Source organism: Mercenaria mercenaria, chromosome 18 (assembly GCF_021730395.1).
Source record: "Mercenaria mercenaria strain notata chromosome 18, MADL_Memer_1, whole genome shotgun sequence".
In the NCBI taxonomy this organism is placed as follows: Eukaryota; Metazoa; Mollusca; class Bivalvia; order Venerida; family Veneridae; genus Mercenaria; species Mercenaria mercenaria.
In genome coordinates, this window is record NC_069378.1 from 49,426,176 (window position 1) to 49,548,071 (window position 121,896).

Below are 121,896 nucleotides of genomic sequence, written 5' to 3' on the forward strand. Positions count from 1 at the left end.
AAAATCGTTATTTCTTGCCCGGGAAAATAGCAATCAATATTTACAAAAAAATGACTTAAACTAAGTTTACAGCATTTCCAGTCATAGTTATTTTGTTTCCAAACTATTTTCCCATAAAAAGGTTTTGTTTTTATCTTTTATTTTTAGGAAACCAGGCTTCAGTAAAACGTTGACAGGTCGTGTGTTCGAATCCTACATTCGGAAAGTCTTTTTACCCAATTTTGTGACGATTTTTCCTTTAGAAACTGAAAATGACTATCTTGAGTTTCGATCACGAAAAATGTATATAAAGTAAAACATTACAAAGGTAGGAGAATGAAAACTGAAGCAACAGCTGAATTTACCGCAAAGTTTATCAGTATTCTTTCAAAACAAAGTACATGCAAAAACGGAATTCTCGTGTAAAAATCGTTCTGATCAAGGAAGATTAAAATGAAATCAGTCATAGGTATTGTGCTATTTTTTTAACCTGTCAAATATGCATACATTACACGCTCTGTGCATTCGATATTTTAATATTCGGCCCAACTTCGGTGCTATCCGTATAATTTACGGAAAGAAATTTTTGTAAAGTGTCTAAATATCATTATTAGTATTGTAAGTGAAACACATTCTCATCGATCGTATCTGTGGCTCAGTGGTTACAGCATTTGGCTCGAATGCGGGAAATCGCTGGTTCGTGCCCATTAGCGTGCACATTTTTTATTTTTCGTTTTCAGTTATTAATATGATTTATATGACTTCGCTGACAGCAGTACCGAACCGCGAATGAAACTGAATGATGAATTAAGCTAGTTGTAATTCATATTTATGAAATTTGTATAGTCGTGAAATGAACTGTGAAAAAAATAAATAAAATATATATAAATGAGAAATTGATAAAAGAGACAAAAATGAAAAATAAAAATACTTGTGAAAATAAAATGAAGGAAATACTGGATAAAAATGTAAATGTACAGAGTGTTTGTTGAAATTTGTGGGGGAAAAAAACAACAAAACAAACAAACACAGATACTGAACAGTATTGATCTTGCAAACTCCAGGTTTCAAGCTATTGACGATAACCACTGAGCTATCGTGTCTTGCGTATATACGTATACATTATTTAAAATAAACTATTTAAATTGCTGGTTACTTTCCGTATACAAAACGGAATGTACCGAAAATCAACTGAAGGTTAAAATATTGTATGCATTTGACAGTTCAATAAGATAGGACAATATTTTAAATTTATGATATTAATGTTTTAATCAAAACATTTATATCGTAAGTATTTTTATGATTATTATATATTTGTGTTTCCCTCTATGCTATTAATACCAGTGAATCATACGTATGCCACTGTCAAAACTAAAGATAAATCTACTTGCACCTATAACAAATACTGCGTTAATGTGTCACCGAATAGGAAAATGTCTTATTTTGTGTCGGTCGGTGAAGTATGAAATAACCATATATGTAACAACGAATAATATCGTTATGTATTTAAAAGCTTTATATTCAATAAAATCCTTCAATCGCAATAAAATTTCAAGTTTCAATCAAACGATTAGTACATGTATAATAAGCTGTGAATTCATACGATGCGTTACATATTGTATTTTCTAATACATGTACCTCGGAAACTCATCTGTAGAATACTGTGATTGTTTCTATTTCATCAGCACTGTCAGTTCAATCATCAATAATTTTCGTTCTTTATTTTCCCAAAATACCACATAAAATGCTACCGCAATAAACGCACGATGTGATATATCACCGAATGAACAAAACTGATAAGCAGGTGAGTGAGGTCGTTCCCACCCCGTCCAACAAACAAAATTTCTTAAAACGTTTTTGAACTTCTACGGACCTGAAGTTGAAGAAAATATCATGCGCAGATATAATTGTATGCCATACTCATATTTATTGTAGAATGATAGGAATGTCAGTGACAGAAAAAAACTCCTTTTGGTTAAGGTTTCGATGGAGGCCTTGAGAAACAAAAATCAAACAACACCAAATCATAGAAAGAAAGAGTTGCTTGACATGAAAATTGAACAGCATGTAAAACATGTATATTACTTTACGAAACAAGTGTCAGTATACTGATATAAACATTGAATTCCGGAAAAGGGCTGTCTAAAGGGGCTCCACTTCCGGACAGTTAAACGCCTTTAAAAACTCACCATTTTCAAAGAACAGTTACACATGTTTGTTTTGATGCATTTGCAATAGCGTGCGAGTGGTGAAATTTCACGTAACAAGGTGGAACATAGTTTTCAGCAATTGTTTATCATTTTTTCTTTACAAATGGCATTCATTTTCAAAGGGAGACAACTTTTTCTCAAAGATTACTTAAAATAATCGGAAAAAGTTGTTTCCCTTTGAAAATGAATGCCATTTGTATTTAAAAGCCCCTTTAGGCAGCCCTTTTCCGGAATTCAATGTTTATATCAGTATACTGACACTTGTTTCGTAAAGTAATATACATGTTTTACATGCTGTTCAATTTTCATGTCAAACAACTCTTTCTTTCTATGATTTGGTGTTGTTTGATTTTTGTTTCTCAAGGCCTCCATCGAAACCTTAATGAGCATATGCATTGTAAAAATTACCCTTGATATGTCAGTAACGCATTGAGACTTTGAGCTTTCAAACTTTACACGTCAATGGCTTTTGTGTAACAACTTATTAACTTTTATAATGCCAAAAAGCGACAAACGCTTATATAGCAAATTCATGATATAAGTTTTAAAATAGTGTGCTTCAGGTTGCAGACTCTGAGGATAATTTTTCTGTAGGATATATCTGTTCGTTATGTGAACATCACATTTTATTTTATTATTATTATTTTTTTTGCATGAGAATTGTTTTGCTGTGATTCCCATGTGTTTAATTGATGTCTCACGATTTCTATATTTTTTTGCCAAATGATCCTAAACCCGTGTAGCCGCAACATTATCATTTTATTTGAACCGTTGTAAACTACAATTATTTCGGACATGTACAACAGACTTTATAGCCTATGCTTTGTTGAAACATTTTTCTATCTTGGCTATCGCTAAACAAACATCGCGCAAAAATAGCAAGAAACTCCCGTGTTAAGGTAAATGCACGCGTTAGCTATGATCTAGGCTTTAGAATTTCCAAGTGTTTAAACAGTTTTAAGAATGCATGGGAGTCAGATCCTTGTGCCATTTTTTTGATGTGTAGAAGATAAAATCAATCAGATAATGTACTAATGTTATGATTAATGTGGTCTCTAAATTTGACAAATACTTAATAAAATAAAACTGTATTAAACTATTTCGGCTTTGTAGTATTCACTACTCTTCAACATACGTAGATAATTGCGTAACAAGTTGACAGCTTCTTATACATGTATAAACATCGTAGGAGGTAATGACAACAAATGCTTTTCAAATGCAGCACAGGTTTTTGAGAGGTATTAGTATCTTTTTTACTTTTGGGACATTTTTCCATCATAGATTTCAACACATTGCGATTGCTGAACAAAATCAGCGCGAAAATAGCATAAAAATCCTGTGTTAAGATAATTGCATGAGTTAGCTACTCTATGATATAGATTTTATTATTTTCACGTCCTCTTAATCAGTATTTTAAACGTACTGGAGTCAGATCGTCATATGCATTTCTTTGATGTGTAGTAAATGATATCAATAAGTTATTGTACAAATGTTGTTGTTCTTTTTTTACAAATAACGAACTGTATTAAAATTCTCTGGCTTTGCTGTATTAATTACTGTTGAGTTTACATAGGTAATTGCATTATGAGCTGAATATATGAACATCTTTGGAGGTTTTACTACATTTATTTTTTTTCAAATGCAGCACGGTAATTCAAAAGGAATTAGAATAGTTCAGCACAACGCCTGAAGTAAAAAGTTTGTTAAATGCGATAAATATATATAGAATGTATATTTTGAGTAGTGTTTGTGTGTGTTATAATATTCTCAGTTTACATAAGTATTGTCAAATCAAGTCATTAACTTAGAAATAAAAGCGCATAACACAATAAGCCGGAAAAGATATGCGGTCACATAAATATATATACTGTCTTGTGAACGTAAAAAGATATTTAATTGGTAATTGATGAATTAGTCAACAATATCTTTTCACTAATAAGCTTATAATGACGAAAGCATTATGTTAAATTAGTGAAATTGTTTTAAACCTTTGTGTGTATGTACTACGAGTTGTATACAGGTAAACTGGGGAACTGCAGTAAATAGCGAAAGATACACACTGTTGTAAAATTCTGATTGTGTGCGAGATATGTGTATGACCAGAACCGGCGTACCGGGGAATAAATTTCTATCGCTCAGAATCAGCTAAAATTTCGAGGTATGACTAATTTGAAGGTCAGGAATAACGTGGTATTGTTAAAATGAACTGGGAAATTCCCCGGTTCGATGCGTATCCCCAGTACGTTGGTGTGTATTCATACGAAAGTACCCAGTTGGCAGCGTTTACAAACTCACACACACACACACACACACACACACACACACACACACACTCAAAGCCAACACATAAGGACAAAACGAACAACACACACGCACACAAAGCCAACACATAAGGACAAAACGAACAAACAAAGGAAGACAGTGGGGCACCGCCTTGGAACGGTCAGTGGCAAAAACACCACTGGGGAGTTTAAACCGGTTTATGGTGCACCTAACTTCACTCTTACTCCCACCATGTTCCAAAGACATGGGACAGTGTAAATAAAAGTTATCCCCTCCAGGTGAATCTCTTACACACGTAATGGAAACAAAAAGGCATGGCATGTAAAACACAAAAATGCTCGTGTATAAATAGATAAAAAACAAACCTTAAGAACCAAAAGCGTATATACTCAATGCCTTTTCAGAAGTCAGAGCAACAAGAGAAACACCCTTAAGGGCCCGACGAAACAGGCCAGAAGACAAATATCAAAACAGTTCAGTCCTGGTAGGATTTAAAAACTGCTTATCATAGAGTCCCCACCTCTCCCGTCAGACGCAATCAAAGAAGGAAGCGTAGTGTCCAACTGTAAAAACGGGTTGAACACTAAACATGCGGTATGTCTCAAAACAGTTGGGTCGTAACCTCTTTTAATAAAACGTTTGATAATCTCTCCAAATACATCTGGAAAATTACCATGATCCAAGATCTTACAGTTTGTAAACCACAACCCCATAAAAAACGGGTTTAGAAATACCTTCTCGCAGAAGTGTCTTTAAATTACTATTGAATTTGAAAACTAAATCAGAATTACGATAATAAAATTTTTATAATATTTACGCAATTTGTAATAACGGTAGCCTTGCTGAAGAAGTTTACCTGTAATATATTGATTACGTTCATTGAAATGCTTGTCATGACATGACTACACGCTCAAACCGACGTAGACTTCATCAAAGCAAACATCCTGACTAGAGCCCTTAAACAGTAATGACAGACACTGTACTCATTTTGAAATTAAAGTAGGATTAGATTTGATTTTAGTATCATCAAACTGACACAATATCATAGGCCATATTGCAATTTTCAGAGTGTTCTTTGAGGAGGAGAACTCTAGTTGGCACGCGCGGATATCTGGGTATATGACTTACTTCCTGGTGAGGGGCATGTGTTAAAAGTCAGAAGAGTTGGACTGATTTGCAAATGGTTTTACCATGTTGTCTGTATTGTTTAGGATTAACTGAACTGCTACGCAATAGACGTAATCGGCTATTAAACTAGGCACATTGGTTTTACTTATTTGCAGATGGGTATTCGTAAATCATAGTATTATGTTAAACAACAACAGAAATATTTTGAAGTTTAATTACTCAGTAACCGCAATAATTATTGTCAGCAATGAACAAAGATCTAAAATATTTTTAGTCGTAACTATTATATTTGCCAAATACAACTATCTTTTCATTACGCTGAGTAAGATTTTCCGTGTTTTGTTATCATTTGGCATTAAGGTTGACATAATACTAAGCATTATAACAATACCCAATGACATTGTCTTTGCATCTTATTCTCAGTAATAACTGTATTCTTTCACAAAACGACAGTTTTTATATTATGTTCAATTTTTGCATGTAACTGTACTTGTCAGTCATACCAGTTCTCTTTTACACAACACCATCAATGTTATATTCATGTCTCATTTTAGTTATCAATATAGGTTGATTGTACGGCGTCCATCATCCGTCTTAATGCATCAACATTGTACATTATTTTTTCTCCTCTCAAACTACTGGTCAGTAGAATTGTGGGATAGATCTCTTTCAAGTTTGATCAAATGATTAATCTTTGTCCCTTTATAAGCAGCTACTGCCAGCTAGAGCAAAGAAAAAATAGGAAAAACATTTAAGGAACTTCTCATGAACCGCTTGATGGATCTTTATCAAACATAGTCTGTAGCATCATTATAACATCCTCTCCCAAACTGGTTCAGATAGGGACGGACGATTGGTCCCTTTGAGGGGTTACCATAGCTAAAGTTAGAAATTCCCTTAAATGATTTATCTCATGAACCACACGATGGATCTTCTTCAAACTGGATTTGTAGCATCATTACCGGTATTATGAATCTTCACCAAAATTGTTTTGTTAGGGGCACTTGATCTGTTCAAAACAGAAATACCTTTAAACGACTACTCATGAACCATTTGATGGATATTCACCAAACTTGGTCTAGATACCAGTATAAGGTCTTTTCTCAAATTTGTTTGATTAAGGGCACTTTGCCCCTCTTAGGGGCAACTAGATCTACAAATACAAATAATTTCTGGTCATGAATCGCTGGGGGGCTCTTCATCAGAGATGGCCGGTGGCATCATTAGAGGGCACTCTCTCAATTGTATTCAAACGGATACTGTTTGCTCATTCTAGGGCTAAAATCAAAAATACCTTTAATGACTACTTCTAACCACTCAATTGACTGTCATCATTCTTGGTCCGTAGCATCATTATATCGCCTCCTCCACAGTTTTTAATTGTGGGATGGGGTGGGGGAGCGCATGGCCCTCTAAGGGACCACTGGACCAAAAGCTACAAATGCCTTTAAATGACTACTTCTTAACCGCTTGATGGATCTTCATCAAACTTTTATTAGGTCCTTTACCTAATTTATTCAATTAGTGTGGCCTCTTTCAGGGACTGCCATAGTTGCAAAGTAGAGATACATTTTACTAAATTCCTCTCTAACTCCTGAATGAGTCTTCATAAAACCTTGTCCAGAGCATCATTATAAGGTCTTTTACCATTAGGTTATATCTTATATCAAATCTATTCAAAAGGGACATTTTGGCCCTTTTAGGGACCACTAGAGTTGAAAAAGAAATAACTTTAGATGATTTCTTTCGATGGTCATGTGCTTTGGTGCGTTACAGCAAAATGGTTTTTAAAAATAATGAACAGGTTAAAGGATTTTCACAAAACCTAGTTAGAAGCAAAGTCAGATGGTTAAGGTTCATTTGAAGAACTTAGGCTCATTTAGGCCTCTTGTTAACTTTTCACATAATTCTGACAATTAAATTAAGGCTCAAAGATATTACATCGCAAATAATATGTCCCGGCCATACCTTTCATACTAATCTTATTGTATATATTCCATTTAGTTTCTGCATATTGTTCTCAAATCTGGTGGTATACATTTCAACCTAACACTGGGTATCATAACAAGAATTCATAGCATTTCTTTTGCAACTAAACATTTGCAGTCACAGCACACATGTTTCATATTTGACAGAGTTACATCATGTGATACGTTAATAGTTTTGTGGCAATGATTTTGATTTACACCAACCATTTGTAATAATTGACTACTTAAACTTCTAAGAAACATATATATCTATTCTCTCTCACAAACGCAATCGTTTTTCATATTCCTTACAGTTTCTTCATGTACGTACTTTCATTTAGTGAGTTGAATTTCAGCATTGCATTCCTTGTTTGATATTTGTCATTGTTTTTTAAGTATTTAATTTTCAATTTTCTCTGTTGTCAAGGGTTGCAAGTTTAACGATAGGATTTTTGCGTCTTGAAGTAGGGATATTGTACTGCCAGTTCTTGTTGTCTTACGAATACTGCATTCAGCAAAATTTGCATAGTTAAAAAAGTGATCAACAAAAAACTTAGTTAGCGTGTTACTGTAACTTTGTAACGTAACATATGTTCTGGTTTTGATTTTATTTCTACTGCTCTTAATAGACAATAACTTACTATCACAAATTTGCTTCTCGGAAACATGTTTGCAAATACCGTTGTTATATTCAGTGGTATTTCTTAAGATACAGCTTCAGAATGACGAAAATAATTTCTATCCGAAATACACATTAATAAGGTCTGTTGCAAATCTCGCATGTATTGTCTACCTACAGCTTAACTGACATTGATATGTGTTTGTATAAGTAATAAAATGATAAAATAACCTGCATAAGTAATCTCACCTATGACTAGCCTATGCATGTCGTGTAGACAGGCATTCTAAGTATATTTCAAACATGCTACAACTATGCCTATCCACCATATTTTGTTGTGATCACATGCATGTAACTGTGCATTCTATTGGTTAAAATGAAGTTAGAGCAATTCTAGATTAAGTTAAATGGAGATAGAGCACTCCTTTACAAAGTCTAATAATGATCACATGATATTAGTTTATGTGTATGATTGGTCAGAATAATGTTAAACATTACAGTGCTTTAAGTCCTGGAGATAGAGTACTTTAACCGTTACTGTTACATTCAAACAGAGGACATGGAGCAAAGTATTACGCAGGATCTTTCTATAAGACGTCAAATGTTACGTTTTCTTGCTCTAGAACGATAGAGCTCGGCGAGACAAACAAAATGATGTAAAAATCTCATTTTTCCAAAAAATGGAGATAGAGCACTATAAGAATCAGGCGACGATATTATAGACATCTTAATGTAACACCAGAAGGCCTATGTGTAAGAGACAAAAGGAAAGTGTGGATTTCCCGGAAGCACAGAGTATGGAGCACCCCAATCTCAGCTACAGAGATTGGTGAGATATTAGATAAAGGGTGTAAATCATGTTAACAACATGTCGTATCTAAGGATATTATCGAACAAAAAAAACTTGTTGACTTTGTTCATTGGTTAAATTATGTGTTCAGAATGTGGACACGAACTACAATTTCTACATTCAGGACATTCAGAGAAACAGATATGACTTTTACTAAATCTGCATACTCCGTAAATCTGAACATCGCAACTGGTGAGGCTTTTATAACATCATTTTTAGTATTTATTACTTTATTAAGAGTTTGTTCTTGCACTTGATTATAAGGTTTCCGCCAATAAATAAATTATTTGCATCGGACTACCAGCTGTGCTTAATTGTAATAATGAAAAGACACTGTCTTATAATTTAAAATACGTTATCGTCAACTGAAGATCTGTCTTTCAGAAATAAAGTCTCTTCCACTGAGCTATAATCGCACACGATTCCACTTTCAGTGATGTAATCTTGTCTGGAGCGTCCGCCTCAAGAGCGGAACATTGTGTTTGATCGCCAGCCGTTTACCAAGAATGTGAAAAATGATACCCTTTGCTTAGCATTATGCGGATAGAATAGACTCTTTTCTCAACTCGTAATCTCGCGTGAATGAGCTGTGGAGATTGATGTCTCAATTAGTAGAATTTATTTCATGATTCACTATAAATCAATTAGTGTAAAAGTAATATTTTCATATAAGATATGGAATCCTATATTCTATTTTCGTGCTGATTATACATGTATAGTGGGGCAACCGTCTGCCATGCGTCGATAAATATTTCTGGTAAAATCAGGCAAATGCTCATTTTATAAAATTGCATTTAAATGTACTTTCTAAATGTTAAAACCTGTTAATTTAAAGTACCTATTTATTAAATCGACAAGCTTTTTTACAAAGCTAAGTTAGCATTTGCAAGAGTCTGTGTGACAGTTAAAATATTCTTCAAGCTTTGAATTTGCAAATAAACAATGGATAGTAAATAGTGGATATTGTCCGTAAGTATTGACAGGGCACTCATGAATATTCCGTACATTTCCGAAATTTAATTCTCGGTGTCCGAACCTAAATAGTGTTAACATTTCTTGATGATAAACAAAATACCGCATGTGCAAGTAGCTGCGGGGACAAACCGGTTATCCATCAATCTCGGGGTTGTGGGTTCGAGTCCTCTGTTTGATAATCTATATTTCAAATTTCATCTCCAAATTTTACAGCCCGGAAAAATAAAACTTATCTGATCAAATTTCATGGTACATACATTGAAAGAAATACACTTGTATTCAAGATATTTTGTAGAATGTGTCGAGTAAATGTATCTTAGATAAAAAGACAAATTACTTCCGAAAACTGCAATAGCACTACATAACAGTGATGGGCCGACAATCGGCGACAATCGAATAATCGTCGGCGTTGCATTTATGAGCGCGATCGCCGACTTCACTTTTCCCTGACCGATTAATTACTTGGCATCTTAAACGGATAATTTAGTTGTTTCTGGCCTTTCTTCTTTCTGGTATGTACGGTCCTTTGTGGCATTTACGCCAAGGGAAACTACTCTACGTAAAAATGGCTCATTCAAAGTCTCGACAGAAACTGAGGTCTTCTGTGATCACCCTGATTTTGGAAGATATATGGCTTATACAAAATTAAGCCCGGAAAACCATCACCCTAAACTCTTGACATTAGTATGGCAGTATGCATATATAAAAAATAATATGAAACAAGGCACTGCCTCAATAGGGATTTAAATGTATATCTGGTAATAAAAAATACTGCCCATGCTTGTACTGATGCGCAAGACATTGAGGTTCGGACAAGTTATATGGACGCTTATTACGCACAAGGAAAAAGCGTATTCTTCCAAAAATCCGAAGTCAGACGCTCTGTGCACGTGTCCGAAGAACACTTTTTTTAATTCCTTCGATAGATATCTCATTCAGTATATACCGTATGTTACTGTAAAGGGATCGATCCGGATTTTCGTCGCTCCGGTTGGATCGATTCCCCATTTATTATTTTCTAGTTTCAACACCTTAATGCGCATCGACCACTTCGATGACAGGAGGCCGTGGGTTGATCCCCGGCCACAAAAGACGTGGAAATGGTACCCGTAGTTCTCTTGCTTGGCGCTTAGCATTAAAAGGGAAACTGGCCTCATTCTCTCATACCATCTTGGCGGTGGATTCAATCAGGAATGAGGTGTCGAGAGTGATTAATGTAAGTTGTATGTTTTTATCTTTTTTCACACTAAACTTGTGTGTTAGCTAAAATATTGCATCTGATGTCCACACAATGAGAAATATTTAAGACAAATATTCCTTATACCGTATCAGTTAATTATTAGATTAATTAGATAAGAGTCTCAATGGACTTTAAAACCTTATCTATCATATGACGTAACAATGTAATAAAAATGTCATACACACTCTGTGGCTCATCTAACACCAGTCCGAACTGCGCAGGTCATAAATGCCCCGCTGTCATGACATAGCCACTTTAAATCGGATTAGTGCGAGAGAACATACAGACTCTGATTAAGGACTTAATGCAGGTTTGTAGTTTTTAACCGTTTGTTGCATATTCATTGTATTTTGAGAAGCTTTATAAACGTAGCAGAACGGAGAAACAGGATTAAAAAAGTACAGAACAGACATTTTATAGTATTTAACTTGAACATTAATTTTACAGTTCATCATCTATTGTGCTGTTTTTTAATCCGTTATGTGTGATTGTGCGTTCGGAATCATAATATACGGCCCATCTTGGGAAGAAGGTAGTTTACCGTTGCAACTCTTTAAATAATGCAGACATTTTACATTCTTCTTGTATTTTCACGAATAATTATCGACTATTTTCACAAACTTTTTAGAAATGAATATGTTGAAAAACATTCACCAGGCCCCAATTTCACAAGAAAAACTTAAGTAATTACATAGTTAAGTCTGTTATTTTAAGATTATGCTATTGCTGTTGTTATCTAATGTTGATTTTTTTTCTATACCAATGTACATATGTATTTATAGCTATTTAAATTAAACTATGGTTAGTAGTACTTGTCTCCATTACTTATTTCAGTCACGCAAATACGATATTTCTATTTAAGCACGAGATAACGAACTTTCAGAATTGTTGTGTTTTGATCTAGGAAATAGACATGTACGTGTCTGATAAAGATGAAAAAGTCAACACTGAAGATGCATAAAATGCAAAAACAAGCGTTTCAAATAACACACTTAGCTAAGCAATTACTTAAGTATTTTCGTGAAATTGGGACCTGAAGTGTTGCTTTAATGATATTTTTAAAGCTGCTATTTTTCTTTCGCCGAACATGTTTAGTTGATTCGTTATTGCTTTAAAAGAATAATTTTAGATACACCCTGGATATACATGCATATTTACATGTATATATATTTTAAAGATGAATTATACCTTGTCAAAATGGTAGATTCATGATAATCGAATTCATTGTACTTCGTGTAATTAAATGTTTCTTTGCCTCTACAAGTAAAATCTTCCTCCAGGTTTGAAGTACATAACCCTCTAAGGTATTTTAAAGTGAAAGAAGATGAAAAATATTAATATTTAACACAAACCACCTGTTGTAACCCTTTTCATCTGTCTTATGTTTTATTATTCGAAGTCTGCGAATTTGATAATTCTGTCATAATTTATGTAGCACGGCTGGTGTTTCCATTGTAACGCATTTTCTTTCACTTTTAAACAGCTACATTTTTATATAATTATGGTAACGGGGTTTTCGACGGCTTCAATGTCATTTTCTTTATAAGCTAATTGAAATATTTGCCGTTTAAACGGTTAAAAGTTAGCTTATGAATGAAAAATTAATGCTTAAATCACATGATTTCAAGATGACATCTATAAATTCTGCTTAATTTTGTTTGGTTAATAAACATAATATAAACGTGGTAGCGTCTGTGGCGGCATTGTAACGCAACAATGTCTTGTAGCGTTTCTGAGGTTATTTATTCATTATTTCGGCGGAATCAATTAAGAGAATCCACAAAAATAAATAAACAAACACATTTTGGTCATCGCAAATCCTTACGTTTGCTTCAGTTTTTTTTTTTTGTTTTTTTTTTTGGACAAAATTTATCAATTTAAATGCATTCGAACAGTGAGTAAACGTTTTTAAGTTCCCGATAAATTGTGATCATTTCAAGTGTGTGAAGTTGGCGAGAAGTTCGACATTCGACATTGAACATTCGATCTCAGAACGACATTGGACATTTGAAGCGTGAAGTTGGCAATAAGTTAAACTTTCGACATTGAACATTCGATCTCAGAATGACATTGGACTTTCGATACCAGAAAGACATTGGACATTCAGTTTTAGAACGACATTAGACATTCGAATCCAGAACGACATTGGACATTCAATTTTAGAACGACATTAGACATTCGAATCCAGAACGAAATTGGACATTCAATTTTAGAACGACATTGGACATTCGAATCCAGAACGACATTGGACATTCGATACCAGAACGACATTGGACATTCGATTTCAGAATGACATTGGACATTCGATTTCAGAACGACATTGGACATTCGATTTAAGAACGACATTGGACATTTGATACCAGATCGACATTGGACATTCGATTTCAGAACGACATTCGATACCAGAACGACATTCGACATTCGATTTCAGAACGACATTGGACATTCGAACCTAGAACGACATTGGACATTCGAACCTAGAACGATATAAACCCAAAACGACATTGGACATTCGAATCCAGAAAGACATTGGACACACGAACCCAGAACGACATTGGACATTCGAATAGAAAAAGACATTAGTAGTGTCAGTTGGCACCGATTCCTGAAAGTCTATGAGTGCTCCTGAAATTGTCTCAGACCATTTAAGATGATTTAAAAAGAAACAGGAACTACTTGGTTAGTGTTATCACTCCTGGCACCAGTTCTTGAAAGTCTGCGATTCCTCCTTATGTATCGAAGACCGTTCTGAATGGTTTGAAAGGACACGTGGATTGCTGAGTCGGTGTTTTCTATCTTGGCACCGATTCCTGAAAGTTTGCGAGTGCTCCTGAAAGTGTCGCAGACCATTCTAAATGATTGAAAAAGAAACATGGATTATTGTGACGATTTTTTCTCCCTTGGAACCGTTTCCTGAAAGTCTGCGAGTCCTCCTGAAAGTGTCGTAGACCATTCTAAATTACTTAAAAAGAAACATGGGCTATTTTGACGATGTTTTATCCCTTGGAACCGTTTCCTGAAAGTCTATGAGTGCTCATGGAAGTGTCGTAGACCATTCTAAATGATTGAAAAAGAAACACGGACTATTATGACGATGTTTTTCCCTTGGCACCGTTTCCTGAAAGTCTGCGAGTGCTCCTGAAAGTGTCGCAAACCATTCTAAATGATTAAAAAAGAAACATGGACTATTGTGACGATGTTTTCTCCCTTGGAACCGTATCCTGAAAATCTGCGAGTGCTCCTGTAAGTGTCGTAGACCATTCTAAATGATTGAAAAAGAAACACGGACTATTGTGATGATGTTTTCTCCCTTGGCACCGTTTGCTGAAAGTCTGAGAGTCCTCCTGAAAGTGTCGCAGACCATTCTAAATGATTGAAAAAGAAACACGGACTATTGTGACGATTTTTTCTCCCTTGGAACCGTTTCCTGAAAGTCTGCAAGTCCTCCTGAAAATGTCACAGACCGTTCTTAATGGGTTGAAATGATAGTTCTTGTTTCTTTTGGAAGTTCACAAGAACTATCATTTCAAGCCATTAAGAACGGTCTGTGACATTTTCAGGAGGACTCGAAGACTTTCAAGAACCGGTACCAAAAGAATTAACACTAACCAAGTAGTTCTTGTTTCATTTTTAATCATTAAAAACGGTCTGCGACACTTCAAGGAACACTCGCAGACTTTCAGGAATAGATGCAAAGGTAGAAAACAATGTCCCATTAGCCTCTGTATCAATTCAACCGATTATAAACGGTCTGTGACCCTTTCAGGAGGACTCTCAGACTTTCAGGAAACGGTGCCAAGGGAGAAAACATCGTCACAATAGTCCGTGTTTATTTTTCAATCATTTAGAATGGTCTACGACACTTTCAGGAGGACTCGCAGACTTTCAGGAAACGGTTGCAAGGGAGAAAAAATCGTAACTATAGTCCATGTTTCTTTTTCAATCATTTAGAATGGTCTGCGACACTTTCAGGAGCACTCACAAACTTTCAGGAATCGGTGCCAAGGTAGAAAACACCGACCCAGCAATCCACGTGTCCTTTCAAAAGATTCTGAACGGTCTTCGACAGATTAGGAGGACTCGCAGAGTTTCAAGAACTGGTGCCAGGAGTGATAACACTAACCAAGTAGTTCCTGTTACTTTTTAAATCATTTTAAACAGTCTGTGACACTTTCAGGAGCACTCATAGACTTTCAGGAATCGGTGTTAACTGACACTAAAAAGGTCGTTTTGGATTCGAATGTCCAATGTCGTTCTGGGTTCGTATCTCTAATGTCGTTCTGGATTCGAATGTCCAATGTCGTTGTAGGTTCGAATGTCCAATGTCGTTTTGGATTCGAATGTCCAATGTCGTTCTGGGTTCGTATGTCTAATGTCGTTCTGGATTCGAATGTCCAATGTCGTTCTGGGTTCGAATGTCCAATAACGTTTTGGATTCGAATGTCCAATGTCGTTCTGGGTTCGTATGTCTAATGTCGTTCTGTATTCGAATGTCCAATGTCGTTCTAGGTTCGAATGTCCAATGTCGTTTTGGATTCGAATGTCCAATGTCGTTCTGGGTTCGAATGTCCAATGTCATTCTATGCTCGAATGTCCAATGTCGTTCTGAAATCGAATGTCCAATGTCGTTCTGGTATCGAATGTCCAATGTCGTTCTGGAATCGAATGTCGAATGTCGTTCTAAAATCGAATGTCCAATGTCGATCTGGTATCGAATGTCGAATGTCGTTCTGAAATCGAATGTTCAATGTCGTTCTAGATGCGAATGTCCAATGTCGTTCTGATGTCGAATGTCGTTCTGATGTCGAATGTCGTTCTGAAATTGAATGTCCAATGTCGTTCTGAAATCGAATGTCGAATGTCGTTCTGGTATCGAATGTCGAATGTCGTTTTCAAATTGAATGTCCAATGTCGTTCTGAAATCGAATGTCAAATGTCGTTCTGGTATCGAATGTCGAATGTCGGTCTGAAATCGAATGTCCAATGTCGTTCTGAAATAGAATGTACAATGTCGTTCTGAAATCGAATGTCCAATGTCGTTCTTGTATCGAATGTCCAATGTCGTTCTGAAATCGAATGTCCAATGTCGATCTGGTATCGAATGTCGAATGTCGTTCTGAAATCAAATGTTCAATGTCGTTCTAGATGCGAATGTCCAATGTCGTTCTGATGTCGAATGTCCAATGTCGTTCTGAAATTGAATGTCCAATGTCGTTCTGAAATCGAATGTCCAATGTCGATCTAGTATCGAATGTCGAATGTCGTTCTGAAATCGAATGTTCAATGTCGTTCTAGATGCGAATGTCCAATGTCGTTCTGATGTCGAATGTCGTTCTGAAATTGAATGTCCAATGTCGTTCTGAAATCGAATGTCGAATGTCGTTCTGGAATCGAATGTCGAATGTCGTTTTCAAATTGAATGTCCAATGTCGTTCTGAAATCGAATGTCGAATGTCGTTCTGGTATCGAATGTCGAATGTCGGTCTGAAATCGAATGTCCAATGTCGTTCTGAAATAGAATGTACAATGTCGTTCTGAAATCGAATGTCCAATGTCGTTCTGGTATCGAATGTCCAATGTCGTTCTGAAATCGAATGTCCAATGTCGTTCTGAAATCGAATGTCCAATGTCGTTCTGAAATCGAATGTCGAATATAGATCTGGTATCAACTGTCCAATGTCGTTCTGGTATCGAATGTCGAATGTCGTTCTGAAATCGAATGTCAAATGTCGATCTGGTATTAAATGTCCAATGTCGTTTTGAAATCGAATGTTCAATGTCGTTCTGGATTCGAATGTCCAATGTCGTTCTGAAATCGAATGTCCAATGTCGATCTGGTATCGAATGTCGAATGTCCTTCTGAAATCGAATGTTCAATGTCGATCTGGTATCGAATGTCGAATGTCGTTCTGAAATCGAATGTCCAATGTCGTTCTGGTATCGAATGTCCAATGTCGTTCTGAGATCGAATGTTCAATGTCGAAATTTTAAATTATTGCCAACTTCACGCTTCAAATGTCCAATGTCGTTGTGAGATAGAATGTTCAATGTCGAATGTCGAACTTCTCGCCAACTTCACACACTTGATCATTTCAGGTATGTCGGTTCATAAAGACGCCTGATGTCGGGACGGTGAATGCACGTCTACAAGATAATGCGTAGTAAACAGATGGTAAACGTAATTTCCGGACACAGATGCGACTTGCAAGAATCAAAATCTTTAAATTATGGTTAGTACTATAAACATAGAGTGAATAATATGAAATAAGAAAGGTCTCAAAACGAGCTCAAAGAAATCAGATTTAGCTAAAAAATATACATGTCAGTTATATGTAACAAAGAAACTATTCACTACTCAAAAGAATTCGCGAGAATCTATTCACATATTTTCTTTCATTGTATCTATTTTTTCCACAACTTCGAATGGTTGTTGCATATATTTTTCTCCGACCTGAATGGCCTCTAGATACATAGGGGTCGCGGCTTCATGTCACTAAAGTTACTGTTTTAAGTAATAAACAGGAAATCATTACGTAACTGTTATGCAGTTGACTGATAATACATAGGTCACTTACGTAATCAAGACCCTAACTTTATTTCGAGAGTGTCCCCTAATTAGAGCGGATCATAAAATTTACTGAAGCATATGACTTTGATGAGGCAAAGAAAATCTCCTATATAAATGACCCCCCCCCCCCCCCCCCCCCCCCCCGCCCCTCCCACCAAATACCAGACTTTTTAATCCCCAATATACAAGATCCTGTCTGGTCCGGGAGACAATCAAAATCCCCTTGATCAAAATCCCCTACACTGAAAAATGACAGGGTGTTACAAAATCCCCTTCATACTTTTGCAGGGGGTATCATAATCCCCTCTGTGATTTTTACTTATTTCATCAAGTTCAAATACAACTATATACAACTTAAAAGTCTATTGCATAAAGCACCTAAATACAATGCCTTAAGCAAACATAATATAATTTGGAGCACTGATATCTATATATCTATAATGTTAATCACAGAGGGGATTATGATACCCCTTGCAAATGTGTAAAGGGGATTTTGTAACACCCAGTCATTTTTCAGTGGAGGGGATTTTGATCAAGGGGATTTTGATATACACTCGTCTGGTCCACTCTTATAAGTGTCCATAAAACCCCGGTAGACTTGACATGTAGCCTAATTATTGTCAGAGAATCATAAATTTATTGCCTACAGATAAAATGGTTATTTCCTGTGTTTTGCATTTTATTGATTGGAGTGTTTTTTTTTCTGAATGTACACAAAATCATTTTAATTGATAATATACTAATTTTGATTGCTCAGTCATGTTGAATAATTTCCCGGCCAATTAATTATAACACTTATAGCAAAGCAATTCTCACTCCTCAACAATAAAATAATTATTTAAAACTTAATATTTATTTAAAGAGAAATTACAAGTTTGTTTATTCAATGATTATGATCTTTTTATCAAAAGTAACAAAATAAAACCAGAAAAAGATAATTGCTGGATTTTATTAGATACTATTTAAAGAAGCGTTCAGTTGCATTTTAATAGATAAAAAAGGAATATGGACAGAAGGATTTTATATATTAAAATGCATAATTCCCCTTGGGTTGTCTAAATAATGTTTCTTTTATGTATAATAATTCCAGCAATAAAGATATATCATTGTTCAAAATACATATAATTTATTATTTCTAAAAGCTTTGTGCCTGAATGCATTTTTTATATTTTTGATAAAATACAGCAATGATGAGATGTAATTGTTAGAAAACTGGATTTATTTAAAATATGATAAAAACACTGTTGTATCTTATCACTTTGTTTATTTAGCCCTAATTCAATCAAGCTTTCTAAACTCGTTATAAAGGTGAGAACTGATTTGCTATAAAGGTGAGAAATATCACCTGCAATTTATTTACTGCACGGTAGCTATACAGTAGCTTATTATGATAAACAGAAGCAAGTCTATCAATGGTCCAGGCATGTGTATTGGCCATTACCACCAATACGCATACCTTATCATTCCCATAGGCCACATACCAGGCATACCAGAATCAGTGTCTTTAATGCCTTCGGTCAACAATGTCATAAAAAACGCACTCGGATTAAAAATATTGAGCCTCGCCATGCGAAAACCAACATAGTAGCTTTGTGACCAGCATGGATCCAGACCAGCCTGCGCATCCGCCTGGTCTGGAGCCATGCTGGTCGAAAAGCCACTATGTTGTTGTTTTTTTTATTGTACGGCATACATATCACGTAGCGGAGTCTAAAATAAATCTCTCTCTTTTTGTATCTCTAATGTTTACATGCTGGATCATTTTCATATCGAAAATGTATCGTGCGCAGAAGTCATTACCCGTAAATTAATAAAATAATTATGAATTCCACAAACAATAGAGCATCGTTTAATCTTATCATGCTGGACACGACTGAGTCTGCCTTTGCGACCAGTGTAAATCATGATCAGCCTGCACATCCGTGCAGTCTGATCATGATCGGCACTGTTCGTCATTTAGTCAGCATCGTTTTGGTAAGCACCCCTTTTAACAGTTAATAGTACTGTCCAAATTGAAAGATTGATAGAACATTATAGAAAAGGCAGGGCAAGGGTTAACAACAGATAAAGAATGTAAGTGTAGAACACCCTCCCCGCTACCCGCCCCCTCTCTATTAAATCTAACCGCTGCATTCACCATCCGAACTACTTTGATATTGTCAAATAAAAACTTTCGAATTCAAAACATCAATAGAAATAAAAAATAACAATTTTAAGATGATAAATATCTTTTGAACACGGAATGAACTGATCCCCATTTGAGTATAATTGGATACAAAATCGAAGGCTGAACTTCTTTAATTGAATATTTTGTTTTTTAGCTTCGACTTTAAATTATATTGAAAGTATCATGTAAGGTTATTACCAGGTGGTAAGTTCTGTGAGATCATGTTAGAAAATAAAATAAAAGCTTCATAATTACTTTATAAATTCATTGAAAATATCTTCTTTTTTTCTTAAACTAAATTTGTCGAGATTAAAATTGCTGAAAAAAGTTTATAAATCCAAAACCACCCATGATAATACGCATTAGTTAAAGTATACCAGGTGCGGTTTTGTAAAGCTATTTTCTTTTTCTTGTGGTGGATATTACTATAAAATAAATTCATTATTGATCGAATAGATTAAAATACAATATAACTCTAACGTATTTTCTATTTAGCGGTCAAGTCTTTTTGCCCTACATAGATTGCGCATGCGAGAAAATTGTCTCTCGTTGCTTGGGTAATAGGTCTCTGTAAAAAGATCTATACTTGCGTTACCGTAAAGCTCGATTCTTTGAACTCGCTATTAGTAAAACTTCTCAAAAACATTCAAATGACATTATATAGCGGCTCAAAATTTGAGTCAAATTCAAAACAGAAACTATCGGCTGCTAGCTCTACTTGAACAATCAGTAAGATTGACTGAAGTATCTAATCTATGGTATATATTTGTATAAAATGCTACAGAACACCCATATTTAGCAAATTAACAAACGATACATTTTTTATTTATCCTTTATTTCTTTCAGATCTCTGTGTTGCATGCGATTATCTTTAGCCGACTTGTGAAATGTCCAAACAACTCCAACTGCTTCCTCAGATGATAACACGGACGATAAAGGAATGAAGGGTTAGTTGATTTTTAGATTAAATTTGTTATGTCGTATGGCACTTTTATTGATCAGGCGTGAAATGCTACAGAACACCTATATTTAGTTAAAGGGCAATTAAGCATAATCAGTACAATGTATTTTGTTGAGTTAGAACTTACGTATAGTTGTTTTTTTTTAAAGTAATCTGAAGCAGACACCTTACCAACAGTTATCACCGTATACATAAATGCACGTGTTCTTAAAATGTCGTCAGATGACGTACTAATCATATGCACTACTTCGGGTCTAGACTTCCCTAGTATTCTCATAATTGGATTTTAATGACGTTTTTCGCTCTTGTATCAATTTTAATGACGTTTTTCGCTCTTGTATCAACGCAGATTTATGGCATTTGCGTGTTTTCAGCCCCTTGTCCCCCTAATTTCTAAGAAATAATATGTCAATTTTCCAAAGAACCGATATTATGGTGACTTTATTTCCTATTCGCCACGTTATACTAGCTTTTGGAATATTAATGCCAGTATTTCCAGTATCATTTCTAAAGTTTATCTATCGGAATAATATGATCATTTAGAAACTTGAGTGACAATTTAGAGCGATAGAATGTCTGCTTCATTACGATTGACAAAACTTGCACATCTACTTTCAAGCTGGTGAAAGTGCGATGTAACCGTTACTTAAGTTCACTATTCTAACTACAACAATAACAACTCTGTTCTGTATGATAACTACTATTTAATATTGTACTAAGTTCTAAGATAATCAATGTCTTTCTTCATAATTCTCTAACATAGTTCACTAACATTTTCTCAGTTATTAACAGAACTTCTATTCTTCGACATAATTACTTCAACGTTAATTGCCTCGGTCTTTATCTAACTATCTTTCTTCATAATTCACTAACATAGTTCACTAACATTTCCTCAGTTATTTACAGAACTTCTATTCTTCAACGTTAATTGCCTCGGCGCTAACCTAACTTATTCATTTTGCCAGTATCGAACATACGCATCTAACCTAACTGAGTACCAGAATGATACTAAAGCTCTGCCTCAAAGTATGCTGTATTTAAGGAAAACTGTCTATCGGATGACTAAAATGTTTTTCTCGGAGCACACACGCAAATGACCATTAGAAAATAAACATGTCATAATTCCTATTTAGTCAGCCTGTCAAAACAATTAGTAACTGAACAAAAACAACAATCATGACGTGGACAGAGGGTAGTTAACCTGGGCGAGATATCATGACCTGTCACTTTCTCATATGACCAAGTGCTGAAATTAGTTTAAGTAGCATTCCGAAATTCGGTTGTGTGTGACTTATAACTTGACCGAAAAACAAGATGAATAATGCTTATCTAATAAGTAAAAGGAATTCTTAAAGTCATTATACGACACTAGCACGATTTCAAGATGTAAGCTAAGAAAGAAGATGGTAATTTCCGGTCACAAGTGTCAAAATCTTGAACTTAGGGTAAGTCTTAACTTTTATTTAGTATGCTTAATTTTTTTTCGCGTGTGGGACATGGAGCAAGTCACGTGACAGGTTTTCGATACTGTACATATTTTTTTTATTCGTAGGTGTGTGATACACTAATACTTTATTTAAATGATAAAATATTATATTAATGTATATAGGTAGCAAGGTACACTTAGATGCGAAAATTTTGGGCACGGACGGTCTTACATGTAGCGAGTCGCAATATTGCACTTCCCCTATGAGCAAAATTTGGGTGGCCGTTTTATAAATTGCGTGCATGTTTTGTGCTTTTAATTAATGGCAAGAAATGGATTCTCATACAAGAATAAAGAAAGTTATCAAAGCGAAAGGTTTACATCATCCATGAAAAATAGCGTGCCAAAATCATCAATTTTGCACCTTTTGAACAGTCTACAATGATCCCGCTGCAAGAACAATGTCCAATTTTATTGCATTTCTTAATTTAATAGTCCTTACTGAACGTCAGGACATAAACGGAATGGGGGCCCATCCAGCTCGTTTTTTCAGAAAATAACGAAAATGTTCCTGAGTATCAATCAACAAGCACAGAACCCTTCCGTGAATTGAATTTTTCCGCGAAATGGTGTCTCATTGATCATACAAAGCTACCAGCAGTTAGTTTTCCAACTGACATCAGAATTTTACATGTATCGGCTGTATAAATTTTCTAAAGAATTAATAATCATTATCTCTCACCTTAATTTACACACATCCAAAATCACGATGTTCTTTTTATAACAAATATTGACAGGGGCCAAAATTCGAAAGTGTACCCTGCTACCTTAAGATTTTTCAGTTAATGAACAAAAGAGGGTTTTACTTGTTCTGAACTTTTATATGTCTTTCGCCAATTCAACCAAATAAAAATGTTTTCAATAGCATGAAAAGAAGTCTGTATGAGAGACTCTAAACTTGCCCACCCCTAATGCACAAATTTAGCCAAAATTTACAAATCGTCGCTACGAGACAAAGAACGTACAATACATCCGTTTTCACCATTTTCTGACATGATTTTACTTATTTTGTCATTAGCAATGATATAAGGGCAATTCTGCACCATTTTGCGAAAATAAAATGTCTCCACCCCTTATTTTCCTATTTCATGGGGTCCCCACCGTCCGACCATCCCCCTGATTGACGAACTGCATAGCTGGTGGGCCAAATATGCGCTGTGTGGGTTAATAACGATAAAAATGATGTTTTTACTGTACCAGAACCTTGTTACTGGAGCTAGAATCCAAAAAAATCGTATGCGTGTATACTGACTTTTATGCTTTTATGTGTCCTCATCGAAACATTTTTGAGCTGCTGTGCCGTCAGGTAGCGTTTTAAGTGCCCAGAAAGTTTAGAATATCGAAGAAGAGGTTCTAAACTATTTGAAACCGCACAAATTTAAGAGTTCTTTTAAAATTTAATTTTGGCAGATTTTCCTTAAGGTAGCAAGGTAGACTTAGATGCGAAAATTTTGGGCACGGACGGTCTTACATGTAGCGAGTCGCAATATTGCACTTCCCCTATGAGCAAAATATGGATGGCCATTTGATAAATTGCGTGCATGTTTTGTGCTTTTAATTAATGGCAAGATCAGGATTCTCATACAAGAATAAAGAAAGTTATCAAAGCGAAAGGTTTACATCATCCATGAAAAATAGCGTGCCAAAATCATCAATTTTGCACCTTTTAAACAGTCTACAATGATCCCGCTGCAAGAACAATGTCCAATTTTATTGCATTTCTTAATTTAATAGTCCTTACTGAACGTCAGGACATAAACGGAATGGGGGCCCATCCAGCTCGTTTTTTTCAGAAAATAACGAAAATGTTCCTGAGTATCAATCAACAAGCACAAAACCCTTCCGTGAGTTGAATTTTTCCGCGAAATGGTGTCTCATTGATCATACAAAGCTACCAGCAGTTAGTTTTCCAACTAACATCAGAATTTTACATGTATCGGCTGTATAAATTTTCTAAAGAATTAATAATCATTATCTCTAACCTTAATTTACAGACATCCAAAATCACGATGTTCTCTTTAAAACAAATATTGATGGGGGCCAAAATTCGAAAGTGTACCCTGCTACCTATATATTTCATCTTTAAAAAAAAAAAAGTAAGAAAAAAAAAACATGGGTCACGTGACACGGTTCGACCATCTTCGTAACACACCGTAAGTTTCGATCATCTTCAACTGCTGTGACCTAGTTCACACGATCCTTTGTTTACATTTTTATTTTTACAATTTTTACCTTTCATGCATGTGGTAAATTTGGCTTAGATACAAGAATTTTATAATTTGGTTGTGGTGTAGGATTACCACGATTATCGGAGATTTGTAGAATAATGCGTTTTGTTAATATTAAATTGTAACAACGGATTGAAACCCCGATTTTTAAAAACTTTACAACATTCTTAGAAAATTCGGTATTCAAAACGAATAAGGTTGTACGCTCAATCTTCTGCAAGAGCTTTTTTTAAAAAAATGACCTCACAATTTTTTTTTGTAATGGTACGCTACGGGAAAATGCCAATTTTGATAATATTTTGGAGAAAGGAATTGTTTCTGCAATGTAAATTTTGATGCAACCTCTCATTGTCTAAATTGTAAAGGCTTTTATTAAAGATATATATTTGTCCACGATTGGAGACGCGCAAATTTCATACTGATTTTTTAACATTTTGTCGGAATGACAGAACGTGTAAGATGTTTAAATATCATATTTTATCTTTAAGAAAGATAGAAACGTTGTCTTATAATAAATTAACTCATCGATTACGTTTAATTCATAAGGTTGTTTTCATCCAGACTTTACACTAGCGGCCCAGAGGGGGGCGCACCCGGCTCGCGCCCCTCTAAAATCGCCGGAGCATGCATAATTTGTCTTTTGTTTGGGTACACTTACAGCAAAATATACATTTTTCTTGCTCGCAACGCTCACATACATTATTTGTCTTTTGCTCTGAATAAGAATAAAACAATGCATTTGTTTTTCACGCTCGCTTTGCTCGCATAAATCATTTATCTTTTGTTCTGGGTGAAAATATGTGTTTTTCTTGCTCGCTATACTCAAATACGTAATTTTTCTTCTTTTCTGGGTTAGATATATAAAATATGAGCCGCGCCATGAGAAAACCAACATAGTGCGTTTCCGACCATCATTGATCCAGACCAGCCTGTGCATCTGCAGTTTGGTCAGGATCCATGCTGTGCGCTAACAGTTTCTCTTATTCCAATAGGCTTTGAAAGCGAAGAGCTTGGATCCTGACCAGACTGTACGGATGCGCAGGCCGGTCTTGATCCATGTAGATCGCAAACGCACTAGGTTGGTTTTGTCATGGTGCGGCTCATATTTTTTTCTCTGTCGCATAATTTGTCTTTTTCTGGGTTAAAAAATGCATTGTTTTTTCGCTCGCTCTGCTTGCACATTTAAAACCAAAATAGTCTTCGGTAAACCCTTCTCCATAAAAATCCTCAGAAATCTGGCTAAGAAATTCCGAGATACTTACGAAAGAATTAGTCTGAAAATTCGTAAAACATTACTTAATTAATATGTAATTTGTATTGATTGTGTCACAAAACCTGTGATTTGTGAATACCAGATAGAACACACAGAATGCACCAGATAGGGCAATTGTTTTCCAAATTTTCAGGGGGAGCATGACCCCAGACCCCCTAGTTGCTCTACACTTCATATAATTTACGTCCCCTCTAACACTATATTCTGTATCCGACCCTGCTTTATTCCACGTTTTCCTGATTGTATTTTAATAGAGATGTTTTGCTAGATGATTTCATTAGTATTTGTATAATTGTTTGAATTAAATAATTTATATTTCAGGTTGAAGAGAAATATACGTCTCCTTGCGGTAAACCAGAATACAGCACGACATTTTGCTTCATACGTGTTATTCAAAGGACAACAACAGTTTAAAGCCAAAGGAACCCAATCTAAGAAGATGATTTAACTATAATTGTGTCAGTCGTTGGACATTCAAAATCATGATCTGAAATATCGTTTGGGAATTCTTCCCTTTGCTGATAAAATACCTTCTATCATTTAATGGATACTTAACTAGAACGGAACAGAACGGAACATAACAGAACAGAAAGGACCAGAACTGAACTCTCTTTTTAGGATTAAAATTCATCCATAAACATAATAACTAGAGTGAGCATTTACATCTCTGTAAACGGCATCGATATTGCCATTTAATTTATCATTGGTATTCTGCGGATTCTGAACTTAATGCTCCGTAATTAATACATTGACATTTTCTTGACAAAATATTGATAAATCATTTGATAGACTGATATCAAAGTTGGATTTTGCTGTTATCCATATTCCAAAAGCAGCGTAATACAATAAGTACAATGATTATCAAGATTTATAAAAATTGTTTCACCCAGAGTTATTTTGACATAGGAAATTCTACACGTCTGACAAACCGGAACCATATCATCATTAAACCGGAAATATAACACAAAACCTGGACTCGGCATATGGATTCTCCTTTTCGTTTCCTAATTTTTTAAAAATATCTATAGGTTGGAAAACTTAAGATTTTCTCAATTTGAGCAAAAAACAACAACAACAACGACGACAAAACCACCAAAATGTAAATTCTGTATGTATTGTGCAAGAGAATACATGTATATAAATGTGTACATGGCATTGTAAATTCATTGTTAAGAATATTATTTACATTTGTGATATAATAGATGAATCTAATATAATGAAGTTATACATATCTGTCTTTTATTTGATAATTGCAACTTTTTGGTACCTCGGACAGTGTTTTAACATCATCAAGCTCGTTTCGCGCAAGTAACTGGAATAACAGCAAGATTTTGAGGATGAATTATTTTCAGAATTATTCTGGAGACATATGCTTTATCATGAATTAAGAGTTTTGAAGTGTTTTTAATACTTCAAAGCAAATCACTTCACATACTAAACACCTGCAATACGTATTGTCCGACACATTTAATCGAGTTGCTTCCTGTATGTAAAGCGAGACGTTAATAACGTCGGCTTTTAATTTTACAAATACGTTTTGTATGTACATGTGCAAATTCTATTGAAATTCTTGACACCTCAGACGCTTAGTTGTGCCCACAAAACCACTGTAAGGTGCATTTGATAGTTTCATTATATGTACTGTAAGACTGTACATGTTAAAAAAAAAATGTTCCTCATTTGGGTACATTCATGTACTACATTTAACAATGGAAGCATGGTGCTGATGTAGCGATGTCACGACATTATGTAACAGAGAAGCGATACTACGATGCCACGATTGTGACAGAGCGATCTTGTGACAGCACATATCACTTCGCGCCTGCATCATGACAGGTCCATTCCACCACATTTTAGACTCGTACCCTCACCGTAGAGTTGCGTCAATTAAGTGTCGTGAGCATTGCATGCCCCTAATTTGATAGCGATAGATAAATCTATCTTATTATTGCCTTCCTGTCGGACATGCTTAAACAAATGAAAAAAAAAAAACAAAAAAAAAACATAATGCATTAACTACGGAGGGTTATGGTATTTTCTTTATTACGCAGATATTACACAGGAAGCGTGAGAGCATTAGGTGCACGCAGCAGTTCGATGACTCGATAGTGGACAAAACTCGAAAACGTTTCTAGAACATTAATAAGAATTATTAAAAATACATGCACGTTTGTTAAATTATTATGAAATAAGTGACAAGAAAGGCGCGTTCAGTTTTTTTCCACGAAAATGCTTGTAAGAAACTACAGTTTGTTTTCAGACACTGTGTTTTGTTCACAGGAGATAACTCCTGAGTTTGCTCAATTTTTTCATAATTTTGTCCCTTTTCTTCTCAAGAACGCTAGATAATCAGAGACAAGACTAATGAAGTCAGAATATTCAACTGAATCTTTTCTAAACAAATTGTTATCTAGCCGGTAGCCAGACTAGCATGAAACCTAAATGCTCCCTATTTCCTGTAGGTTATAAAGAAGTAATTCGGTCAAAATATACTTCCGTGGTGTAGTTCGAAAGCAGACCCTTATGATACATATAGATCCTATTTGTTCCATTTTTAGAGCATTGGTGCGTAAACCGGGAACCAAAACTCGTGGAACATATTTTAAATAAAATAAGGCACTTTGCATGCGTTCCGGTTGTTTGTTTGAAAACAAAAAGGTTTTTATTCTGCGGGCAGCGGCAGCATAAAGATATCTGACTTCTTCACCGCCTATTACTCAATATACCCTTTTCTTTTCGTTTTTCTTGTAGCAAATGCTTTGATTGATGTTTTGTTGAAAATAGGTCTTCCTAGAAACTGTATCAAATTGGATCTGAAGTAGCAGAATTTTATATGAAACAAAGAGCAATTTCATTTATTGGTATTTTCCTTGCAAAGAATCTGACTATTGTTACAATACAACCCCCTCCAATATTCATGGTTTTTATCCCAAGGACGACCGACATATTTTAAAATAATCTCACCAGGTATGCATACGTCTTTGACAACACAAGAAATGACGTCAAATGACTTTCAGCTTTTCGCGGAAGCAGTGAAAATGAAAGTACATAGGTTAAACTCGGAAAAGAAAGTCGCATTATTTTGTCTCGCGCAGGAGCTACTATGCCGTCTAAATATATCAGCTTGGACTTCTTTTTTATCAGCGCAGTCTGGTCAGGATCCATGCTGTTCACTTATGGTTTCTCTAATTGCAATAGGCTTTAAAAGCGAATAACGTGGATCCTGACCAGACTGGGCGGATGTTCATGCTGGTCCGGATCCATGCTGCTCGCAAAGCCACTATGTTGATTTTCTCATGGCACGGCTTATATATCACGTGGCGGAGCTGATCTTTTTAAATGAATAATAAACATTTCGCGCGATATCTAGAATTCTAAAATCAGTAAGAATTAATATACATGCACTTGGAACATATATAAGGGAAATTTCCTGTTGGTATTATGGAAGCGTTAAATGGCCTTCAGATGCTAATACGTTTTATAAGGCCGCCTGGGATATACCAGAGTAATGATATTTTCATATAGATCACTTTATGTTCTTAAAATGATATAGACTAGCCACTAGACTGATGATAGAGATATTTCTACATTCATCTTTTTTCGAATCTAATTCCATAATGATAAAAGCCAGTCTGTTTGAGTGATTTTACAGAGGATATTGAACATAGGATATATTCACTGCATTGTCAAAAAATGTAAAAAGATATCATAGTCTATGAGTTGGTCTAAAAATGATACTGAATATTACATTCAGCGGGGCGGAATTTATAAATTGTTTGCATGATAAATAAAGGCCAAGTTTTCATAATGAAAAGCAGACGACCGCTTTGCACTTGACTAGAATCCACTTTTCCATACTTAAAACTCAAGTTAAACATTCTACACAGATTGAGTAGGTATATTTGCTGGAGGATTAACTTAAAAGGTTGTATAAAACAAAACCTATGTGTTGTTTATGCTCGTGACGTATACATGATACATATTGAAGGAACCACATATACACTGCGAGGCTAGTACTACCTACGGTACCACATCTCAAGGGTTCAACGCAATAAGGGCGTATCTACATATAATAATTATATGTAGATACGCCCTTGTTGCGTTGAACCCTTGAGATGTGGCATAGATGTTTTTATTACCTGTATATGTTTTTATTTGTTTCGTGCTCACATATTAGCAATTAGGAGTGACCTGTCGCTTTTATTTTTAGATTTGGATTTTCCAGACTGTTCCATTTATTAAATAAGGGTTTGAAAGACATTTGACTTATTTAAAACTATAAATATCTTTCAAATACTATACAAATTGAAATGCAGCTCAGTTGGAAGAATTGAGGAATTTTCCCAATGACTTAAGTTTTGCGATTAGGAGGCTGTGGGTTCGAATCCTCCACAGGGCGATTTGTTTTCGGATTAAATTTGTTTTATTTATATTTTACATGCTTTTTTATTTCATTTTATTTCATTTCAATTTCATTTTTAATTTCATTCGTACAATTCGTACAATTCGTACGTTTTCAGTTTTTCAGAAAATTGTGTTGAAGATAAACTGTCCTTCCAATTTTTGGACGTAAAACGCGATGTTTTATCAACGTTGCTTACTGTTTTCATCGTTGCGCTTTTGACGCTTGCATTATATCTTACGTCCATTTCAACGGTATTCATGAACCAATAACTTTTTGAAATTATTATGCATTAGTCTTTCTGATATTGACACACTATCAGTTATCGGGGTTTCACGCAAGGACATTTTCCTTCCATTTTAACAACAATACGCTACAACTTAACTGACCGCAATACATGGAATGTAACTTGGACATAACCGAACTAAGAAATATGATCTTTTTTATTTTATTTCTGTTCATTTAATATTTCGTTTTTCATTTTCGTTCCTGTTGAATTTGCAGTAAGCTTCCTTAATCACTGAAAGCATGTCAATCAACATTTCCTGACGTGATAGAATTGTGTTACCGATTATGTTCTATATCAAGCACTTGTGTAGAAGTCAATAAAGTCCGTGTAGACCGACTGATAATTCATTTTCCAGCCCTTCATTTGCACGTGTAATTTGTTTGGCACGTGGCGCGTATGAACATATCAGTATTGGCTGTTTATTTTACACACCAAAAACTGAACCGGGAAAAAGATATAGAATGTAGCTAAATGACACCGAAGCAGGCCTAAACGAAAACATGCGTGCATTTAGTAAAAAAAAAATGCATGTAGATCACTTTCCCCTAATATTAGTCGGATTTTTCCATGCTGCGCAACTACTTAAACAGGCGTACAGAATCATCGTGCAATTCCACACAAAATCGAATGCTAATGAATAGTACCGATTTCATTATCAGATGCCGACGGAATTAACATATCGTCATCATCCATATTAAGGACATATCTGCCTCAGGTATTTTAATATCATTATTTATAAAGCACTAGCCGATTAGGAAACCTTTTTTCCACAACAAAATATGCAAGATTCTAAGGAAACCAACATCATAATATTCCCAACAGTCATTTTCGTTTATAATTATATGTGAAGTCACTGAAATCGTACACTGTTAGGAAGATTTTCCTAATGTTTGGTTGAACACACCTACATATGTTAATGTCAAGATGGAAACGTAATGAAAATCCGGATTGAATATGCGTAAGCATCGTATGGTGGCTGATTTCTGCCATTTTGCGTTTTCGCCCCGCGACCCCGCCGAGCGAAAACACGAGAATTAACAAGTTAAAATGGCGGGGCGCGGGGCGAAAACTTGCTATTTAGCGGGGGCGCGGAGCGAAAACACGGTAATTAGCGGGATCGCGGGGCGATATTAAGTAACTAGTATGTCGGGGCCGCGGGGCGAAAACACGATAATTAGCGCTGCTTAAACGTCGAGTTTTCGCACCGCGCCCCCGACATTCCAGTTACTAAATCTCGCCCCGCGACCCCGCTAATTATCGTGTTTTCGCTCCGCGCCCCCGCCGAGCGAAAACACAAGAATTTACAAGTTAAAATGGCGGGGGCGCGGGGCGAAAACTCGCCATTAAGCGGGGGCGCGGAGCGAAAACACGATATTAGCGGGGTCGCGGAGCGAGATTTAGTAACTGGAATGTCGGGGCCCGATGCGAAAAAAGTCGACGTTTAAGCAGCACTTATTATCGTGTTTTCGCCCCGCGCCCCCGACATACTAGTTACTAAATATCGCCCCGCGACCCCGCTAAACAGCAAGTTTTTGCTCCGCGCCCCCGCTAAATATCGAGTTTTCGCCCCGCGCCCCCGCCATTTTAACTTGTTAATTCTCGTGTTTTCGCTCGGCGGGGTCGCGGGGCGAAAACACGAAATGGCAGAAATCAGCCACCATAGCATCGAGTCTTCTTGATAGATACGGAAGCAGACGTTTTACCTTTGTATTTTGGCGGGAAAACAGCACGTGCCTTTCCATGATGTTCCTTCGGTAATGACGGAATGCTTATACAAAAAGAAAATTATGTATTGACATTATATTTTCGCGGCGGAGGAGGAAAATAAAAGAAAAAAAACTTGAGTGGCGTTGTTTTTTATTTTCAGAAAGTGTCTTTCGACCCTCCCATACAATAAATTTTGTCCATTCACTTACTTTTATCAACTACATGCACGTATTATATGTTTTTCTCGTAGAACAAAGAACAAACACATGAACATATATCTAACTGCATGTGACGCTTTACGTACGTGGCATCTAACGTCAAAATGTTGAGCATATTCCAAAAATCGGAAGGACAGTTTATCTTAAACACAATTTTGTGAAAAACTGAAAACGTAACGTTCCCTTTTTTTTTTGACATCTCATTTGCAAATTAATCAATTGTGCTAAAAATCAGACGTTTAATGGGCCTGCAGTTTTTTAAAGATGTCATTTTTGCGTAAATTTGCCGATTTTTTGTCAAAATTTTACATCCGAACATGCGTTGCTCTATCAAATTATAAATGTCCGTTGTAATGTAGTGCAATACCACTTATAAACAGGCCGGTCAACACAAATGAAAAGCTCGTTGACACTCTTGGGGCCACATTTATAACCCAATCTTCATGGAACTTTGTCCGAATGTGTATTGCGACAACTACTAATCCAAGTTTGAATCAAGGTTAATATATGAGTTTAAAAACTAGGTAATCCGGTCAAATCAAAGGGAAAGCTAATTAACATTATTAAGGCCACATTTATGAACCTATCTTCATAAAACTTTGTCAGAATGCTTACCTTGATGACTCCTAGGCCACGTTTGAAACTCTGTCATGTGGGGTCAAAAACTAGGTCACCCGCTCAAATCAAAGGTAAAGCTTGTTAACACTATATGGGCAATATTTATGACCCTATCTTTTTTCTTGAAGATTCTCATGCCAAGTTTGATACTAGGTCATTTTGGGTCAAAAACTAGGTCACTACTCAGCTAAAGGAAAAGGTTGTTCACAATGTAGAGGCCACAACTATGACTCTATCTTCATCGATGTTTATTTGGATGATTCAAATGCCACTTTTAACAGGTAAGCAATATAGGGTCATCATGACACTCTTGTGTTTAAGTTCTATCTAAAATTTGTGTTTTTTGTTGTTTATTTTTTATAAGCGGCTATACTTTGTAGGCATCCTTGAAAAATGTTCAACGCATTTTCCTGGTGGACACGTTGTTTATGATGAGAGAAACTTTTTTTCATATTCATTTACAAAAATGTAGCAAGAGGATTAAGATACAGTTATAATGACCATTGATAATGTAAATTATGTAAAACAGTGCATATCTAACTTCAGACTCAACAACAGTTTTTGGTTATACCAGTCATTGAAAATATATTAACTTATATTACTGTGCAATTTAGTATCATTCAAATATTATACATTTTTGTTGAGTAGTTATTTTCTTTTCATACAATGTACTGTTTCTTTTACTCTTTTTACAAACTTCAACATAATTTTCATCCGTTTTGTTATGACGCTTCAAAATTAGTTTTAATTTCACTACAATACGTAAGAATGTATTATTATGTACAATTATTACCACTAACGTGAAATAAGGTACATTATCACAGTAAATTATAAAAAATATAATTCTGGATGAAAATATTCAAAGTGAATTTGTCTGAACTTATATTAAATAATTTTTTAAAAAGCTGTAAAGTAACCTCTTTTTCTATGAAAACTGCCTCGTTTCCAGATGAACTTGCATTCTTGCATTCCAAATACACAAATATACTACATTTTAAAGATTGAGGAGGAATATTAAGCAGTAAAACCATTGAAAATATGAACAAAGTGGTTTTCCATAGTACATGTTGGAAAGGTCAGTCATTGATTTCGAAATTTTAAAATATGTGTTTTGAAAAAGGTGTTTTATTGTACGTTGTACTTGGCTCTATAGTGATTTTTCTCATCAAGACATTATTTTCAAAGTGTGTGACACCTGAATTTCAAAAACAATACCCTAGTACAGTGCTTATAATCGACTTTACAGGACGAAAAATTTAAATTCCCTAATCATTAGTAAGAAAATCTCAGACATATTCGAATTATAAATTCACTAACACATTTAAAATCTAATTGCTGTGGATAGCAGAAAGATTTTACCATTGCAAATGAACTGTCTGAAATTAGACTTCGCCTGAATATACCACCATTTTGGGGAAAACTAAAATGATTATCTCCGGCTGATGTTCAGGACACACATGTTATTGCACAACACCGCATACACATCGAAAGAACAATTTGAAAAGTGCACAATTTCCGCATATTTGACCGAATATGATTTATTTATTGTGTTTATTTAAGTTTATTTATTATGGGCTTATCAGGGATTTATCTAAGGTTTAACAGCTAATTGTCAACACCACTCTCCTACAAGGTTGTACATTGCTATTGTAAAAATTGCCTAGAGTAAAGCTGCAGACTATCTGTTTATCTTGAGCAGGGCCTACTTTTACTACATGGTTATAGTTTAAACGATTTTCAGAGAGGAGCAAAAAATAATGCTACATATCAAATATCAAAGGCCTCGGTTCACTGGTTTTAGACAAGAATATTTTTAAAGTTTTTTCCTATATAAGTCGATTTAAAACTTGTGACCCCAGGGGCAGGGCCTCTATTTACCCCAAGGTTATAATTTGAACAATTTTGATAGAGAACTAAAAGGCAATGTAACATACCAAATATCAAAATCCTAGGACCCGTGGTTCAGGACAAGAAGGTTTTTAGAGGTTTTTGCTATATAAGTCTATGAGATGATGTCACACACTGAATTTGAAGGCTCTAAGCTGTGCGATTTTTGAGAAGAAATTTTTTTAAAGTTTTTCCTTTTGGTTGCCATGACAACCAGAATGCTGTATCGTATTCAATTCTTTGAATAATTTTGAAAGGGGGCCCCCAATGATCATTCCTGTGAAGTTTGGTGTAATTCTGTCTAGTGCTTATCAAGAATATTTCTTTAGGAAATGTTGACGGACGGACGAATGACGACGCAAGACGGACTCCGGACATTAAGCGGTCACAAACGCTCGCCATGAGCCTTTTGCTCAGTTGAGCTAAAATACATATACTGGCTACACCTCCGATCAGCGGTCACCTGACTTAAGAAGCCAAATTGTCTGCTTCCCCTGGCTGGGTACTTAAGACAGGTTAGACTGTATTAATAAACGGTACATGTATTCGACTTTGTCTATTGCCTCGTCAGAACAGGCGAAAAATTCATACCGTCTAAGAAAGAGAAATATTGGATGAAAATACTATACCGAAGAGCTGTTGACCTGACTGAAACCAGTTCAGAACAATAATGTCTTTCTCATTCATATTTTAAAACCTAAAATTTAACGATTTAACAGTCGATGAAGACCTTTCGACCATTTATACAAGACGGAATAAGAAGCCCGATTTGTGATATGCTATTTCAAACACGGTATTATTTAAAAAAAATGAGTTACCAAATGTAGACCTGTCAAATTTATGTGCGCAAATCGCTCAACAGTAGAGCGGCAATTCCACTGAAGCGGAGCACAAAAGGTGTTCAAACTAAGCGATGAGCAGCCGTAATTATATATGCGAATGTCATAAAGCCGTCAGCTTTCAAGTGAGATGGAATAAATACTACTTTTATACATTGTATTACTGAGTTGGTCATACACGCCTATGATTTGAGTTTGATTAAAATACTAACTGCGTACAGATAGCTGACTGTATAACTTTACCCTTTTTCCAGTAACAAGTGTATGTTCTCTTTCTTGTTTGTTTTATTAGTTGCATAATATACAAATGGTGATGAACTAGCCCGAAAACTTATAAGTTGTGAGGACTTAAAAATAGCTAAAAGAAACCCGTACAGGTGTGAAAATGCGCGAAACTAAAAGAACAAATGCGTGATATGAATGTGGATAGCATATTACTTGTGCATAACGATATGCGCCGTGTGTGTCTTAACCAAGTTTGAACTGAATGAAAGCCACAAGTTGGCATGAGGGCACTTTTTGCAAAGTCGCTGTAAGACAAAAAGTAAAACATATGTCAAACAAAGAATTTTAAATTTGAATTTCCCTTTTATATGTAGCTAGGTTAGATACACTTATGTTGGTGTTTTTAAACAGCGAAGTAGTAAATAAAGAATGTTCGAACCTGCAGAAGACTCAGTAATACATGCTCATAGAGCAATATGTATTCGATTATAGAATAACAGGAAGCCTGGAAAACGTCTCTGATATATCATCGAGCGAATGTTGAGTCTTAAACCTGCCAGGTATTCGTTTGGTCATATTATTTCTGTCGCCAAATACGTAATCAAACTATTCATATACCTGCAAACTCTTCCATAGATACCAATAATTATGTATTGGTAGAATTATGGTATAATGAAAACATTCTGAACATTATCGTGTAAAGAGAATAAAACAGGCTCAAAACTTCCTACCTACACGTTACATTTACTCTCGTAGTTTTGTTTTAATCCAAACAATACGGCTAAAATATTTCGTCATAATGTACATGTAAGTATTTGTCTGTTTAAATGAGACAATAAGATTCAAGGGTGTGTTACTTTGATTCAATTTTTTTGAACTGTTTATAATGTACTATAAAATGTGCATTTTGATAACGACATCGTAATTGCTGAATAAAAATCGAAGGTTAAATGGGAGGCTTTCAACGTACGATTCAAATATTATAAGTCAAACTCAACGTAAATTCTGCTCAAAGTGAGACACCGAACTAATTTTGGAGGTTTATGACGTTAGTTTATCATAATTGATTTATAAGGCAATTATGCCATGTCATTCATCAAAATACTGTCACATTTTCAAATATTGACCGGCCTCGTGGTTTCAGTAAAACAAACAAAAATGAGTGAAAGAAATCTATGAGAAGATCCTTTGGAAGCATAGAGAGCAACCGATCAAACATAATAGCAGAGTATGGTCATAAGCGGTCAAGAAATGTGCAATACCTCGGCGCCAATTAGCACAAGCTTACGCTAATCTCTATTATCTATTAACATTGAATAAACTCCATTATCCCAAAGGACAAGTTAGATAACCACACTGAGTTCAAGTACGCGGATATTTTTTACAACAGCAACACAGCACTCAGCTGTTGCGATACTTCATAAACTCTATAAGAAGATGTTTTGGAAAAAATAACAGTTAGCGGACAATTTCACAGAACCGCATAGCACCCTTACCAAATAAACAAACAGAACGCAAATTATCAGAAAATAAAAACATACACGGTTCGATTAAACTTGTTTATGATTAGTGATGAAATGTGCATCAACCTCTCAATCATCGTGAGTATCTGCAAATCAATTAAGGAAAAACGGCTAAAGAAAGCAGAATCTGAGGACTGTTCGATCATCCACTATGCTATAAAGTGTCCGCAGGAAAGTGTCATATAAATCACGAAAGACAGAAACGCAGAAGTTTCAGTGAATGTGGTAGTTCTTTATCATTCAGTTTTCGGAACGCTTGAAAATTGTTCCTCTTTGTAAGTGCGAGTAAAATAAAATAAAGGACCTTTTCGAAGACCCGCTAGAGGCTTCATCAACATAAGGCAAACATAAATATTTTGATATTTATAACACATGATAGGTTCTTTTGCAATAGCCACCCTTCGGATTTCACAGAAACAAATATTTCCAAAACAAAAAGTATAAAACATGGTAATGTCTTTCATATGTACATACATACATTTTATGATCTGCCAGTTGAAAAGCATATACACCCGTACCAAATAAACAAACAAAACGCAAATTATCAAAAAAATAACAACATACACGGTTTGATTAAACTTGTTTATGATTAGTGATGAAATGTGCATCAACCTCTCAAGCACCGTGAGTATCTGCAAATCAATTAAGGAAAAACGGCTAAAGAAAGCAGAATCTGAGGACTGTTCGATCATCCACTATGCTATAAAGTGTCCGCAGGAAAGTGTCATATAAATCACGAAAGACAGAAACGCAGAAGTTTCAGTGAATGTGGTAGTTCTTTTTCATTCAGTTTTCGGAACGCTTGAAAATTGTTCCTCTTTGTAAGTGCGAGTAAAATAAAATAAAAGACTTTTTCGAAGACCCGCTAGAGGCTTCATCAACATAAGACAAACATAAATATTTTGACATTTATAACACATGATAGATTCTTTTGCAATAGCCACCCTTCGGATTTCACAGAAACAAATATTTCCAAAACAAAAAGTATAAAACATGGTAATGTCTTTCATATGTACACACATACATTTTATGATCTGCCAGTTGAAAAGCATATACACATATATCAAACACGTTCCCAATGGTGACAAAAAAGAAACTTCTGTCTCACATTTGTAATCGTATGTAACTAGGATGAAAAAGTATCTTTCCGGGAAAAACATTTGTTTTTCATTTTTTTACTTTCTGAAATATTAGTCTTGTAGAATCACTTTGAAAAATGTTCTGTAACTTTTATCAATTGATTTTAAATATGTACCTTGAAATTCAGATTTAATATATTTACAGTCAAACCTGTCTATAAAGACCACTTTTGGGTTAGCCAAAATTTGGCCTTTATTGGGAGGTGGTCTTTGTTCACAGGTTACAGTACACTGTAAAGATAAAAACAAATCATGTGGTCTTTAGAGCAAGGTTGTCTCCATTGAGAGGTGGTCTTTTACGCAAGATTGACTGTACCACTATATATAGTAGGCCTACTATGCAAGAAATCTGCATTTTCACTTATATTTGCTAATTATAGATCTATTTGATTTTAGTTTCAAACATTTCGTTCATGCTCTGCTTATCCTGCATGAAGTTGTTTTCAATCATTAAATATATTTTACTAATTATCGAACTGCCATATTTCACTATTTTGATTTGTACAATTATCATCTTTGTCAGCAATCATGAAAAGTGTTGAAGATCTATTTAAACTGACTTAATCATTTCAACAAATTTTCTAAAGTATTACTCTTATTATAATCTGATTCGAACTTTCTGATGTGTTTATATTTTTTGGTTGTAGAACATATAAATGGCTAACGATTCGATATCAAGATACTTTTTTTGTTTATAGGATTCTAATACTTATGTATTAAAGAGCTAGGTTTCCTTATTTTTTGTATAACCGGAAGCTAACGTGACGAATAACTATGTTTACGACAAATTAAAGTTGTTTGTATATCCATTCTTCTGAACAAAATCTGTCTCCGATCTGATGCTGTATGATTTTATAATGCAGAAATAATGAGTATATTGCTACAGAAACGCTTCAAAACGATGTAGCCTTAAAATGACACCGTTGACGTCATGACGTAACGTGTCAGTTACCGCGCAAAATAGCTTTTATTTCGAAAGTATGTAACTCTGTGTATTTTCTTTATTTTAACTATTTTCAGAGTCTTTTGCTGTGAATAATAGTCAATATTTTGCTTCTTTTAAGTAGTTACATTAAAATGTTATGCGTTACGTAAGAAAATGGATGATGGTAACCATTCTTATTTAGAAAATAGTTAGGTTAAAGCTTACTTGTTACGGCCATTTTCGAATAAAATACTGGCGGTTTGATTTATAATATATATGTTTAATTTCCGTTGATAATTTAATATTTATATACTAAAACTAAGCTCTTAAATTGTTCAAATTGCAGTACAAAATTTTGGTTTTTTGAATTGAATTGATGTTACCATGGACACGAAGCCGAAGTCAACAATATCCATGAGAATATAAGCAGCATGCCGAACGATTTTTCCATGAAAATGTCATACGAAGGGTACTGCTGTAAGTATTTTAAGCCGTGAAATTTATTTGAATAAATGCAATAACACGAAAATATAACTTACATTAGAAATAATAAGTTTTAAAGCTACATTAACAAGAAATATAACTTTATTCAATATTCTTTGTAAGATATTACGCAAAAGCAAGATATAACCTATTTTAAACCTCTCTGTTGCCATGGTTAACTTAAACTTTAAGAAAAATAGGGTACAATGTAAAGTGCTTGGTATTTTGCTAATAATATTACCCAAATATTCCATGCTTGTCATTAACAGAATGGCAATGGATCTGTCAAAATCGCGTTTTTATACATAGTTGCTTTAAAATGAAAGAAAATGCGCTACCATGGAAACTCGAGCCGCGCGACATATTCATTTTAAGCTTGTTTTTGAAAGCTAACGCGCATACTAATAAACTTATCAAATATGTAGACTTCTACGAATATAAGTAAAACTAAAGTACACTACAGTTTTAAGTATTCGTATTTTCCTTCTTCTTTCAATATAAAATACCTTTTTCAAACCTGTAAAAAAGTTGAACTTGAATGGACAGATATAAACGAACTTGAGATTGTAGCAGTTAAAACATCATATTACAAGAAATACACAAAAAATGTTCCGGTTCAACTAATTTCAATATACCCTCGGGCTGGTAACAAGGTTATATACCTCCTTAAATTGATATTACGCCCTAAAAAGCATGAACAGAAAAAGCTCGCCTTCATAGGAATATGAACATGCCCGCAAATTTACAGCTTCTAGTTAACCACTTTATTTTCACTTTTCAGCAATATATATCAACTATTAAAAATATCTTTCTTTCATACATTGATTGTTTCGGGTTTAGCAATAGTTTGAAACAATGGCCCCACATATTTTTTGAAAGATTTGTCTCAAGTGTTAAAATCAATGCAAACAAAACTATATACTTTATTCAATGTGAAATTATTGTTAATACTTGACAAACATTCTTAAAATATATTCATATAGTTTAAACCATTAATAGTAACCGTTCTTCAAAGACATGTGTCTACAAATCCTACGTTTGGCATTTTGATGCTCTATGAAAAGGGAAACATATTTTGAAGGTGTGTCTTATTATATATATTAAACATTTAGGGGACAATTATTCTTTGCGAGCAACTCTGTAATATTTATCGCAAGTAAAAGTTGCCAACCGAGTATGGTATGTTCAATGCTTTAAGTTGGCAATAATTGTTTTGCACCTCACCATATTTTTCACAGAGCGCATTTTTGGTCATGTGTAGCGTTAAAACGTACAATTTCATAAGCTGTGAAATTAGCATCGGCCACACATTTTTCAATTTTTAAAATTTGCAATTTTTTTTTTCTGCACCTCACCATATTTTTCACAGAGCGCATTTTTGCTCATGTGTAGCGTTAAATCGTACAATTTCATAAGCTGTGAAATTAGCATCGGCCACACATTTTTTACATGTATGTTGAATCTGAACGCATTTTCACCCTACCTGACTTAAATTTGTATCTAACACCTATTACTCTTCGATCAAAAACACACACAATTACTTATTATACGTAACAAAATAGAACAAACGTATCCTAGGAGTGACAACAAAACACTCACTCCAATATGTATGTACTTTATACTTCAAGCATAAACATACTTTTAATATCCGTTGATTTATTAAGACCGTCGTTTTGACACACTGTGATGATTCAAGGGAAAAAAAGCGTTAGATATTTTTATCAGTACATGTTAAGTACTGAATTACACCTAGCAGCATTTTAGATGACTTTTTTACGATTCTATGTATAAAAAAGTCTTGGTTTTAATCATAAAAAGTATCATTGACATTAATAGTTATAAAACGTAAGACGACTCACCATACACTCTCGCTAATTTTTCTGAAATAACAAATAAATCAATATATATACATATGATATCTACATAAATGTAAATACAAAAGATTCTTTCAAACAAAAAGTAAACGTATATCGATAGGTCTAGTTTTGAGTGCTTAATTAACATTGTTGATTCAATACAAACATAAATATTTACCTAATTTCATGTTTCGTTTTTAATTAAGGTTTGTTTAGTGTCAGGACAGCATTTTACACCGTAACAGAATGGGTAACCGTTTTTCAATACTATGTATTGCTTTTGCAGCAACTACGGGGACCTCCGTGACTGAGTGGTTCAGGTAGCCGACTTCAAATCATTCATCCCTCATCGATATTTGTTCGAGCCTCACTCGGAGTGTTGAATTCCATGTGAAGAATCCATCTACCGAACTTACAGAAGGTCGGTGGTCCTACCAAGTTGCCCGCTCGTTATTAAATAATGCCCGGAGGCGCATCTGGGGTCTTCCTCCATCATCATAGTTTGAAAGCCGCCATATGATCTATAATTGTGTCGGTGCGACGTAAGAACAACAAAATAATAAAAATAATAACAAAATTGCAGCAACTACATATCGTATAGTTGATGACAATTCAGAATTCAATCAATATCTTTCTGTGTTTAAAAACACACAGTGTTTTGGCAACAGGGATAATTAGCAGTAAGGGTTAAAAGACAGAGCAAAGGCATTCGTCGTATCGTCATTGCAATGCTCAACTTTCAATGGGTAACTTTACACGGATATACTGTTTATATTGTTTTCTCAAACTCGTCATTGATAAAAACAAATACGCCATGAAAATATAACATTAAATGTTCTCGGAAAGTCATCTAAAACAATCTAGACCAAGATATGACTCATTTGTCGATCTTACGTTTTAGTGGAAAAGAGGACATGCCCTTCAGGAAGAGCAACATAATTAACATTCAGCTGACGGTTATACTATTTTAAATAGAAGAAAATACTCTACTGCTCTACTGTCAGTCTGCTGTTCTTTTATTTGAAACTACATGAATATCAACCGAGCGGTAAAACCACATTCTGTTTTTATTGGAGGGACCAAAATTGCTGAAGTGATCCTACAAGAAGCAAGTTCATTTGTCACAGAGTACCGACTTTTTCGTTTTTGTCGTGTTGAACGACCTGTGAAGTTTCTACTTTTCTCTATTTTATAATGTACAACTAATAACAATAATACAATGCATAAACAATATTTCAAGTCCCGTTTGTAAATTATACAGGAAATACAGTTTAATGGACAGTGATTTAATTGCTAGTTTGTATAATTCCATGGAATCTTCATAATAATGCATTTTTATAGATTTTTATTGTTCTTTTTTATAGTAACTGTTGTCACGCAAATCATTAACGCAATGATAAACAATATCAAATGAAAAGACAACATTACAAATTACCAGTCAAGGGCCCTAAATGTTTTTTCGGTTTGATGTGTTACATAATACCTTAGATGGTTAATCTAAAATGTGATGCATTGTGAAAAGTATTTCGTTTGAATAAAAAGATCAATAACCAAATCAACAAAGACTACTTTTACAAAGACTGGGTGCGTTTTGCTCAAGTTTTGCTGACATCTGTACTAACAATAAAGTATGTCACACTATTATATTTAAGTTTAAATTTTATCAAATATCATGATCCGATACCTCTAACAAATACATTTAATTTAAACAGTATCAGCATTTATTTCAAATATAATTCTGTATCTAAGAAATGTAATGTCTTCTTAAAGGGACAGATAATTTTGTTTTTTATTTGCATTCTGTCTTTTATATGTTCTTATGAAAAAAGACAATGAAAAAAGATGTACTTGATCATAACTCAAATCATAATTATTTAGTCATGAAAATCCCAACCGTATGCGCATGTTCACTGGATATTGATGATCAATACCCCGTTTATTTGAATTAGGTGAAAAATGAATGAGGAATTAGTTTACAAACTGTAACTGTATGATAATAGAGTTTTTGTAGCATATAGAGCTGAAACAGGTTCGATTAGAATTATTTAAATGGATACATACGATGAATATACATTTCGTGCACCTATTTTATTTACAAAAATTCACGATTTCATTTTGTAGTCGGTAATTTTAACATGCTTTAGAACTAGACAGTATGCTGGTTTGGGAGGAGTACATAATATATGTTCGAAAAAAGGACGTACTGTTTTATCACGATGTCCGTCCGTCCTTCCTTCCGTCTGTCCTTCTTCCGCCCGTCCGTCAGCATGTTCCGTTTTTAGAGTCTATCTCATAAAGTCATAAATCAGGTATAGCTTTCAAATTTCAATGATGACAAAGCACCAATTTCACAGGATCTGATCAATATGTGGAAAGACATGGTTACAGTGACCTAGAGACTGAAAGTAGGTCTCAGAAAAGTCATACTGTATATAGATAGAAGTGGCAACAACAGGTCTACGATTTTGTTGTTTATATAGACATACTGTAACTATACGGAAAACCATAAATTTAAAGAATTTCCAGTCTAAAATTTGCCTGACTGTGTATATGAAATACATGTATGTTAAAATTACAAAAATGACAATTACTCTTAAAACCTCATTCCTGATGGAATACATCGCCACAAAGGTCTGAGAGAAGAGGCCAGTCTCCTCTTTAATGCTGAGCGCCAAGCAAGAGAACTACTGGTACCATTTTTGGTGTGACGCGGCCAGGGATCGAACACACGACCTCCCGCACTCGAAGCGGGCGCTCTACCACTGGGTTATAGAGGCTGTTGACTATGTATGAAACTATTGACTGACCATTTACTATTATTTACAGAATATCTGTTAAAAAATGAAATCTTAGATCTGATTAAAGCAATGACAATAATGCAAAATATGTCAAATCAAATGCATAGGGTCATTGCTACTGATTTATAAGATAAAAGAAACTTACACAAAACCAAGATCAATGCAGACACATTTTCAATGAATGCAGCATTTTTCTTTTATTTCACCTTTACTTCCCGCAAATATCTGGGCTGAAGGTCATTTAACATTTGACTAAAACTGAACATTTTGGTTGGTGGATGGAAAACTCCACAGGTTTTTAAATGGGATAGGTACGGTTTAACAAAATAATACGTTGCAAATCTCCTTTGGAAATAGCTTACGTCATAAAACTGATGAGGGAAAATTCGACTAGGTAGTTATAGCAGTAGTTCGGTCAAAAATGTGCTTCCGTTGAGTAAATATTAAAATTACTAATAGATATATCCTATTTTTGCATTTGTTTGTGCATTTACACGTAAACCGGGTGCCAAGTGGTCGTCATTTTACTTTTGGAATGTATTTTTACATACGATAAGGTCATTTTCGTGCTTATATTTGCGTGTTTAATAGTTCTTTACATGAAAACAAACGTAGGGAGATTATTCTACGAACCATCTGATGAAATGCGGAATTATGAGGGTACCCAACTTCAGATGACTTGAATTTCTCCGCATACTAGTCAATACCCCTTATTTCATTATCTTGAAGGAAATATATGGATATCTTGTGTAAAACAGGTCTACGACGGAGTGAAAATTTCAAAAATGTATCAAAATCTCTCTGATAAATTTTATATGAAACAAAGATTAATTTCTTTTATTGGTATATAGCCACCTCACCACTTCTTAGACTTAAATAAATCTACGATCATCTCTCCTTTTCCAGCATGAATAGATCTGCATTGGCTAATGCAACCGTATTTTATTTCTTGTGTCATGTCAATCATACACAAGTATCATCAATAAAATATAAAAGAATACAATCATTCTGCGGCCCGTCTCTAACCACACGTGTTCACTTGTATGTGTATATACAGCATCATGGAATCTGCAAGAAATTGTATCGTATGTGTACACAATGTCGCGAGCAACATACAAATTCGCTGGATTTTCTGCCGAAATAGTACAAAATATGTATAAACGGTGATATTTTGTAATAGTTTTTTGAAACAGCAAAGGGCATTTTTAACTATGATGCCCGGTAGCGCCCTGCTTTGATTCAACATTTTATCCCACAACAGTCTGTAAAAAATCGACATTTTTGCAATTTGAATAGGAATTCTTCAAAAAACTGAGGGTTATATTAACCTGCGACTTTTTTCACAGCAACGGTTTCTTGAATATCGCAGAGAAATTAGCTAGTTTTATCCGCGACTTTTTATGAGAGAAGTTAAATATTGTAGGCCTAAACACGACTTCTTTTTTTTATAATTAACGCATGAAAAATATTTACTGCGGCATAAAATGGCTGCATTCGGCTTCCTTAAAATATGTTTGTGTAGTGTTTTTTTTTTCTGTAATCCGTGATTGTTTACGATAAGAGTACAAGAAAAACACAATTTACTTGGTCGCGATATTTGATACAATTTCGACATAAAATCTCGTTGATATGAAAGTTGCCCGCGACATTCTGTAAACTGACAGTTAAATTTGTCGTGGTCTAAATAAGTGATTGTTAAGTCATGGCTAAACTTTGTATTTTAACGTATTGTACTAAAACTTCACGCGTACATTTGTAAAGTTTAGCTGAGCATTTGTTACTCACATCAAACCTGTTAATATATTTACCGAAGTGTCTTACCGCCTTGTTAAATGTATATACAATTTGATATCTGCCTTGAACTGCATCACATATATTTACTCTTAAACCATTTTATGCTCCCATCCCAACCAACACCGCGCAATAGGTTGGAACATATATTGACTGAACTTTTAAACTGTTGTTCTATCCGTCTTTTTGGATTCCAACTGATAACGTAGGAACGTAGGAACCTCAGACTCAGACATTGTGGGCAGATTGGTCATTACCGACAGCCAACCTTTATTGATTTTGAGATTGGTTTCTCAGTGGTTACGGTCGTTGTGAACTTCAGCTAAAAATGGGGTTTTATAAAGGTTGCTTTGGCCTACAGTCATCATACTTCATAGGTAGTGTCAGATGAAGATGAACCCATTGTTTTAGGGGTCAGTAGTTCAAATATATAAGTCTGAGAAAAGTGGAGGTCATTATCATTTTAGAGATAGTCTGCTCTGTTAAATTGTTTTTTAAACAATATTGAATATTTCAATAATATTATTGTGGCGATGCTATTTACCATATGCATTTTTCTACAATTTTTCAAAGATACGTGAAGAAAACTTTCGAGTAGATTAAATATTCCAATCGCTGGTCATCATGGTCATGACACTTCCTTAGTGTAGACCTTAATATTTTCCAGCTAATCTAAGCTGAAGAAAGGTATTTTAATAAGGTCTATTTGTTACCTGCGTATGGTGGCATATTTCTGCATACGATAACCAGATAAGTTTCGCGAAAATGCATCGAATTTTCAAGAAAAACATAAAAACATTCGCGAAAGTATATAAGCTGTCCGCAAAAACATAAAAGCTTTTCTCGAAAAGAACTGCCAATATTATGGGGTTAAATTTATGTTAGTGTCCACTTCTGCATAAGAAAACCAGATAAGTTTCGCGAAAATGGACCAACATTTTATTTTCACGAAAACTTTATCGTTTTCCATGAAAGTTTAGTCCATTTTCGTGAAACTTATCTGGTTTCCCTATGCAGTAGTGGGCACTAACGTACGGAAGCCTCAAAGGGATTCCAGATGTGAGAAAATGTTTGCACATGTCGACAAAATTAAAGCGATATAACTAAATCCTTTTGGTATTCTCGCTTTAAATGTTTCGAATTAATGTAAATTAACAAAGCATTTTGCCCTCAGTTTTCCTGCAAAGATAGAAGCATTGCATAGTTCAAATATTTTTTTGTCGAAATCTTTTTGTAAACCGTTTCTTGAAAAAAAAATGTGCAATGCTCATAAAATATTGCAATTCACGTCCAAATTTACTCGCCGTCATGCCGATTTCTTAACTTTGCAACTTACTTTTTTCGCAAAGACAGAATCACAATTTGCATTTCGTATATTTTTAGTCAACATATCATACTGTAACTAGCATCTCGAAATAATAAATGCAAGAAACTGTTACACACGCACGGAACCGCTGACGTGGAGTGTTCAAAAGGTACGGGGTTCGAATTTATTTTGTTATTTTATCGCATATTTTGTTTTCTATGTACTATAAATAGTATGATATCATAATATTCACTGATTAAATCATATTTGTCAAATTTTGATGAGAATATGTGTATTCCATCTATTGCCCTTTCTGCCACCAAGGTTCAACCTGATTAAAGAAACCGTTAGATCATTGTGCTCAAGTTTTTCTGTCTACCGAAACTGTTTCCATGCAGGGAAAATCCTGACCACGCCGTCTCTTATTTAAATCAAGTTGGCTCGTTCTACGGAAATTAGAATATTAACGAGATGGCAATTTAAATAACAAAATATCTAAGTTTCGTCATTTTTCTAGATTATGGAATACATGACCTATGCTCATGTTTAGTGCGAGGCGTCATACAGGTGAATTCATACAGTTGTAACCGTCAGTGACAGTTCTATTTTTTCTAAGGTTTTTTTGGTTTTGTAAGATAGCTATAAGCTAGATAGGTTTTCAAAGATTCCATTTTTGGTATTTCGGGAAACTGCCACACCATCTCAGAGCCAGTTTACTAATATTGGTCCTACCACTACTCAGACATCACAGTTTTCCAGAGTGCTGACATGCCTACTGTAAGTGATCATAGATACAGTTTTTACGCTAAAGGTTTGGATGAAAAAGAAGTAATGTTATAACCATCTTGTCAATTTATATCCTAACCTTCACATTGGCTATAGTTTTGTTCCAAGGCAATTTCAATATTTAGAAAGCCTTTCTTTGAAGAGTAAAATGAAATGAAAAGAATTTATCTTGCACATTACTGCTTCAATTACTAAATCAGAAATGATTGTCATTGAGTGATCATTATGATATTTTGAAGAAAGGAAACATTTGAAATGTAAGACTTTATACTTGTCACGGTATAGAACTTGGATATTTAAACGAGAAGAATATGTGTAGGCGGCCGGGTAGCTCAGTCGGTAGAGCATGGGAACGGTATTCCCGTCTGGTCTGTCGAGTCCCGGTCTGGCTGCACATTTTTCTCACCCTGTGACATTTGGCGCCCAACATGGGACCGTGGCGGCATTACACTGGTTAGTCTCCGACGCCCGTAATTGCATATATATAAAGTACCCGCTGAAATTCGAGGAGGAATTTCAAAATGGTGGGGAAATATGTCACGGTATAGAACTTGAATATTAAAACGGGGAGAATATGTGTAGGCGGTCGGGTAGCTCAGTTGGTAGAGCATCTGAACGGTATTCCGAAGCCCCGGGTTCATGTCCCGGTCGGGCTGCACATTTTTCTCACCCTGTGACATACTTTCAAAAGCTATTTATGCGCTTTGAAGATCCTGTTTGTCTTTACTCGTAAGCGTATGTGAACTAAAATATGGGCATTTTTTCGTATGCCGCAAACAACTATGTTATTCATGGCTAATTATTTGTGATAATGAACACATAGCTCTGCGCGCAATAAAACCGCCAAAAGGACTCGTTATACTAAAAACATTTCTTCAATGTTTCAGGTTCAGTTGAAGCTTTCAAGCAATGAATGCCCTGTATGCAAGGAGAGATTTTAAGATTCTGTATCTTTCCAGGCGGACACTCGTTGTGTTACCCATGTGGGCTTCAGTTACAAGTAATCCATAAGGTCGTCTTACAAACTGTGCTCAGTGAATGACAACTAAAGTGTTAATATCAGACTACCTAAAAGTAATTGTTAAGTGCTAATTTATTACTGTGGACAATGACAGCCATTTTTTCTTAGGTGGTATCTCATTATTGTTAATATACTTCAGTTGATGCCTCTACAGCAGGGAGCTGTAATAGTGTCAGTGATCATTATGTTGAAGATGTTGATACCGAAAAACATAATACTTATTGTGTTAAAAATGTCAGTATTGCTGGAACGGATTGCACCTGTCGGTTTATTTTAAGGCTTGTCTGGGCTTGTTATTTCTCATTCTTCAATCATCAGAAATTCCTCACCAGAAGTTCCTGTTTACCTGGTATAACAAAGGCGTGTGATATGAGCATAAATCATAGTTTGATGTCATCTGTTAGTTCAAATATTTCACCACAAAATGACGTAATTTGCTTTTTGGTATCAAAAAGTTGGGTACACTTTATTTATTTTTTATTAATTAATTTTTAGCCTTAGTTTTATTGTACAACTGCAGTTAGCATTATTGAATGTTTCTTTTATTGCAAATAAATGTGATTGTTCCAGTACTTGCGTTCTTATACTTTCTCCCCCTAAGTGTAATGAAGATGGAATTGGTTGAGCAAGGCAGCTTAAGAAAGAGCCATTGCAGATTAAGAGGAAATTATCTACAATGTTAAGAACAGAAGCCGAGTTTTATGCTTCATAAAATCCAATATTTTACTCATAATTTCAAAATCAGTGAAAGTACATTTGTAGAAGCTAAGATCAAGGCAGGTGTCACAGAAGTTGAAGTAAATAATATCAACGAAGGGTAAGCAAAATCTACCTGTATATGACTTAAAAAGAAAAATGTACTTGTCCGTTCGGGCAACCACCTGGAAGAGGCAAATGTTACCTCCCACTGTGCCCTTTAATGTGTAATTTTAAAGCAACTGAACTCCAGATTGTACCCAAAAAGTGTTCCAAATGATATTTACATAAAAATATGAATGAACTATAATGATTTCATCATGATAGTGTGCCACGGTTTTAAATTTAAATGAAAAGCTACATACTGTGCTTTAACCCGTTACTAAAGTTGTAAAAATCACACTGAATAACCCAAACTAGCATATTAGACGAAGTTTACGTATTACCTATCGGATTTTAAGAAGGTTAAGAAGAAATTTTAGTATCTGCAGTTAATTCGCCTTAACCACAAATTTGACCGATTTTAAAACGGGACCCTTATGCCTCTCTTACAACCCGAACATGGAACTGTGTATTATGGAATACGGGTGAGGACATATCACTTGCCAATTGCTAGTTACTAATTGCTAGACTTAGTACTGATTGGACGAGTGCTTATTTGTATGTGCAAATTGCTAGTTACCAAATTGCTAGTTGCCAAGTTGTACCTGTGAGATGTTTTGTATCCTTGGTCAGTATAGAAATGGATATTGTAAGTAGTAACTGGCAAGTAGCATCTATCAAATAGCAACTGCCAAGTATATTGCAATTCGCAAGTAGCAACTGGCAAGTAGTAATTTCCAAGTAGAAACTTGCATGTAACAATTGCATGTAGCAACTAGCAAAAGTAATCTGGCAAATGGCATTCAATCAAAAATCTTTTTACCATCTTTGATGATATGCTATAAAATGCCGGACACGACATGCTAGTTGCTAGTTGCCACTTGCTAGTTCCTACTTGCCAGTCCAATAAGGAAAACGTGCTTTTAAAATATTTATCTTCCGTAAATACATGATAGAAAATGGCAATATATGAACGTTTGTGACAAAAAGGACAACATCTATTCGTCCGTACTTACGTAATTTAAGATAAAAGCTGTATTTCCGTACATTTCCGTACGGAAAAAGTTCGTGGTTTTTATTAACTGCTATTTTATATATGAACCAATATGCATATTTTCACTAAAAATGGTACATTTTTAAGTCTAATTAGAGTTTAGACAATGTTTAGATTTAACTTATAAAAGTTCTTTCATTAAAATATTTTGTGTTTGGAACATTCTACAATTTTTGAAGTTAATGAAACACACGAACAATTTCCGTACGGAAATACATAGAAATACAGCATTTATCCTAAATTACCTTAAAAAATGGACGACAAGATGTTATATGTTTTGTCACAGACTTTCAGATATTGTCAATTTCTATCAAAGGAAGTTTTAAATTGCAATTACTTACCCGAATCAATATTTCATAAGCACTTTAATTTTTCATTGGACTGGCTAGTAACACCTAGCAACTAGCAACTGGCAAGTAGCAACTGGCAACTGGCATAACGTTATCGTATAAAAACATCTCTGAATATGTCTTTACCTTTTTTCTGCTGGATGGGTCAAATTTAAAAGAAGTCAAAAAAGTAAGTTCGTCAATTGTTGTTCCTTCTCTTGAGAAGGAACACTTTAATTCGGTACGTCACACTTGACTAAGCTACTGATATTGAAAGCTGTTGTCATTACAAGCTGGCCAATTAAACTCCGTGACCTTAGAAATAACCGCTGGCGTTAAACTATTATTTCCTAATTGAGGCGACTCTCTGACTGGACGCGTTTCGTGGATTACATATTACTAAACCCAAGGATGATTAATTGATTCTTTTATTTCCTCAATTCTTGAAGAACATAACATATGTACATTTAGTCGACCAGATAGACATATATCAGCACATTTACATGTAAACAACTAAATATTATCGTTACCTTTAAATGCATGGTTAATATGTGAAAACAAACCCCATTGTGACCCTCTAATTATCCGCAACAAATTCACCCATCGAATTGTAATGAATTGACCGGGTCAATGTCTTATTGTCGTATTTACTCTACTGAAAATGGTAACAGATTTGATTTGTTGTTGGATTTAACAATTTATGTTAGATAACTAGCGTAATTTCTAACTTGACATTTTTTGGCAGTATACAACAGACATTGCAACCATAATTTTTCAAGATGATCATTATATATTTATATAGATATGCCATAGAAGGAACTTTTGCTATGCTTTACTTGTCAAATAAAACGTATATTTATAAAGATATGATGGATAGAAAATCACCATTAGACGAGTTTGAGCAAGAATACGCAATTACAGGTAAACAACAGAGACATACTCTGTACATATATAATTTTACACATTACTGAACCCTGTATACTTTAATCCATTTAATACACATTTTAACAATACAGTCTGCAGTAAAAGTTCTTCGGGTTGTTTATAACATATTTTAACTGTGTATTGTCTAGCAGAAAGATATAAGCATATTCCCTCTCAAACATGGGATTCCTACTGTGGCAGTCGGGATTACTACTTTGTTAGGAGTAGGACCCTCAAACTTGGTACAGTGGTAATTCGTGACCAGTATATGATCTTGAGTTCTGACAAGTAGTTGACCTTGTTGTCAAAGGACCTGGGCATGATCACCTTGACCCTTGGTATGGTATTCAGGTGAACGATTAAGGACCATCATGGCCTTCTTGTTGTTGATTTGTCATGATTACAATTGGAAATAAGACAAAGTGTAAAATAATTAAAACGACAGCTCAGACTTATCATGTGTATACAAGCACAAATGACAAATGCAACTTAAGGCATCATTTCATTACAAATGCGAAACAGCAGTAGCAATAAACAGATTCACCAAGCAGCATGCAAAATAGATTGTATTTAAGTTTTAATGCAGTATCACACAACATGATACATGTACAGATTTACAAGTAGCATACTTGAAAGAAGCAATAAAGACACCTGTAAGTTAGCATTGTTTCATTAAAATGAAATAAGCAAAGATGCATTTCCCAGGGTGCATGTACTGGCGGATATCCACTTCCATACACATATGCCTTCTAATGAACCTTTGCCGTACCTTTGCCGTACAATTCCTACATTTTGATTATCAATTTTAAAACCAAATTTTTTTATCTGGTTAATTATATGTACGAGTATAAAATAAGCCATTACAGTTTTAGTATATTCTTGTATTAGGTTCTAGTTCTTAGCATGTCAGTCTGCAAAACAAAAATGAAAAGAATAATGTTCAGTCTTCACACTATTCTAAATATCAAAATACGTGTTACGTAAATTTTTTATCCATGCTGTTTCTTCAAATGAATATTTATGCATACTTATAACGCTTATACGAGTAATAAACCACAAAATGATTGTCTAACATTCACATGTATATCATACGCTTATAGGGTATATATATATATAACCCGTTCCGGGTTCTTTTTTATTTGTTATATATATATATATATTGTCAAACTAAGAAAAGGATAAAACGATGTGTACAATATTATAAGAATAATTTATGATTAAGCAAAAGTGTCATTGTGTCGTAGAAGGTTATCAATACCTAACTCTAACAGAATTTTCGTTGTTCTGCTGTTCTCAGTTCTTAAAAGAAGTCCACATTTAACGTTAACATTTTACTTAATTGCATCGTTCCGACGGAGCAACCATGTATAAGAAGGTTCTCAGTGTACACATGCATAAGAGTTTCTAGATCTTCTTCAGAACAGTTGAGTTGATTTCAAAAGAACAACCTATACAACCAAACATCATAGGCTGGTAATACAACATGTTGGGTTTGTCCGTTACACATTCAGTACTCCTTTGCGACCGAATTGTGACTGTGTTTATTCCATGACTTCATGAAACTGTCAAGATGGTTTTGAATCAGGTATAAAGTTTCTCCAGTAAGAAGTGAAATTTCTCTTTAGGAAGCTACACAACTGTTCAATTCTTCGATTATCCGTCGATCTCCCCACAGAAAAACAGTAATATCCTGACATGTATGGAACATCCTTAATGTGATTTGAAGATTCTCTAAAAGTTTCCTAATATACTGTGTAAAATAGAAATCCACGATACGTGGGGATTTGTTTGATAATGCAGCCTTTTAACCACAGATTTTTTTTCTGGAAAAACCGCTAATAACTCCGTGTACTGGTATAGATATTCAAAATGATTTTAACTTATCATATCCGTTAACGTGAATTATAAAGTTTGGTCCGTTGTTTACATAAATTTAATCGTCTTGCAATTATGTTGTCAACTCCCCTAGGAGCAATCCTTATTGTTCTCTAATGACTTTAAGAATAGCATTCGCCATACAGCTCTGTTTTCTGAATATCCTTGTCGATTTAGCTGCAAAATCGCACGAGCAATTTCTCCTTGTCTGCTTTCACCTCTTATACGCAGACTAGGACGTTCCATTGTTAGTTTTTTTCCTTTAATTAATTATTATTTGATGTACAAACAATAACAGTCCAGCCATTTCTGGTATCCAAGATTAAAATGGTGTTGGACAACATCGTCTAACGACCTGTCCTCATTTGGTAGCATACTGGCAGAAGGAGCACTTGGAAGTAACTACGACTAGAAGTAGCTGAAACAAAAACAATTACTAAAATAATTAAGATAAAGTAACTAATTAATATTGTATTTAAGGTACTAGATACTAGAGAAGTACACCCAACTCACACCCTCGTCCCTCCCCGAGCCCCAACCTTGAAAAACATGATTAAATTTGTGATTCTAGGATAGAATTAGTTTAGATTTACATGTCAATTTAAAAGGAATAGTCCAAACTAACAACAGAATTATGATGCTATACCGGACAAGTTCTTGGGATAGTGTGGCGGAATTTACTGGAACGTTTTTAGTCTGATCCGAATCCGAGTAAGGGATTGTATCCTCATCGATGTCTAATAAAGATACTAAGTTCAACTTGACAAACAACTACATATAATGATATTTTTCATTATATTACATTACAGCGAAGATAAATAATGATTTTCTTACCAATGTATAACGAGCGTTATCCATTTTGCATCTCAGTCGTTATACTTCGCTGTTCCTCCATAATTTCTTTAACAGGCGTGCAAGCGTAACAATTTCTTGCATTTATTATTTCGAGAATGGTTATGTAGACTAAGAATATACGAAATGCGAATTATGCTTCTGTCATTGCGAATAGCTTATACTGTAAAGACAAAAAACTGGCATGATTGCGGGTATATTTAGACATGAATTGCAATATCTTTTAAGCATTGCACAAAAAGTGTTTTCATGAAACGGTTTACAAAACGTTTTCGACAAAGAAGTATTCGAAATGTGCAATGTTTCTATCTTTGCAGGAAAACTGAGGGCTAAATGCTTATATTTTTACATTTAATTTAATTCGAAACATTTAAGGCGAGAATACCAAAAAGATTTAGCTATATTGCTTTAATTTTGTCGACATGTGTAAACATTTTCTCACATCTGGAGTCCCTTTGAGACTTCCGTACTAACGCAATCGTTTTCCATTTAATATTTGCAGTTCTTTTCGTGAAAAGCTTTTATGTTTTCGCGAAAAATTTTCTGTTTTTCGTGAAATCTCGATACATTTTTGCGAAACTTATCTGGTTATCGTATGCAGAAATATGCCACCATAAAAAACACTCTAACCTCAAGTTGCAAATAAAAATAGAAAGATAACTCATTGCCGACACTGATTAAAGTAGAATATTCCAAACGAAGCTTCAACTTTTCTCATGCTCCGATATGCACGTGCTAACTAAGTTGTTGTAATAGCTCTATATACAACACGTTAAGTCACAACTAAACTGATAAATTGACTGAATCTGTTGTGAAAACATATTTATTTAGAAAGGGACTGAATTGTTTATCTGCCATCTTGTTGTATAGCTGTTTATACCATAATTATCAGAACGAATTTCAAAAATATCATCCGCAAGAAAAAAGGTACGCCAGAAGGCTTTATTTAAACATAACACGGAATTTTTAATAATGTTTCACCTGACACGTGCACACGGTAGACAGAAGGTTCATTTCAGTATAAGTATAACCCATTTAGGTCTACCTAACTGTTTTATTGGTGTCAATATGTCTAAGGTCAAGGTCACTGTAACCGAGAGACTCAGACTCATAAATAGATATTGTTGCGAGTGAAAGTCTGAAATTTTTCTTCTTATCATATTCGTATTTTTTCAGCGTATATCTACAATCTATGTAAAAAAACTATCACTCTGTCTTTCAGTCGAAGGCAGTTTTCCTACAGACTCTAAGTTACATGACAGTACTTTTGATGAAAAGGATTATCGGCTTGAGACTTAAGAAGTTACGTTTGTTTAAAAAAAAGAGGTAGACATACTAGTAAGGAGATTAATAATTTTGGACTTCAAAAGTAATAAATAAGAAACATTATTGCATTTAACGTTTGATATTTTGTAACCCGCGCGCAATGAAGTTGTAAGGGGGTATACTCTTTTCAGGTTTGTCTGTCTGTTTGTCCGTATGCCTGTCTGTCTGTCTGTCTGTCTGTCCGTAGATACAATCTTGTGCGCACCATCTCTCAGCATTCCACTGACACAATTTAATGAAACTTCACACAAGTGATCAGTAACAACAGGTAGATGTGCAAGATGCATGTCAGATCCCTTCAGAAAAGAATGCAGAGTCACGGGATTATGTTTTTGTTTCTATAATATATACACAGAGCCTGCATATGCAAACTTATGCGCACCTAATCTCCCGAAACGTTCCACACAATTTAATGAAACTTGACACAAGTGTACACTGTTAACACTAGTTGTGAACGTTGCATGTTACGTTCTTTTAGATAAATATTCTGCAGAGTTATGTAGCTTTTTGCTATATAAATAGAATCTACATATTATGCAATCTTGTGAGCGCTTATCTCCCCTACCCTTGCACACATTTAAGTAGTGTCAGTACGTACAGGACGTACATTCATCACATTCAGAGATAGTTCTAGTTTTTTTTGACACAATGCAAAATTATGATTTGACTCGTTTTTTTGTCAAAAACAAGTACTAAAGAAAATTTAATGCATAAAATTGATGTGATTTTCGTGTTATCTTATTGTCCCCTACTGGTTTAAAACCAGTGTCGGGGATTATAGGAATGCGCTTTTCCGTCATTCCGTCCGTCCGTCCGCAATTTCGTGTCCGGTCCATAACTGTCATACATGAAGGGAGTTTAATATTACTTGGCACAAATGTTTCTTATGATGAGACGACGTGTCATGCGCAAAACCCAGACCCCTAGCTTAAAGGTCAAGGTTACAATTGGAAGTCAAATGTCGACATGGCCTTTTTCCTGTCTGGCCCATAACTATGCTATCCGTGAAGGGATTTTAATAGAAGAGTGCCAATTTCGAAAGACCTAGACAGACTGGACAAAAGTACCAAGTTTTGTACAACGGTAGCTTGGGACAATATAAGACTTTTGGCTGTAAGGGCCAAGGTCACAGCTCTTTGGAATTCTATTTTTAGAACATTCAAAATGGCCGCCATTAAAACAAATAGCTATTTTAGTAAAAGTTAGCTTTTTATCTTTTTCTTGATACATATTTACGTGAAAACTGATTCATACCTACTCTTAGGGTCAAGTGATGCATTTGCATAAAGTTAGGTCATGCTACAGAACGTTTGTCTGTACATTCGTCCGTGCGTGCGTTAAAAATGTCTTCTTTTTTAAAGCCATAGGCTTTTACGTATATACATCATAAGGCTCCATTTATCTAGAGGTGATAAATATATGTAACGACTAAATTTTTGTAGAAGATAAGTTCCTTTTTGTTTCGTTTGTCTGTCTGTGGCAAAATTTTGTCCGCTCTATATTAGTCATAATTTGACCACATGTGGAAAGCAACATCAGTTTTATATTAATTTACTGTTATACATTGTAGATCAAATGATACAAAGGCAGAATTTCATGTCCGCTAGTACCTTGGTACAAACGTTTGCCCTCAGATGAAATGCAGATGGCAATTCCATTCATACTTCTATTGAAATAAAGCTATATATTCGGAGACATTTTCATTTATAGTTCTTTTCCATCCTGTATCAAATAATAAGCTTTGTTCTTTTGTTTTGGTAGTTTTAGCATCGCATTAACACAGCTCTAGCTCATATGGCGACTAAATAATCTTTGTGACAAGCTTTGTAATTTTCATAATAGAACACATATTTATGGTGTTCCGTTTGGACAATCGTGACTTTTTTTTTAAACTAAACCACGATGCACGATGGTACGATGACAAAAACGCGATGGCGCGATGGCACGATGATGAAACAACGATGGTACGATGGTGAAATCGCGATGATGCGATGGCACGATGGTGAAATGTAGATGTAATATCGCGTTTTCATCATCGTACCATCGCGTTTTCACCATCGTGTCATCGTACAATCGCGTTTTCATCATCGTACCACCGCGCTTTTACCATCGTGCCATCGCGTTTTCATCATTGTACCATCGCATTATCACTATCGTACCATCGCGTTTTCACCATCGTACCATCGCGTTATCACCATCGTACCATCGCATTATCACAATCGTACCATCCGATGGTCATGCGCAGTGATAAGTATATGAGTCAGTATTACAGGCTTGTTTAATCTCATTTTCACATTGCACTATGTACCTTCAACATTCTAACAAGAATAACTATTACATCCGGCTTTTTATTTACCTTCATGCATACATAAACACAAAGGACGTGGCCTTGAAGATTTTACACAGTTTTAATGACTTGAGCACTGAACATTTTGAAAAACATTTTGCAAAACAGCAGAATCTAAATGGTAAATTTCTTCTCACAAAATACATTAAGATACATTCATCTATTGTTGACAAAAATTCAAGTGTACGGAACTACGCATTTCTAACCGGAAAGCGATGGTACGATGGTGAAAACGCGATGGTACGATGGTGATAACGCGATGGCACGATGGTGAAAACGCGATGGTACGATGATGAAAACGCGATGGCACGATGGTACAATGGTAAAAACGCGATGGTACGATGGTGAAACCGCGATGGTACGATGGTGATAACGCGATGGCACGATGGTGAAAACGCGATGGCACGATGGTGATAACGCGTGGCACGATGGTGAAAACGCGATGGTACGATGGTGATAACGCGATGGCACGATGGTGAAAACGCGATGGTACGATGATGAAAACGCGATATTACATCGACATTTCACCATCGTACCATTGCACCATCGCGATTTCATCATCGTGCCATCGCGTTTTCACCATCGTACCATCGTTGTTTCATCATCGTGCCATCGCGCCATCGCGTTTTCGTCATCGTACCATCGTGCATCGCGGTTTAGTTTCAAATAAAATGTCACGATTGTCCAAACGGAACACCGTACATATTACATATATTTATATAAAATCTTTGTATTCAAAAAGTTTTATTTTGAAAAAAAAATATTTTGATATAGCTAAGTATCAATATGGTCATATCTATATACATGTATCTTGAAAAGCTTTATTTTGATGGAAAGTTAAAATGTTTTAATGATTATGTATTTATTTGGTGGTTTCTTGCTGTAATTTATCATTTGGAGGTGTTTACATGATTTATATGCACCCTTACTTCATCTGTTTGCATGAACAATTAGATACCTCAGAACAGTTTTTAACATTACTTGCAAGTGAAAGCTTTGACCATACAGAACATTTTTTCTGTTCAAATCATCAAACCAATGTCTTCTGGTGTGATACTATTCATGTTTATCCTGGTCACATATCATGCTAGAGCCTTCTGATAATTGAACATTTTTGTTGGGATAAGTCAATCGTCAAGAAACTATAAGTAAGGGAATCGGTTGTCTAGAGGTTAAGGTGTCGGTCGCTCAACCCAGGGTTTGATACCTACTTGGATCATGACAAAGCCTGCTTAAATGACACCAGTACTCGAATTTCCAGGAAATGGATTCGAGTGTGGTTCAGATAAGCTTTTAGCTTTCATCACAATCGAGCTTAAAATAAATAAGTATAAACTAAAAAGCTATAGTTATTCATATAGACAAGAGATGGAATACATGTACGCATACGCACTTTATGAACATAATGAGATCTTTTTGATTTATTTTCATTTTAAAAAGCCTCTTCTTTTATATAGACATTCTCTTCTGTTTGGAGATTAAAAGCCAAAACGAGATATAGATAGATATAGAATGCTGCTGTTTATCACTGAAATCTCCCACATAATAATGCTATTTATGATAACTATGTTGAACTTGTTATGCTTACACTGGTAGTAATTTTTCAATATAAGAACAGCGTGAGCATTACTAATACTGTCTCATATCTGTACAAAATGGTTCTAGAGATGTCAATGTTCGAAAATAATTTAGAAGTATCAGTTTTCTAAGACTTTTAAAAGCTTTCCATTTTACGTACACATTCTCGTCTGTATGATGATAAAAAGTCAAAAGGAGATATAGATTGCTAATTCTCAAACATTTATCACCAAAAGCTCCCATATGATTAAATGTTATTTATGACACAATGTTCAACTTGCTATGCATACACTTGTAATAATGACTGTGTGAGCATTACTAATACTGTTATATATATGTATGAAAGGGTTCTAGCGATGTCGAAGTTGAAAAATACACACCAAGTATAAGTTTTCTGTGACTTTTATAATATGTTACATTCTACTGGCATTGGATTCTGGTGCTCTTTATAACTTCAGGCCTATTTTAGAAATGGAAAAATGTAAAGTCCCCAATTTTGCAAATAATAATACTGCTAAGCTTACATCTTCTGTTGTATCGGCTAAATATTTACAGCTAAGGACAAAATATATAGCTTCATTTCACTACAAATTATATGATCAGAAGTATTTGCACTTTTATGACCTATTCCTTATGAATATATAAATAGAAATACTATGCAACAAAATTGTATACCGCAATGACACAGTCAAAGCCTTGATTGCAGCATACATGTCTTGCCTTTTAAATACTTCGAAATTTCCCACTTAGATCAATGACATCAATTCCTTCTTAAATGACGACAACATGTCTTAATAGATTGAAAACAGCATATACTATTTACACCAGAAATAAAAGAAATGGGATAAACTATTTCCCCTTTATCTTCAATGTTAATTCAGTATGTTTTTATCACACTGGCTTAAAATGGCATTGTTCGGGCAATTAGTTAGTTTGTTTTAGATATACTTAATGATTGATGCATGCATAATTCATTTACATGAAAAATACATATGTTGTTATACAATTATCATCATTACATTGATTAAAAATCAATTTGCAGTTATTAATGCTAAGGAATGACCTTACACTTTACCTAACTCTCCAGGTTAGAAATACCCCTAGCATGCAACAGCCCCGTTGACACATGGATAAAATATAACGCAATCTCACCGTTACAAACTTTGCCATAAGATAACACATTTGTTTTAGATAATATAGGTACATGTAGCAAATAGTGCTCTCTATACAAGAAATAGGTACATGTATCAAACATGATTTTGAATAGAGATTAAGAAAATGTTCCTCTTAACCATCTTTAACAGTTGTTCAACATGCCTAAAGTACTTTGCAATAAGATATTTTGACACGTCTTTTTAGGTCAACTTCACTTTGTTAAAACTCCATAATGTTAAAACCCGATACAGCAACTCTCAAAAAAGAGAATATGCATAATTACATGATTGAAAAAGCACTTCTTTCAGTACTGCACATTTACTTATCCTTTTACATAAAAGGGAGGTAATAAAAAAGAACGGACTCGGTAATACTTTCTACGTTGTGAATCATATTTGGATACCTTTGAAAAAAAATATATGTTATTAATAAAGTATCAAAAATAAAACTTAACAATTTATTAATATATCTTAATGTTCAAAACAGCACATGAGGCAGTCACATAATAAACAAAGCCATTATGGCCCTTTAAGCAGTTAAAACAAAACGTTTTATATATTTTTGTCATTTTTAACAGGGTATTTCAGAAACAGTCACTTGAATATTACAAATAGCAATAGGTATTTTACAATTTATAGAATAAATAATGTCAAAAATCTTTTAAAAATAACCCTCAGATTTAGCCAAAACAGTTGTTCTAAGATATATGATTTTTGCGACGGACGGATGAACAGACGGACGGAACAAATAATAACATGCCTCAACCTAAAGTTAGTCAAACATATTGTTTTTCACTGCATCAATACATAATTAAAGTCATGCTGCACAATACGGGGCTCATCTAATAGTACTAACCACAAGTATACTGTTTATAATCGGCATTTTTGACGTACAGACAGACGGATTTGCAGACAGACGGACGTGAAAATTGATATCTCTTCATGCAAATGCTTCGCTTGACCCTAAGAGTAAGTATGAATCAGTTTACACAAAAATATGTATCAAAAATAAGATAAAAACTAACTTTTACTAAAATAGCTGTTTGTTTTAATGGCGGCCATTTTGAATGTTCTAAAAATAGAATTCCAAAGACCGACCTGTGACCTTGGCCCTTACAGTCAAAAGTCTTGTATTGGTCCTAACTACCTCTATGCAAAATTTGGCACTTTTGTCCGGTCTGTATAGATTTTTTTAAAATTTTATGAAGAATTGGAACTAAGCTATAATATTACTTGGCACATATGCACCTCATGATAAGGCAATGTGTCATGCACAGCTTTCAGAACCCTAGTTTAAAGGTCAATGTCACACTTGGCAGTAAAATGTTAACATGGAATGAACAGGGTCTGTTCCGTGTCCGGTCTATAAGTCTGCCATCCATTAAGGTATTTTAATATTACTTGGCACAAATGTTCCCCATGATGATGTACGTGTCATGCATAAAACCCGGATTCCTAGTTTAAAGGTCAAGGCCACAATTGGAGTTCAAAGGTCAGCAGGCTTTTTTTCCTGTCCGGTTCAGAACTCCATCATCCATCAAGGAATTTTAGTATTACTTGGTGTAAAAACTAGTATTCCCCACGATGAGATGACGTGTCATGCCCTAAACTCAGAACTTAAAGGTCCATTCATAATTGACGTCATAACGTTCTCTTACCGGTCTGCGCGTCAACCGTTGTTTATCGCAGAATACATAGAGCTTGATTGTTTTTCTTTGTTAAACTACAAATTAAATAGAGCCATGTTAGAATGTAGGTTATCCTAATGAATGGCGTAAAGGCATTTCTTACCGTGTAGCAAACGTCCGTCCAGAACAACCTTAAAATAGTTTTATACACAACGATTAGATTAATTGTAAATTCAGTTTTTCAAAAGAGCATGATCATGTCGCAGACCGTAAATCTGCTAGTGCGTCCGTTGTCTGTGAAAGACGTTGAAAGGTTTGTTTTAATCTTATCGCTCTTATATTTAAATGTTCTTTTACCCATGTATTCATACTTAGATTCTACATTGTGCTAGGTTTGCTTGAAACCTGTATTTATATGGAAGATATTCACAGGAGAAGATTTTGTATATTGGTTCACGTGAACATATAATTTTTAGCCACTATAGCAGACACATTAATAGAAATTTTGAATATGGGTCATCTAGGATCAAAAAGCAGGTCATTAGGTCAATCCAAAGAAAAAACAAATGTGTATGCGATAGAGGCTGTATTTTTGAATATTAGAATGTAGGGAAGAAGTCTCTTTATTCAAAATAAAACAAAAAAACTTGAGCTTTCAAACCTTATCATGCTGATCCTACCTATGAGTAACTGAGTAGCTCAGCACGTCAAATTTAATGAAGTTTAAAAAAGCAGAAGACAATGTTAGCAGAAGACAATTTTCATAGCATGGAAAAAAATGTCATTTGTATGCAAATTTATTAATCATATCTAAATTGAAAAGAATACACTAAAATATAGAGGAGACATAAATGATAAAAATAAAAGTAAAACATAAGTTACATCCTATGTTGTAAGCGTAACAAAGTCTAAAAATGTCATTTCTTATAATTATTCCGTAGCCATAAAACAGTGAACAAAATATTGGAAAAACGTTATTCCGGGTCAGTTAAATGAAATATCTTAAGCAATTATGGGTCCATCCTTCCAGAGGATAATCTTTTTCACACATTGTGGATCGTACATCGTGAGGCATTCTTGGTTCTCGTCCTCATTTTCAGTGTGTTTCATTGATTCTGGAACATTACATGTACTTTCTTGTAAAATGTTATGTGGAGGATTAATTTTTTCTTGCATGACTTTGGCAGGAGGTGAGATGATTTTCTTCGTCCATAGTTTTAGCAGGAGGGTCAAAAATATTACTTGTGTCATTAAGCATATCGAAATTTGCTCGCTTGTAAGTTAGCACTGCCGCACTCCGATGCTTGCTGCAGCTTTTAACTGCCTTATCACTGAGGCGCTAATTGTACAAAGAAGTACATAATGTGACACGTGCTGAATGGTTGCTTATCTTGCGTCCAACATTGGGAATGTTAGCTTCGGAGAAAAAGTTCTTCATTCTCGGTTTTGAGGTAAAGTACCAGGACTGTAACGGATACTAGTGTTTTACCAAGCCCTTTCGATGGTTTACAATACAGAGTTCCCTTTCTTTGCATATGTTCCACATATCGTGCATCTTAACAATATTTCTGTCGTTTGCCTCCTTTTGATAGTGAATTGTTGGCTCGACGTTTATTTTCCTATGTAACAAAACAGTTTTTTTCTCCTGTGGTGTAAATTGTACATATTTCCGTTGATTAAAATCATCAAAACCAATCTCGAATTGTTCAGCTTGGCAGTCAACGTGCTCCTGAAACCCCTCTGAAGAAACCCTATTAAACACATTGCTAGACCATTGCTGCTCTTCGTCGTCTAAAGGGTCTGTTCTGCAGGAGTTCACACCTACACTAGCCTGTGTGAGTTCCTTCATACGCGAATCTAATGATTAGTCTGATTAAGGTTCTTCTAGATCTTTTAAACGAAGATCTGAAAATGACCCAATCACATTCGTCTTCTGTATATTTTGGATTTCCAATATTGCTATTTTTATTTTCGGAAGACTTTTTTTATTTGAAGAAATCGGACGACTTGTTCGAATGTCAAAGAGTAAGAAAAAAGTGCAGTCAGTCCAGGGCTCGATTCCAGGACCCCTAACTTACTGAGCAAGTGCCCTACCAACTGACATTTTACGACAAAAATATTGTTATTATCAAGACTAAATACAGATTTTTAAGCTTGTAAAATGTTGTAAATATGACTTTTGATTGGATAACGTCAGAACGAGGCTGTCAATAGATCGTCTTCAGATCAAAAGCGTAGCGTAATAGGAGATGTACTTTAGTCAGATTGATCTAAAGATTTAAGGAACTGTGTGAAGTCAGTTTTGTCCGATTTAAGAAAATTTAATCCATTGATTTAACAATTAGTTCAAAGGTAGCGCTGCAAATCAGTTACAATATGAATAGAACAAACTTGAAAATATTAGAAAATAACTAAATGAATAAAAAACAGACGATAATTTGAGCAGACAACAATTTTCAAAGCATGTCGAGAGCTTACGTCTGACTTTTTGGACAGACGTCTCTGTTGACCTACATTGACATTTTGAATTGGCAGACATACGGACAAGTCAGCACAAAAACAAGCGGTCCGTAGATCAGTGATGATGACAGTTGAAAATTGTCTAGCCATTTTTGCACATTTTCAATTTTTCTCTTTTAACGCCCATTTGTCAGTTACATAATTCGTAAAGAAACTAAGTCTCTCTCCGAAACAGACATGGTTGGAAGCGAGAACTGAACCAACGACCCTTTTTTCAAGGACAAATCTAGTTTCACTGACTACGGATCAGACGTGGATTTTCTGCTGTGCAACAGTTACTGTTGGTGATTGAAATGGTAAATCGATAATTTTTACCTTGTTAAATAAGCAAATTCTAGGTTGCAATGGACATAATCTGAGTTGAGTAGGTACCTCTATTATAATGAAATCATCGCCGAAAAGAGCTTCAAAATTTCCGGTTGCACATAAATCAAAATGAAATGTTTCTTCATTGGAACTGATTGTGGTATGTAAACCTATGCAGACAATTATCACAATATGTATAGCTGGTTGCACCACTAGGTTAACTGTACCGAGTAATCTGAAAACGTCTGCCGAGGCGTTGCTAGATAATTTTCACTTGACACATTCATGGTGCCTAAAAATAGGTAATACCGCTGGCACCAGACCAGGAAGAAAATCACTCTCAACATGTTATACACTACTCATAGGTATTCTAAATGAACCGTGGTCATGAACGTAAAAAAACATACTCACCCGTTTAAATCGCGCATTTCATACCTAAATAGGCCTAGAGCTGGAAGGTGAAACCCTCCCCCCTCTAGGGATTTTTGTAGACCCCATTAGTTTTGAAGCCCCTTGTAGATCATATTTCTGAATTCTGCCATCTGGCAAGCGGGTTCTCTATGAGTTACAGCCTGTTATTTACATTACCTTAACAATTATTTAAAAAATGATAAAACTGGAATGTGGTGATTTATATAGTAGAAACAACCAAAATCATTAGCATGTGGGTTTAGTAATATGCAGAATATGCTGTTATCAATGTTCCCGCTTAGTTTTGTTCTCTCAATCGATCAATTCATTTTGTAATTTACGTTACCATATGTTTTATAAAAATTCTCATATCAGTTAATTCAGTAGGTTAATTATCAGAAAATATCAGATATGTCTAAATTATAGTACATGTATTTTCAGATACGCAATACATTAGTATTTAAGTATTTATCATTCAGCCGTTTTATGAACAAGTACGTTACCATTATATACGTTACTAAAATTCACGATATCATATTTTCATTTCTCAGTCAATAGATTGTTCAAAGTCAGGAGAGTTATTATTTGCAATGACTTTCAGTCCGTTTCTGTAATATTAGTTTCTTCTAAAATGCTTTCTTTGCGGGGTTTTGTCTCTTGAAACTTGTATAGAAGCAAACGCTCAAGAGCTTCCATTACAGTCCTGTGTACATTTGGGATATGGTTGTAGCGTTAACCTGGTAATACTTTATCAAGTGAACCACTAGAACAAATTCCTGATTCTATTACAAGTTATGTAAGACCATTGCCATTCATTAATTTTCCTACAGGCCCAAATATTGAGCAGATTGTGTGAAACACAACCATTCTAACAATTATGTTACCAAGTCCATCTCTAGACTGCAGAACCAAAGAATATGCCTTCTTAGCAACAGCCGATTCACATGTCACTGTAATATATTTCTGGCAAACTTCATTACTTGCATCTACTGACGTTTTTATCATATGCTGGACTGTAGCATTATCATTGATTGAATAATTCGAAGGTGCCATATATATGAAGCAAGTTTGAGCACTCACTCTCTGCAAATCATTTCACACATTTATTTATTTATTTATTTATTTATTTTTATTTCATTTCATTTCATTTCATTTCATTTTCCACTCAATGAAATCAGTTTCATTTCACATGAAAAATGATTTTTTGTTAATCTTTATTGTAAATTCAGTTTGAAGAAAACTATATATATGTAATAAGTAATTTTCGTTACATAGATTTATATTTTGTAATATATTTATATGTTTTAAAATATATAGTACACATTGATGGAATTTGTACATGTTACATATCTGTTTAAACAAAATATTTTACAATATCCCAAATATTTTTCGACTTTTTAAAAAGAATTAATTATTATAAATTTGAACCTCATATTGTTAACATTATATTATTTCATCTTCTTTACTATACATTACCGCTTATTTTTTTCGTAATAATTAGAAATATCTTACAACCGATAAAATTATGTCAAGCTCTCATATGTTATAACCACAACCTCTTTTTGTAACACTTTTACCTGCAAAATGTAAATCTGTATATTCTGTCTTTATATATTGACATATTGTGTAGCTAGTAAACCATTTATGGTTAAACTGTAGTGCCAGTCAGTATTTTCTAGAAATCATTCATGGTAACGTATAAAAAAGGCTGTGACGTAAAAAGAACCCGACTGCCAGATGGCAGAATTTCTTGAATGATAGCTCATATTATATGCTTTAAGAAAATCATAGCGTAGAAATATCCCTAGAGGGGGGGGGGGGGGGGGCGGGGGTTATTGTCAGCTCAAGGTCTAAAAGTTCGGTAAATGTATACTATGGATATTTAACAAGTTTTAATATATCTTCCATTGTGTACCTGACACATTTCGTCTACATCTCTTATCATAGAGAAACAGCGCAGAGTTTATAGTTTCTTTTTCGACGTTAGAGAAAAAACATGGTTGTACTTCCCTGGTGAAGTTCCGGTCTAGATTATGAAACCATTCTGATCGGCTGATGTTAAAAATGTACATGTCAGTCTTTGTTTAAGTGCACGTGTACGCTAAAATGTGTATATACAGAATAAATGTGCCAAATTGATTAAATAAGCAGAACAGATGTATACCAATGATTGACTTCAAATTCAAAATCATATCTGAGTTTCTTTCATCATTTCGAGTTTAATTGTAACACTGTGAATATTTTACATTCTTTTTTTGTTTGCTTACATTTCGCCTATTGATGTGCACACAGTTGCGACCTCTTAACCGGATGTTCATAAAGGAAGTTCAAGCATTTTTTTTCTATAACGTTGACAAAAGTATAAAATATGTGATTGAGAAGTATCTTTGCATTATGGAATGTTCAAACAATGTGACTGGTGCACGATGGAATATAAATTATCCCGTGTTAGTTACCCATTCACCGAACTCCGCGTTTTAGATAACACGTACAGAGGCATTTTCCTTATGGTGTAGTGCCAGTTGGTTAATACACTAAAATATTTAGAGTGCATAAATATCACTCTTCATGATAAAGAAGCCGCGGTCGGTTGCTACGCTCCCTCCCTTTCGACTTCTTAATCCTGAAGAATCCTAACAATGTACTCTTGCTATTACATACGTGCAACTTTATGGTCGGACCGTCTGAATTTCATGTTAATAAGTAAATAATTGTAAATTTTCTGTGTTTAAAGTATTTTTTAACAGTAGCGCATTTAAACAGGCAAGAAATCATCGTGCCTGAACAGGAAAGATGTCATGACGTTTCCCGTAAGATTTTGTAATCTATTCTATATTTTACTGTGTATTTTTATGGGTTCTTTGCCACTTAATTGCATTTCATGCTATGTTGTTTCTGCAAAGCTTCTCAACGCCGTGTTGTCACTAACGGGAAGTAACTCTTGTGAAAATCTAAAATAGAAGGCTGTGTTCGACCGGGTTGCCTGGTAAGGAAAATGATGTCAGTTGAATTTTTAGAAAGAAATAGGAAGTAAGATTATGTTTTATATGCGTCTTTCATTCCTAATTTTCGTCCTTGGGTCGTTAAAACGTCACTTTTGTGATTTTTTTAACATAACTCATTTGTAAGATTGAAGAATTACAATCTATGTACTGTATAAGCAACTTGACATGTGTCCTGGGCCGAGAAGATGTCACAAAGAGTGAAAATATTTTCTCAGTGGCTATTGATAAGCTGATATGTTGAACATTTCGACATTTATAGTTGCTATTGAAGAGAATGCGATGTACGGGAACGGGTGCCTGCATGTCCAGGCCTTAGTTCACTATTATCAAAATCTGAAGTCATGCTGATTCACATATAACGAGCAACTTCATTTGCAGATGTCGTTCGGTCTGACGGTCGTTCTGTAGACAAATCGGATTCCATATGATAACTAAAGAACGCTTGGACCTAGGATCATGAAAGTTAATAAGAAAATTTGTTGTGACCAGCAGATAACCGTACTGGTTTATTGATTTTGAGATCAGTGTAAAGGTCAAGGTCACAGTGACCAGGAACACTTAAACCGTTTCCGGACGGTTACTCAGAAACGCTTAGGCCTAGGATCAGGAAGTTGATAAGGGGTTTGGACATGATCAGCAGATGACCCTATTAATTTTGAGATCTATAACTCAAAGGACAATGTAAAAGTAGCCCGGAACAGCTGAATGGTTTCCCGGCAAACAATTCAGAACGCTTGAGCCTAGGATCACAACATTTAGAATGTTGACCATGACTAGTAAATGACACCTATTGATTTTGAGAAAAGTAGGTCAAAAGTCAAGGTCACAGTGACCTGGAACATGTAAACGGTTTCCGGGCGATAATTTGAGAACGCTTTGACCTCGGACCATGAAACTTTATAGAGATGTTGGTTATGACAAGTAGATGACAATTATTGATCTTGTGATTAGTAGGTGACCCGGAAGAGTGAACGGTTCCCAGGCGATAGCTAAAAAACATCTGGGTCAAGGATCATGAAATTTGATAGAAGGGTTGACCATGACCAGCAAATGACCACTTTTTATTTTGAGATTAGTAGATCAAAGGTTAAGATCACAGTGACCCGGGACATTTAAACCGTTTCCGGACAATAGCATATGAACGTTTGGGTCTAGGATTACGAAATTTTGTAGGAAGATTAGGCAGAACAAGTAGATGACCCCGAACGATTTCGAGATCAGTTGATAAACGGTTAAGATCACAGTTATCAGGAAACCGGAACAGTTAAACGATTTCCGGACGATTACCTGAAATATAAAACAGTTTACTGAATGCATCAGAGGGGCGGAGGATGCATTTTGTGTTCGACAAGTTCTTGTTCACTTGCGTTCAACTTCATGGTTTTCTTAGCAGTATTACCATATTAACATAGACTTAAGTAATGAGCTCACTAAGTGATGTCATAGATACAATTTGGTATATATAAAAAGTAATATTGCAATGCAATCGACAGATTCAGATGGAAAAACGGTCGTATTATTTTATGACGCGTGCGTGTGACTGCCTGTATATTCGCCCGTCATAATTCGTGCCTGGATTATAACTTGATTGGTATTCAAGAAATTGACTCTAGGCTTGGCGTATAGATATGTGGCGATAAATTGATGCGCAGAGCGCATAGATCAGGTCGTTAGGGCAATAGTCCAAATCAAAACTGAGCTTAAAGTCTCTCGTATTTTGTATTCGGAACCTAACTGAATAATTATCCATGTTACATGTTTTTATTGACTTTGAACTTTGCATATAGGTATATTGCGATGAGCTGATACGCAGAGTGCATTAATCGTATATTTAAGTCAAAGGTCAATGTCACAAATGGAGTTCAAATATCAAAATGTTCTGTCATGATTCGTGTCCGCAGCATAGTTAAATAATCACTCAAGCTATAGACTTCCATACTGGTACATACGAGGTAGGTAAGTAGCAGCAAATTTATGATTGTGGCGAAATTTTATAATATCAGCACCTAGGAGTAAAATAAAACCCATGAACAAATAAGCTAATTATTTAATACCAAGAAAAATAATACTACGATGATTTTACAACTTTTTTTTATCTGTTCTATTTTCCTTAGTTTCTTTGTTCACGAAGTATGAACTGACAATATTAAACCCAATAAGACAAATATGAGATAAATACATAGCATCACCATTTTTTGTATTAAGCATATTAATATCTTTCTATTTATAGTATTAAAAGCAGGTTTACTCTCAAGTTTAATCATGCGCAACGACTTCCGTTATTTTGATAAAAATGCTCTAAGTAGTTCTATCTTTTAATGAATCATGACAAAATTGTTAAATGTAATTTATCTTTATAGAAATACAAAATTTGAATAATGTAAATAAATAATATATTTCAGAAAAAGACAAAAATATTCATTGTGGATTATAAACATATATCGGTCCTTCTTCCTTTATCAAAATTACCATAAAATGTTTGAAATATAATATTCATTTTTCAATGCAAAACCCTTGAAACAACACTAATTACACTTTTGTGACATTATCCGCGATCGAATATATCATTTTCCTGAAAAAATAATCAGTTATCGCAATTAAAAGGGAGGTAATCGGTAAATGGAAATACATTTTGCATATTTGTCGCAATACCGTGATTAATGTGTTATAATATTGGTTAGTTACAAAAAAGTATCCATGCACTTGTGTATTTAGATTAAAATGTTCGTGATCTCAGAACGAATAATTGAGTGGAATTATTCATGGTGATGTACCATTAAATAAATTGCACATTCTGACATAGCTAGATTGGGTTGCAAGTTAAACAAAGAAGTTAGTAGTCAGTTTCCCAATATTTAAGAAATCAGGATTAATATCACGGGGGCGTAGCTCGAGTGATATAATAATACGCACCAGAACGACAAACAATGAAGAGCAAATCACTAAAATAGATATATTATTTCGATTTTAACACGTTACGAAGGACTTTAAAGTACACCCTTGACGACATCCATCAAATGCTAGTATTTGCCTATTTTCTATTTTGTGTTGATTTCTTTTCCTGCGCGATTGACGTAATAATTGTGACGTCAGGAAAATGTAGGCCTATTGATATACAAAAATACACAGTAATCAGCTAGGAAAATGATTTCGGTTGCGTTAGAATTTGCGATAAACAACGGTTTACGCGCGGACTGGTTCAGAGCTCAGATGCGCAGGAACTTGTTGAACCAAAATGTTTTCATATATCTAATAAAAATGCGATATTTTTAACAACGTGATTTATATAAAGGCATGGGTGTGACATTTTAAGTGAAATGCTTCTATAAATTTAACAAAGCCGTTTTATTCTTTGTAACGGCATGATGTGTGTATCATTCTGTGTATTTTTGCAAACTAATAAAAAAAATACTCAAATGAAAAGCACTAAGTCGTAATTTATTTCGTACGTTAATCAAATTGTATTTATATCTGACATATGAATATATTTAGATTGAAAGAAAATTGACATCAGAACATAATTTAATCACACAAATCATGAAAAAGGCTTACAGGGTTATTATTGACCTATCATCCTAAAGGTCTATGGTCATAGTGTAAAATAAAAATCAGCTAAATATATTCGTGTTTTAAATGTTAAGGGGTGCGTACCTCGAACGCATCAATGTAGTACATACCAAAATGGAAACTGCTAATTTGCTATTTATATCATATAAGTACATTTTTATTTGTCCTTCTTTAACATTGTTTTCACTGATTCAGTTTTGCATTACTGCAACTGATTTTATAAATAAACTTTTCAACTTTCGGCATATATTAATACTAGCATGCATCATCATGAAAGTGTCTTATGACTAACGTCCAGTGTATCACAAAAGAATGACCACGCGACGTCTGTAAGCAGTCGTACATCCAAATTAGTTATAGGTTATACTTTTCGGAAACCCTAAAGCAAATGTATTAATGTGGTGTCACAATGCAGTTTTCCCATTGGTCACATTCGGTAAAATACACATTTACCATACCGCAATTGTTCCACCTTTAAGCTACAGTCACACATACGGATATGTCCGTGCGTTGAGGTACGGTGCGGATAGGATTAGTCTGTGGGTTTATAACTACGGAGCAGTACGTCTTAGTACGGGAAAATGGTGAGAAACAGGAAACAAACAAAACAATACAGGACGCGAATAAGTACGGATAGGTACGAGGTACTACGTTGAATTACGTTTTACTGCGCCTTGCAACTTGCCCAGCGCACGGACGGGTCTGCGGTAAACTACGTTGAACAATGCCTAAGTTCGAGCAGCCTCGGATAACTACATTCGGCTACGACGAGGTACGCAACAGCACGGATAACTACGTTTAGGCCATATATACCAAATTGATTTGTCGTTCGTCGGAACTACCGCATCAATGATTTCATTTCCAAGAAAAAGAAAAAAAATCACCTGCCCGCAAGTACGTAAAAATCTCCGAAAAAAAAACATTTTTATTCTGATTACGCGGTCCGGAATGATAACGGCAAAACATGTTTTATCGCTGTTTTAATTCGTCAAAGTGATATTGATCGGAGTTCATGCGTTCGTAATACATGTAGCTGATGACTCAAACTCCAGGAATTATGATGTTGTTCAACAGTTGTTTTAAATCTGGAGTGTCTGTGCTAATGCCACACTTGGCCTTCGATGTGCCGGTAGGTGATGAAGTAGGCACGTTCTACGATTGTTCAATACAGAATACAGTAAAAAGAACAGAGCCCGACTTGTAAGACGTGCACGGGGTTTCAATTAAAAGTATTTGGATTAAACATAGAAATATTGTTTCAGATAAAGTTTTCAAACTATGTGTTATCAGTTGTTTAATTCAATATTTCAGATGTAGAGCCAAAGCAAAGTGCTTTCTTTAAAAAAAAAAGTTTGTTCACAGATCCTGACTGATCCATCACATTAAATTTAATTGTATCGGGGCCTAAATCATTTTGAACGTAACTTCCTTAGTATGAGAGTCAGATATTCTATCAAAATGCATATATTCAATTTAAAATAAAAATAGAAAGTTAGCTTTTCAAATAAGTAGTGTAGATATAAAGATAATTTCTGTTGTATTGCAACCCCAATGTTCCCTGTTTGTATATTAATTGGCTGTGAATTGATTGAAAGAAAGAAACTGAAAACACTGACCTTCCAAACACAAAATTTCTTGATCAATCAAAGCGCAACAAATAACACTTTTAAGAGTGGTCATATTGGGATCATTTTTTGTCCGTCTGTTATCATTTTTGACTGAAATGAACCTCTAACACAAAAACTTAAGCTAGCCTGATCTGTTAAGAAATTATTCCAATGGGATTCGTGCAATGTCAAAGCATTTGTGTGTCCAACTCCGTTTGGTCTCATTGGTCAAGTGATTTATTACTTTCCCCTCACCTCTACCTTTTGGAGTTTCACTAGGGGCACAAAGTTGCGCATGTGCCGAAGCCTTCTAACTGTGTTTCAGAAGATATGTTTTTCCACTTGGGTGCACGTTATGTCTTAAATATTCCTTATTCTTCTGCCGTTAAATGGGTACGCCTTCAGATTAATGTAGAACAATCAAAATTAAAAATAAGACACTCATCCCTTACTAATTATAAAAACAAAATAAAAACAAACTGATTCAGTGAGTTTTGGCAAGAACTTATTTGTAAAACCATTCACATAGTCCTTAAAACATATAGAAAAGGTATCAACTGTGTTAGTCACACTGTAAATGTTTGATTTCTGTGTTATTCTTACAGAAATGTATAATTATAATTGGTTATGCCTCCTTTTAGGGTCCAAGCTGGAAAAAAAATACCCGCGCCGTATGTGTGACTGGGGTATTACGTAAAGTCGTAGTAATGGTACATACGTTTATCGTTTATAATGCAGAAGTAAGATTAACATATACTAATGAGGTAGCCTGTCCAAATTGTAATGTACTTTGTTGACTTAGAAACATGTAACATTACACTTATAAATATTTTGTCTACAGTCATACGACAGACTAACACAGTATATCCTCACACTAGTGAAATGCAGTTTGATATAAATATGTTGGATCAAAGTCGCCACACTATAAGAAATCTTTTAGCAATCATACTTGTTTTTATCTCATTAATTTATAAAATAGAATAATGTATCTCTGACAGGTAAAAAGACCCCAAAAATGAAATATAGTAAGGTAATCGTTTTATACATGCGCAAATTTTCAGTTTTATTCATCAGTTAAAAGGTATATTCGAATGAGTCCCCCCCCCCCCCCCCCCCCCCACACACACACACACAACACAACAAACCTTCTTTCCGGATGTTGTATTTTATCGCGATCAACTTGCATTAGTTCAATGACATATCAAAACATTATCTCACATGCCACTTTTAAAAACTCCCTTAAAGTCACGTTATGTTGACTGTTTGTAATACGGTTTGTACCACATAAGGGGACAAACCCCTTTATATACACACAGTAGCTGTTTTTCTGTGGCCCGGGTACGTGTTACACGACTTCAGTCTTTAATCGGATTGAGTAAGTTCACGCGGAGTTTATATCAAAGCGTGGCCTCCTTTGGAAAAGAAACAGCTGAAAGAAGGTTTTCTCAACCGCAGAGAAGCATTTTCCTATATTTGTTCTTCTTTGAAATTTAAATTCACCTGTTGCATGTCTTATCGATACTGCCGTTATATAAAATTTATACACTTATAACATATATTATGCGTACATAAATGTTAAAACAATTGAGACTAAATGCAAAGTCGATGATGCACTTTTGTCAATGTTAACCCCAAATTTTGAATGTAGTTTTCACTGTATAGACATTTTTATGATGGTTGCATTTGACCCTTGGTACAGTTAACAGTTGGAGACACGGTGCTGTGCCTGATAGAGTTTTTGTTTATGAAACAGGTCCGAGGGATTCAATCCTACAACCTAATTTATTCAATAGTTATTAACATAGTTGGAACATAATTTAAATCAATAAATTATGATATACTATTTTTTTTATTGTTTGCTTTTTTGCTATTAATTTTAATAGAATGATGCCAAAAGCCAAAAAGAAGACAAGTACGATTGTCAACCAAACCCATGGTCTTAAACGTAATTAAGTAAACACTTAATACTGGACGTGTAGCATCTTGTAATAATATAACAAATATGAAAACATATGCTATTCAGGAAATGGTCAGTGAAACTTTTGACTGTTAAATTGTTTGGACTGTCAAATAATGTAATAAACTCGAGTAGGGTGCTGTGAGGTATAGCGTGAAAGGAAGACCATAAGAACATTTTGACGTCTGGCATTTTCTGCTAATGCTCGGTATTACGAAAAGAACGAACTTAAGGACCAACAAGAAATATAATGGGACTGTTGATTTCTTGCGTTTCTGTTTTGAAAATAATGGGGTCAAGTGTCCAATTCTCCAGCTTTCGTAAATTCACGTGTTGTGTAATAGTCCCTGGGATATAGTACCTGATTTTTAATCGTAACTTTTGACAGTTTCTATGATATGTTAGCTATAATACTTTTGATCTTTTGTCTCAATTCCAGTTTTTCAGTTTATGCCAATTGTTTTCATGCTTAGAGCAAGCCAGTTGAGATTGTTGAGTTTTGCTGTTACCCGGGTTAGCAGGCATACAGGGTAGCATTTATTTAATTAAACCGAACCTGCAGCATTTTCCTTGTTGTTGAGTGACGTGTTCATATTCCGCTTGTCTTTCTTTATCATTACAGCAGCGTAGTGTGTACGATGTGTTTGTTGCAACATCTTTCTACGCACATTTTATCAGAGCTGTAATATTTCGAGCTTTTCAGATCGTGCAGCACGACATTTATACTGTGTTTTTGGTACAGTTTAATTTTTCAGATTTAACATTTTTGCTTTGGTGGTTCCAATACCCAATCTTTCATAGCTGTGGATATTTCATAACAGTTACTATGTCTATGAATAGGCACAATCAAACCGAGCTTTCATCAATTTCATTTTGTCTAGTTGAGCGACCTGTTTCCATTTTTTATATCTTATTATATCCTTTTTATATCTTCGCAGATAAGCTGCACCTCAGTATTCACATATTACTTTCATTTTTACACTCTCAATTGCTTTAAAAATATTCTCATATTTTCTTACATATTTATGGTTGCAACATATTTCATTTAATAATGTTCTTGTTTTAAAATGAAAGCGCAGAAGCATTTACGCACTTTAAGCAGCACTAGTTTTTGCATTTAAAATTTACTCTTATGTAAATAGAAAACCTAATGAATTATAGTTCGATTTTTCAGGAAGATGTTTCTAAACAAGAGTGCCAGAATGTCACAATATACGCCCGTCACAGCAAATTTCTTTACTCTAGCACCTGTATTTGCAAATGGAATTTTAATTTTGTGGTTGTTTAGAAATCACTGCAAGTCTTTTGTTTTTCTAAGTCCACAAAAAAACTCCTTACCAGGTAGAGATACCTTAAAATACACCTAAAATTTGAAAGTAACATCTATGTTGTACCACAGAAAAGTGGTCTTGTTTTTTCCCTACGGTCAATTATGAAAAAGTTACAATATAAGTTATTTATAGTAACAACTAAGGGAAGGTAATCTTAAAAAAAAAAAAAAAAAAAAAAAAAAAAAATCCAAAAAAAAATGTAAGTCCACACAAAAATCTTTACCAGGTAGAGATTGGTCAAAATACACCTCATAATTGGATGTAGCATGCATGTTGTACTACAGAAAAGTGGTCTCGATTTTTCCCTACGACTTGTAATGAAAAAGTTACAATATAAGCTATTTATAGTAACAACAAAGGGAAGTAATTCTAAACAGGGAACTGCGCATGACACTTCGTCTCATGATGGTGTATAATTGTGCCAAGTTACATCAAAATCCCTCCATGCATGAAGAAGAAATGCTTCGGACAAAGTCATTCTTGTATCTGACCTTTGGCCTCTAAGTGTGACCTTGACCTTAGACCTAGGGACCTGGTTCTTGCGCATGACACTCCGTCTCGTGGTGGTGAACATTTGTGCCAAGTTATATCAAAATCCCTCTATGCATGAAGAAGAAATGCTCCGGACAAGGTTTTCATTCTTGTATCCTTTGACCTCTAAGTGTGACCTTGACCTTAGACCTAGGGACCTGGTTCTTGCGCATGACACTCCGCCTCGTGGTGGTGAACATTTGTGCCAAGTTATATCAAAATCCCTCTATGCATGAAGAAGATATGCTCCGGACAAAGTTTTCTTTCTTGTGTCTTTTGACCTCTAAGTGTGACCTTGACCTTAGACCTAGGGACCTGGTTCTTGCGCATGACACTCCGTCTCATGATGATGAACAACTGTGCCAACTTTCATCAAAATCCCTCCATGCATGAAGAAGATATGCTCCGGACAAAGTCATTCTTGAATTTGACATTTGACCTCTAAGTGTGACCTTGACCTTAGACCTAGGGACCTAGTTCTTGCGCATGACACTCCGTCTCATGATGGTGAACAACTGTGCCAAGTTTCATCAAAATCCCTCCATGCATGTAGAAGATATGCTCCGGACAAAGTCTGTGGACGCCGCCCGCCCGCCCGCCAGGGGCGTTCCCATAATACGTCCCGTTTTTCAAACGGGCGTATAAAAAACGGCATTGTTATGAAACGGAAGACAACGGTCGGAAATGAATTATGCATACACAAGATATCTGTTATAAAGTTTGCTAACCAATACAGTATGAAACATTGAATTATGACCAAGGACGCATCTTCAAATGAAAGAAACATTATAAGAAACATTTAGACACCAGTTATTTTAGTCATGTAACCAAAGAAATAGGACAACAATACTCATGACACCTTATTCATACCATACCATCTTTTATGTCATTTAGTCCGCCCAGTGATATTTAAAAGGATCACGTTATATAATGTGAACAGCAAATATATTTATAGAAGCAGAGGAGGCTTTTCAGATTCTAAAGAGGGCATGATGATTTTTTTTTATCATCAGGGAATTATTTACATTTCCTATATTTTATCATTTTATAAATTAATGAAATGAGATATGAAGCGTATAGTACTCGTGATTTAATTACTCACATCAGAATGACTGCCAATAATTTATAAACAGATACAATAATTGTGAACGTGTTTAACAACGAAAATATTTCACATATTCAGTACTTCATGTACATGTTCAGCTTAGTAAGCCATTCATGTGATGCTACAGTTGAAATTGTTATGTCACCAACGAAACCTTTTTAAGTAGAATTGTGAGAAGCATTAATACACTAGCAATCAAAAAACTAGCAAGCTATGTATGAACAAATGTATTATATAAGAATTGAACCAATATTACGAGCTTAACTTGTGTATGACGACACAATATTATGACTTAAGGTTTAGGAGTATAACACCAAAACACAGACATTTTTGATAACGAAAAACATCGTTACCAATATTTTACCTAACCATTACATGTTCTGCCGTACTGTCCGCTATTGCAAATGCGTGTAACAGTTCTTTGAAAATGGTGAGTTTTTAAAGGCGTTTGACTGTCCGGAGGTGGGGCACCTTTAGGCAGTCCTTTTCCGGAATTTAATGTTTTTATCAGTATACTGACACTTGTTTTGTAGTTTTTGTAATGATAGCGTGTATATTACTCTACCAAACAAGTGTCAGTATATAAATTTTGAATTCAGGAAAAAACTGCCTAAAGAGACACCATTTCCGGACAGTCCGATGCCGTTAAAACTCACCCTTTTCAAGGAACTGTCACACAAGTTCATTTTATTGGATTTGTAATAGCATGCGAGTGTTGAAATTTCACATAACTAGGTAGAACACAGTTATTTTAATTCTTTACAAATGGCGTTCATTTTCAACGGGGGGCAACTTTTACAGAATATTTTAAGTACGGGACAGTTCGGCAAAACATGAAATGGTCAGGTAAAATATTGGTAACGATGTTGTTCATTTATAAAATATTTCTGTGTTTTGGTGATATACTCCTAAACCATAACACTTTTATGTCGTCACTGATCTAATTTGCTAATGCGTTTTACTGTCCCGCACATAACACCGTAGAATACTAAATCATAATTACGTTCTTGAATGGTGTTTACTATATGGTTTGGCACTGAAAAAGTGTATAAAATGACACAGGATTAGAATATCTTATGTTTCAATCATAGGAGGTGAAACATATCAGCCAATCATATTTCATCACATATTCCTATATATGTTATACAATTATATAGTAATAATGCGGACTGTGTTTGGCTTGCAACCGACTCCTCTTTTCTAGTTGATATTGACATTTATGTTTTAAATTGCAGTAAGAAAGTTCCGATTCATCTCATATTACAGAGAGATAAAGGTTTCAATTCCCTTGTTAATGTTTTTTTGTATTGAAATTTACCAATTGTATTACAATTAGGGTTGTAGCAATCATGTCTCTTGTTACTAATTGATCATGAATTCTTTAATCATCAAGCCCGCGTACACATAAAAGTATAAAAGTGTCACCTATGTAATATTTAATGGGGAGGACGTACATTGTTATGTTGTAAGGATTAAGTCAGCAAAATAGCTCGCTGTTACAATAACGGAGGAATTTTAAACCAAAAATATATGTGCTAAAGGAATTTTTGATTGGTATGTGAATTATTGTTTTACATTTGACATCAGTTTTGGTAAATTAAATTGACATATTTACATGATATAGCTTTAAAGCATACCAAGACATGTCATATTTACAAATGAGTGTGGCAAAATTATGTAAAGAATATCAGGACATTTAGTCTTAAGCACTGCAGTGTCCAAGCCCAAAAACTTGCATAAACCTTTTGTCTGTACAGTTTTCTAACATTAAATGCAATTTTGCTAAAAATATGCATTGCGCCGAAACACTGGTACATTTATTTTATGAAATGTTCAGAAAAAGCAAACTTACTTCGTCGCATAATATTTCGGTTCAAAATTCTGACAGTTTTACTACTGCAAGATATTTTGCCCACTTACTTCTTTCATCATACCGCCGTAAGTTCTCTCCCTTTTAGTATAGCTGTCTCTTATCCAGGTCTAAAAATAGAATCGCGGCTTCTCGCAATACTTGATAGTTGTTAATCGTGGGCTCTACATATTTCAACGAACAGGCGTCGAGTTCTATTTTATATTATTTTATTTTGAGCATGAAGAAAGTATTATTCCGAGGAATGCATTCATTCGTAGTTATAGGCATTTTGATCAAATTAATTTATGATGATAGGCATTTTTACATGAAAAAGTAACAATGTTTCATCCCAAAGAAAAAGTGTTATTGCTCTACACATAGACCCTATCAGGTTTTAGTAAGAAACAACCGTGTTGATGTTGTTGGACTGTTTATGTATGTAATATAGATTTCACGTCTTATAGAATATTATGAATACAAGATGATGTCAGTATCATGTAAGCATAAATGGCACTAACAAATCTTCTTCGTTTTTACAATTTAAGACATTGGTAGAAACTTACTTTAAAAAAGAAAATGCTATGCCATCCATTGATTTATTTAGGCCGTCGTATTGACACAATGGAAACAATAAGTTAGACATGTTCATCATTACGTTTCAGGTACTAAATTAAATCAAAATACAGTTTAGATAATTTCTTACGATTTTATTTATAAATAGTTGTCTTGTTTATGACCATAAAGTAGTATCATTGACATTAAAAGTTATAAAATGTAAGACGACTCACCAACGGTTCTCCTCAGTTCTTCTGAAATAATAAGTAGATAAATATATATAAATGTTACAATAAAGACCATTATGTTCTTCTATATTGTTAATGTTTGAATTAATCAAACAGATCATGATAAGTAGTGACTTCGAGTTCATAAGAACAGCTCTTGAAAACTCTAGCTACAAGATATACACATAGATTCAAAATATTTTGTCATACAAAAGGTAACCGTATGTCAATAAATCCAAATTGTTATCTTATTTTATACTTGTTTTAATTTAGGTTTGACTAGCATTTCGAAGGTGCAGTCAGAACTACGTTAAACACTGCAATAAGTAATATATCGCTTATTCAATAATTTATAAATTACTGTTGCAACCACTACAGATTGTTCATGTATTGACAAATCATAATTCAATTGATATCATGCTTTATTTAACATTATTATATTTGGGCAAAAAAGAGACTTTGCAGTAAGAAATAAAATGCAAAACAAAGGCATTCGCGGTATCGTTATTGCACTGATCATAATTCAAAGGGCAACTTTACACGGATAAGCCGTTTCTATTGTTTTCACAAACTTGTCATTGATAAATAAAACAAATACATAATTTTATTATAATTATATTTAGTGTTCTTGGAAAAATTCTTAAACATCGGATATATGACCAAGATCTGAATCGTTAGTTGCTCTTAGGATTTACTGGAAAAGAAGACCTGTCCTTCCAAAAGAACAGCATTTATTATCATTCAACTCTGACGTTAATACATTTGAATACAGTAAGATTGCTGTTGTGTTAGTAAGTTCGTAAAAGGGCGTTATGGTGACATGTCCATAAGTTATTGCATTTGTATGTTTTGTTTATATCAAACAGTGATAAAATTGGTCAAATTCGAATGAATTTGCAAAGCAAATGTAATTCTTTATCCAGACATTCGAATGTCTTCTTAGAGGGAAAGGCCATTTTGTTTTAATTTTCATTCTGTGTTTTATATCTCAAGACGGTGAAAAAAATGTACTTGATCGGAAAATTTATTAACATATCAATATTTCATAAAAATTACAGCCATTTGGTTTGCATTTCAAGCACTTCGTTTTAAGAATTTATTCCATATTTTAAGAGTACATGCCATTTTTTTTTCTGCAGTGTGTAAAAACGTAATAAACTATTACATAATTCCCTCCATGGTCATTAGATTCCCAATTGTCATGTATTTTTAATTAATGATCAGCGTGATTAATATATATAATATATATAAACGCTTGCCTGTATATACGCTCCAATGCTTGTAAAACGCTACAATTCGTTCAAATGTATGATTACAAGTTGTTGAAATAATATTGTAGCCGACACTGACTAATAAAAATGGTAAGTTACCATTGCTGTTTCTAAATCTTTAATTTTAACTTCGTTAATTACTGTATATAAGTCATAAAATTGGCATCCCTTTTGCGTGACACAAGCGTATTGTACATCAAATAAGTCACTTTGAAATATACAAGCAAAACGCTTGACCCGCACACGTTTCATAAATAAAGTTCATCAACATGACATAAGTTTGCAATCATCCGACCTAATATTATTGATAGATATAGAGGATATTTCTTTCTTTCAGTGAAATATCAATTTTATTTCACAAGTGAGCATCAAAAACGGATAAATGACTTTTTTGGTGCTCACTTGTGAAATAAAATTGATATTTCACTGACACAAACAAATTTTCTTTTTATTCCATGTGTAAAACTCTACTTTTGTTGCGTAATTTATAAAATGTCGAAAATCGCGGGAAAGATCAACAGAAAACATAACACAAATGACGTCATTTTAACGACGTCATCGTCATTATGGTCCCCGGTATTCATAACGCTCAGTATACAATTTGACTTCAATCGCGACGGAGGACCGGAACTAGTTCGGCAATAACAGTGAAAAATAAAAATGATAATCTACTGTTTCAAAACTGTGGATTATCACTTTTATTTCACTGAGAAAACTCTGTAATTCACTGGAAAAAAAGTAAAATAAAACACGGTACTGTTATCGTCAAAGTAGACGTACCGCAATAAAAAAAAACAAATAACCGATTACCAGTTAAATATTATGTACGTAATTAATGTATATTGTGATAGTAATAGAAGAACAAGAGTGGTGTCAACGTTGTGTGACATGGCTCCTGTATATAGAGGATATTTGTTTATCTTAGTTTAATATCGGAATATATTTCACCGAATGAACAGTATAATGCATTATTATTCAACTTTACAATATTACACACTGTATTAGACCAATTGCAAACATCATATGAAACAGACAGAGCTAATACAAAACATAACCGAGCCAATATGAGAAAAACAGGGCCAATACGAGAAAAACAGGGCCAATACGGAATTCAAGCATTTTGATTGGTTCAAAAGAGAGGGCCAATACGGAGAAGTCACTTCCGTTAGATTTTTAAATGACGACATTTTGTTTTACATCAGAGTTATAGATAACATTTTTTCTTTCACATTTTGACAAAATCATCTTACATGTTCATGTAATAACCAAGTATAACTGATGTCTTCATAGATTACATCGATACTTTCGCTTATTCGGTACTATGTAAAATGCAAGTGTTTCCTGTCAGAAATTCTGGCAGTTGTCAATAAAAATAATGAGAAAACACGGAAACTCAGAGTAATTAAAAGGATGAGACTTATCTTTAACAGACATTTTGATAGTGTGGACTATTTGTGCAATGATAAATAGCGATTCAAATGCTGGAAAATGGATGAATAAATTGGCGAACAAGAGTGTCAGTTGTGAACTGCAAACACTTTCGGATAATTAAACGAGGCATGGGAGTGTATAATGTGTGCTTGGTTGGTTGTATTATCTTGATCAACACATATGTGTACAATTTTGTGTCTCGTTGCCTGCAGCATAAAAGGAAATGACTTTTAAAGCAGTTTTATCACAGTTCAAATGATAAGATAACTCACTAAAGAAAATAAATAGGAATTCAAAAAATAAGGTAAGTTCTAGTTACTCTTGATTATGTCACATCAAAAATATCTCTCAAAATTATACTCAAGTACCTACATACATGATACAACTCATACTGTTTTACCGGCTAAAATGATTATGATTTCTAAAATAAGTCTAAACAACTTGTCAAGACTTTTTACCTGAATGCGCATAGCTGCCATAAGGTAACTCGCTGAGTTTTTGTACTGTTACCGCCAACAGTCAAAGGTGAATAATAATATTATCATTAATCAAGCGATTTCATATTGGCCTAGTTATTTGTCCTCGGGCAGTCGTATTGGCCCTCGGCCTACGGCCTGGGGCCAATACGACAACCCTTGGACAAATAACAAGGCCAATATGAAATTGCTTGATTAATAACATTATAATATTTTCACGAGTGGCGCAGCCACGAGTGAAAATGTAAATTATTGTGTTCACGAGTGAAATATATTTCGACCTTTAACTGAAACAAACAAATTTTCTATTTATTTTATGTAGACTCCGTCTATTTTTAATGGTTTTAATCAAATTATATCAAGTTTGTCGACGAAACGTCCCGTGCATCGCATCATGACGTTATAATATCTTTGTAGAAAAAAATGTAAATAGTTCTATTATGTTTCCTGATTTCTTTTATATTTATTTATAATAGAATGTAAATATTTATGATCCTGTTATTATTTTTATACATTTATACCTTTACTGAAGAATATTTTGCAAGAAATTTTCTATCATTTATAATTCCTATTATTTCGCATTCAAGTGTAGTTCCGTACCAGTGAAAAATAAAAAAAAAGAGATATTTTCACTGTTTGAAACAGTGAAAATATCAATTTTATTTCACTGATACATTTCAGTATTTCACCGAAGAGCATAAAATAAATATCTTTATTAGTGATCCGATTGATTATTTAAAAGCTAATTACTATATCCGAAAAATGTACTAGATGTGACTTATACATGCATTCATTGCTTCCGAAATGATCGCTTTTACACAATTTATTATAATTGTCACCAAGTTACATATTTTAGATGCACTGGATAAATAGATAAATATTTGAATTTACAATATGTGATTTTTATTGCTTAAATTATTTAACGATATCACTTATCTAAATGGCATTATGTACCACCTGTCCATACGTCATAAGAGATATGCATAAATTAAGGAGTGACAGTTTTCTCCCGAAGTACATATGCAGAGTAATGGAAGACTACATAAGCAAATGAAATTAAATTTGAAACTAGAAAAAAAGTAGATCACGAGATAAGACTCATTCACTCAAAACAATGCGTTCACATTAAATTTATAATGACTATATTCACTAGAAAATTCACGTAGCAAAAGTGTAGAATATTCCATTCTTTGAGGTAAACTTTCCCCCTTTACTTTATTTTTTCTTCGACTATACAAACATGTTGTTTCTGTTTTTTTTTTGAAATTTCAGTCTTTTATTTTATCTACCTTGAAATTCAGATGTAATACATCTATATCTTAAATTTGCCATGATTTCAATATTGCATGAGCATTATGTTGTCAAAGCTATTCTACATTCAAACACATACTGGCATCTTGTATCTTGCTACTTCTATTATATCGTTCATACATGTTCCTAAATCACTGCTTATTTTAAGGACAAAAAAGAGAAAAAAAAGAAATTAAAAAAGAAATTTAATAACAAATTCTAAAATTTACTAGTGTAAAAATAAGCAAAAAACCTCACTGTTGGTGAATACCCTTAATATTGTGCATTATTCTTTCCTTATTTAACCTCAGCCTAACAGTAATACAACCACCGAAAACTGGACCCTGTCCGGACCATGTCAAAAGTCCAGTTTGATATGTATATTCTTATTTATTATATCTTACTGATTCACATTCAATATATTGTATTTTTTTCTCTTTTCCAAAATCTGCTTTGTACGTCTCTGTTATATATCAAAACCGGATTATTTTTAAACGAGGAAAACTTAGAACGATACTTTATAATGAAAAGCTCCTAAAAATAAAAAAAAAATGCATCATGTGAATATCGATATTTATTAACTGATACCAATAATAATAATCAGAATAAGAACTTTCTTTTTTTTTTCATATTAAGATAAATATGATATAAAGAAATGTCACCTGTACACCGACAGATCAATTTAACTTCTACCTATTACATTAAAATGTTTTTTTCACTTATCTTTTATGGCTAATATACAAAAAATAAAATACAGACAAATGATTTTCACACCTTCTTAGGTAATATTTGTGAATGTTAGTTAATAAACAAAAATTGTCATCTGCTTGAGATAATGTTTTGAAAATCAATTCAAAGTGATAATACACATAATGCTGTAGTTTGTGTAGTCACTTTATCTTTTCTATCCGTGTTAAATTCAAATATTTATAATATAATATAGATCTTCACGTTATATATCGGGCTAATATTCTACTGATGATTCACATGAACAACAAAGAATTCAGGCAAATATATCGACCCATAACTGCTTAAAATAACATCCAGGCATTGTGGATAGATTGGTTGTTTTCTTGTCCGACATAAGGGACATGCATAATTTAAGGGGGAAAATGAGTGACAGTTTTACTGCCCAAGTACATATGTACAGAAAACTATATAAGTAAAATATATTAATTTTGCACCTAGAAAAAAAGTAGATCACGAGATTAAGTTCATTCCCTCAAAATAATGCGTTCACATTAAACTTATAATGATTATATTCAGTAGGACATTCACGTAGGACAACTGTAGAATATTCCATTTTTTTAACCATATCGAACTTTCTGTACTATGCGGGACAGCTTAAGCCTAGCTGGAGAAAAATCGATAATACGACAGGTATGATCGTTATCGTCCGTAAATTTTACGTAAGTTTCCGAGATTAGGCGGGGGTCATAAATCACCTTATCTACAAAATCGATATTTATTGCCTTCAGGTAATAAGTAACTTAGTCTTTACTCTACCTAGCATTTATGTTTTAAGCGGATTAAAGACACTTGTAGAGAGTGATGTTTGAGATATAATAAAATTTAAGTAAAATAATAAAGAAAATAAGTACTTAAAGGGCATATCATATCTTTTCCTTGCATCTTTATTTACATAGTTAGCTGGTAGTACCAGAAAGGTCTGTAGTCGTTCCAGGTAGTACTTAAATGTCTTTTTACACGTGAAAGCATTTTATCATTTAAGTGTGTAAGTCAACATTGTAATATTTCAAAATTTGTTTAGCAATAAACGTGTTTACATCAACACAAACTATAACACTGTACGTATATAATAACCACATGAATAACTTCAGTTTCATGTATCACCGTAGAATACTGAAAACCTAATATGCAAATATAAATATGTACGCATGTTAACAACTTTTCTCTTTTCTATATATTGGTATGAAAATAGAATCGCTTAATTCACAGTCAAGTCAAATGTTAGTTTTAATTTATAACTTTGTTAAGTATACTAAACTAGGGAACTAACTGAAGAAATTTAACTAAAAAGGAAATGTAACACTGTGTAATTTGTCCATTTCTTTACTGGCCTTACGGCAAAATTTGTAGTTTCCTACGCACCTAACACCCAAGTTGCACGTGCGAAATATGTACTTGAAAGAAGGTGACAAAGTTATTCAGAGATTGATGCCCACGGAGCGATGTACCCTGTTTTCATGGACGGAAGCCTGTACACTTCAGAATTTGTAACATTACATTTAAAAATCAAATGTTTTTAAGTGTTGCTTGAATAAGCAATAAACAGAACAGATAATGATCTTGAACAAGCAATACAATGAAGCAGTCGAAAAAAACATAACCATTCGTAATGTCTTGTTTACTTTAATAAAGAATAAAACATAAGCATTGTCTTTTTATTAATTCCCATTTAATTGCTGTTATTAAATGCCTCCTTTTTTCAAAGAGACATGTGCTATAAAAGTGCGAAATATCCGCTATCACCCCCATAATTATCCATGCATGGTGTTAAAATTTTATTACAGTGAAAAGGTAATAAAAGTAACAAGCAAGGGACTATCTAATAAGTATCAGTTAGAACTTACTCAAAAATTTATATCTATTACATCTGATTGAAATAAAAATCCCGATATGAAACTGTCAGTTTCTAAATTAATCTTCGCTTACGCTATCAAATTTGCTAATAGATTGAAATACGGATAATTTACTCTCCATCTTATCATTCATTAATATGTATCAATTGTCATTTAACCATATTAAAACACTTCGCTGAAGCGAACTGGTTAAAGGAAAGGTTGAGGAATCTTGCGTGTCAAGGTGTGTGCAAATAACAAAAATAAATCTCACATTTTTGACAGCTGAGGATTTTCTTCATCCAATACAAGGATCATATTTTGATGTACTTAAGAAAACAATTGGACAAGTAATCAAGTTGACACTTTCTCTAAGTGCAGACAATTTCATCTTTGTGTCTGCCTTTTTTCCCCAATAAAAGGTCCCTTATGTATCTACTTTTGTTTACCTCTGGTCCCTTCTTTCACGCATTCGCATGTCAAAATATGTATAACCTTTAATCATTGTTATGAAAAATAGACGCAAAATAATTAATAAATTATGATGATTACGTCCAGGTATTTAAAACGTAAATTTACTTTGACATAAAATTTGCCGTAACTGGAAACTGCCTGTATACCGAGTCGTCTGCTCGCATTCGGAAAAATCCGGAAAATTCCGAGTCGGCCCGAGTCTTCATTTTAAAAGTAATAGTGATGTTATAAAACACCCAAAGGGTAAGTTAAATCAAATATTTTTTAAAACTATTTTTGCACTGTTGAGTCGAGCAATAATTATTCTGTAGAACATCACCGAAGCAAAAACGATTATTTTCACCGATTTTAGTAATTTGAACAATATACAAACAAAACTTACCATAAATTTTAGCAAAAAATAGACATCTTCAATTGACGTCAATGGAAAACAAGGGTGGTACGTTTAAAAGCCCAAAGGGTAAGCGAAAGCGTAAACTTACAACATTTAAAATTATATCATCATTTAGATGAAAGATTAAATCAACGAATGCCACCGAAGCAAATTCGTTATTTTAAACCATTAAAAAGATATAGCGAGTAAATCGAAATTATCCTTCTTTATTTAATGTGTCAAAAAATCGATAATACCGATTATTGGAAAAATTGAAAGTTCAATATGGTAAACTTTTCCCCCTTTAATTAAATTTTGTTTTATTCGAATATACAATTTGTTATGCAACGTAATATAAATCAAGAACAAACGAAATTCGCCAAAGTGATCTAACACAAACAAACGGCATCGGAACAGTTCGAAATAAAAATCATGTCAAATATTACATTACTGTAACACTTGTATAAAAAGCTATCAAGATCGTTTTTCTGAACAAAATGAAGAGATGAATATATCAAATAAACTGAAGGAAAATAAACTATAAATAAATACCTCGTTATAAAGTCAGCATTTGGCTTCAGTAACTGTTGAATTCCCGCCTGTGCCTAACAAAATTTGTTTTAAGACGCGGAATGGCCAGCAATATACGTGTGTGAATGTGGGTTCAATCAAACCAAATCAAAGAAAAGTAAAAATGTGAAATGAGAAAAAATAATCAATCAAACGTTTTGATCATAGCAATTTCAATTAGTTGGTCAGGTAAATGTTCACACATACATTTATTGATCTGCCAGATAAAACGCATATACGAATTTATCCAAAACTTTCCTCATGGTATCAAAAAAGGAACTTCTACCTCATATTTGTATACTTCTAGGATAAAAATATCCTATGGGGCAAATCAATTATTTTCTCTCTTTGTTTTTTTGAAATGTTAGTCTTATAGAGTCACTTTGAACAATGTTCTGTAACTTTTATCAATTTATTTTATTTACCTTGAAATTCAGATGCAGTATATTAATATGTTAAAGGACAAAGTTTACTTAAGCCTTATATGGCCTAAGTATGCAATTTTGAAAATTTTAAAATTGGCTAAAACTATATATTGTTTGCTACCAGAATGTTTGTCTATTGTAAGGAATTATATTTTTTATAAACAGATATGTTATTTTCTTCTACACATATCACTGAATATTGCTGAAATTGCAGATTTTTAAAAAAAAAAAAACTGGACAGTTTTTGACATATTTTAGGTCATATACAATGTAGGAATATTTTAAGTAGTGAGCACACTCAAGGACCACAAAAATATTTTGACCATAGGTCCAGCTTCTTTCACAGAACTTATGGTAATTTTTTATTGTGGTCGACAGCTGTGCTCTTAGTGAAAATTTCAGATTTGTTTAAAAATTCTGCTAAAAGCTGAAGGTTTCCTATACCCATAATGTTCAAAGTTTTTTCAGTTATGTCAGTTATGTCAAATATTTTCTTCTGTAATGAATATTTTGTAAATATCATTTCGTACAATTTGATAAAAGTATACTTCTTGTTGAAAGAAAACTTGTTCTTTACTCCATTTAGAAACTTTCAGACTTTAGGCCATTTTGAGGCAAAAGTGAGCCAATTAAATATTGCATAAGAATCAAGTTGTCAAAACTATATTATATTCAAACACATATTTTGGTTGTCTGAAATGTTTATATATATATTTTTTTCAGACAACCCAAATTGTCAAAACTATATTACACTATATTATACTATAACACATTTCCTTCTTAAAAATCAAAGCTTGCGCTTCAAATGACTTAGCCGGAGAATCCAATCGAAAACATGATCTGTAGTCTACCCACTGTCTGAGATTAAGTTCAAAAATCAAATCAATGGATCTAAATTTCTTAAGCCAATGTTGATACGACTGTTATTAGATAACATACATAACTTTGTCTGCGCTTTTGAACGAGTGGAAGGACATTTTCTAATGTCCGCAAGACAGAAAAATATGTCTTTACAGCTTCTTTTTGTTGTGGGCCTACTTTGCAAATGCTCGGCTCTTGGGCTTTGTTTTTAGTGCTCTGTGCTTCCAAGAAGTCTACCCTTACGTATTACGTAGCGGGACATTTCGCAATGTCCGCAAGACAGAAAAATATGTCTTATAATCATATTTCAATTTACATATCACACACTTCTATTGAAAAAAGACTAAGTTTTCAGAACTCAAAATCATTATCACAGATTTCAAATCAATATATCTATGACATATAGGAATTTTGATTGATTTGTACGGAAGTAATTTCTGACCCACGTAACAGGGTCAGATTCATATTAAAACTTAAGATTATATATTTAAGGGAGACAACCCCGTCAACCTTGTCCATATTGTATCTCTAACCTGTCAAGAGTTATATTTTTACCGCGGTTTGGTGATTTTCAATTGACCTGTGACTGCTTTGAAAATAATAGGCAGTCAGCATTTGAGTTTTGGTTTCGGAAGATTATTTTACCAGTGGTCAGAAAATGTATTTCCAATGGTTTATATTTGTCGTGTTGTTGCTTATTAATTGATTTATAGTACCGGAAATTAAGTCTTTGTATTAGGTTCACTTTGAATTTAGAAACTTCAGAATTGTGAATTTCATTATTTATAAAGAAGTGAGTTTCAGAGTGACACTTGTATTTCTGCAATCACATTTCTCTCTTTTGTTCACTGCTAACATTTAACTTTGCGGTATCAAGTAACTGTCACTGGTGAGAATGAAGCCTGTTTGAGAATTGTACATTTACAAATCATTCGTCCCTTAGATGGTAAGTTACAAGATGTGGTATGTGTAACTCTATGTGTAACTATATCTGAGTTAATAAGTATTCTATATGTTATAGGACAAATAGGTTATTTGGCCACTAGACGCGTTTGTTGATATGTTCTAAATGCGAATGTACGGTACTTACGAGAACATATGTATTATGCATTATGTATTACTTTTACTATGATTGACCATGTATTAACTGTCTTTTAACCTTTTGTTTTCAGAATGTGTTGCTGTACTACTTTAGTAAACGGTTAGAATAAATTGGATGTAGAAGAGTTTGACCTAGTCGTATTATCATATATCAGTACCATCCAATTACAAAGTGGACACTAATCGAACTCACAGACCCATATGGCCTCGGACTATTGTTATTAATATAGCGACGAATCCACCCACGTAACTTCCAATTATGGAGTTTAGCACAATTTCAAATCATATGCACATTAAAAATTACAGGCCAAAATGTGCTGTTCATAGCCCCGTGATGTCAGTAGCCCATTGAAATCATGATCCATTTTTAAACAGATTTTCTCTTCTGAATCAAAGGCTGTTCATAAGATATAAAAAGTACATTTCCATTTGGAGGAAACATGTTTTTAAAAATAACTCAGTCTCTTCGTTTCACTCTTAAATATTTTTGCTTTATCTTAAACTTTTAATGCATCTGAAATATTTCTTTATTATTGGACATTACGCATTGATGGGTAATTAGCGAGAAAATTTCCATCGGGTTTCATTCCACTTAGACATCGATAGTGTCTAACGAGAAGTAGTAATTTTAGATTATGATAAACACGACCGATGTCTTTTGAAATCTTTCTTGAGGCCCTTACGATAAATCAGATCTGAAATCATGTCTGTTTGTCTTCAGATTGTACTGAATGTCAAATGCTAATCCTCGTGAAGAGAGGTTTGAAAAACTGCAATATTTCTGCTTTTATATAAATGTCCTAAGTTAGACGTATTTACATTGTGCCTAAATGTATCCTGACATTGAGTATATGATTATAAAGCCACCTTTTTGACGTCGATGTGTACCTAGCAAGAAACCGTCCGTCGGATTACAGTCCGAATTTTGCATCGACTGGTATTTAGCATTCTTAGATCATTATTAGCATAAGTGATGTAATGACTGTTTTAAATCTCTTAAATTGTATTATATTCCCAAAGGCTAACCATCGAAGTTTGCCTTGTCCTGCAATTGTCTATGCTTGTCTTCGGAAATATGGTCAATATGCAAGCTTATGTCAGAATGTGTAAATAAAGGAGCCATATAATTAGTAAATAACAATTTTATCTTTTTCCCTAAAATTGCATACACATAAAGGTCTCCAATTTAAATGCGACCGCTTATTCAAATATTTAAAAGCTATGGCTAACATTTATTTACGCTCTGAAACGTTCATTTGATCCATTGATTTGATTTGTTTGTTTTGTGTTTAACGCCGTTTTTATATAGTATTTATAGAATGTAACGGAGGGCATTAAACTTTACCAGGGACAAGAGAAAAAACTGTTCTCAGCAGGTAACTGCAAACTTCCCTACATGAATCATAGGTAGAGGAAGAAGAATTTCAGACATAGTATATTTAATCAAATCGTCATGAAGAACATACGCCTCGCCCGAGGATCTAACTCACGACCCCGCGATCCGTACATCTGCTCTCTCCCTGTTAAGAGAGTGGGCTCTATGGACATAAAGTGATGATAACGTTTCAGCTGCTCATTAATTTACAGTCTAAACAGTTCTACTGACATGAAAATAACATTACAATGTGCGTGAGATGTTTTGTTCTTCAAAGTGGCGTCATGAAAGACACGTGCAATTTTCCCGCCAAAAGTACGTACAAGAATCTTTTATTTCTGGTTCCATTAAAAACACGAATATTCTTTCGAACCTATAAATTAATTACACTTACAATACAGCCATGTATGGCTTGCGTTATACTCGGAATTCATCTGGAATTTCATTCGAAGAAATAACACATTCATTTTAGAAACGGAAGCACGGACTATTTACATTTGCCAACACTTAACTAGCATTATAACGTAATTAAATTATGAAATTGTTGTACAGTTGTATAAGGTTTGTGTGAGACAAGTTTACCTGAATCAAGTTTGCATTCCTCTTTCCCCGTACATATTCTAAATATGATATTTAATGGGTCTTAATTAAAGCGGCAATTATCAGCGCTATACGTGACCTATAGTCATATAGACGTGTTTATTGAGTTTTGATTATAAACCTAATTGTTTTCTCTGAGTAAACAAATTAGTAATATATTTCAGAGGGAAAAAAGCATGAATATGTTCCATAGAAGTTGAGTAAGGTGTGCAGTATATATGTATAAACAGTATGTTAACTACGACAGTTTTTGAAATAAATTAAAAAGTCTAAAATAGAAAAAAGTGGAAACTTCACAGGTCGCTCAACACGACATAAACGAAAATGTTGCAGGCTCGGTTTGATTGAGCCTGTTCATGGACGGTAGTGGAAATGTATGCTACCGTCCACGCCCTCTAGCCCCGAGTTGAGCAGAACTCAACATTTACATATGCTAAAAGTACAAAAAGCAATTTAGAGACATCCGCAGATGTATTCAAACGGCGGTGAACATGGAACCTTCAATGATACACGTGTTGAGGCGTGTAATTCCATGAAGAGCGGCGTTTGGTCCCCAGATAAAATAATTGGTTTGCCCCAAACGAGAAAACAATGGGCACAACTAAACAAACTGGATTTTAGGAAGGGGATTTGAGGTTATGGACCCTGCGTATCACAGGAACTGTCAAAAGACAAAATTAAAAAGTAGGCACCATATCCAAGGGTGATTATACAATACCCAAGGCTATGAAAGCGGGAGTATTGGAACCACCCAGGCCGAAATGGTCATGTTGAGAAACTAAACAGTACCAATAACACGACATTATAGTCATGCTGAACGATCTGAGAAGATCGAAATATAACAGCCCTGATTGAATGTACGGGGAGACTTTTTACGGCCGCCACACGGCACAAACAACGCTGCTGTGATAATAAAAAAAGTGGAAACTTCACAGGTCACTCAACACGACAAAAACGGTCCTGATAAATTTTTTCAATCGAGATAAGGAATGGTAAAAGCATTTTAATTGCATAATGTTTTGCATAGTGCATGTTGTAAGTTAAGTTAATAGCGTGGACAGCGAATATCGACAAGTCTTTTCTTTTTGCTCAGTAAAATTTTTTTCATTGATGTACTTCCAAAAGTATTGAACTACATCTACTTTAAATTACTACAAAATTGATCAAAACAAAAAAAGCAGAAAAAATATCCTGCAAATAAAACAATTTTTTATTGATATTGTATCACGTTGATACTTACCATCTTCACCAGGGATCGGGTACCTTTCGTCGTCGCTACGGCCACCCTCTGCCATGACTGAATCTTGTCTTTACATTACTGAAAATAAAAAAAAAATAAAAAAAAATAATAGCTAGTAAGACTTTTAAACCTTTTTGGGGTGGTAAAGCATTTGACATATATGTTTCAGGCAAATTGCTGTGCAAATAAAAATATATCAATACATTGACATATCAATCGTATCTTTTAGAATGATGAGAAAATAAAACAGCAATGCAACAACTGTGTACTTCCGAAAATTTATCAGCCATGAAAACTAACATTTTATAGAGGTATTGACATCATTGTATTAAGTAAATGAATATTTCGTCCAATGACTACCCTTTTCAAAGCTCAAGATTCTTTTAAGGATGTGACAGTGCTAATTTAGCTTATGCTTGGCCCTATTCTTAATAATTACTGACATTTGACTATACTTGTACTCGTTGCCAACACTGGAACATTCTGTTACTCACTGTCAGCACTTTAACCCACTGTTAATTGTTGCCGACATTGGCAAAACTGTTACTGCATTACGACACAAGAAAGTACTGTTGTTCAATGTCGACACTAGAGCCTACTGTTACTTGGTGCCGACACTTAAAACTACAGGTAATTGTTGCCAAGACCAGAACCTACTAATACAAACATGTACAAGTTGTAGACTGAAACTTAGTGTTACTAGTTTCAGACTCTGGAACTTACTGTTACTAGTTGTAGACTCTAGAACCTACTGTTACTTGTTGCTGAGACTGGATCCTTTTGGTATCTGTCACCTATACTGGAACCTGCTAGTACTTGTTGCTTCTCTTTGCCAACACTGGCATGTACCGTTACTTTATGTCAACCCTGGAACCTGCTATTACTTGCTTTCGACAGTGAAGCCTACTGTAACTTGTTGTCGCGACTTGAACCTGATATTACTCGTTGTCGCGTATTAAGCCTACAGTGACATAGTTACTTGTTGCCAACACTAGAGTCTACCCTTACTCGTTTCTTATAATGGAACGTAGGGCTACTCCTTGCTGGCAGTAGAACTTACAGTTACTGACTGCCAAGACTTGATTACACGTTACCGAATATGGATCCTACTGATACTCGATACCGGCACTTGAAACTACTGTTAATTAGTGCCCTGACTAGGACTTAATTTGTTACCGATACATGAACCTAGAGTAACTTGTTGCCTACACTGGAACGTAGTGTTGCTCGCTTCTGAGACTAAAACCTACTGTTACTGATGCAGGCACTAAAACCTTCTGCTACCTGTTGCCTACACTTTAAGCTACTGTTACTTGTTTCCGATAAAGAAACTACTGTTGTTTCTTGACTACACTAGAACCAACAGTTACTTATTTTGTAGACTTAACAAATAGATTGTTTAATCTGAGTGTAATATGAATTGATGAATTAATGTAAATTCATTTTTTTATGATAAAGATGGATAGAATATTAACATACGTAAGAAGTTACTGGGAAGGAAAACAAGAATAGATTCTGTCTTTAATGAGTCTATTTGAAAGGGTAATGATATCCTATCCATATACTTCTCTAAACCTACAAGAGGAGAATTCTCAGATGTTCCAAAATAACCAAAATAACAACAACAATGAGTACAAGTGCGACAAAACATTTTAAGTCATAAGAATTTATTAAGCCTATTACGCTTTATATCTATCCTTCCTGTCACTTGAAATAATGTTACATCTTTATATGAAGCATTTTTGTTTCTTTGCTTTGGTTTTAATAAAATCTGGAAAGTAGATCCCTCGGAAGCACCGAGAACAAGGCAAATAGTGAAAATTGCAGACTTGGTTTGATTGAGTCTGTTCATGGGCAGTAATGGAAAAAGTAACACTGCCCACGCCCCCTAGCACCGGCTTAAGCAGTATTCAATCTTCAAATCTAAATGAGTTGAAATCAATGATCCCGAAGGACCAGAAAATATAACAACACTGAAATGAAGTCGGGGCGACTTTTTACGGCCGCCACACAGCACTTAACACCCGCTGTTGTGAAGTAAATAAAATCTGGAAAGTAGATCCCTCGGAAGCACCGAGAACAAGGCAAATAGTGAAAATTGCAGACTCGGTTTGATTTAGTCTGTTCATGGGCAGTAATGGAAAAAGCAAAACATCCCACGCCCCCTAGCCACATAGTGAAGATCATGTCATTCGATGATTATCAAGTTGCAGCGCTGAGGGAAAATTCTCACATAATTGTGATGTATATTTCGATTTTTTATGACCTTAGACCTTATATAATTATGCAATGACACGGGATTCACATAACCATGCAAAAAGGTCGTGTAACAGACACACAAAATTGTTCGAAATTCTTTAAAACACGGTTCCCTCAAGCTTTGACTAGTGTATAAAAACAGTAAAACAACAACAGGTTATATCAAGCTGTAAAACCAAGGGCAACAGGAAGTGTAGCAGGAACAGCCACATTCAAAGAACGCAGCCGCCAACACAACACACAATATGGAGATATGTGTATACACGCACACAGGAACTGAGGACATATCCATATCAACACAAAAGAATGAATTAATAAGAAAAAAAGAGATAGACATACAAAAACAGACATGAAGAAGAATCACAAAAGTTTAAACTAGTTTATTCTCTTTTAGCCCTACCATGTTCCTATATAACAAGACAGTGTAAACACAATGGCATCCCGCAAGGGGAATCGCTAAAACATGAAACGGTCACCACAGGAACACACCGCAAAAAGTTAAGTAGGCTTATATAAAGATGTATAAATCAAATTCATGAAACCGTACATAAAGACTTTGCTGAAGCCAGGACACCAAGGAAACACCATTATTAATGGCTCGACGTAAAAGCCATGTTCAAAATTGTATGATAGGTAAGGCGTGTTATTCCTTTTCGTCATCTAAATATTTACAATCAAAAGGTGTGTGCCTGTTAAGAAATTCAATATATGGTTAATTGCTTGAAAGTCTTGTTACACACTTTGTATAATAAGCTCTGATGGACTATATATTAATAGGCCATAATTCATTTGCTCACTTTAAGAAAAACGTTTCTTGGATTTCAGTGGAAGCGAAATGAAATCGGATATGTTAAAAAAATTAACAGTGTGTTAAATGGGGTTGCCCCATTTGAATAATTATTTTACGAGCGATTCTCTGATTTGTTAATTTATTAAAGCATAGCATAACAGCATATTTCAAAATTTTATCTTAATTGTTTTATGACTGGAAAAGTATCACAACCATCTCATCATACTATGAACTTGTGTTTCGCCATACACATTACACTATTCGGTAATCTTCTTGAAACTAACATTATGATTGAATGCTATATAAAACAATAACACTCTATAAATTCACATACCGTATAAGATACAGAAAGTGTGCATGTTTGCTGACAGAAACTCATTTTTTTATTTTCTTTTAAATTGATTGTTTTGCAGGAATCTGATTTAAAACAAATTAACCTATATTCAATCTGGCCGCCTAATACAAAATTTACGTTTTATACACATAGAATACAAACATAATAAGCATACTTAAATTTGCAATGATATTCAGATATAATAATGATATATATCTAGGTTATTTACCAACCTACCACCTTGCTGATTGCCTTCGCTTTCCTGTTATATCGACGTATTATTTAAAAAAAAAATACTGTCGTCATTTCTTGATGAGAAATGCATGTATCTCTTGTTATGTAGTTAACAAGAAATTATTCAGTCTTTTGGAGAATTATGAACAACCATTTATGTCGAGGTAACCATTGCGCATTTAGCTGTTTTGCTTGCAAAATTTTCAGCAGTCCAAAACAGCATCAATACTGTCGGCGCTTACATCCGTCTGAAACATACGCTTTGTAGTTTGTAGAGAAAAAGGCTCTTTTACTTGAATTTCATCCATGTTTGTTTCTGATAGTATAACATTTTCATGGCCATGTTCACATACATGTATTTATGCAAAGCTTATGTAATTAAAAGTTAAATATTTTGGAAATTGTTATTTTGAAAACCAGTACAGATCCAATCTTTATATATTTTCTTAAATTAAGCTATTTTCATAATATATCATACGTATTATATTGATTTGATATGATACATGTATGTAACAACTCTACCATAAGCGGTTCTTGTCTACAACGTTAGCAGGTTATGGGAAAGTAATGCAGGAATGCACTTTAAATTTTCAGTGAAAATTAGAATTTTTAATAAAAGTAAATATGTATAGATTAGTAAATGGGACAGTAGTGCCTTTTAGTGATTATGGCCCTGACAAGGTGATAATAGCCCTAGCTTTAGCCCGAGGGCTATTATCTTCTTCCAGGGCCATTATCACTCAAAGGCATCGCTTTCCCATGTATTTACCTGTTTATTACATGATTACCTATAATATAGTAAGAAAAGTTTAGTTTGTCATTTCCATGAGTACTGGTAGAAATCAGCTTTGATGTGCGCTCAAAATATCAAAAGTCCCATTAAAACTTACATACAGCAAACATTATCTTAATCACACATCGACAGACTGTATTGAAGACAGCTTTAATACGGTAAGGAATTTTCTGAGTTCATATGTAGTGCAAAAAAGAATAATCACTGCTTGAAAAATTCTAATGCATCGACATGTTTTGACATTTTCAAAACTACCCACAGTTATGTCTAGTTAACAGTTTCCAACAAATGTTATGCACATATGGAATCATTTCTGATCGTACGTGTCAATTATTTAGCAACGCCAACAAAATTAAATTGAACATAAGTAAAATAGAGAAAAGTGGGAACGTCACAGGTCGCTCAACACGACAAAAACGAAAATGTTGCAGGCTCCGTTTGACAGAGCCTGTTCATGGACGGTAGTGGAAATGCATGCTACCGTCCATGCCCTCTAGCCTCGGGTTGAGCAGAACTCACCATTTACACGTGCTAAAAGTACAAAAAGCAATTTAGAGACATCCGCAGATGTATTCAAACGGCAGTGAACATGGAACCTTCAATGATACACGTGTTGAGGCGTGTAAAATCCAGGTTTCTAACTTCACTACTTTTTAATGTAGACTGAAGGAAAATGTTCAAGCTTATGACAGTATTCAGCTTTAACGGCCAGTTCCGTGATATCAGCACACCGCTCAGTTTCTATGACGGCGTTTCAAATCGATATTATAAATTGACAGACCATACAGAAGAAAGCATTAATTACGGAAGGAATTTTCTGACTTGATTTGTAGTTCCCAAAAGAATAAACATATAATATCTGAATGCACGTGGCGAATTGTTTAGCAAAGCGAACAAACTTAAATTGAGCAAACGTAAAAAATGAAAATTACATGTTTCTAACTTAACTACTTCTTCAAAGAAAGAAACTGAAAGAAAATGTTCAAGCTTACGACAGTACACAACTTTAACAGCCGGTACAGTGATATCAGCACACCGCTCTAATCCTTTTACAGCGTTTAAAATCTATATTTATTCATAAGTTATATCATTTTATAAATAAAAACCTTTAGCACACTTGTTCAATTAATTGTGATATTTAACGTCTCCCTAAAAAATATTATTTACAACAGCGGGGAAATCGAGCTAACACTTTTGAATAAAGAACCTTGGTTGTGTCTATGGTAGAATGTAGTGTATTATACACAAACATGCCATCTTTGATAGTAGGATACATGTGAAACAGAAAAAAGTGAAACTTAAAATCGCTCAACAAAATGGAATTGTAGGATTTTGATTGAGCCTGAAATATTAAGTCACACCTGACTTGAACTGAACATTCTGATAACAAACAGGCTGCTATTCTAAATGATGACGGTTATATATGTACTATGTATGAATTAAAAACAAAACACGAAAATGTCTTGAAATCTTGTATCGCTGGTTTCAGCCTATTCGTATGTGTTCAGAGAGTATTGAAAACGAAAGTACAAATTGATCAATCTGTAAAAGAACTGGCGCGAATGTTAAGTATGTACATGTAGGTATGGGATTCCGGAACTACATGCAAATAAAAACACAAGCGTTGTTTCAAAAATAAGTGTTTGCCCAATGCAAAATACCATGCCTGTTACCTCAATATGAACAAACCTTGTCAGGTTCAATACAATGTACATCGTTTATAGTTATAAAATGATAACTGAACATTTGTGCAAACAACATTTATGAATAAAAAAGTAGGACTAAATAATTTCTCAAATTTTGTGACTATAGCATTTCAAACAGTCTCTATTAATTTTATTTAATTCATTTTTTTTTATATAATGTAGTTGTCTTTTCTCGATTTGTTTTTTCTTTCACAGATAATCATCTAACTGTCAATCTCACATCGCAAACGCAAACTTACTACGGGATTATCTCCAATTAGATATTCATATAATCACGCAACCAAGAATCTTTTTATTATGATTTCAATTACATGCGGCTTTCTTTGACCACACCATACACTTATTGATAACATTTTAATACCACAGTCACACATACGGCGCAAATAGCTACGTCGAGCTACGGATAGAAACGTAGTAACCCGTGTCGATCCGTACCTGAGCCGTATGTGTGACTGGGGTATAACATATAATAACAAGTGAATGAAGTATTGCCATGCAATACAAAGTCCCCTACTGGAAGGCACCTAATTTTCTCTACTACAGTATAACATAATGAACTGATATCTGTCAATGATGTATAAACAATATTGTACTACATATACAATATGTTATAACAACACACTTGGATTAAAATGTGCATATATAAAAACCCACAGTTGTTTTCATATTGAATTTTTTTGGCTGATTATAAAAATGTTATCATGTAAGTTATTTATAGTAACAACAAAGGGAAATTAATCTTTAAAAAAAAAAAAAAATCTATATAATATAAGTCCACAAGAAACTCTTTACCAGGTAGAGATAGGTCAAAAAACACCTAAAAATTGGATGTAACATGCATGCTGTACCACAGAAAAGTGGTCTCGATTTTTCTCTACCGCCAGTAATAAAAAAGTTACAATAAAATCTATTTATAGTAATAACAAAGGGACGTAATTCTAAAAACAAGGGTGCCTCATGGTGGTGAACATTTGTTCCAAGTTACATCAAAATCCCTCCATGCATGAAGAAGAAATGTTCCGTACAAAGTCATTCTTGAATTTGACCTTTGACCTCTAAATATGACCTTGACCTTAGACCTAGGGACCTGGTTCTTGCGCATGACATGTTGTCTCATCCAGGGGAATATTTGTGCCAACTGATATCTAAATCCTGCTTTGCATGACAAAGTTATAGACCGGACAGAAAAAAAATCCTCTTGACATTTGATCTCAAAGTGTGACCTTGACCTTTAAGCTAGGGTACTGGGTGTTGCGCATGACACGTCGTCTCATCATGGGAAACATTTGTGCCAAGTAATATTAAAATCCCTTCATGGATGGCACAGTTATGGACGGGACAGGAAAAAAACTCTGTTGACCTTTGACCCCCAATTGTGACCTTGACCTTTAAGCTAGGGGTCCGGGATTTGCGCATGACATGTCGTCTCATCATGGGGAACACTTGTGCTAAGTGATATTAAAATCCCTTAATGAACGTCAGAGTTATGGACCGGACACGAAACAGACCCTGTTCATGCTATGTTAACATTTGACTGCTTAGTGTGACCTTGACCTTTGAGCTAGGGGTCTGAAAATTGTGCATGACACATCGTCTTATTATGAGGTACATTTCTGCCAAGTAATATTAAAATCCCTTCATAGATGAAAGAGTTATGGACCGGACAGGAAAAAAGCCTTGTTGACCTTTGACCTCCAACTGTGACCTTGACCTTTAAGCTAGGGGTCCAGGTTTTGCGCATGACACGTCGTCTCCTCATGGGGAACATTTGTGCCAAGTAATATTAAAATCTCTTCATGGATGGGAGAGATATGGACCGGACAGGAAAAAAGCCCTGTTGACCTTTGACCTCCAATTGTGACCTTGACCTTTGAGCTAGGGGTCCGGGATTTGCACATGACACATCATCTTATCATGGGGAACATTTGTGCCAGGGTAATACTAAAATCCCTTCAAGGATGGGAGAGTTGTGGACCGGACAGGAAAAAAGCCCTGTTGACCTTTGACCTCCAATTGTGACCTTGACCTTTGAGCTAGGGGTCCGGGTTTTGCGCATGACACGTCGTCTCATCATGGGGAACATTTGTGCCAAGTAATATTAAAATCCCTTCATGGATGACAGAGTTATGGACCGGACACGAAATTGCGGGCGGACGGACGGACGGACGCACGGACGGGCAGACGGACGGACAGACGGACGGACGGAATGACGGAAAAGTGCATTCCTATAGTCCCCGAAACTGGTTTTCAACCAGTAGGGGACTAATAATATAGAGTAACGAAAACTCGAACTGTTGATTGATCACCATTCGCAGTATCAGAATAGTGTTTACTGATGTCGATAGTCTGTGTACATGTAGCTATCGATGTTTTCAATAGCCTACAAAGAACATATGTATATAAAACCATTTACAATCCATATATGCTGTCATCTAATAAAGAATAATAGGCCACAGTCACTGTATTTTGATATTAAATTTATTAGGCGATGTTGGTATTAGCTAGAAGGGGTGATGTTTAGCGAACCCGCTCCGCCAGTATCTACATACTTAAAGTATGATGCAATTAATGTCAAAGGATTTTCCGTAAATAATGATTTATTAGCCAAAGATAGATAAATTAAAAGTCTTGAAATATTTACAATACGGTATCCATGCTGAATTCAACTTAGACAATATTTATGCCGATATTCTTTTTAGTACGTACCCTGCATATCAATAAACTACTACCTGCGAAAAAAAGACAAACGTCTTGGAATAATAATGAGCATAACATGTACGTCCTGGTGATCAAAACTATAAGCCTTCTAATAGACATAAATTAAGACATATAATAAGCATATAGCCTCAGATGTATACTGGACGTCATTGAAAAGTTACCACTTAATATGTACCTCTTTACTTTTTTATACAATATCGACGGCACTTTTCATGGCTTGTGCGCATGGAAGTTCGGCGTCAACCATGCCAATGGCCTGATGGCGTTGACTGTGCCTTAAACGTGGCATTCTTAGCAAGGATATTCAGGATTTTTTAATGTATTCCTTTTAGTCGGTCGACTAACTTTCAAGTGCGATGAATGATTTGCGATAGAAATTTCGTACATGTCGACAATGCTGGAAAAAGTCATTTTGCACGTGCAGCCCCTGCCTTAAATGGAGTTAATCGAATTTGACAAATTTTTACACCAGTGACGTCTTAGTTGCGTCAAAAATGTAGTCGTGTTATGCTTTTAACACAGTCCAATGCGATTTTTAAAATATAAGGGTCACTTTTCGGTGACGCTGTGTATATTTAACCCATTCAACTGATCCATGTAAACATTAAACAACATAATAGCATAATGATTACACAATGCCGTATGTTATTGCATCAATGCCTGTTCAATAAAAGATGGAGACAGGCAAACTTTACAGTCTACGATTCTAGATCCAGTTTTAAAAAAGTCATACACCATTAAAACTGGATCCTGAAATAAAACGGAATACGGTATAGAACTGCTGCCTAAACTAGTCAGTCAATATGTGCGGTGCCAATTTTGTGATCAGGTCATTAACGTAATAACAAAATATATCAGGCAACAGGTATCAGGAAATATCCATAGTAAATGTCAAATAAATCAAAATAACTGCATTTTCTATTAAATGTTATCGTTAATGTAAACTGAAAAACAAAACAAAAGAAAAAAAGAAGGCTAAGCGGACCTCATGCGGTCAGTTCCTTCGCACTAATGTTTGAGTTAAAATGTGCAACAAAAGTTGTCAAAGATGGTCATCAGAGTTAAATATGTTTTCAAGTTGGAAGTTTCCACAAAATATTTCAACTGTTCTAAAATACTAAATATTTTAATTCTAAGTTTGCAATTTCTATCATCAATATCAATCACATTCCTATTATAATACTAATCTGTATTTGGATAGTTTCGTATCATTATAATAATATTGCATTCATCACACTATTATTTAGATATAAAGCAACTTACATTTTTATAGTTTTGTCAGAATATTCACATTCTAAGCTATCTCCACTGTTATAAGCTAATGCCTGCAAAGAAGCAAATTCTAAGTATGTTTAATTGCGTTTTATATATAGATTATGTACATTTATTTCAATAACCATGCAGATGAAAACACATCAAAATTCTTAAAAATTAATACCAATGGCTCCGCATCAAATTGGTGCTGTTCAAGCAAACAATAATTTGTCGAACTATATATGGTCAGACTGCTTTTTCCATGCATACCCAGTATTGGGGTATAGACGTGTTATAGTATAAAATGTACCCATAGAATGTCGTAAAGATGTATCATATTAAAGTAAAACATACAGAATGACGTAAGTTGCAAAGTTACACACTGAAGGAAAAATGGGTTTTATGCATATAAATATGTCGCAAAGTATACACAAATATCTTTGAATAAAGGCGGGGTAGGACATTGCGTAGTACAGCATTATTAAATTTTTATTTTACCCCGTAATATACAGAAAAACAGTGCAAACTATTGCAACATTCTATGTCAGCTAAGGAACTGAATAACGTAATGATAACGAAACATTATTAACCTAAAGAAAGAATGAGCCATTTGTTAAACACTGATACGATACAATATAGATCTTACATTCTAACCCTCAAATGCTGAACAGCAAACTGCTGTAAATACCGCCTTTACAGTCTTGGTTGGAAAGCTAATTTCTAGATACATTACAAAACGTGTGAGTGCGTACTTTATTATATGTAGACAGCTGACACAAGAACCGGTTTTGTTACTTTTTGTTTTAAAACACAACATTTTAACAGCCAATGATCTTGCTAAATGCTGCACGATAAACTATCGTTTTGCTTATGAGGTGACTTCCGAAGTATTATCAAATTTGTTGGCGTTTCGAAGATAGCTGACTTCATCAGTGCCTAGCTATATGTATTGTAAGGTAATAAATAGTCGATGAAATTTGAGACTGGTGGTGCAGTTTATTTTTATTTCCAACTCAATATTTAATCTATTTTTACGCAAATTTTAGTTGGAACAAGTGAACATTAACTAAAGTTATACATCATTTATTAATCTTCTAAACAATTAAGTTTTGCCGTAACCGAGCGAAGATACGTGAAAGCAATAAGATAATTAATCCACATTTTACTTAATGAATTAACTAAAAAGTTACTGTGTAACCTTGAATAATAAAGCAGTATATCAGTCAACATTTGAAATGAACTTTTAGACTAGTTAAACTATAAACAAAATAAAAGGCACTGAAGCCACTGGCGACAACAAAAAAGATATGAATTAGGTATCAGGAAATTAATGCTATTTTTTTCTTAAGAAAGCTTCGAAACTTAATATCTGACAGATTATATGTTGTTGAAACACGAAAATCAATCATTATCACTAATTGTTACAATGAAAACCTAAAAGCGTTTGTACTGGATTCCCGACGCAAGCATCTTTGTAAAGATAGATAATTAGAAACAAAAACTTATATTTTAATGTTCATAAAATGACAATACTTCAATTTTTAGAGAAAGATTAGTTTTAGCTAAAATCATTAAATCATTATTTTGAAGAAACTAAAATTAACTTAAGAAGTAATATATTGTTCTCAAGTGTATAATTGGAGATTAATAACTCCAGAAAAAGGTCAAAACCTTTTATTTTGGTCATCGGAATAAATACCGTACTTAGGTATGTAATATCCCATAATATATACTTACTGAATAGAAATAAATGTTCAAGTCTTCGCCTTTCGATTTTCGCCCAGCAAAATCAAATGCTGATTTTTTGACCAGTCAATAGCACAAACTATGGACCGGCAATTTATATGTGTCATGTAATAGTCATTTTTGACTGCTTCAATAAAACCCTCAAAACGCATTAAAGGTACACTAGACCCACAGTTCGTATTTGAAAACATGAACAAATACTACATAGGGATTGTGTAAACATAAAGGTCAGATAATGCTATTAAAAGATGGCTTCAGATTGGCTGAAAACAAGTGTAGGGAAACCCGTAAGATTCAATGAGACATTAGCTGATTGGGATAAAAAGGTATTGTTAATGTTCAATCATAAAAATGTTGTCAAAATCAAACAATACAATGTTTTCTGTGAAATTTGGAATGTTTGGCAAGTGTCTAGGTGAATGTTTTTACATTGTCATTTTAGTAAGGTATATGCTAGATGGTATTTCAACACTAAATTTCACACATGATGGCGGGTAGGAATGTTTGAAGAAAAATTGCAAAAAAATATATCGGATACGCCTATATAAGGAGGATATAATTTGGTGTCTGGCATATCATTCTATTGAAAAACTTATGGTTTGGGGCAATTTCTCCAATTTAAGGTACATTATGGGGTCATTTTGTATAATGTAAGCCAATGGGGAACATAATAGCAGTGTCTGACCTAAAATAAATACGTTTATGTGTGTATCGACTGTAACTGCATGACTTCAGCTCTACAGTTATGTGTATCTTCAGTACCTGATTTTCTAAATTTGAATTAGATATCTAAATATTGTATATCTTTAACTATATATCAATAAACGTGTATGTGGGAACATATTTTCAAAAGTTGTTTTAAAAAACTGATTACCTAGTTTACACTTGCAGAAATCGTTACAAAATCAATCAGTTCAGAAAAGGATTTGTCCTTCAGACGGTTCAAATACACACTGAAAAACGGTATGATATGTTTAGCTTTTGAATATCATTGAAGCACGAATTTACATTGATTGCGACAAGCGCAATTTGAATTGAAATGGTTGTATAATGAGACAAATTTTGTTTAACTTTACAATGTTGTGCTTCCGAAATGACGAAGAGATTACAATCGTTCTATGATCATTTGTACAAAATCTTTTATTATAAATTCAATATTTAGCATGGTAGTTATGTGTATATCATGAATCAGAATATCCGAATAGGAGATAGTAATATCTACATACAGTGTTTCCATATTCACACTATGTACCCGGATAATCTTGACTCTGTTCAGCGACCCCTAACTCTGTTCCAACACGGCGGATGTAAAGTCAATACAACTTTGTTTTCCATGTAATTACGGTGTATAAAGGAATGTTTCGGTTGTTATATCTGTCTCCATTGATCAAGTGTATATTTATTTCAAAATGCATCATTTTAAATATATCAACTCTTGTATTTTCAGGTGGAATACCAACGAACAAGGCAAACTTTTCAAAGAAAAATTATACAAAAAAATCTTTAAAAATACTTATATACTTTTGGTGCCTCTACTTTTTTGTTGTTTGAAAGCCAAAATATACTGCTTTATAGGCCGGTTTACACTGTCTTGTTAATCCACTACATGTTGACAAAATACATGTTCAAATGTACTAATAAGCTTTGATAATGTGGCAGTTGAGTCCAATAAGTCCAGGGGTGTTCAATGATAATCCGTCATAGAGCCATTGTAAAACAAACATTGGATTTACCTGTATCGAAAAATAAACAGTGTCGAATGTATTTAGGTCAACTGCCACATTATCGAAGTTTATTAGTACTGACAGCGAGAAAATTGATAAAAACCTAACTTCGAGCTGAAAAACCGAACTCAGTTTACAGGAGGAATGGATAAAAACCTAACTTACATGATATCGCGCAGAAGGATAAACACCTAACTGACTAGTATTATATAGAAATGAATGAGTTGACATGTACATGGTCTGATTATTGTAAATATTCCTTTACTTTATAAGCGGTATTGTCTTCAAACTTTGTCATTAATTTTACAAGATGTTATATATATGCGCACTACAGTTAAATATTTTAATATTATGCAAATAGCAATGTTTGCAAAAGTCTGGATAAACCGTCGAAAAGAATTCAATATAAAAGTCAAAATTATTATGACATTTTATAATTATATAAGAAATTACTTAATACCACCGATGTTCGAAGTTCTGTAACCTCCAATCCGCTCTCCATCCATCTCTCTCTTTCTCTCACACACCGTTTCAGAAGAATTGCATTTGTTTCAAATCTTGTATATCTTATCATGCTTAGAGTGTAAAAGATTTTATAGAGGTGCCAATGGAATAGTTTGATAATTATTAAATATGATATTTTTCAGACGGCAAGTAGGGGAGAAAAGTGTGTGGGGGGATGCATGGACTGACATGGCAGGGGTGTGGAAATCCACACGTTTTTCACTTGTCCACGGACATTTAAAATCCACTTGTCCATAGTCAAATTTCACTTGCTCGGATTTGTAATATTAAACCTTCATGAAACTGCAAATAGACTCTAGAGTTCTTTATTTAGGACAATGAAAAGAAAAGCATTGTCAGGATTTGATGGTGGTCGGTGCGAGGCGTTACCAACAGTTAGGGAGGTAGTGTGCACCGCCAGACTATGGCTAATCTTTACCTTGGAAACTAGCACTTAATTGTTTCCCTATGTATTTTCTTGTGTGTATTTTTTGTAGTTTTTCTGTATGTTTTTCACTGTATATATATTATATACTTAAGCATGGTGACGTACTATTTACACCTAGCTCAAACACACACCACAAACATTCTGTCTACAAATATAATTAAATTTGCACCGCTTTTAGTCAAGCTTTATCACATGTACGCAGGTATATATAATATACAAAATATCGCAAGTATTTCAATACTTATGCTCGGCCAGCACAAGCTTCAACCAACAACCATTCAAAACCAAACAATTAATCTGCAAAACTCAGAGCAAAATATATATTCGAACAATACACCATCAAACTGCAGAAAATTAATTTATACACCTCTAAAACTCAAAAGAACCCATCAACACACACCCAAATCATAAACTTCAAATTCACAAAAGAACCAACAATTTCAATCGCCAACAACCAAGTATCAGCCAAACAACCAAAATATTCGCCGAGCAACTCAACAATTATGTACAATAAAATGTACGCCACCAATCTCCAACAAATAAATCAAGAAACAAATATTTCCTTCAAAAATCGAGCCACCAATTGACTCTAAACAACATTAAAATACTGCATGTATAACATGCGTCTTTCTCTCGCTAAAGCGCGACCAAAACTGATAAACTCTCATAAAATTGTGTAAAATTCCATGTATAGGTACCGCACAGTAATAAGGCGCTTTAAAATGTAAACAAACAAAACAATAGCATAAATTTAAGTCAATACACTACGTTTATGATGCAGACAGTAATTCCTCGTTGGCCCAGCGGTAACGGTATTTGTGTTATACTTTTTCGTTGGGAGTTCGATTCCCAGACCCGTAAAGTCATATTTAATTTCTTTTCTTTTTTTTAATACGATTCAACAGAAACAATAAGAATTGGTTAATCTAGAACTAACTTGTTCACTAACCTAAATATGTCACTGTCAACACGTAATACGCTTCGTCTGTATCTAATGTTTTTGATGCTTTCGTAAATGAATTGGAAACCAGAGACAAACAAACTTACACGAAGTATGTACAACAAGAAATATCTTTAAAAATGATGGTCGGCGAATTGTAATAAGGAAGGAAGTTTATGAATTTTTCATCTAACATTCATCTTTCATCTAACATTTTTCAAATTGCAAAACTAAACACTGCACTTTAACAATTTAAATGGTTCTCTTTTAATTTTTCGCAAAGGTTTCGTAGGGTTGCAATTTTGTTTCGTTTATCCTTAGACGAATAATTACAGCAGTAGTTTGATGAAGATTCATGAAGCGGTTCATGAGAAGAGATCATTAAACGTGTATATATTTTTAGCTAAATTGGTTCCTATCCCCATTTGTAACAAAATAGCAGGAGACCTTACGATATTGTTACACATCGAGTTTGATAAAATCCATTACATTTTAATGGTTAATGCGAAGAAAGGCGTATCTACATTTAGCTATAGTGGTCCCTAATAGGGCCTGACTCATAAACTTCTTTCCTTATTACAATTCGCCGACCATCATTTTTAAAGATATTTCTTGTTTAATTTGTTTTTTGTAGCAAAAAAACATATATTGTTTGAAAGACCAGTTACATTTGCTTTCCTTGATTTGGAAAATCGTTGTTTTTTATATGTTTTCCCTGTTAGTTTTTTTTTTAAAGCACCAATCATTTATTTTATTATGAAGTATACTAAATGTTAATGCCACATATGTCTGTCTCACCGTCAGTACTTTGTGTTTTAGAATAGATATTGCTTTTTCGTTATTCTCCAAAGGCTCGTTACAGTTAAAAACGTTCATTGCCATTTAAGCCATTTAATGTGGAGTGAAACGGCGGACGTTTTTTACACAATTCTGTACACATAATTCGTGTAGAACTAGAAAATCAAGATAACTATATAGCTGAATAAGAAAATGTCGTGCGAGAAAAAAGTTCCGCCAACCGGATTCGAACTCCGTACCTTTCGGTTACTATGACAGCGCCGTTATCCTGTAGGCTACGTATCCATAAAGATTATAAGTAAAGAAATATAATGATAATCCAGTATAATATAAGGTAAACATTGGAAAATAAACACAATATGACGTCACTGTCAGGTATCCCTGGTCGGATAGTAATTATTTTGCCCACTCTCTCTCTCTCTATACTGCAGTGAATATTTAACAAGCCGTACAATATAGCGTATAGATAAACTTGTTTTAAGCTGCTGTTTACGCTAGCATACAGTATAAATTTACAATTAATGGTTTAACGCCGTTTTGCAACAGGCAGCTACGAATTATTCTGACAAGCATATCAAAGTAACTGTGGTAAAAAAAATAAGCTGTTAAAATATTTGCCTTTTAAAGTTTATAGAAATCTGAAATCGCGTAAGCAGGGTCGGGATCTTTTGATGACATGCCCGAAACACTGTCTACGCAATGATACAAAGCCAGATGAATTCAGAGAAAGACTTAAAACGTTCCGAATTGTTTTAGTCATACTTGCGATCTGTGTGTGCTTTTGAATTTCATTTGACTGACTACTGGCTCCCATATTTCCCTTGACAGTGACTTATTGTCTCAGCAGTTGGAATTCTACTAACACACTTGTCGAGATACTTTTTTATAAGTGTTTCTGATTTTTAGCATAGTCACCCAGTTACAGTGTGCGCGAGACCTAGCCAAAGAATCAACAAGATCATGGAAAGTGATGCTTAAAGACAGACACAGATGTATGTTTTTTTCTAAAACTGCAGCAGTCGAGAGGCTCTCAGCAAGTACATCAGGGATTTCATACATTAAATTATCTTTATCACCTCAATACACATGAAGCCACACACAATCTTAATAATGATATTTTTTGTTTTCTCTATCCATGAAAAAGTCTGCTTGTCCGCGGACATACAGAATGAAAAATACACTTGTCCACCGGCAAAAAATCACGAGTTGGACAAAATGGACATAGGAATCCCGCATCCCTGCAGGGATAATGGGGTCAAAGAACTTTGAGCATCTAAAGTTCGAAAATAAAGCACAGACAAACAGTAGTCTTCTTTTGGTTAGGTGTTTATCCATTCTATGTTCGTATTTATCCAGCACTGTTTCCTATACCAGTAAGGAATTATTCGCAAATCTAAACCCACCTCATAATCAATGCAGTTTTTAAGCTATAAAAATAAGCTTCAAACTTTGATACTATTAAACATTGTCAAAGAGATGTTTATTGAACTAATACAGTTGATATGTAGGGTCTTATTGCAATTTCTGGTACTTTAAAACAGTTAGAAACATAAAACATGTTCATTTTGAAGACTTCTTTGAGTACATTTTAATGAATTCCAGCCACTAATGCGACGTGTCGATTGAAATATTTAGTACACAAAACATGTTATCAGTACAGAATATTATGGCTATCAAAAGATTTACGCTAACATTGCATACTAGCATGAAAACATGAAAAAATACAAGGGAATTAACTACATACATCATCTTTCTATCAGCCATGTTGGCACTGAGTTAGGGTCGCTGAACAGAGCATACATGCAGAACTATGGCAGCGTCCTGGTGCCCGCATAGAGATTAATTTGTCTTATGTTTGAACTTAAGGTATTAGATCACTAATAGTAATGTTTACAGAATGGCCTTTGCTTGGTTTATTCTGAAAGGTAACCGTGTTTTGCACTATTTTGCAATTTTTAAACAACTTTTACCGTATCGTTTTTTTATAAATTTTGTATAAATTATGGTATCTCCTCAAGCTCAAGTAGAGACAAATTTCAAAGTGATAGCCACTATCCAAAACGTTTGCAGAGAACTCATTTTACCATTAATTTTAATAAAAGAAACATCAAACTATTGGGTAAACAATTATAAAACACAAAATGAAAATGTCAATTTCATTGTTCTATGGTGCCTCAAGTAAACGGATTTAATGAGACAGAATTCATACTTCAACATTGCAAAAATAAGGTCGTTTCTGTTTTGAATTTTGCTTCCTCCATTTAAATATAACCTTAGGGCAGACGTACCTAAATTTCTTCCACAATATATAATTTAAGAGTGGAAGCAAAATAGAGAACTTTCACCGCGTGTAACTCAATATTTTTTAAAAATGTGTAACACTACCCCTTCTGTTTAAGTATTCGCTTTGAAAAATTGGTCCCAGTAGAGCTTGAACCTATGCCACCCTAAGAAATGCAGTAACCGTAGGTTTATGGTAGGAATTGAATACTCTTCAAAAAGGAGATTCTCTATTAGTGATACAATACATTAATATCTCCTATGTAGGACTTAGTATCTCCTACATAGAAATAAGCATATCCTACGTAGGACTTAGTATCTTCTACGGTTGACTTGGTGTCTCCTAATATAAAATGATATGTACTACGTAGGACTTAATATCTCCCACGTAGGAGATACTTACTTCCACGTCGGAGATAGTATGTCCTATATAGGAGATACTAAACACTAACTCCTACATGGGAGATTGTATGTCCTACATAGTGGATGCTATGTCCTACGTAGGTGCTACTAACTCCTACGTAGTACTTGATTTCTTCTACGTAAGAGACATTATTTCCTACGAATGAGATACTAACTTCTAGGTAGGAGATACAAAGTACTACATACGAGATACTAAGTCCGAAGTAAGTATCTTCTGCGTAGAAATGAGTCTCGAGAGCGATTAATCTGAATTGTAAGAACTTGTTTCGCAATTGAGAATTAAGAAATTAGTATCAACTTAAGATTCAAGAATTTTTTTTCAACGATGATCATCACATCTGACAAAATTGCAGAGGCTTATTGTACTCAACTTATCATTTTTCGATAAATATATACACACTCAACTTAATACTGTTTTCTTTTTTATACAAACATGAGGATTTGTTTTAACTATTTAAACTGAATATTGAATTATAGTTCTAGTTGTTGAATGGTAGAATCAAGGAATTGCATAATTATTACAATCAAAATGTTTTGGACATAAAATGATTCAGTAAACCTAAGTACACCTCACCCCAATGATTATATTTTTACTTTCAATCTACCGATTTTTATCATTCTAATGGCATTTTGTTTTCAATAAATTGCTCTATAATGTCCTGAAATACCACATTTAAAAATAGCCACCGGTTATGGAACTACACACGGGATTTCATTTTTTATTGAATGCCCCTCGTAAAATCAGAAAATGTTAAAAAATATGCTTTAAGCAGTTTTTGTTGAAATAATAATGAACACCTACATGTATGTACAACTGCAAAAATATCAATGATAATCCGTTTAAAAATTAGTTTAGTCAGAAAATATTTTGTCCTTCGAACGGGTTAAACTGTTTTATTCACATGAGCGGGTATATTACCGAAGTAAACTACTAAACATTATTGACGCATTAAATCTACCTTAAGCACACAATGGATGAAATTTGAGAATCCGTAAACAGGTTGTTAAAGATCAATTCAATAAGTCTGAATGGCATTAGTTGTACGAGTCCCCGTTTATCTATAGTCATTATTATCTGTCCTACATTGCGCTTCGCACGCAATGTAAAAATATTTTTATTCATGTAAAGATCGACGATAAATAACTTCGTTTTGAATGCAATTATAAATGAAAACTGGATGACACCTTACAAAATACAGGCTTGTTACAGTTAAAGCATTATGTCTTTTCTAAACACCATGGAGAAGGATTCGTATTATGTGTAATTGCTAGTATGTGCGTTGTTCAAGCGTCACAAGTTCGTGTTCATTCAACATCATTAAAGTAAGATTTTTTAAAAACAAAAAGCACGAGTATGTACCCCGTAAAAATTAACTTGAATGATAAGAAACATGGGCGTTGTCGTTTGTGCACAAAGTCACAAGACTGAGAATTTTGTCATATATAACATTGAGGACAAGACGTCGCTGTCCTACACTTCTGGATAGTATAGTTTTATGTTTTGTTCAAAATATGGGATGGGGTCATATCAAGCGCGCAGCTAAGGCATTTTTATAGTACGCAGAAGTAATGGGGGTGTGGGTCGGGGTATCCTCCTCTTGGTCATTTATTAATGTGAGAACGGCAAAATGTGTGCATTTTAATGTGTATTTGAAGCAAACACTTTGCACGAAAACCTAATTCCTTGTTATTTTTATATACAAATGTTTTATTTTATTATATATTGCACGTGCAATCTGTGGTTTAGTGATCCATGTTATATATGTTCAAGTATTAACAGTGATGTCCATGTTTCGGAGAAGAAAGTTCGAACATCACTTAATCATAGAAAGAAAGAATTGTTTTACATGATATTTAAACAGCATATAAACATTTATATTATTCTACAAATCCAATGTAAATTTACTCATATATGTATTGAGTGTCGGAAAGGGCCTACATGAAGAGGCCACACTTCTAGACAGTTGAACGCTTTTAAAAGTCATCATTTTTGAAAAGTTGTTACATGTCTTTCATTTGATGAATTTGCAACAATGTACGAGTGCTTCAGCTTTACATAACTAGGTTAAACATCGTTTTTTTTTTTTGCTTTTTTTTTGACAATTATTTTATTTCTTTACAAATGACATTATCTTTTAGAATATTTTAAATATTCAATTCTTCGTGACAGAATGGTAAACATGTGGGTGTATTGGACAGATGGATTGTTTATAAAGATGTTGCTCGTTTACTAAAAACTTCTGTGGTTTTGTGATATACTGCTAAACCTTAATTCGAAATAACTGGTTAATAGTGACACACTTAGAAAACATCATTATGATTGGAAATACCATTCAAGAGATATGTCAGTAGTATATATACCATACTAGTACTTGTTACAAGGTATTTATCGTAACTCAAAACTTAGAATACTTGACAAGTCAACAAGAACATGCTAAGTTTCATGATACTATTACAAATGTATCAAATCTGAAACTAATAGCTAACATAGAAAAAGCATTTCGGCAAAGGTCAGCGATGTCTACATTACGTCAACTTCGTTATTGGTATTTCCCTTATTTTTTTTTTCAATTTTAAAACTGAATTCTGAAAAATGTTTTTGTACCTTTCAAATTATTTTGCGGTTTCGCAATCATGATATTGCGCTTTGTGCTTCTTGCATCGCTTTCTCTAGCGATATGCGAAGCCCGAGATAACGAAGGAGAAGCGGGAGATAGCGAAACTTTAGCAATTTCGCGCTTCACCATCAGGATTTCGTGCTGAAAACATTTCGCGCATCTCCTACGTATGTGAGCGAATCATGAATCGTAAAATCACGATGGCGAAGCGAAACAATACAAAAATTCTCAACCTCGCGCTTTGGTCATCGTGATCTCGCGCTTCGCCATTTGCCATCGTGATCCCACACTTGGCGTATCGCCTGCAGCGGGCAAAGTGCGGAAGTACGACAATTGCAGGCTTTAACATTAGCATTGGGTAAATATTGTACCGACAAAACTGAATCATAAAAAAAGTGTTGATATATCTCAATGACATCTAAAACCAAGCATTACACTAAAATCTCGGTTTGATCATTTTTAAAATGTTGTTTAAGGCCTTCTGGTATATAATACGTGTAATTTAGTTACTTATCAGGCCATCGAAAAAATTGTAATTACCAATTATAAAGGAAAGAACGTATTTATCTCACTGTGAACTGAAATATCGTATGACTTGTACCGGTGTCAGATCTGGGTAATACGCGTAGGATTTAACTAGGTGTAATTATTTGATTTCTATTATGTCTTTAAGTTATTTTCTACAACATAAGATATCCGAAAATAACATAATAGATTACGTCTACAGTGTTATACAAAATGTCCTATTCAAAAGCTTTTAGGCTTGAAAATGTCTCTTTGCCGATCTCAACTTTTTTACATTGTATTTCAATTTAATTATAGAAATTTGCCTTTTTAAACCGTTGAGCATAGACAGCGCATGATTGTAATAGTTCACATGGTCAGGAGTTTTACAAAAATAAACAATCAAATGGTACAATAATGAACTGAATTGCACAGTTAACAAAATTTGTTCAGACTTTTATTCTTTCTTTGTTTATTTTCTTCTCCGACCTGAATGGCATCTATATACTTAGGGATCGCGGCTCCATGTCACTGAAGTAACTGTTTTAAGTAATATACCGGAAAATATTACGTAACAATAATGCAGATGACAGGATAAAGCATCGGTCACCTATGTAATCAAAACACCTGCTTAATTTTGAAGGTGTCCCCTTATTAGAGCGGATCATAAATGTTACTGAAGCATATATGATGGCTTTGATGTGACTTTAATGCCTTCTGTCATCAATGCCATAATAAGAACGCACTCGGATCAAAATACCACGTGGCGGAACTGTTTTGTGAATCAAAGATAAACATTTCACGTGATATATAGCATTTTAAAATCTATAAGAATATACTTTGGAACTTTAATGGACATTTCCTTTTAAAACGACGACAGTATATAGTTACAAAAATTCTAATTCGTAAGATATGAATCAAATCAAGGACTACATATATTACTACATACTGAAAGAAAATAGCTTATGTAAATCTCATTATTTATGTTTAAAGGCTGGATCATTTTCATATCGAAAATGTATAGTGTGCAGAAGTCATTACCCATAAATTAATAAAACAAGAGATTAGAATATAACATTTAAGTGTAGACACCCATCACCGCTATCCGCCCCTCTCTATTAAATCAGACCGCTGCATTTACCATCAGAACCACTTTGTTACTGTCAAATAAAAACTTTCAAATTCAAAGAATCGAATCAAAAGAAATAAAAAAAAATAGCATTTTTAAGATAATTATCTTTTTTAAATACGAAATGAATTGATCGCCATTTGACTATAATTGGATCCAACATCCAAGGCTGAACTTTGTTAATTGAGCATTTTATTTTCAACTTCGACTTATACAGTATCATGTAGGCTAATTGCAACAGGTGGTAAGTTCTGCGAGATACTATTAGGAAATAAAACAATACTTCATTATTACTTTATTAATTCTTGGAAAATATCTGTTTTTCTTTTTCATTTTTCTTAACGTAAATTTGTCGAGATTTAAATTGCTGAAAAATAGTTTATTAATCCAAAATAATCAACGATAATGCGCATAAGCTAAAGTATATCAGCTGTGGGTTTGCAAAGATCTACATATATTTTCCTTTGTCTTTCGGTGGATATTTGCTATAAAACAAACACAATTATTGATCGGATAGATTGAAATTCAAAATAACTCTAACATAATTTATATTGTGCGGTCATGTCTTTTTGGCTATATACCAATAAAAGAAACTGTTCTTTGTTTCTTATAAAATTCAGCTACTTCAGAACAATTTTGTTACAGTTTCTAGATTTTCACTCCTTCGTAGACCTATTTTCCACAAGATATCCATACATTTGCTCCAAGAAAACGAAAAGAAAAAGGGGTATTGGATAGTATGCGGTGAAATGCAAGTCAGCTGAAGTCAGGCACCCTCATATTGCCGCATTTCAGAAAGTGGTCCGCAGAATAAACACCCTTCTTTCGTTTTCAAGTAAACAACTCGAAAAAATGCGAATATTAACATGAAAAGTGTCATATTTTATGCAAAATCTATTCCACGAGTGAAATAATGCATATTTGGCCCCCGATTTACGCGCAAATGCGCGAAAAATGGAAAAAATAGGATATATTTATTAGGGACTTGTTTCGACCACACCAAGGAAGCACATTTTTGACCGAATTACTGCAATATAACCTTTGCCTTACGTAGATTGCGCATGCGCGAAAATTGTCTCCCGTTGCTAAGGAAATAGCTCTCTGTAAAAATATCTTTTTGATTTTTATCCTCTCACAATATTTGACAGAGAGGGGAAAATGCTATAAAATAACTAGACTCTGTCCAAATAGGCAAAGGAGCTGAGTCCATGGTCGAATTAGTTTAAACATTTGTCCCAAACTGTTGTTAGAGTATATATGAAACCCTACGAGGATAACGGGACGCATTTTTGCGGAAAATATTCACCCGGCATACAAGAAATAAAAAAATTCGAATATTCCTGTAAGGGTCTTGTATAATCAGTGCTGTCATGAGTTTTCTTCAACCATTGAAGGGCTGGAAGTTGTCATATGTATAAGACCAAATCGGTGTGGGTACATTCCAAAAGGTGAGACCACACCACGGATAATTGACGTATTGTTAGAAAAGAATAAACACTTACACAAAATAAGAATATATATCCTCCTGTAAGATTTTATGTTCCAGATATATCATAAATGGATGATAACTTCATACAGTTCATGAACAAATGTGTTTCCATATTTTCAACGTTGACAGTCAGTGTAATTCCTATCCGCTTGAATACAGTAATTATATTCTTTAAAGCAGTGCGCTTTATATTGGACTGAAAAAAAACATGGTGTATACCATTTGTCGCCAAGTATCATATTACTTAATCAATACAACGAATATTTAAAACTAGTACTACCTGTTTTACCGTGTATTTTTAACTCGATTAGATTATTTATTGTTATAAACTTTAAAGATTGTTTGTAAATGGAAACGTTGAGATCTGATCTATTTTGTTTATAACTGGACAGACATAATTATAGTTCATACGGCGAACTGCCATCGTCTGGTGGTAAAGAAAGATCATCCTAGGTGCCCCTTCGTCTTTATTAAATCGCGAGCGCCCACCTGGGTTGAACCAATGATCAACGAACAAGTATGCAAAGTATGAAAGCAATATCTCAATGGA

The 121,896-nt window shown here is 34.3% G+C and overlaps 2 long non-coding RNA genes across 2 annotated transcripts; one reads left to right on the top strand and one right to left on the bottom strand.

Annotated features, from left to right (window-relative positions):
• The first annotated feature begins 10,901 nt into the window (after window positions 1-10,901).
• On the top strand, window positions 10,902-17,519 carry LOC128550458 (uncharacterized). The gene is made up of 2 exons (XR_008368303.1): window positions 10,902-11,561; window positions 17,348-17,519. It is a non-coding gene; the product is annotated as an uncharacterized LOC128550458 (long non-coding RNA).
• Window positions 17,520-52,340: 34,821 nt separating this feature from the next.
• On the bottom strand, window positions 52,341-121,547 carry LOC123539480 (uncharacterized). Its single transcript, XR_008368301.1, has 5 exons — window positions 121,360-121,547; window positions 96,656-96,733; window positions 82,593-82,613; window positions 55,562-55,742; window positions 52,341-55,145 (listed from the first exon to the last, which is right to left on the bottom strand). It is a non-coding gene; the product is annotated as an uncharacterized LOC123539480 (long non-coding RNA).
• Window positions 121,548-121,896: the final 349 nt, after the last annotated feature.